Source organism: Oryx dammah, unplaced genomic scaffold (genome assembly GCF_014754425.2).
Source record: "Oryx dammah isolate SB20612 unplaced genomic scaffold, SCBI_Odam_1.1 HiC_scaffold_26, whole genome shotgun sequence".
Lineage (NCBI taxonomy): Eukaryota > Metazoa > Chordata > Mammalia > Artiodactyla > Bovidae > Oryx > Oryx dammah.
The window spans coordinates 12712068-12856246 of NW_024070210.1; the positions used below are offsets into that span (position 1 = coordinate 12712068).

At 42.4% G+C, this 144179-nt stretch overlaps 1 protein-coding gene across 1 annotated transcript; it reads right to left on the bottom strand.

The window, feature by feature from the left end:
* Nucleotides 1–68559: 68559 nt before the first annotated feature.
* LOC120853605 (neurexin-3-like) lies at nt 68560–111943 on the bottom strand. The gene is made up of 7 exons (XM_040227571.1): nt 111865–111943; nt 111665–111718; nt 102000–102119; nt 90868–91249; nt 89764–89954; nt 88815–88988; nt 68560–68756 (listed from the first exon to the last, which is right to left on the bottom strand). The coding sequence occupies exons 1-7, from the start codon at nt 111941–111943 to the stop codon at nt 68560–68562; spliced, it is 1197 nt and encodes a 398-aa protein (XP_040083505.1).
* Nucleotides 111944–144179: the final 32236 nt, after the last annotated feature.

Sequence of the window (144179 nt, forward strand, 5' to 3'; positions counted from 1 at the left end):
TGACCAACCTAGAAAGCATGTTAAAAGCAGAGACATTACTTTGCCGACAAAGGTCCATATAATCAAAACTATGGCTTTTCCAGTGGTCATGTATGGATGTGAGAGTTGGACAATAAAAAAGACTGAGTGCTGAAGAACTGATGCCTTCGAACTATGGTGCTAGAAAAGACTTGAGAGTCCCTTGGACTGCAAGGAGATCAAATGAGTCAATCCTAAAGGAAATCAACCCTGAATATTCACTGGAAGGACTGATGTTGAAGCTGAAACTTCAAAACTTTGGCCACCTGATGTGAAGAGCTGACTCGCTGGGATAGATCCTGATGCTGGGAAATATTGGAGGCTGGAGGAGAAGGGGACGACAGAGATTGAGATGGTTGGATGGCATCACATGGTGACGGACAAGGAAGCCTAGCGTGCTGCAGTTGATGGGGTGGCAAAGAGGTGGACGCGACTGAGGGACCAAACAAATTTCCCCGAGATAGAAGTAGGTGGTGGTTGATTTTTGTTGTTGTCTGGTTGTTTTGTTTTGTTTGGGTTTGTGTATTCTGGTGGTCGGCAGAGGGGGTCATTACTGTTTGATGTTGGTTGCCACTGTCTACGTACAACCAGAGGAAATAAAATCTGTGTCACAATGTCAGGAATACATACTATGTGCCAGAAACTCTTCTAAGTGTTTAGTAACTTATTTAATATTCCAAATCCAGGAAAATGAGATCTAGATAAAGTAAACGTATCAGTGCCACACAGTAAAGAAGTAGCTGAGTCAGGTTTCAAACTCAAGACAAGTGGACTGCAGAGCCCTCAGACGCGGTCTACCATGGACCACATAACTGTGCATTAATATAAACCACATGCTTCATGTAGGGTGGCATTAAAGTTTATTGAGCGACTACTGTGCCAGATATTATGTTAGGCTTTTCTATTTCAGCTCATATAATCGTCAAAAATACCCACTTAAGCCCCTATTATCAGGTTTTCACAGAGGAGGAAATTTAGGCTCATATTTAAGCAGCTAGAGTCAGGCTGTGCAATCACCAGCGACTCTGAGAATTTAGCCCAGGTTATCAGACTCAGACCCCATGCTTGTTCCACTAAGACTCTGTGTCTCCATAGATTCAAGTCACATATCACTGGAAAAAGAGCATGTAGGAAAGGGTTTGATAGAGAAGGTAAATTTGAGTCAGGCCTATAGTGTGTTTCTGGAGAAGGCAATGGCAGCCCACTCCAGAACTCTCGCCTGGAAAATCCCAGGGATGGAGGAGCCTGGTGGGCTGCAGTCCACGGGGTCGCTAAGAGTCAGACACGACTGAGCGACTTCACTTTCACTTTTCACTTTCATGCATTGGAGAAGGAAATGGCAACCCACTCCAGTGTTCTTGCCTGGAGAATCCCAGGGATGGGGGAGCCTGGTGGGCTGCCGTCTACGGGGTCACACAGAGTCGGATATGACTGAAGCGACATAGCAGCAACAGCAGCATAGTGTGTTTCACTTAAGCAAACAGAGCAGTGGAGTGTTTTCTATCTGGGAGCAAGTCTTAAGAGTAAATGCTTGAGCCATAAGCACACTCTTTGCTCATGTCAGCGTACAGGCCTCACTTAGAGAAAAAAATGACCCCCATAAGTGTTTGGTGCTCAGCTGCTCAGTTGTGTATTTTTTTTTTTAAGATCTCTCATTTTTCCATTCAAATCTTATCTTGAACAACAAATATCACTTGTTTTCCTTAAAGTGACGGGCTCATTTTCTTAAGAAATTCTCAAGAAAACATTTTTATATCAAATTTCCAAGTCTGAACAACCAGAGTTTACATTTCTTGGAAAAGAAGCATAACTAGTTCAACTTGCAGTCAAACACTCACACGAGCTTTATTCCTCAAGCACGTCTGAGTCTTTGTGACCCCTCTGGACTGTAGCCTGCCAGGCTCCTCTCTCCATGGGACTCCCCAGGCAACAATACTGGAGTGCTTCGTGGGTTGCTATTTCCTTCTCCAGGGAATCTTCCCAACTCAGGAATCAAACCCACATCTCCTGCATTGCAGGTGGAGTCTTTACCCATTGAGCGATCAGGGAAGCCCTATCCAAACCTCACACACATGGACAAATTATCAGACCATCTGTGTCTCTTGCTTCTTCCACTCACTGTTCTTTTGCAGGGACCATGATAAACCCCAAATGTGTCTCTCGAACTCAAAGCACAGACTACAGTTAATCCTGTCAGATCTGGAAAAGAAAGTTTCTGTAAACCGTAGAGAGGTGCAACATAAGTTGTGTTTTGCTCTGTTACCTAAACCTACACCGATGGGTGGAAGCAGATTTTGACAGGCCATCAGCGTTCTGTTACACTTGGAGTTGAACCACAAAACAACGAGCTGTTCTCTGCAGCACTGGCTTGAGATCCCTCAGGTCCAACAGTGGTCTGCAAAGAACCTGGAAGGCCATTTACCAGGAGACTTTTTAAAAATCATATGAGGGGAAGAAGACCAAACCCACTAATAACTATATGCCTAGAGTTCTTCAAGTTTCTGATGATATTTCATAAAGTAAGGTTTTTTTTGCCCCAAACCAACTGGGGAGATGACTACTGCTTCCCGTAAAAGCTAGCAAGTGCCATTCCGAAAGAAATAATTCTGGTTTGGGGAAAAAAGAAAGCCGTGAAACACTAGGATCTCACCACTCAAAACATGTTAAGAGATGAACAGTGCCAGCCTCACCTGTGGTGGTTGGTGGGTGGGGGGTGGGGGGCTGTAAAATGCAGATTCCCAGGCCCCACCCAGACTAGCTGGATCAGAAACTGAACAAGATCACCCTGGTGAGTCCCACACACGAACCCTGAGAGGTAACTAGAGGAGGAAGAAGGGATCTGTGAAACGTGAGTGCTTATCCCCCAAATGTCTCCTGTAGGAGTGTTATTCCAGGTGGTACCTTTGTCAAGCTCTGAGCATCAGTAGTGGAGTGGCCTCTGACATTTCACACGAATCCCCTAAAGTGCCTCTGTGGATCTGTGAGCCAGTGAGGTCTCTCAGTGTGAGCTTACTTGGTAAGTGTCAGGCTGCATCATGGAGAGGGCATCCTCAGGGACCCTCTGCCCCACATGGCTCGGGGAAGCCCTGCCTTGGGGCTCTGAGTCACCTGTACTCACAGCAGCTCCTTCTCCGAGGGCGTGATTCATGAGACGAGTGGGATGCAGGCTTATTCTTTACGGTCCCATCAAACTGTCGTACCTCCAGCAAACAGGAAGGTGCAGTGCCTGGGATTAGGGTTGGCCTTCTCTGTTTACGGCCTGTTCCCGGTCATAAATTTGGAGCCGGAGGGCAGAGTGATTGCAGGCTGTTGTGGGGCTGGAAGGGGGGCAGGAGGAGGTGACGGAGGAGGGATGTGGGCAATGCCATAGAAAGCTAACGCAGAGCTGGTGCTCCCTCAAGGTCACTTTGCTTCTGCAGCAAATAGGAAAAAAAAAAAAAGAATTTTCCCATTTCCTACATCTCTGCACCATTATAGACACAGATTTGATAAAGTTCTGGCCAAAAGAAAGCTGCTGGGTTTTCCTTTTCTGGTTTCTTTTTTAAAATGCCATGGTGTTTATGAGGAGGCCTAACCAATGAAGCATAAAATCAAAAGTCACTATAGGAGTTTTCTCATTGGTTCAAGGGCTGCAAATCAAAGAGATGATTTGTCCTCCATCTGATGATGGTTTCAGAAGGAAAGAACAGGGAGGGAAAGACAGTGAGAGCAGGGAACAGTGAGAGCAAAACCAGAAAAAAGAAACTAGAAGAGCTAATCAGAATGTCCAGAGTTTGTCTAAAGATAGTGTGTAGTTAATCAGACTGTGTGTGTGCATGTGTTTACATTTGTGAGTCTATTCTCTGAGATTAAAAAACGTGGAAAGTATTTTGTAAGGAAAAAAACGAAAAAACAAACATTGGCTTAATAACAACAAGCTGACTAATTCTTCCAAAATTTCATTAGTGACGGTAGTAATTCCAGGAAGCATAAAGCACTCAACTTGCGCCGGGCGCCCTGTCCCATGGTTTCACCACGTTGTCTCATTTAATCGCCACCATGACAGGATGAAAAAGGTACAATTGTCATCCCCCTCACCTCACAGACGCAGGAAGGGAGACTTAGAACTGTGAAGCCCCTCGGCCAAGGTCACATAGCTAGCTGGTAGCAAATCATTAACTCAAACTCAGGGGATTCTGGCTCAAAATATGTGCATATAACTACTGCCTTCATCAACTTCCTATTTCACATTTGGGGACAATCAGCCGCTAAAGATTAAAACGCAATATGTTTTCTCAAAAAGAATCAGAGATTTATGTTGGAAGTCTGTCTTAAAAGAAGGCCTCACATTACTGAGCATAATTAGAAGAAAAAAAAAGAAAAAACAGTGGCCTTATTTCAACTTATTTCAAAGGACACAAAATCTAAGGCAGTGGTTTTCAGTCAGGAGCGATTATGCCCCCCAGGGGACAACTAGTAATGTCTGAGATATTTTGTGTTGTCACAGCTCGGGGAGGGTACTACTGGCATCTAGCGGGTAGAGTGCGGCTGCTGCTGAGTCGCTTCAGTCGTGTCCGACCCTGTGCGACCCCATAGATGGCAGCCCACCAGGCTCCCCTGTCCCTGGGACTCTCCAGGCAAGAACACTGGAGTGTTCTCCAATGCATGAAAGTGAAAAGTGAATGTGAAGTCGCTCAGTCATGTCTGACCCTCAGCTACCTCATGGACTGCAGCCTTCCAGGCTCCTCCGTCCATGGGATTTTCCAGGCAAGAGTACTGGAGTGGGGTGCCATTGCCTTCTCCGGGTAGAGTGCAGAGAGGATGCTAAACATCCTACAAGGCCCAAGACAGCTCCACAACAAAGAATCATCCAGTCCAAAAGGTTAAGAATGCCAAGATGGAGGCGTCCTATAGTGATGCTGTAAGCAGAAAAGATCTTTCAGGCAGTAGCTTGAAATTCCTCTCAGTGGAAATGAATGGGTTCTCAACCTCACACTGCCATGCTGTCGGAGACAGAAAAGATCTTTTGACCGCACTTTACGGAACTGGAATCTGCAGGTGAGGTGGCCAGCACATCGTCACAAAGAGCCACGCCACACTCCGTCGCCTGTGGAAGACAGCAGCCGTCCGTCCTCGGCGGCAGCCTCGGGGGGGGGGGGACCTGCCCGCCCGCGACCAACACAGCAGGGGCTGTCCCAGCCCACAGCTCCCAAGACGGCCGGACAGAGTGAACTTCATCAAGTCTACTGCCATATCTCCAAGCTCGGGTACCTCTCAGAAATAAAGGATTCGGGAAAACTGGATACGTGTGCAATTTCATATCCTGCATGTTTCTCTAGCAGGAATCCTTGCCAGGTGGCATATCACAGAGGGTCACAGTGCAAACTGGCTTCGTTCAATCAAGCAAATAGTCACCTACTAAAATCTCTGATCCTAATCCATCTTAACCCACACCCTTCCGGACTCCTTGGCTCACGCTCCAGTCTTGCTTTGTTCTCAACTCTACAGGCTACTCCCGGTATCTAAGGTGGATATTTGTCAAGGATTCTAGGCCAGCAGTGGTGAGGGGTGCAAATCGATGAACCGTAAAGATGTCGGTGAAAACAGAACCCGGGGGCAAGAGATTTTAGGTGCTTATTAACCAACTCATTTGGTAGGGCTTGTGACAGAATCTAATTTTTTTTTTTCTGATAATTCCCACCATTTCATTTTCTTTAATTCCTATTTCATTGTCTGGCTGCCTGATTTAACACAGGATTATTCAGAAAAATAAATTCTTGATTAACTTTTTTTAAGAGGTAGAAAAAAAGTGAAATAGCATTTGTTTATGCCACACGTTCTGCAGCTTTATTGGGCTGCTCACTGAGTGGAAATAAAAGATTTCTGACTATGGCCAGCCATTCTACCGCAGTGATAATTAAACAAACTCTCACCAAAGGAAAAAAAAAAAAAAAATCCCTTAGCTGCATTTTGAATCCTTTCCCCTGCAATAGTTGTTTCCTTTCCAAGACAACAGGACAGACCATACCAATCTAAGAGAATCTGTAATAACCCAGATGGCAGAACTTTATTGTTCAAGTGAGCAGTTTTAGCTACTCCCAGCACAAAGGCACACTTACCATAGCTTTTCTAATTCCCAAGCAACATTAAGGACAAAAAGAAAGAAAAGGATACTTTCTCCAAAGATAATCTATATTCCAAAATTATCCCTTAGTAAAACGTATTTTATATACACATAAAATAAGTATTATATTTTAACGCATTATATATATATACTTTTTAAAAATTAGAAAATATGATATGAAATTTGGGGTCAGAATGAAATTTAAATCTAGTTCTACCACTCAGGACCTATCTGACCCTGAGTAAAGTATTTAGTCTTAGTCTCACTTTTCTCATCTCTAATATAGGGATATAGGGATAATAGGAAGACCAGGGATTAAGTATCCATCCAATAAGAGTGACTGTGAGGAGGACAAGACTCTGGAATTTCAACGACTGTAAGGGCCCGAGCTCAGCTACCAAGTTTACTGCTGCATGGAGAACGAGCCACCAGTCTGCTAAGCCTCCCAGTTTTGCAGGTATTCTTTCAGAAAATGGGAATCCCGAGGAATGAAATTCAGGGAATCATCTGCTTGTGAGGAAGCCTGACAGGGCCCCAGCACAGCTGCTTACTTTTCAAAGAGGCAGCCAGACAGTGAAGAGGAGTGCAAGGTTTTGTTAGAAAAAAATGAGAAATGCTCTCTTCCCTTTGGCAAAGATTTCCCTCCTCTGGTTTCCTCTCGTGAAATTGATCTATTTCGTCACTTAGCTTTTCTTCTGTGTTTTCTTCTTTCTTCTGTTTTCACCTCCAGGCTTCCTTTTAACATTTTGCTAGTGGTCCCCTATTCGTCTAAGCTTACCGGCTTTCCATGTCTCTTTTTAAGGATGCACTTGCTAAGTGACACCACAATTCAACACGATAAACCTCAGAACATCAGGAGATCTGGCCAACCCCGGAATCACTGTTTAGTTTGTATACATCTTTGTATTGAAATTAAGACTTCAGCTAGCGCCTCTGCGTTTGTGAACATGATTGAGAAGCTGCTCCTGTTTTCATAGTACCTTCATTCTCATACTTCACATGGCACCTTCCTGGGCAAGCCTAATGCTCTAGAGAGAAGTGATCTTCACTTCCTTTATCGAAACCCTCAAGAAGAAGCAGCTAAGTTCGCATTAAGGTATTTTTTATAAAAAAAAAAAAAAAAAAACATTTTAAGGACAAAAATACAGAAACACTATAAATTGATTTTTAGAGTTCCCCAGAACCCAAGGTCGGAGAAGGTTTACCTAAGGCTCACCACTAACACAGAGGCACCTCGATCTTCCACAGAGATGGCTCAAGGCTGGCAAGCACGCCGGGGCCTCCGCTCAGAATGGCGAGTGGGGTCTGGCACTATCACTCTACACCCCATTGACAAATGAGCAGGACATTCTCAAGTGCTGACTTTGTTTTTCCAGTTCTAAAAGTAGAACCTATTTGACAATATGTTTCATTCTTTCCTACACCCAGTTTATTACCCACTCACACCCACAAGAACTGATACTGCGCATCCTCAGCCACTTGCTGAAATGAATAAACCTCACTTCATGCCCAAAAAGATGGAAACTGTCCCAAGATCAAGATTGAATCAGGAAAGGGAACACAGTGCAGCCAGAGATCTCCTTTACCTGCGGCTCTGCTGACCAGCAGGAATCAAGGAAGCCTCTCCTTGGAATTCATCCTGATATAAGGAGGGCTCCCTGCTGGAGCTTCCCTGGGGACTCAGACAGTAAAGAATCTGCCTGAAATGCAGGAGCCCTGGGTCCAATCCCTGACGCAGGAAAATCCTCTGGAGGAAGGAATGGCTACTCACTCCAGTATTCTTGCCTGGAGAATTCTATGAACCGAGGAGCCTGGTATGGACCCTGTCCACGGGGTCACAAAGAGTCAGACATGACTGAGGGACTAACACTCTCACTTTCAGGGCTCCCTGCTACAAAAGGAAAAAAAAAAAGGCACAAAGAAATAACTGGGATTTTGTAACACTTTTGGAAGATGAACACAATCACTCTTGCCCCCAAATAAAATGAAACCATAATCAATCAATGATAATTACCTGGAGGTAAGAACAGTTAAAAAAAGCATGGAAGGAAACTCAGAAATGTAAAGTCCATTTCAAATGGTAAACCAAAAATCTGCCAAGAAATGTTGGTCCTACAAAGAGAATCTGCATCTATTATTTTTAACTGAGTAGCCACACTCAAAACAAAAAGTAACACTATTTTTCTTCATAATTGAAAAAGTAATCCATTTATTTTGTCTTCGGTTTAGTGGTCTCACTCAACTGCACTTTCACACAAAGCAGAAGTCTTCTCGCCACTGTGTTATTAAATGTAAGTCTTACTAAATTGTACCAGCAGGGCATAACTGTTTATCAGTTCTCTGTCTTTTCATTACATATTTTTATGGCTGCAGGTCTCTATTTCTTGACTCCACAGTGTGGAGAAAGAAATAATATTCTCACCAGTTTTTCCCAGATAAATACTCTATAAATCGCAAGCAATGTTTCTGGTATTCAACAGAGATTCAATATATTAAGACTGAAAAACAGGTCTAGATTTTTACATGGTGGTATTTACTGACATTAATAATTATATGGATGTATAAATAGCCATACACACCCCCTTCATAAAACGCCTTAATTAACTTGTCCAGGATCTGGAGTCCCGACAGTCTACGAAGTCAGCAGGATCATTAAACCCAATCATATTTTCAGTCTAACCTGATATTTCACTGGAGCCATTCAAATCAATTTACCCAACAGAGACATTTGTCCCTGGCCTGTCACCAAAGACCGTACCCAGCATCCTACACTTCTTTCTCTTTTGGCAGGGCCATCATAAGCAAGCGACACGGAGGGTGATGCATGGGAACTCAAAGAAGTCATAAATCCCGCAGGCCTTCACCTCCCTTCAGGAGGACTGAATTTACGCCCACTGGCCTTGGCTGTGGCTCTCAGCTGAGCTCTGAGAAAGTCAACTGAAAACGACACACTCTGTTAGGAGTGAATCTCCCCTCAATGTGGCACCAGGGAGAAGCAAACCGCAGAAGACAAGGGAGATCGGGCAGCTGCCCGGACACTCTGCTCTGTATCAAGGCAGAGGGCACTTACCTCTTTCCCCTCTGGAATTAAAACACTCTCATAGAACAATGCTCCCCACCTTGTTTCACCCCAATTCTAAAATGACAGGAAATCCTGCATTGTAGTTTGTATTCTAATCGGTATGAGCAGCATAGAATTAAGAAGGTAGGGAGTGGATCAGTTCTAATGAGGTGGATGAAACCGAGCCGATTATACAGAGTGAAGTAAGCCAGAAAGAAAAACACCAATACAGTATACTAACACATATATATGGAATTTAGAAAGATGGCAATGATGACCCTGTATGCAAGACAGTAAAAGAGACACAGATGTGTAGAGCGGACTTTTGGACTCAGAGGGAGAGGGTGGGATGATTTGGGAGAATGGCAGAAACATGTATACTATCATGTAAGAAACAAATCGCCAGTCTATGTCCGATGCAGGATACAGCATGCTTGGGGCTGGTGCACAGGGATGACCCAGAGAGATGTTATGGGGAGGGAGGTGGGAGGGGGGTTCATGTTTGGGAGCGCATGTACACCCGTGGTGGATTCATGTCAATGTACGGCAAAACCAATACAGTATTGTAAAATAAAGTAAAAATAAAAATTAAAAAAAAAAAAGAAGGTAGGGAGTGGTAACGAGAGAAGGTGTGGCTAACAGAGACCACTGCAACAAAGATTTGCCTAAGGAACTTGGGAACCCGGCAGCTTTAGTGCTCTGTACATACCTGAATTATTGCTGAAATATTGTAGGTCCTTCTGTAGCTGTGAGAGCTTCCTGCTATGTATGCATTTGTGCCTGCATGCACACATATGCACACGTGCTTTTTATCATGGCTTTAGTTAAAAACAAAGCATTCAGATTGGGAGATCTGTCAAGCCCCCAAAGCGCCACTCTTTAGGTCCAACTAACCCAAGAGTCAGAGAAGGCAATGGCAACCCACTCCAGTACTCTCGCCTGGAAAATCGCATGGACAGAGGAGCCTGGTAGGCTGCAGTCCATGGGGTCGCTAAGAGTCGGACACGACTGAGTGACTTCACTTTCACTTTTCACTTTCATGCATTGGAGAAGGAAATGGCAACTCACTCCAGTGTTCTTGCCTGGAGAATCCCAGGGACAGGGGAGCCTGGTGAGCTGCCGTCTCTGGGGTCACACAGAGTCTCGGACACGACTGAAGCGACGTAGCAGCAACAGCAGTAACCCGAGAGTTCATGGACTCTCTTGGGAAAAGGATTTTATCACAAGCTATGTCTGTTTCTGGATGAGGAAGCCACTCCCTTCCTCTTTCCTCATCTAAAAAGAAAAATGTTATTTGCATCCCAAGTAAATAACAACCAATGTGATGTCACCTAATAAGAAATTTAAAATTTAAAGTAAATCGAAGGTACTGAAAGTCAGAAAAATGGATTCAAACAGTTGCCAGTAATCGTTTGAGGCACTTTTATATGTCTTTATCCCTCTAAAACAAATAGAAATTTTGTCATTCATAATGCATATTAAAATTAACACCAGTAATTCTACTTGGCCCTGCTTCCCTTCCACTCATTTTGATAGTCAACACCACCATAAAATCAGCAAGCCACTATGTCTTCTCTATACAGCTCAACATCAACCCTTCTTAGCATGTATCTTGAGCAGTGCAGTTAACTTCAATGTCACGAAGAAAACTAAGTCACTTTGGGACCATCATTATCATAAACCACAATCTGCTGCGAGTTTATATGTTCTCAGCTGCACCTTGCTGTAACTTCCTTTAAAATAACAAAATCATGTATTGAACTAGCACTGGTCATCTATTTCACATATGGTAATGTACATGTTTAAATGCTATTCTCTCAAATCATCCCACCCTCGCCTTCGCCCAGAGTCGAGAAGTTTGTGTCTCCACTGCTGCCCTGCATACAGAATAGGACTATAAAGAGAACTGAGCACCAAAGAATCGATGCCTTTGAACTGTAGTGCTGGAGAAGACTCTTGAGAGTCCCTTGGACTGCAAGGAGATCCAACCAGTCCATCCTAAAGGAGATCAGTCCTGGGTGTTCCTTGGAAGAACTGATGCTGAAGCTGAAACTCCAATACTTTGGCCACCTGATGCGAAGAGCTGACTCATTGGAAAAGACCCTGATGCTGGGAAAGATGGAAGGCAGGAGGAGAAGGGGATGACAGAGGATGAGATGGCATCACCAACTCGATGGACATGAGTTTGAATGAACCCCGGGAGTCGGTGATGGACAGGGAGGCCTGGCATGCTGCAGTCCATGAGGTCGCAAAGAGTCAGACACAACTGAGCAACTGAACTGAACTGATGTAAAATTGTCAGCACCACGTTCCTAAACTCCATATATATATAAATATATATACACACACATACATACACATTAATATACAGTATTTACCACATGAAAAATAGATGACCAATGCAAGTTCAATGCATAAAGCAGGGTACCCAAAGTCGGTGCTCTGGGACAATCCAGAGGGACAGAGTGGGGAGGGAGGCGGGAGGGGGTTCAGAATTTGGGGGAACACATGCATACCTGTGGCCGATTGATGTTGATGTATGGCAGAAGACATCACCATATTATAAAGTAATTATCCTTCAGTTAAAATAATTTTCAAAAAAAAATAATCACAAAAAGAAAAAAGACTCAACTTTCTTGAGTTTTTAGAAACCAGGACTCAACACAACAACAAAACAATGACAAAGTAGTTTGAGCCCTGGTTTCTATCCAATCCTGTAACTTTTCCATTTGTGCTGTTGTTTTGCTTCTGTCATTGTATTTATCGATTATTATCCCAGGTACAAAACTAGGGATAAGTGGAGAATACCTCTTCTCATGTCCTTTCTCCATCCACACTCCTGCTAATATTGTAAAATATCTGGCATGTCCTCCTTTTGCTTGGGGAAATTTTTTTCTTGGGTTCAGAAAAGATATCAGAACATGATCATATTAAATTTAAGACAATCAATTACTCCCAGTGTTTAAACAAGGAACAGCACTTGGTGATTTAGAGTTTTGTTATAAATTGGAGGTGGGAGATGTATCTTGAATACTATATAAGCAACTTGCTGCTGCTGCTGCAGCTAAGTCGATTCAGTCATGTCCGACTCTATGCGACCCCATAGACGGCAGCCCACCAGGCTCCCCCGTCCCTGGGATTCTCCAGGCAAGAACACTGGAGTGGGTTGCCATTTCCTTCTCCAATGCATGAAAGTGAAAAGTGAAAGTGAAGTTGCTCAGTGAAGTCGCTCAGTCGTGTCTGACCCTCAGCGACTCCATGGACTGCAGCCTTCCAGGCTCCTCCGTCCATGGGACTTTCCAGGCAAGAGTACTGGAGTGGGGTGCCATTGCCTTCTCCGATATAAGCAACTGACTGATTTCTGAAATCAGTAACTCTACAATTATATCCATCTTGTCCAAAAGCAGCTTACAATGCTGAGTAAAATGCAACTGTCCTTCAATAGGAAAAGAATATCATATAAAAAAACTTTGCAATGTTTTTATATTTCAAGAAGGGATGATAATATTGAAATAAACAATATCACACATGATAAATTTTCCCTCCGAAAAATAGAATTTCAGGCTAATAAGGACAGCGATCAAATACTAAAATTCCACTATCAGAGTAAAAGTAAGCATGCACACACACTTAATATTTCTTTACAAAATAGCAGAGAAATTATTAGTTCTATCCCCCCTCAAAAAAAACCTAAAAGTACAAATGTTACTTGAAATTAAAAGTAGCAAAACTTAACTTAGACATTTAATTGGAGAGATAAAACAGTATAGCAAGTCTTCAAGATTAATTTGGGGTTTATGCCCCCTGGACTGGTGACTGTATTTCCTGTATTCCTATCCCTCAGTATAGAAAATGGGAATCACATAACTTAGACTGAGCTGGATTTGGAATTGAGAACTCTTGACCATATATGCCACTTGACAGAGAAAGGGGATACAATATAGCTACTGACTGAAACGCTGTGAATTTCTGGGGTTAAGATGCTCTATAAGTGTAAAGTATATTTTACTAAAAAAAATCTATGATTTCCATGAATATGTACATGTAGGTGATGGACAGAAATAGGACCTGTTCTTTTCACATGAATGACTGTCAAAGGAGAATATCAGATCCATTTTCATGAAAAGGCCAAATATGGCATGTTTTATGTAATGAAAAGAATACATCAAAATCCTCATGAAAGTGAAAAATGAGACAAGACTAGAGAGTAAGACCTATTAAAAGGACAGGACTCATTTCAGATAACTTATCTTAGTCGCTTCGTAACTACTGTACATGAATAAAACTTTGATTTTACCCATTTTCTGTCAAATGTATCTTGTCTGTTAACATTTTGCAATGTATTTTTGATAGACTGAACTTAAATTTGTTAACATTTTTTAAAAGGTTTACATTTATAGAAGGAAAAGGAGCTTTTCTTAAAAGTATACAACACCTAACAAATGATGTTAGGCTTTGTGAATTTCCTCCATTTATTTTCATGTGCTATGTAAACCTGAGGTGGATTCTTAGACATGACATGATTATAATCTCGCTTCCACAGCATCAGAAAAAAGTTAATTTCACAAATGAATGTCCTATTTGCTTTCCATTGCATGCGCTTATAACATAGACTCACTTGAGAGTTCAGCATTATGATTCTTAATATTTAACTATTGTCAGAATCCAAGTGAATGCTTTATAAAATTCCTATTTTATGCAATCTCAGAAGTTTCCCTTACTTTTAACAATCAAGTTCAATGTTTAATAAATCTGAAATTAAGTGATTTAGACGGACTTCTAAACCCTACAGAACAGCAAACCAAACTAGGCTACTTACAAAAATATTATTAGAATTCATGTAACAAGATTACCATTTTACCAAATTTGCATATATGCATCATAATACCTTATTTTTCATAGCACTTTATATTTCACACTTGATTTTCTCTTTCTCGTGTACTCCTCTACCCCTCTTATAGGGGAAGAGCAGATGGCACTATTCCGTTTCATAGATGATTATGGTGAAGCTCAGATATGCTCAATAATCTTTCTTCTCACAAAATAAAACATCTAAGTCCTTATAAGTTTGAACATGCATATCATATCAGTCAGTCAGTCAGTTCAGCCGCTCAGTCATGTCCAACTCCAACCCCATGGACTGCAGCACACCGGGCTTCCCCATCCGTCACCAACTCCCTGAGTTAACGCAAACTCATGTCCATTGAGTCGGTGATGCCATCCAACCATCTCATCCTCTGTCATCCCCTTCTCCTCCTGCCCTCAATCTTTCCCAGCATCAGGGTCTTTTCAAATGAGTCAGCTCTTTGCATCAGGTGGCCAAAGTATTGGAGTTTCAGCTTCAACATCAGTCTTTCCAGTGCATATTCAGGGTTGATCGCCCTTAAGATTGACTGGTATGATCTCCTTGCTGTCCAAGGGACTTTCAGGAGTGTTCTTCAGCAGCGTAGTCCAAAGACATCAATTCTTTGGTGTTCTGCCTTCTTTATGGTCCAGCTCTCACAACTGCATGTAACCACTGGGAAGACCACAGCCTTGACTATACGGACCTTTGTTGGCAGAGTAATGTCTCTGCTTTTCAACACACTGTTTGGGTCTGTCTGATTTCACAGCTGCAGTCACTGTCTGCAGTGATTTTGGAGCCCAAGAGGAGGAAATCTGTCACTACTTTCACATTTCCTCTTCTATTTGCCGTGCAGCAATGGGGCTGGATGCCATGGTCTTTTTTTTTTTTTTTTTTCTTTTTTTTACTATTTAGTCTTAAGCCGGCTCTTTCATCCTCCCCCTTCACCCTCACCAAGAGGCTCTGTAGTTCCTCTTTGCTTTCTGCCATTAGAGTGGTATCATCCACATATCTGAGGTTACTGATGTTTCTCCTGCCTATCTTGATTCCAGTTTGTAACTCATCCAGCCGGGCATTTCTCATGCTGTGCTCAGCATATAGGTTAAACAAACAGGGTGACAGCAGACAGCCCTGCAATTAGATCTGTGCTAATCCATAGTGCAACACTTCAGGAGAGACCTAGCCCCAGTTCCCTGTACATGACCATGTACTCATCGTTTGAAACTCACCTATGAGCCTCTGGAGGATACCAGTGCTCCACAGAGACAGCTGCCTACTCCTAATCACATATGCCTTGAACATTCAGATATTTGGTAATTAACCTTCATCCTTCTACTAGGTTCTCACTCTAGGTTTGCTCATTCAGTGGAGGCAGGGCGTTCCTGAGCCCCTCCGATGAGCTAAGCACTGTGTCGGGGCTAGAGCTGCAAGATGAACAACGCGGGGTTTCTGCCCTCAAGGTGTGTGTGTTGTGGGTAGAAGAACAGAGATACAGGAAAATACAAGGTGCAATATATCACGACATGGGTAGACTGGTGGCTCAGATGGCCAAGCGTCTGCCTGCTATGCGAGAGACCCAGGTTCGATCCCTGGGTTGGGAAGATCCTCTGGAGAAGGAAATGGCACCCCACTGCAGTACTCTTGCCTGGAAAATCCCATGGATGGAGGAGCCTGGTTGGCTACAGTCCACCAGGCAAAGAGTCGGACATAACTGAGCAACTAAAAAACAAACAAACAAACAAAAAGCTCCGCACAATAGAAGGGTGTACATCCTGCAGGGCAGGAAAGTAGTCAAAATGATTCGCAGCAGAGGCCAAAGTCTGAGACCTGAAGGTCAAGCAGGAGTCAGCTGGGTGAAGGGGACAGATGGAAAGCGTGCTAGGGTCCAGGAGCTCAAAACCACCAGGTAGAGAAGGAAACAGGGGCACTGTCAGGGGCTGAGTCTATACGCGAGGCAACAATAATAACAGTTAGCATGTGTTGAAGGCTACTGTTTTTGCTACAAATCTCCTTCCTGGCACTAACTAGTTTTCATGAACAGTGATCCTGCAAAGTGGGTAACATTATTATTCCCATTTCACAGATGAAGTAACTGAGCCCTAGAGAGGCAAAGGAACTTGCTCAGGGGCACACGGATAGATAAGAAGGGAAGGACAAAAACCCCCAATGTCATGGATAGAGCACAGATTTTATCCCGAAAGCAGTCAGGAACTACTGACTAGTTTTCGGAGTGATCAGTGCTCACCAAATATCATGAAGAGTTGGCTGTAGTATGGAGAAGGGACTTAAATGAAGGGAGGGTGAAGGCATGGAAACCAGTCACGGTGCCACCCAGTCCCGGTGACTGTGTAGACAGACGTAAGAAATATCAAGTGGAATTGACAAAGAGACTAGCAGACGTCACCTTCCTCTGCTGGGCATCCTTAAGTTATAGCATGGTCTCACGCACTCCCGTATTTTTGGCCACTTTGGTTTACGGTGGAAACATTACTAGCCAAGGCAGTGATGTTTGATGATAATTAGCTGAGAGCTCTGTCAGAGTGATCCCTCCTCCTCAAGCCCAGCACAATGACCATGGAAATAACTACTCAATAATTTCTGGAAGCAAAGCTTTTGATTGAACTAAACTTATGTACTAGAAATTTTAGGAAACTTCAAGATCTTGGATATTTGTGTGATTTCTCAGAGAAAACAAATGGCTCAAGTAAAATATCAAACCCTTCCAAATATCAATTGCCTATAGCAGACTTTTCGGAGAAGGCAATGGCACCCCACTCCAGTACGCTTGCCTGGGAAATCCCATGGATGGAGGAGCCTGGTGGGCTGCAGTCCATGGGGTCGCAAGGAGTCGGACACAACTGAGCAACTTCACTTTCACTTTTCACTTTCATGCATTGGAGAAGGAAATGGCAACCCACTCCAGTGTTCTTGCCAGGAAAATCCCAGGGATGGGGGAGCCTGATGGGCTGCCATCTATGGGGTCGCACAGAGTCGGACACAACTGATGTAACTTAGCAGCAGCAGCAGCATAGTGGACTTTTTAATGACGTAGAATTGTGTCACTGAATTTACTGAGGTCCAGACAGGGTACTGAAGAAATGTATCCTAAACTAGAAAGAAAAGAAAATGTCTCCTTGCCGTGTTAGGTTTTGGTTGCCTCTGTCAAATCCAAATTTCTATCTTGGCTTTCTTGGAGGGTTGAGGGTGGAGGGTTGTTTAATGTTTCAGAAACCTTAACAACCCTCTTCACACAGTCCTGCCATTCTCAGCAGCCATTTCTTTTCCTTGTACTGCAATTAAGCAAACAAACAAAATGATAAAAGTACTTAGAGATATAACTTGATTCATTTACATATGGTCCAATTAAGCTGCATGTTTTTAACATGTTTCTACTATAAAATAAATTTTTCCTGAGTTTACAATTTCTTCTTGTTTTGGTGAACCAAATGATTACACATTTTAATTGATTAACTCTTGATACTGGCTTTGATTTTGGATACACAGTATAAACAATCATTAAAGGAGGATTAATTTGGCTACACCAGATGGATTCCAATCTGTTTTGCAAGTTTATTACGATTCTCATTTTCTCACAAAAATGAGAAAATTGAATAGTTTTCACTGTCTTTGTGAACCCCATGGGACTCTCATACTTGGTTTGGACATTCCTTAGGAACCATGCAAAAAGGCAGTACTTTGCAAATAGCCAAATCCTATTCTTAAAATTTCTTATTCCCAACTTTGCCTAAAGCGACTTCCACATCTCTACAAATCATTGATTTCATTTCATCTAGCATTATAAAAAGAGTTAATCTCAAGAATGAATTACCTATTAGTTTTCTAAAATAATTGCTTATGAACTCCTACCATTTTAAATGATTTTTATGAAAGGTTAAATATTTAAACTTTGCTGGATTTATATTCTAAATGTATAATTTGCAAAAATTCAATTCTATAAAATAAAACAAAGAGTTGCCTCTGAGCACTTAACTGAAAAATCCATTCCCTATCATTCCCTGAGGTTTATTGTTCAATAGAAGCATAAGGTTTCTAGAAAGAACATGCCTAAAGAACTTCCTACTCAGAGAAAGAGACCTTGATAGGAGCTTGGTACAGATGGATCATTTCCAAAGAAAGGCAGAAATGAAAAAGAGGATGATAAAAAAAAAAGAAGACAACCACAAGTGGAAATACTATGTAAACATACCAAGATCCTCCAGAAGTGTGAGGGGGTCATGATAAATAGTTGGAGAGATGCAAAGAGAGAAAAGGAGAAGGAGACAAGCAGTCACTGAAAAAACGCAAGGAAGACTCCAGAAACATAGTCATTAAAGGAATGATACAGACTGGGGAGATAAATACCTAACGGCTAAGCCCTGAAATGAAATAGAGATCTGGGTAGAAAGACAGATATCGACACAGGCAGGAAAAGGCTCCACACCAAAAAGGGATAGAGAAGCCATACAGAGAGACACAAAAAGCAATCCAAAAGGAAAGGAAAAGAAAAAAGTGAGAAACTCCACAGTGGAAAGTTAAAAATAACAGAGGTAAATAGACAAAAAGCCCCTTACTTCTGCAGTTGAGGTACTGGACATCAGTAAGTGTCCTTTGAAAGTAAAAAAAAAAAAAAAATGCAAAGATTCTTATCAAGAATTGGATTGGGGCGAGACTGTGGAATGGATTATCCCCTGCAGACGGGAAGAAGATACCCAGGCATGGCTCTTGGGTCAGCAGGATTCCAGGCTACTATGAGTTTAAGGTCTTTCCCTGGGACTGAATCAACATGTAAAACAGGAGCTTCTGTCTTAAAGAAGTCATTTTCGACTGGGGATGACTCTGCCCCTCTCCAGGGGACACTTGGAAATGTCAAGAGATATCTTTTCTTGTGACCACTAGTGTGTGTTTGGGGAGCAGCGAGGTTAACTAGAGGCATCTAGTAGGTAGAGGCCAAGAAATGGCCAAATACCCTACAGTGTACAACACAGTCCTCCACCAAACAAAGAATGATTCACAAAACTATATCCCTGTTTGGATTTTCTTTTGTCATCAGTGAAGTGGAAGGCCAGATTAGAACAATCGTTTCCAACCATTCTGAGTTTGGACAGAGGAGCCTGGAGGGCTACAGTCTGTGGGTCGCAAAGAGGAGGACACGGCAGCGACTAACAGTTTCACTTTCTGAGTTCAAGGGCTCCTTTTAAGTTTTAAAACAGAAAGGACACCACCACTTGAAAGCAATCATACTTTCAGCATTTTTTCTTGCTTTAGTCCGGTCATTAAATCATGTCCAACTCTTTGTGACCTCATGGACTGCAGCACGCCAGGCCTCACTGTCCTTCACTATCTCCCAGAGTTTACTCAAACTCATATCCACTGAGTTGATGATGCCATCCAACCATCTCATCCTCTGTCAATCCCTTCTCCTCCTGCCTTCCATCTTTCCCAGCATCAGAGTCTTTTCCAATGAGCCAGCTCTTTGCATCAGGCAGCCAAAATACTGGAGTTTCAGCTTCAGCATCTCTCCTCTCAGTAAATATTCCGAGTTAATTTCCTTCAGGATTGACTGGTTTGATCTCCTTGCAGTCCACGGGACTCTCAAGAGTCTTCAGTTGAGACAATACAGACTACTAACATTTAGTGAGATTCAATTATGTATTTTATTCATTATCTTTTGCAGTAATTTTAGTTTTCCAATAATATATATTCACACAAAGCAGACTACTTATTATGAATATGAAGCACAGGCAATATGTGGATTATATGTGGATTTATAGGTCACTTACAATAACCCTGAGATCCCTGTCCCTTTAACTCAAATGGAACTACACTTAGGATGATTTCATCAATGTCTCCTAAAATGGACTACGTGGTGAGGGCAGGGGGAGCAAGCAGGCAATGGAAACCTTCAGGGCCATTCATGTCACTGAGGTGGGGAACAAGCTCAGGAAGAAACAGAATTGAAGAATTGCTCGCTTTAAAGACAGCAAGTATTATTCAGCTCCAGCAAAGGATACCCTTCATGGGAATACATATCCTTACCCCAAATCTTACCATTTCTCCAAAGAATTCAGACATCTGGGTTTTTCAGCACTGGCTCAAAGATTTAAAACCCGCTGTTGTTACTGTTGTTCAGCCACTCGTCATGTCCGACTCTGTGACCCCATGGACTATAGTACCCCAGGCTTCTCTGTTCTCCACTATCTCTCAGAGCTTGCTCAAATCCATTTACAAAAGGTTTAAAATGCTGTGAGCCAAAACAGCATTTCTGTAGACTGAATTTGGTCCATAAAAGTGTCATTTTGTGATGTCTTGGTAATTGCAATTTATAATTTAGCACGACTGCCTCAACTCTAATGAGACAAGCCATGAAATAACAATGATCAAGCATGGAACTTAAAAGACAACATTTTTTAAATATCAGAGCACATAAACTCTATTTTTCTCACCACTCACATCTGATCTATAGTCAAGTTCTATAGTCAAGCAGATCTTCTTTCAAAATATATCCCAAATCCAAGAAAACCATCTTAGTCCAAGTCAACAGCGTTTCGACCCTGGCTATTCTATTACCCTTCAAATTTGTCTCCCAAATTTACCTGCTTCACCAACTGTTTGCTACACAGCAGCGAGAGCCACACTTTAAGATAAATACTACACTAATGTGCTGCCTTTTGTGAGACATTCTGATAACTTACTCTCCTGAAAGGTCTGCACTGCCCAGCTCCCGCACACTCTATCTTCATCTCCTATCTTCCCATTTGCTTCCTTCTCTCCAGACACACTAATCTCCTTGACATCCCTCTAACACATCACTCTTACCTCAGGGCCTTTGCACAGGCACCTTGCTTCAGACTGAATGTCCCTCCTTAGATATCTATACAAGTTGATCATTTCGTTTATTTTGCCCTTTGCTCAAAGCCACCTCCTAAAAGATGCCTGCTTAAGCATCTTATCTAAAATAGCATATATGCTTCCTCCTATCCTATCACTCTCTAACCCTGTACCATGAGTCAGTAACCTTCACATCAACTATCATGAGTTTATATTACTTGATACACTATCATAAATACTGTTTGTTCTTTCCTACTTACATGAAGTTCCCCAAGGGCAGATATTTTTGCCTACTTATGTACCCCATGTACCTAGAATTGGCACAACATAGATGCTCCATCAATATTTGTTAGCAAGTGAATGAATGCATGAACACAAAACCTCTGACAAAGCAAATGGTCAAGGCAAGTTACAATGGGGACGCGTTTGCTAATACTGTCTGACAGCCTGCTTATATTATCATCATTATTATTAAAAGTAACAAAATGGATGCTAGATGTGTACAATAGCTACAGATTAACTGTAGGCTTCTTGTGACTCCTGGGACAAGTTAGATGATCACAAGTTCACGCAACTCAAATATATCAGATATAGATTAACGGATGTGCTAGAGCCCTCATCCCTTCTTCTCTTTTCCCCTGCGCCCTTCCTTCTTCCACTTTTTTGCTTGCTTCCCTGCTCGCCTGCTGTTTTGTCTTCCTGCCTCCTTTCAACCACATGTATTCTTCTTTCTTCCTATGCCATCTTCCCATAGGGACCTCCCAGCTTGGCTGAGCATTGCTCCATGCTCACCCCTCATGCTGTCTCTCTGGGGAGATGGCTGCACCTGGACTGGACCCAGAGTTATGTTTGAGTGGGTGAGGCAGTGAGAAAAGACGGAGAGAACTGGACTCCTTTGCAGTCCCTTGCATCTATGGCACAAAAGCTGTGATCAATGGGCTAACTGAAAAGGCTTCTCCATGGACTTTTCATCCCCCTGAAACTCCCACCAACGACTCCCCGCTGCCAGTCAACACCTCAGTCAACCATGACTCTCTTCCACTGCAGAAACCTGGAAATCATTTACGTCCGTACGTGTGCTCTCGCTCATCTGTCATTTCCCAAACACCAGTCATTTATACTGCAGTAAACAGTACATTAGCCACCAGACAGTTCCTAATCTGTCATCCCTTTTGTTAGATCCACTCTATCTGTTCAACAGAGGAGCTGCTTAAAGAGACTTCCTCTTGCTAATGAAAAGTCAGACTTCTAAACTTGCTCACAGTTTGTTCTTGGGTGGGGTGGGTGAAGGATGCTAAAAGCCACAAGATGACCTCCTTGCTCTTTGTGATTTCCTTTTTCAGACTCCAATTTAAGTAAGATGTTTAAGGAATATCGAACAAAAGCTCTCAAATGAAATAGACCATTTGGCCATGTAATGGGAGAACTAATCATTTGATTTCAGCATCTTATTCTACAGGCCTAACCCTGCCAAAACATGAAAGGAGTAATGAACAGGAAGAGAGATGAGGTCTTCGTGTTTTCCAATGGCCAAAGTAGTGAATTAGACATCAGGATTCTGGTCCTGTTTCTGCAATTAATCTTAAATAAATCTGAACATTCCTGGGGCTCAGTATTTTTCATGATGATGATAGTAATACTAATAATAGCTAACATTTAATACAATATCAGTTCAGTTCAGTTCAGTCGCTCAGTCGTGTCTGACTCTTCGCGACTCCATGAATCGCAGCACACAAGGCCTCCCTGTCCATCACCAACTCCCGGAGTTCACTCAGATTCACGTCCATCAAGTCGGTGATGCCATCCAGCCATCTCATCCTCTGTCATCCCCTTCTCTTCCTGCCCTCAATCCCTCCCAGCATCAGAGTCTTTTCCAATGAGTCAACTCTTTGCATGAGTTGCCCAAAGTACTGGAGTTTCAGCTTTAGCATCATTCCTTCCAAAGAACACCCAGGGCTGATCTCTTTTAGAATGGACTGGTTGGATCTCCTTGCAGTCCAAGGGACTCTCAAGAGTCTTCTCCAACACCACAGTTCAAAAGCATCAATTCTTTGGTACTCAGCTTTCTTCACAGTCCAACTCTCACATCCATACATGACCACTGGAAAACCATCTGGTCCCATCACTTCATGGGAAATAGATGGGGAAACAGTGGAAACAGTGTCAGATTTACTTTTGGGGGGGCTCCAAAATCACTGCAGATGGTGACTGCAGCCATGAAATTAAAAGACGCTTACTCCTTGGAAGGAAAAGTTATGACCAACCTAGATAGCATATTGAAAAGCAGAAACATTACTTTGCCAACAAACGTCCGTCTAGTCAAGGCTATGGTTATCCAGTGGTCATGTATGGATGTGACAGTCGGACTGTGAAGAAAGCTGAGCACCTACATTATGGTAAAAATTTTACACACATGATCTCAAATGTTCTTCGTAACAATTCTATGATATAGATCATAATTATTGTCCCCATGATATAAATTAAAAAAATAACTCTTACCGAAGTGACTTGCCCAAGGTCACACAGCTTTTAAGTGGTAGGGCAAAAACTTAAGTTCAGTTCTACCCAACTCCAAAGACAAGATCTAAATCAATTTCTTAATATCTGGAAGGGGAGAGGTAGAGGACTGGTGGATCTGTATCTTCTTTTGGATATGATAAAAGTTTTGCTTTCCATTCCTTAGAATAAATACAGCACATGCAAAGAATTGGCACATACAACTTCAGGGAGACCACAGACTCTGGGCATAACAACAATGTCCTTTCCAGGGTTTAAGTTCTACAACCCTGTGATTCTCACGCTTGACTCCCTGGCTACATAGTCAAGCTCATGACTTGACCTTTAACTAAAGAGGACATGATATCCTAGAAACCCAGATGCATACGGTGCTGTATACGCCATGGTCATATTTCAGGGAAGTGACAGCTAACTGCTATCACACAGCAATAACTTTCAATTCATATTAACCTGCACTAGCATTATAACCAGCAACTGGAAGTAACAGACTCTTTATTCTTGATCCAATTCTGCAGCCCCGAGCCATCCAGTCCTCCAGCTGTTCCCTTTTCTGTTTTGCTTTGTTTCATAAAGACAGTCATTTAACTTCCCGTCATCTTCAGCTCCTAATTGCCACAACCAGATGGAATAACTCACTGCTGGGTGAATCTGAGACTATTTCATCCTGTGACATTGGTCAAGAGAGTCCACAGCCCCACAGGAGAATTCTGATTGAATCGGTTGGTTACCATGCCCCCCAACGTCTGGCAGGTTCTGCTTTTCCTTTGATAAAAAAAAAAAAAAATCTATGGATTTTCAACGTATTTGAGATAGATATGATAGATAATTTAACATGCATACATACAGGTTGTTATACTGTAAAGTTTTACTAGGTTTTTTTTTGTTTGTTTTTCCCTAAGAACTTCAATAAATTACATGGTGAATTTCCTTCTGCTTTTTGAGTGGAGGGGAAGCAAAGGGGGTTAAGAACATGCTCTGTCATATAATATATATATATAGATACACATAGTACACACACGAGCACATTTTTTTTCTGGGATCATGCATGATTTTTGCACATGTGCTGCCTTCACAAATCTTGCTAATTGGATATCACTCTGCCCTTCCCTCCCACCAAGTGTCACTTCTCAGAAGCACGGATCCTGTGTGTGATTTCAGGTGATGGGACGGTACAGCTGACGGGCCCACAAACTGTTGATCCTCATTAAACACCTGAGACGTGTGAGTTATTGTCACATACCTCAGTATCCACAGGTCAACACTCTTACAAAAATCCAGAGGTTCCCTTTCTTATCCGAATTATAAGATACGCGAATCTCAAACACTTCCACAGGTCTGTTAGTGGGCCAATACTTTTCCCTACTGAGGAAAGTTTATGGGGAATAGCTGGCAGGAGACTCTCTTCCTTGATTCCATTCTTGATTTTATTTACTGTCTCTGGGACTCTTCACTACACCAGCCAGGGCCTCAGATTGGAAGAGACAAAAGACACAGGTGATTTACTCGGCATCTGCCATGGGGGCTTTACCTCTTTTAGTCATTGCAATATCTCAAAGAAGCAAGTGTTACTGTCAATCCAGTTGTTCAGATGAGGAACCCATTATAGAAAGATAAATAACTTAAGGCCATATGACCACCAGGCCATATATTTGATAACAAGCTAATCTATCTGTTCCCATTGTTTTAGCTCCAATGTTCTCCCATTAAAAGAGAAGCATTTGGTTAATTATGCATTTAGCTTTGTTGGGTCTGATACTACAGGCTAGTTCACTTAAGACCAATCCTTGACCACATTTTTCCAGTCTTGCCTCCCCTAGGAACTTTGAAGCCCAAACTCAATTTTACAGCTTCCCTTGCAGCTAGAGATGGCATGTCACATAATCTTAACCTTGCTAACCAATGAGGTATACCTGGCTTTCTGCTGTTCCATTCCTCCTGCCTGAAGGTACAGGACCTATACTATGATTAAAGGCAATAAACCAGTATACAGAAGATGTTGAACCAGAAAGAGGATGGGTCCCAGATGGCATAAGTGAGTGGCTCTACCACCTCGGACTTCACACTTCTGGACGTTTTATTACTTAAGACCATCAAGCTCTAACTGGTTAAGACAATGTCAGTTGCGTTTCTGTGAGTTGAAGCCGAATAATACAAATCGATAAAGAAAATACTTTATCTGCAATAAGGGGCATCTGATGTAAGATGAGCAGTTTCTACTGAAGGTGTATTTAAAATAGGACCATTTTATAGACCTTTGAAGTTTAGAGAAACCGTTCAAGAAGGAAGAGATCAATATGGCTAGAAAAGGGAGGATGCATTTCATGAATGAGACAGAAATTGATCTGGATCTTTTAGAGAATATAAAAAAGGAGGCTGCCCTTTGAGTGGGGCAAGCAATGTGAGCAAGGTTATCAGGGGAAGAATGTATCTGGCATATTCCAGGGATCTCATGAACTTAGTCACATGGCTGAAATAAGGTTGGATACAATGAGGTGGAATAATAAGCAAGTTCAAATGATAATATAAACCAAGGAAGTACTTACAGTTATAGATGGCAGACAAATGATTAAAAGACGTATACAAGAAAAATAAAAGCACCAACAAGAAAATGGGCAAAGAAGGAAGTGAGAGCACTGTGTACTCTAGCCATCAATCAGATGTTGCTTTCCTTTTAACTTCCCCCCAGTCTATTTTTAGTATGCTTCAGTGTTCTGCAAGATTTTCTTTGATAATTCAAGATGTCTCTGATTTTTAAATATACACACAAGCGATATTCTTTTCTAAGCCAATAAAAATGTTTTCATGGAACAAAGTGAGAAAAATAAGGTGGAGTCATTACGCAGTACTGTGCAGCCAGCATTCAGAACCTGCCTATTATTAACCTGAGAACAGCAGAGCGCCCTGAACAATGGTAAGACTGTAGCAACGTGGCAAAGTGTTACTTAAGGTAGCAGATCAGACAACAGTGCACAAAATTGGTTGGTGTGGCAAATGATTGGAGGCTGAAAGACAGGCAGCAAAATACAATAGTCTAGATATAAAAGGATAAAGGCTCTGTGAGGAGAAAGGAGCAGGGCTGCAAGAAAATGGATAGAGTATAAAGAATCTTCTAAGGAGGATTCCACACCACTTGAGGAGGAAGGAACAGGAAGACTAGAGAATGATGGTGAAGTCTCACGGGGAGGAGAATGGTGGATGTTTTGAGAGCTAATTGACAGAGAGAGTGAGCATATGACTGACTTTGTAGGCAATCAGACCCAGGGCCCTCCCAAGCTGCCCACTTATACCACGGGGCTCTCTGTGCCTCCGAGTCTGTCTCTTTGATCTGTACAGAGAACTAGGTTCTATGGATAACTGTGTTAGACATGACATATTTAACAGCTGTTTAATAGATACTTCATCATCATTATTATTAGCAGGTGGAGAAAGTAGATGAGTTATTTTGTGTGTTAGAGAAGAACTTCACTCATGAGTGTGATTTTCAGGATTTTTTAAAAAATGGCAGGATAACAATATCAGGACTTCAAATCTTATAGGACAGCTTTGGGGACAGTTCTAGAATGATGCAGATTACAGCGTTATACCTACATCTGAAAAGGCATCCTTACAATGACTCTTTCTACAGATCATTTGTGAGCACCAGCACCCCCATGGCAAAATGGTACTCTTAACTGCCAAGTGCTTCAAGAGTCTCAGTTGCCCAGAAAACATACTCTTTTCTATTTTCACCTCACTGCAATACCTAATTGGGATGGTTCTCACTGCATGTGTGTGTGTGTGTGTGTGTGTGTGTGTGTGCGCGCGCGCGCGCGTGCACATGCGTGTGTGCATTGTGGCATGGTAAGTGGTTGTATGATACCATCACAAAGAGCAACCCCTTGTTCACTGTGACCTCTGAGGTTACACGTCATTCATTCTGAAACCTGAATTTGAGGCACTTGTGTTTCAGAAGACAGGAGAGAAGGGGAGGGGAAGAGGGGCATTGAGAAAGGAAGGGAGGGGATTGGAGAGGTCGAAAGGAGAGTAGTGGAAGGGAAAAAAAAAATCAAGGCAGAGGGGGTAGGGGGAGAGAAGGGAAGATGTTTCCCAGTGACTTGCCTAGATGGCAGCAGCCCTCTGCTGTGAGAATTCCTCTTCAGTCATTTCCTTGCATTGCAAATAGAGAGGAAGCTCACTTTTTTTTTTTCCCCCTTTTTGCACACCAGTAATGTACTAGACACTGCGATATATATTTACCTCCTCCAGGTCATTTGACATTACTTGTGCACACTGAATGATTCCTGGTAGGTGCTCAAGTTAAAATAAAATGAACATAGACCACCTGAAGTGCGAGCTGTGTTCCCTGCCTGGAAGGCCTTTCTTATAACCACAGGTGTCTCTCACTTCATCTCGACTCAAATGGCCCTTCCAGGAGAAGACCTCCCCGACCACCACCTGCCGGGTTCTTTCTCTCCTTACTCAGTTTATCTTTAGAGTGCCTTTTTGGTTTTCACATCTGGTATATCTTTATTGTTTATTGACTGTCTCTCCCACTCAGTGAGAGCTTCAGGAGCTCAGGGCTTGATCTGGTGTATGCTCCCCATCTCCCCAATATTCTGAATATTACTAGGCACAGAATAAGTCTCTAAACTCCTAAAGAAATATACCTAACTCCCAAAGATACTAAGAATCCGTCCTCAACTTTTGGAAACGACATTTCCCAAACAGTTCCCATCCCTAGGATCCGACGGTGTCATCCAGGAAGCCAAGAAATGGCCGGAGGTCATTCCTGGGGAGTCCACCCTGATTGCGTCAGAGCTTCCTGTGGCCCTGCATCCACTAGAGTGCTGAGCAAAGTGGCGGCCGGGACCACAGGCCAGCTTCCATTCTGCCCTATGGGCCCCTAAGCAACAGGGGTCCCACCCTTTTCCCTTTCCTTTCCTAGACTTCATGCAGTTGGCATTTGCTCCAAAGGCCCCCATCCTCAGCTTGATAACAAATAACCGATTACCTAATCTGAGGTAATGTAGACTCTGATCAAGGCTAATGAAGACACGGGGGCCGAAACCCGGTTTGCCGCACACAGCACCATTAGGGAAGATTAATCACCTTCTAACCAGCACTTCTGTGTTCTGGCTCCAAGCCGCCAGAGAGAGGCATCCATCACCTCATCCAAGCAACACCAAATGTGGCTACAGCCCATCCATCAGAGAGGCAGTAACCAGCGGCACAGGGGCGGGGGGAGGAGGGTGCCAAGCAAACCACAAGGGTGTTCAGATGAGTATGGAGACAAACATCCAGGCAGCGCTGCAGCGCAGTGCAGAGTACGGAGAAAGTATGGAACGACAGCTCCTGCAGTCAGGGCCCAAGGACACGGCAGAGGCTACCTGGCTTCTGACCTTTTAGCAACCATACTCTGGGGTTGTTCTACTTAGATATAAACTCCTAGAAGGCAGAAGCTGTGTTTCTTCCAGTTGCGTGTTTCAGAAATGACAGCACCCAACACACGTAAGTGACCCGTAAGTGAAGAATCGGGGCGCACTTATTCAATTCCTGTGTGTACACAGTACGTTGTACTCACTCGTGTTCTTTGGTTTTGATCCCCTTCTTCCAAAAGCTTGCAGGAAACCTGAACAGGAACTGCAGTGAGGTGTCTGGGTCCCTCCTTCTAAATCCCCATGAAAAGGTATTACAAGATTCTTTACCCAAAATATGCAGGACTTGACCTATTCTGGGTTCACAGTCATTTCTGGAGTTCAGATTCCTTAAATCCCAAAAAGCACCTTAAAAGAAAAATCAAACCCCCCAAACTCTACATAACATATACCTTTGCACAGCTGCAGTTCAATGTCCTGAACACCTATTGTCTGCCAAACACGCCAAGAATCAAGAACAGCCGTGGGTCACTCCCCACCACTGAGATCACTGCATGCATCCTCACCTCCTTGCCCCGCATCTTCAGTCAACTAGCCCTATATCCCCCACAGCACAAATTGCGTGTCACTGAAGATGACGTCATTGCCATCTTATACATTCTTTACAAATATTCAAACAAATGGGCGATGGTGTTTAAAACAAAGACTTTCAAAAGAGTTCTACTGTGTGATGGTTCCCAGGTTTAGGCACAGGAACGAGGCCAGTTTTCTAGTTATTCACATAGCCTTGCATTTCCGAATTAAGAAACCATTGTCTGCGCCACCTCTTAGGGCGCTTATCACATCCAATCTGGCATTAGAGCCAATTACGTACTCCCATCCTCTCCACTAGATTGTAAACTCTTGAAGCACGGGCTGAATCAGGCTCATCCATAGACCCCCTGAAGTGCCCGGTGCTTTCCAAGTGAATAGAGGCTCTTAATAAACATCAGTAGAATTGAATTTTTTTTCAAGAGACCATGCATCAAAAGAAGTAAAATGAAATTAATTTAATTGAAGCTTATTAAAATGCACTTTCTCCTCTCCTTCCACGGCACAGGATATTCAAGCCAGCATAAGAGCATCTTCAGGATCCAAACTAAAGACTGGTACTGTTCTTCAAGTCCTTTTGCTGTAACTAGGTGACAGGGTGGTGGTTAGGGCCAAGAAGACTTGCATTTGTAATCAAAAAACAAAGGTGGGTGATGCTGGGCAAATGCTTTAATATCACAGAATCTCAGTTTCCCCCCAGGTTAGCTCACAGTGTGGTTGCAGGGACTGTAAATGGGATCATATATACACCAAGTGTCCAATGCAGTTCTGGATCACAATGAGCATAGGCTTTTCTATAAGAGTTACCAGACACACTTTATAGCTAGAAGTAAGCTCCACTGTGGTATGAGGTGAGGTGAGGTGTTAAGTCACTCACTCAGCCGTGTCCGACTCTGTGACCCTGTGGACTGTAGCCCGCCAGGCTCCTCTGTCCATGGAATTCTCCAGGCAAGAATACTGGAGTGAGTTGCCATTTCCTTCTCCAGGGGATCTTCCCGACGCAGGGATCGAACCCCGGTCTTCTGTATTGCAGGCAGATTCTTTACCACTGAGCCACCAGGGAAGCCCAAATCTAAACTTTATACTACTAAATAGCACAATGTAAGATTACATACCTAAAAATTCAATATTTTTTAAAAAGACTCTAAGACTCCTGAATTTAAAGAGTATTCACTATTATATTCAACTGGTTATGAACTGACCAATTGGAATGTAGAGAGATAGGGGTGTGTGTGTGTGTGTGTGTGTAGGAAGGATTTTTTAAGCAGTTTGGTTCAATGATGTGTTTATACAGAAAACCCTGCCATTTGGAAAATGTGGTTAGAGGTTGTTTCCATGATCATGTCCTTGCATACTAAGAGGATTATAAATGGCTTACTTTAACCCAAGATCAAAAATAAAAACCAAATAAATAAAACAAAATTTTAAAAACTGGTTTTCAATGCTCCCTGATGAATAGCCTACTTCTGCACTCGACTAACTCAGACCTGCCCCTTTCTGCTCAGGTTCACCACCTACCACCCTCAGTGTGTTTCCTTAGGAAGCTTGCAGCTACCACTGCTTTACCCACATTCAACCCTCCTCCGTTTGCTCTGCATGGACACTGCTCCTCTGACCAAATCACCCATCCCTGTGTTGCCCTTCATCAGCCCTCGCCTCCTCCACAACTATGCTCCATCAGCCATCATCTCACTCCTAAATTTCCAGCTATCTCCTTCCTCACTGCCAGGCTCATAATAGATTGTTTTGGGTTAAACGACAGCCTCCCCTTTGACCTATTTCACCCTCTGGCCACTGCGCAGTCTGGTCTTCCCTCGCTGCTCGACCTCAGGACACCCCCTTCATTCCTCACCCTTCCCTTCTCACCACTCACCGTCCCTGTTCTTACCCTCCGACTAAAGTGAGCTCCCGCCGCCACACCCAGGAGGCATTCTCAGCAGTTGCCTTCCTAGACCTCTCAGGACAGGATTCTGATGCTTAGGATTTGACACTAAGGATTACTTCTTTGTAAAACTCTGCTGACCTCTGTTTCACTGAGATGCTCTTTCAAATCTTCCTTCCCTGAATTCATCAAGGGCACTGCTTTCTCTCAAGCACAAGCCAGGGACTCTCCTTCAGTTTCATCCACACTATAATCAAATGTCCCTTCCTCACAGGGGAGCTTCCCAGAAGCTCTGGTGGTAAAGAATCTGCCTGCCAATGCAGGAGACAGAAGAGACGTGGGTTCAGTCCCTGGACCAGGACGATCCCCTGGAGGAGGGCATGGCACCCCACTCCAGTATTCTTGCCTGGAGAATCCCAGGGATGGAAGAGCCTGGAGGGCTACAATCCATAGGGTCACAAAAGAGTCGGAAGTCTTCCCCAACTACATTATAGCTTGCCCTGCACATTCTCTCCTTATCTTGCTTTGTCTTCTGAGCACTAATCATTATCTTCATCTTACAATACACACTTATTCACAAATTTTCTAAAAGCAAGTTAGATATTAGGTGACTGAAAAAGATGTGCAATCCTTAAACTTACCCTACAGAGTGAAATAACATATGTGCAGATAATAAGAGCACTTGGCTTTCACTGAGCCCTTGATAAGTTCCAGGTGTCCGAACAGGCATCTTGTACACAGGTCCTCATCTCACACTCTAGACCAGATGTCCTACTGCAGAAGTTTACTATCAGTGAGAAGAAACTCAGGGTCAAGGATGGTATCTGACCACCAGTGAGTGGCTAAGGTAGGACTTGAGCCAGAGCACTCTCTTCAAAATGCTTATCTCAATGTTATTGACACTGAATGAATGAGAGAAGCAGTTTGTTCTAATAGATCAGGGAAGCAAAATATTTCTTCCAGCTCTGGTAGATAAAGAAAGCCTTTACTGAGTGAGGAGTTAAAAAATTAAGCTCGTCTTGAAAGATGAACAGGATTTTAGTAAGTGGAGGAAAGATGCGGAGACAGAAGTTTGATCAGCAGCTATAATTCCTGAGAGCCAGGGCAGGAATGCTCAGTAACCTGGAAGCACCTGGACATTTTAATCACCCTTGAGCTAGAGAAAGATAATTTTTATTCTGAACCAGATGATTTATCCTTCTAGAGGCAAATAGTGAGACACTAATAAACTCCATGAACAACACAATGAACAGGCTTAGTGGACTACATTTAAAAGTCTAAGGCAGGGAAGAGAAAAATCTAAGTCAGTATCAGAGAAATCAGGATGAATATATGTAGTACATATTAATCTGTTGATTCAATTATTCACTCTGCATTTATTTATCAGGAGCCTACCCTCTATAAAGAATAGTGAGTGATAGGACTAAGAATAAAAAGCTGTCCAAAGGGAGCCCCAAATCCTATAGGCATTAAACAAGTAAAGGGGCAATAGTATAAAATGATCATAATGATAGAATTATTATCAGAGAATTGAAGCTGTCTAGGATCTCAGAAATTGAAGAGATTGCTTCTTTTGATGTACAAAGGAGGAGTAAGGAAGGGGGTGGGGTCAGAGAAAAAACATTTCTCCCAAAAGGGCTTCTTCGTGTTTTTTTTTTCCTTATTGCTTTATTTTTCTTTTAACTTTCTATTATATTAACAAACCCTTTTGTTATAAGAAGTGCCCAGAGGATTCCCTTTGATGGTTAAGGACTCTTGTTTTCTTGATTCTTTATCACAGAAGTCGATATCCTGTGTGTATCCTGCTGTGTATCCTGGCAAGCTGGCCTTCCCAGGTGGTACTAGCGGTAAAGAACCTGCCTGCCACTGCTGCGGGTGTAGAAGAGGCTGGTTTGATCCCTGGGTTAGGAAGATCCCCTGGAGGAGGGGATGGAAACCCACTCCAGTATTCTTGCCTGGAGAACCCCAAGGACAGAGGAGCCAGGAGGGCTACAGTCCATGGGTTTGCAAAAAGTCAGACGCGACTAAAGCAGCTTAGCATGGTGGTCAGCTAGCTTCACCGGATACTGAGAGCAGACATCCACAGACCAGCTTCCAGGGGCTTCTGTGGAGAGAAGTTCCAGGCCCTTCCATCCTTTTCCTGCAGCCTATCATTTAATGCCCAAAGCCACAGCCCCCTGTTAATAGAGAACCTTCCACACAAACTGCGTTTCCATCAACACGCATGTGGCATAGAACGTGTAGGTTACACCAACTGCCGTAACAATTTTCTTCAGTAACCTTCGGAGTATTATGGCTGACCCTAGTCATATGGCACCTGAACATTTCTGGTCTGAGTGACTCTTCCCATCTCCCCTCCAAGGCACCCGGATAACTTGCCTAACCCCAACACCTTTCAGCACGACTGGTGGAATCCGAGCCCCACAGCGGAATCTAACATACCCACAAGTAGGTAGCTCAGGAAGGACTGTTGCTGAAGCTCCAATACTTTGGCCACCTGATACGAAGAGCCAATTCGTAGGAAAAGACACCAATGCTGGGGAAGACTGAAGGCAAGAGGAGAAGGGGGCGGCAGAGGAGGAGATGGTTAGATAGCATGACCGACTCAACAAAGTTGAGCTAACTCTGGGAGATAGCAGAGGATAGAGCAGTCTGGCATGCTGCAGTCCATGAAGTCGCAGAGTCAGACATGACTTAGCAAATGAACAACAACTTCGGAAGGGGGAAGTTGGAGAATGAGAGGGTACAAAGGACGAGTTTCATCGTGGATGAGTTTCTCTGAGTGGATGAGGCTGCTGTACCCTGAGCTGTGGCTGCACAGCAGGATGACAGGGCCAGATGCGTATCAAGGCTGGAGAACTAGAGAAGTTCTGGTACAAAGCGTGGATGTGGCGGCGGTCCACACTAGGGAGACAGTGATCATCGGATCTACCCCCGGATGTACTCCATTTATGGAGTCAGCTGCTTCTGACTCTGTTCCCAACAGAGCTTGACCCTAACCTTGAGAGTCAGGCACAGAAAGTGACAGAGACGGTGGTCAGCCATCCATTCCTTTCACAAATATGTGAGGGGCTCCAAGCTGAAGGCCGGATGTATCATAAGAAGCGAGACAGATGCAACGTCTATCATGGAGGTCACTGTCACGCCAAGAGTCTTTTCTCCATTCTTCATGCGCAGCTCTGGAGTGAATCCGATGCCTCTTCTGTCATCTGCTCTGTATGTCAGCTCTCTGTACAGCCCAGCTTATTGCACACTCAGCATCCTCCTTGTCCTTACAGACTTGGGAGTCTGGGCTGGAGCAGGCAGGGCTTGGCGGTCGGGGGGCGGCAGGGGGGAGGCGCGGGGGGAGGCAGGGGGGAGGCGCGGGGGGGAGAACCGCTCTTTATTACAGAAAGGTGAAATCATTTGCTCAGGGTCATTCAATCAGACAATGCTAAACAAACAAAACAGATCCTCAGATTCCCCAGATTAGGTTAGCCCCTTCCACTGTTCACATCTACAGAAACTTGACTCTGCTTTCTGGAGCCTCCAATGCTCTTGGAACTGTTTATGGAAGGCCTGTGATCACCAGCCAATTTCAGGCACCACTAGAGCTGACCTCATACCTGTTGTGTTCACCGTGGTGGCCCCTGCATATGTATGCTCTTGGTGTGAAGTAGGTGGACAAGAGTATTTGTTGAATTTATTTTAAATTTTCAGGCACTCCTACTAGCTGTCTATTAAAAGGAGTTTCCCAAACTTAAAAAACATTTCCCTCACACGAGATGCTTGAGCCTGGACATCCCATATCGCAACCAAAAGGCCCTGGCACCCAAGGCAGATTTTAGAGAGACGGGGTTCTAAACCAAAACAAAAATATATATGAGCCAGACGTGTGGATACAGTGGGTGTGTGATCTTGACAGGAACCAGGGTGGACTAGGAGGTCTTGGGTGTGTAGTACTAACACAAAGATTACCTCCCCAGTACACAAAGCTATTTCCACTCGATTGCCATTGCATCACAACAAGCTCCCTCGACTTGTGGCTGCTGTGTTAGCCAGACTTCTACATCCAGAGAGAGCAAATAAAGGGCATAAGGGGACACGGGTGAGGTGAGATGGAAAAAGTCTTTTGCTTTGAAAATCACTAGCAGCCAGAGATGACCACCTTTTCTCCTGTGGTCCCAGACACTGAGAAAAGAGGTGATGGTGCCCTATAAAAGGAAAGGGTAGAGAGCAATGAGATGCGGAGGACAGAGCAGCCATTCCCACTAGACATCCAGAAATCCTGAGGTTTGGAGAGGATTTACATCCTGCCCAGAGAAGCCAAGAGAACCAGAATGAGACGGTTGCCTGCTGCCGGATGCAATCTCCTTGTCCTGGACCACTGTGCTTAAACGTGTTTCTGCAGTGGGCAGGACAAGGCAAGGCCTCACTCCTTTGGACAGAACACAGAGCCTCTTCTCTGGGTCATGAGTCCAAGTGCCAATCATCTTGGGATGAGCTAGACTTTGAGACTGAAATTAACGACAGAGAAGGTAAGCCACAGAATAAAAACGAGGGACATTCTTCTCTGGCCTCTCTTTGCTTTGGACTCAGAATTCTAGTCATGCTTAAGGATCTTAAAGCAAAGGTAGCCTTGGGAAACCCTGGAGGGACCCCACGAGGATAAGCGTGGCCTGTGGTCCCTCTCTGCGCACCCGCAGCTAGTAGTCAGTGTGGCTCCCCACCCACGATTCCAAATCCATCAGGAGCATCATAACTTCTGCAGCCCGACTCAGCTGTGGTATACATAACCGAGGAAAGAGGCCATTGCCCACACCTGGCTTGTAGCTGGTAGGATGGTAGCAATGGAGAAAGGGATTCTCATGGGCAAAGGGAGGTCCACAGCCCTTGGCCACAGGGAGGGTTTCACTTCTCAGCTCACAACAGTGAATGATGGTGCCAACATCACTAATTCTGACTTACTGGACTTTCATACACAGTCATGGAGAAAAACCTGTGATTCAGTGAAGTATGAACAGTTTATACGTTGGAAACTTCATGAGAGCAAAGTTTTTTTTTTTTTTTTTTGGTCTGGTTTCCCATTTTATCTCTAGTGCCAAGTACAGTACCTGCTATACAATAGGAATTTTAATACTAGTGGATGAACAAACTAATCACTGAATCTTATATTTTGCTTTGTATACCAATAAAATATTTATGAATGAATGCATTAAAATGGACACCCATTTAGAGACACAGAAGTCATGTGAGGTGGTTACTTAGACACTTTTTATTTACCTATTTGGAAATACTGGTAAATTGTCTAACTACTAAACTAGTATGGGGCAAACAGAGTTAATGAAGACCCTGACCTAGTATTTCATAGTCAACAAGGTGGTTGGCAAAATCTAACATGAATAGAAATGCGTTCAGCATTTCAGGAACAAAAGCTTCTTTAGAAGAAGTTAATAATCCCTTTGAGAGCACTGCCCACCCACAGGAAGTGTAGTAGGCGGTTACTGGGATTGTGTTTTTGTTTTAGTGGGTACTGAATACCAACATGTTATAAGTAACTTGGGTACATATAGAATTAGGCAAAAATTGGTCTGCTGTAAATTCTGCCACTCCAACAAAGCAAAGAAAACCAGCTCGTAAATACATCAAGAATGAAAGAATAAATTCACCATCATTATGATCCAAGGAGTTTTTGGTAAGCTAGTACATTACTCATGCAATATGGAGATTTTTTTTTTAACCTCCTCTAAAATAATATTTTAATTTGGGAAGAATTCACAAGCGTTGGTGGGCTTTAAAACAATTTAGGAACCCTTACTGACCTGCTGGAAATTTGATTATACATATTCTTATTGTGCATGCTCAGTCGCGTCTGATTCTGTGACCCCACAGTCTATAGCCAACCAGGCTCCTCTGTCCATGAGAATTGCCAAGCAAGAATACTGGAATGGGTTGCCATTTCCTTCTCCAGGGATCTTCTTCACCCAGGGATCAAACCTGTGTCTCCTGCATTGCAGGCAGATTTGCCGCTGAACCATCAAAGAAGCCACATATTCTTAGTAGATGAAGTCAATACAGGCAAAGCTGAAAATTTCCTGAACTAAGTCTTTGCTGCTGCAGCCACTCCATCCCCCTACCCTACCATACACACACATACAGACTGTATTTCCCCACCACCTTTAAATACAGGAAGACAGGCAGAGAATGTTGGACCACAACTGGTATCAAACCATCCCTATGAATTTCTGCTTGAAAATGCTGAGGAAATACGCTTACCAGAGGTTAAATGAGTATGATGGTAGTTAAACAAGACTGTTCTGTCTACAGTTAGAAGAAAAAGAAAATGTTGAAAATAGCAAGCAGTCTTTAAATAATTAAACCAGGAGCTCATCCACTCTTGTATAATCAATTCTTCAGTAGCCTGGAAAGCTGGAGAGAGTCACGATCTAAATCCCCATGAAGTAAAGACCATGATGGTTGGTTCATCTGCACAGACTCTGAATTTGGGTGGTCACCTGGAGCGCCTCACCTGCTCTCTGGGATCCCCTTCTCTAAATCATGGATGAATGACCCACCCTTCTTACAGGGTTATGTGGGGAACACAGCCTCTTCAAAGCCCTCCTATAGCTTTCAGGAAAACAGCTCACACTCAGCTCAGCACTCAAAATCTCCCCAATTCTGGCTCTGCCTGTGTCCTTAGTGACATCACTATGCTCAAGGCTACAAACTCTTGTCATTCCCCTCACTCACTGAGACTCTCAAGCTTCTTTACATTCTCCTGCCTCTGCCCGCCTCTCTCCTTTCTTCTCCTGCTAATCTAGCCATCCTTGCAGACTCGGCTTGCCTGGGTCCTGTCAGCCATACCATCTCCATTATACAGCCCTTCAGCATTCTGCCCGGTCACCAGACTTCCTATCCTGTGCGGAAGGCCACCAGTCACTGCACACACAACAGTTCAGCCAGCAAATCTGGAAAACTCAGCAGTGACCACAGGACTGGAAAAGGTCAGTTTTCATTCCAGTCCAAAGAACCACAATGCAAAAGAATGCTCAAACTACCACACAATTGCACTCATCTCACACACTAGTAAAGTAATGCTCAAAATTCTCCAAGCCAGACTTCAGCAGTACATGAACCGTGAACTTCCAGATGTTTAAGCAGGTTTTAGAAAAGGCAGAGGAAACAGAGATCAAATTGCTGGATCATGGAAAAAGCAAGAGAGTTCCAGAAAAACATTTATTTCTGCTTTATTGACTATGCCAAAGCCTTTGACTGTGTGGATCACAATAAACTGTGGAAAATTCTGAAAGAGATGGGAATATCAGATCACCTGACCTGCCTCTTGAGAAACCTATATGCAGGTCAGGAAGCAACAGTTAGAACTGAACATGGAACAACAGACTGGTTCCAAATAGGAAAAGGAGTACATTAAGGCTATATATTGTCACCCTGCTTGTTTCACTTCTATGCAGAGTACGTCATGAGAAACGCTGGGCTGGAAGAAGCACAAGCTGGAATCAAGATTGCCGGGAGAAATATCAATAACCTCAGATATGCAGATGACACCACCATATGGCAGAAAGTGAAGAGGAACTCAAAAGCCTCTTGATGAAAGTGAAAGTGGAGAGTGAAAAAGTTGGCTTAAAGCTCAACATTCAGAAAACGAAGATCATGGCATCTGGTCCCATCCCTTTATGGGAAACAGATGGGGAAACAGTGGAAACAGTGTCAGACTTTATTTTTTTTGGCTCCAAAATCACTGCAGGTGGTGACTGCAGCCATGAAATTAAAAGATGCTTACTCCTTGGAAGAAAAGTTATGACCAACCTAGATAGCATATTCAAAAGCAGGGACATTACTTTGCCGACTAAGGTCCGTCTAGTCAAGGCTATCGTTTTTCCTGTGGTCATGTATGGATGTGAGAGTTGGACTGTGAAGAAGGCTGAGTGCCAAAGAATTGATGCTTTTGAACTGTGGTGTTGGAGAAGACTGTTGAGAGTCCCTTGGACTGCAAGGAGATCCAACCAGTCCATTCTGAAGGAGATCAACCCAGGGATTTCTTTGGAAGGAATGAAGCTAAGGCTGAAACTCCAGTACTCTGGCCACCTCATGCGAAGAGGTGACTCATTGGAAAAGCCTCTGATGCTGGGAGGGATTGGGGGCAGGAGGAGAAGGAGAAGATTGAGGATGAGATGGCTGGATGGCATCACCGACTCGATGGACGTGAGTCTGAGTGAACTCCGGGAGTTGGTGATGGACAGGGAGGCCTGGCGTGCTTGCGATTCATGGGGCCGCAAAGAGTCGGACACGACTGAGCAACTGAACTGAACAATTTCAGTGTCCTCAGTACCTAGCACCTGGCTTGGTATACAGTAGACATTCGGAAGTGAGTAGATAAACAAATGATATCCATAGCCAAACCCTTTAAGGAGCCTTTCTGATTCACAAACTATTATCTTACACTCTGGTCTTTTCCTGGAAAATTACTCCCTGACAGAAGGAAAGACAAGTTAACAAATAAAGTCCTTGCATGGGATGGAAATGGGTGAATTCAGGGTATTTAGGTCAAACGATGGATTCATTTTGCTGGATTTGGATTAATGCTATTTTCCCATTCCACTGCTTCCTTCTCACCCCACTCCTCTTTGATGTCAATCTATTTAAATCATTGTCCACTCGCTTTTTCGTCTCCACTAATATTAAAATGTAAAGAAGAAAATCACATATAGGGTGTATGGGGGTCCCAGAACAACGTCAGGAGTCAGTTTACTTTCCATAGGTACACACAGATAACAAACTTGGTTGAGCACAGTTTCAGCCACTTATATGACTTGCTTTGTAGGAAGAAAGACTCATTGCAAATATAGCCTGTTGAGATAATATGCTGATGAGATAACTGAGCTAGTTCCAACTATTGATGCTCCTTCCCAAAATGCATGAATGCAATTTCTAAAAAAAAAAAAAAAAAACTTGAAAAAGGAGTATCTAAAATTTTCCAATGGGTTTAATTATCTTGGTTATAAACAGATATAATGATGGAGAAAACCCAAATGGAACAAACCTAACTGGCACAGTCCCCTTAATCAGCCTTGTGTTGGGCTTTTTTTCTGGACCAACAAACATCTAGGAGGAAAAAAAAAAAAAAAAAAGGAAAGGGAAAATAAAGCAAAGAAAACCAAGCTCATTACATTTGACCCACAGGACTAAAGCACCACCTAGTGGGAAAATGAAAAACAACTGTGTTTACACTGGCTCTCCTTTTTAAACTCGACAAATGTTTTCTTGGATCGCCAGTCTCTCAGTGTCTAGTGAATTTACAAATTCTTTCCTTTTGATTTCATGCTAAAAATTAATCGCAGACTTGTAAAGAAAGAACAAACAACAACTTCTTTTATTATCCCTTAAACCTGTTAACACAAACACTTGGGGCCTGACGTAAATAGAGATGAGTGGGTTGCACACCATCTGTGTGTGATGTGTTTGCCAAGTATCCTCTTATAGCAACTAGCTAGCATCACCACAGTCAGAGTACCTGGCCACCTATATCTTCTCTGGACTTTGTCTGGTGTCCCTCTCTGGGAAGGTGGAAGGACCAAAGTTCTGTTTTGTACCTCAGCGTGTGGAAAAACAATACGGTATAGAAATTAAGAGCATGAGCTCCTAAGAGACTAAACCTGGATTTGATTCACAACTTCCTACTTTCTAGCTCTGTGGCTTATGGACCAGACATCTCAATTCTTGTATCTCAGTTTTTATCATTGTTATAAATGGAGCAATAAATAATGCCTACTTGCTGGGGAAATAATATCTACCTGAGAGACTGTTATAAAAATCAACCATGAGAACATAACCTAGCACTCCACAAAGATTTTTTAAAAGTTTTGTCATTCTACTTATTAGCTTATTCTAATTTCAACCGAAATGTTTCAATGATACAAAACAAAATCCATGGAGTGGAACTGCACTAAGATGAAACAGTAATTTCCTTTTGGACTATGCAATTCTTTATGATAACATTCATAAAGAAAGCTGAGCGTGAAAGAATTGATGCTTTTGAACTATGGTCTTAGAAAAGACTCTTGAGAGTCCCTTGGACTTGCAAGGAGACCAAACCAGTCAATCCTAAAGAAAATCAGTCCTGAATATTCATTGGAAGGATTGATGCAGAAGAACTTTGGCCACCTGATGCAAAGAACTGACTCATTGGAAAAGACCCTGATGTTGGGAAAGATCGAAGGCAGGAGGAGAAGGGGATGACAGAGGAGATGATTGGAATGGCATCACCGACTCAATGGACATGAGTTTGAGTAAGCTCTGGGAGTTGGTGATGGACAGGGAGGCCTGGTGTGCTGCAGTCCATGGGGTCACAAAGAGTCAGACACAACTGAGCAACTGAACTGAACTAAATATATGTCAACAAACAACTTTTAGGATTTTTTTATCAATCTAGGCATGAATTATACACCAATGAGTACTAGATAAGCTCCTGCAGAAGTCATGTATGATCCACAGATATGACTCAAATGCTGGTTGGTTGCTTGATTGCTTTTATGGCACAAAAATCACTCAGAACCAATCAAGAGTGGACGAAAGTATTCCCAAGTCATTATGCACAAATTCACAGCCAACATGCTCCCTAAATTTTATTTTCCCTAATTGAATTTAGAAATTTCCTTGAATCAATCAAACATTCTACTGCAACAGAGGCTAAAAATAAAACATATAAATGGATCAAGCTAAATGAAGGATAGAAAGAACTGGTATCATAAATCCTGAAGCCCCATTCGTGTTTTTCAATTTGTTGAATACTGAGAATAGTTGGTTTTTTGTTTTCCCCCCAATAATATGCTTGCATCAGGGCCTTTAAGGAATCCGTATATTTGATCTGGAGGGAAAAGGAATCATTTCTCACATTCCTCAAAAGAAAAGGTGACAACCCAAGAATGTATTGTTAGCTCATCTTATTTGTTGGCTTTTTCATTCTCTTGCAAAAGAAGCCTTCCCTGAACTGCAAGGCAATAGAGAGTGAACCAACCAGAGGCATTTATAACAAAGAGACAGATGGTTGAACTGGTCACCTGTCTGCAGAAATTATTCATGGAGAGGAAAAAGAGCAGCAGAGAACAAATAATTCTTATGTGGGTGTATGTTTTCTAATAACCTCAAACTACCCTTTCTGTTTCAAAGATGAATCTTAATCAGAGTAGTGAAAAAAAAAAGGTGGGGGAGAAAGGCCAGAATTGCTACTATCATCCTCACTGGAGATGGATGGTAGGAAATCCTCCCATTTGATCGTGATGGATGGTCACTCCTCCCTACTCGGGGAAAATGAGTCACTTCCCCCACAAAGCACCTCCCTCTCGCCTCCTTGAGGAGAAGGAGGGCTCGCTCCTGTCCAAGTCTGACAGCTGGATTTAATGGTGTGTGGAAGGCAGGTGCCCCTGGGGTGCAGCATCACATTGACTCAGAAGCAGTAAGTGAATTCAGCTTGGTCCCTGTACTTGTAGTAAAAACCACCTCTCTATACATATATATATATATATATGTATGTGTGCGTGTGTGTGTATATGTATCTCCTTTTTCAATATTCCTTTGGCTATATTTCAATCCAGATCTGCATGTAAGATTACCATTTCTTTTTCATGGGATTTTTTTTTTCTGTCCAGGTAGCTCTCAAAACCAGAATGATGTCATTTTCAGATACTGATGATTCCCCCCTTAGTCTCACGAGGAACAAGTGTGAAGCAATACTTGATGAGCACTTGAAACATTCATACTTAACATGGGTCTTAAGTATGTAAAGAGAAAAGAGCTTTCCCAGAGATAAGCAGGGAGGAACAATGAGGGAACAGAAGAGACCCAAACAGCTTAAGACTGTAATGATTAGGTCCTCAAATCTCTTTCTAGCAGACATCATTCTCATGCCACCCAATGTGAAGACCAATAGGAAGATGTTCAGATTCAGTGCAGATATCAGAATATAAACCCCAGGAGTTTCCTTTTGAACATCATTTGGGGGCAGGGGATGCAGAAAAGCCTAAATTAGTAAACTCACAGTAATTGTGATTTTTTTTTTAATACAATGAGTCTGTAATTCTTAAATCGGGAGGTAGGTGCATGAGCAGTTGTTATTTTGTATCCTTTACACACATTAACATAAATATCATTTGCATGTGCTCAACAGTTAAGAAAAACATGAAAAGTATTTTAAAAAGAAATGAAAAAGTAAACTACAGTCTTTAGCAATTACGGTAAAAAGCTAATATTTTTAAATAAGGATGGTGGATACAAGGGAGTTGAATATTTTCTGTTTTTTCCATATGCTTGAAATTTTTTATAATTTTAAAATTAAATTGGGCTTTTAAAAAAAAATCACACACTGATGCTTTTCACCTAAATTAGTTTTAGGTGAGAAGATGTAACAGTGTTGATTCTTTTAGGAATGAGTTTCTAATTCTCAAAGGGACACAATTTCCATCTTGAGCTCCCGAAATACTGAATAACCCTTTCTTCTGTGGATATCTAAGCGATTTACAAAACAGTGGTAGGGCTTATTTCTCAAAAAGTAAAATAAAATCACAGAGAATATGAGCAACCTTGGGCTGTCCTGCTTTAGTTACTTGTCAGAACCTAAACTTTCTAAGCCAAAGAACCAGAAAATCACAGGATTAAGACAGAGGCAAATAATAGCTGACCTTGCACCACCTCCTCAGGGGTGGTATATGACCATGGTTTAGCAGTTTCTCCCACCTAATCCTATCATAAACACAATTGTTTTGTATTGTCCTTAAAAAAGGGGAAAAAAAAAAAAAGCTTCTTTATGAGAGACAATCCCAGGCATGTAATGTTGTTGAATTTTACCCAACATCTACCTTGGAGGTTTCTTTTCAACACTATCTGGTTCAAAATTGGGAAAGGAGTACCTCAAGGCTGTATATTATCACTCTGCTTATTTAATGTAAGTGCAGAGTACATCATTCGAAATGCCGGGCTGGGTGGATCACAAGCTGGAATCCAGATTGCCAGGAGAAATATCAACAACCTCAGATATGCAGATGACACCACTCTAATGGCAGAAATCAAAGGGGAATTAAAGAGCCTCTTGATGAAAGTGAAAGAGGACAGTGAAAATGCTCGTTTAAAACTCAACATTATGATTATCTCAATAGATGCAGAGAAAGCCTTTGACAAAATTCAACATCCATTTATGATAAAAACCCTCCAGAAAGCAGGAATAGAAGGAACATACCTCACCATATACAGAATACACAGAAGAACTATACAAAAAAGATCTTCACGACCCAGATAATCACGATGGTGTGATCACTCATCTAGAGCCAGACATCCTAGAATGTGAAGTCAAGTGGGCCTTAGAAACCATCACTACGAACAAAGCTAGTGGAGGTGAAGGAATTCCAGTTGAGCTATTTCAAACCCTGAAAGATGATGCTGTCAAAGTGCTGCACTCAATATGCCCGCAAATTTGGAAAACTCAGCAGTGGCCACAGGACTGGAAAAGGTCAGTTTTCATTCCAATCCCAAAGAAAGGCAATGCCAAAGAATGCTCAAACTACCACACAATTGCACTCATCTCACATGCTAGTAAAGGAATGCTCAAAATTCTCCAAGCCAGGCTTCAGCAATATATGAACCGTGAACTTCCAGATGTTCAAGCTGGTTTTAGAAAAGGCAGAGGAACCAGAGATCAAATTACCAACATCTGCTAGATCATGGAAAAAGCAAGAGAGTTCCAGAAAAACATTTATTTCTGCTTTATTGACTATGCCAAAGCCTTTGACTGTGTGGATCACAATAAACTGTGGAAAATTCTGAAAGAGATGGGAATACCAGACCACTTGACCTGCCTCTTGAGAAATCTGTATGCAGGTCAGGAAGCAACAGTTACAACTGGACATGGAACAACAGACTGGTTCCAAATAGGAAAAGGAGTATGTCAAGGCTGTATACTGTCACCCTGTTTATTTCACTTCTATGCAGAGTACATCATGAGAAACGCTGGACTGGAAGAAACACAAGCTGGAATCAAGGTTGCCGGGAGAAATATCAATAACCTCAGATATGCAGATGACACCACTCTTATGGCAGAAATTGAGGAGGAACTAAAAAGCCTCATGATGAAAGTAAAAGAGGAGAGTGAAAAAGTTGGCTTAAAGCTCAACACTCAGAAAATGAAGATCATGGCATCTGGCCCCATCACTTCATGGGAAATAGATGGGGAAACAGTGGAAACAGTGTCAGACTTTATTTTTGGGGGCTCCAAAATCACTGCAGGTGGTGACTGCAGCCATGAAATTAAAAGACGCTTACTCCTTGGAAGAAAAGTTATGACCAACCTAGATAGCATATTCAAAAGCAGAGACATTACTTTGCCGACTAAGGTCCATCTAGTCAAGGCATTGGTTTTTCCAGTGGTCATGTATGGATGTGAGAGTTGGACTGTGAAGAAGGCTGAGTGCCAAAGAATTGATGCTTTTGAACTGTGGTGTTGGAGAAGACTCTTGAGAGTCCCTTGGACTGCAAGGAGATCCAGCCAGTCCATTCTGAAGGAGATCAGCCCTGGGATTTCTTTGGAAGGAATGATGCTAAAGCTGAAACTCCAGTACTTTGGTCACCTCATGCAAAGAGTTGACTCATTGGAAAAGACTTTGAAGCTGGGAAGGATTAGGGGCAGGAGGAGAAGGGGACGACCGAGGATGAGATGGCTGGATGGCATCATGGACTCGATGGACATGAGTCTGAGTGAACTCCAGGAGTTGGTGATGGACAGGGAGGCCTGGCGTGCTGTGATTCATGGGGTAGCAAAGAGTCGGACATGACTGAGTGACTGAACTGAACTGAATCTCAACATAAGAAAAGCTATATATGACAAACTCACAGCAAACCTTATCCTCAATGATGAATAATTGAAAGCATTTCCCCTAAAGTCAGGAACAAGACAAGGGTGCCCACTCTCACCACTACTATTCAACATAGTTTTGGAAGTTTTGGCCACAGCAATCAGAGCAGAAGAAGAAATAAAAGGAATCCAGATTGGAAAAGAAGTAAAACTCTCACTGTTTGATGATCCTCTCCAAAACCCTAAAGATGCCACCAAAAAATTCCTAAAGCTAATTAATGAATATAGTAAAGCTGTAGGATATAAAATCAACACACAGAAATCCCTTGCATTCCTATGCACTAACAATGAGAAAACAAAAAGAGAAATTAAGGAAACAATTCCATTCACCATTGCAACAAAAAGAATAAAATACTTAGGAATATATCTACCTAAAGAAACAAAAGATCTATATATAGAAAACTATAAAACACTGGTGGAAAGAAATCAAAGAGGACACAAATACATGGAGAGAAATACTGTGTTCATGGATCAGAAGAATCAATATAGTGAAAATGACTATATACCCAAAGCAATCTAGAGATTCAATGTAATCCCTATCAAGCTACCAATGGTATTTTTCACAGAACTAGATCAAATAATTTCACAATTTGTATGGAAATCCAAAAAACCTTGAATAGCCAAAGCAATCTTGAGAAAGAAGAATGGAACTGGAGGAATCAACCTGCCTGACTTCAGGCTCTACTGCAAAGCCACAATCATCAAGATGGTATGGTACTGGCACAAAGACAGAAATATAGATCAATGGAACAAAATAGAAAGCCCAGAGATAAATCCACACACCTATAGTCACCTTATCTTTGAGAAAGGAGGGAAGAATATATAAGGGAGAAAAGAGAATCTCTTTAACAAGTGGTGCTGGGAAAACTGGTCAATGACTAGTAAAAAAATGAAACTAGAACACTTTCTAACATACACAAAAATAAACTCAAGATGGATTAAACATCTAAATATAAGAGCAGAAACTATAAAACTCCTAGAGGAAGACATAGGCAAAACACTCTCCAACATAAATCACACCAGGATCCTCTATGACCCATCTCCCAGAATATTGGAAATAAAAGCAGAAATAAACAAATGGGACCTAATTAAAATTAAAAGCTTTTGCACAACAAAGAAAACTATAAGCAAGGTGAAAAGACAGCCTTCAGAATGGGAGAAAATAATAGCAACTGACAAAGAATTAACCTCAAAAATATACAAGCAACTCCTGCAGCTCAATTCCGGAAAAATAAACGACTCAATCAAAAAATGGGCCAAGGAACTAAAGACATTTCTCCAAAGAAGATACAGATGGCTAACAAACACATGAAAAGATGCTCAACATCACTCATTAGAGAAATGCAAATCAAAACCACAATGAGGTACCATTTCAGACCAGTCTGAATGGCTACTATCCAAAGTTTAAAAGCAATAAATGCTAGAGGGGGTGTGGAGAAAAGGGAACCCTCTTAGACTGTTTGTGGGAATGCAAACTAGTACAGCCACTACAGAGAACAGTATGGAGATTCCTTAAAAAACTGGAAACAGAACTGCCATATGACCCAGCAATCCCACTGCTGGGCATACACACCAAGGAAACCAGAACTGAAAGAGACACATTTACCCCAGTGTTCATCACAGCACTGTTTCCAATAGTCAGGACATGGAAGCAACCTAGATGTCCATCAGCAGACGAATGGATAAGAAGGATCTGGTACATATACACAATGGACTATTCCTCAGCCATTAAAAAGAATACATTTGAATCAGTTCTAATGAGATGGATGAAACTGGAGCCTATTATACAAAGTGAAGTAACCCAGAAAGAAAAACACCAATACAGTATACTAATGCATATATATGGAATTTAGAAAGGTGGTAACGATAAACTAGATAGCATATTCAAAAGCAGAGACATTACTTTGCCAACAAAGGTCTGTCTAGTCAAGGCTATGGTTTTTCCAGTAGTCATGTATGGGTGTGAGAGTTGGACTGTGAACAAAGCTGAGTGCTGAAAAATTGATGCATTTGAACTGTGGTGTTGGAGAGGACTATTGAGAGTCCCTTGGACTGCAAGGAGATCCAACCAGTCCATCCTAAAGGAGATCAGTCCTGAGTGTTCTTTGGAAGGAATGATCCTAAAGCTGAAACTCCAGTACTTTGGCCAACTCATGCAAAGAGTTGACTCATTGGAAAAGACTCTGATGCTGGGAGGGACTCGGGGCAGGAGGAAAAGGGGACAACAGAGGATGAGATGGCTGGATGGCATCACCGACTTGATGGATGTGAGTTTGAGTGAACTCTGGGAGTTGGTGATGGACAGGGAGGCCTGGAGTGCTCCAATTCATGGGGTCGCAGTCAGACACGACTGAGTGACTAAACTGAACTGAACTGAATGATAACCCTGTATGCGAGACAGCAAAAGAGACAGAGATGTATAGAACAGTCTTTTGGACTCTGTGGGAGAGGGCGAGGGTGGGATGGTTTGGGAGAATGGCATTGAATCATGCATATTATCATGTGTGAAATGAATTGCCAGTCCAGGTTTGATGCATGTTACAGGGTGCTCGGGACTGGTGCACTGGGATGACCCAGAGGGATGGGATGGGGAGGGAGGTGGGAGGGGGGTTCAGGATGGGGAAGTCATGTACACTTCTGGCAGATTCATGTCAATGTATGGCAAAACCAATAGAATATTGTAAAGCAAAAAAAAAAAAAAAAAAGGAAACTAAGATCATGGCATCTGGTCCCATCACTTCATGACAAATAGATAGGGAAACAATGGAAACACTGACAGGCTTTCTTTTCTTGGGCTCCAAAATCACTCCAGAAGGTAATTGCACCCATGAAATTGAAATCTTGCTCTTTGGAAGGAAAGTTATGACTAATCTCGACAGAGTATTAAAAAGCAGAGACATCACTCTGCTGACAAAGGTCCACAGAGTCAGAGTTATCATTCTTCCAGTAGTCATGTATGCATGTGAGAGCCGAACCATAAAGAAGACTGAGAATTGAAGAACTGATCCTTTTGAACTGTGGTGCTGGAGAAAACTCGAGTCCCTTGGACTGCAAGGAGATCCAACCAGTCAATCCTAAAGGAAATCAACCCTGAATATTCACTGGAAGGACTGATGCTGAAGCTGAAGCGCCAAAACTTTGGTCACCTGATGTGAAGAGATGACTCATTGGAAAAGACCCTGATGCTGGCAAAGACTGAAGGTGGGAGGAGAAGAGGGCAGCATAGGATGAGATGGTTTGATAACATCATCGACTCAGAGGACGTGAGTTGAGCATATCTCCATTAACTCCTGGAGATAGTGAAGAACAGGGAAGCCTGGCATGCCACAGTCCTTTGGGTCTAAAGAGTAAGACAGGACTTAGCAACTGGACAACAACAGTTGATAGAAAAGACAATCAACTGGGAACAATAAATGAAGCAAAGATGTAGTGAAGACATGGAGCTCCATGTTTCAATGTGCACGGCCTGAACAAAACTGTTAAAATGCACATAGGCATTACAGATGCCTTGATCACTCTCACACCAAATGGTGTCCCCCCACAAAAAAAAAAAAAAAACAGGAAAACCTAAATATTTGATGTACCTCATTCCTTTGCTACAAGAAAAATTTTTTTAACCAGAATTCTGTTAAGATTTTTTTTTCAAGTATCAAAAGATGTTCCTGTAGCATGGAAGGTCAATCTTCTAAATGTTCAGACTGTGTCTTTTAAACAGGAAAATCTGCACACATTTCAATCTGAGGCAGGAAATGAGTTTTGAAAGATACAAGCATTTTAGTTTAGCAACAGGGAGCTTGGGGAGGATGCTGAGGGAGGAAGAGTCAGAGGCCTTTGGTATTTCTATTAGCAAGAAGCCTGGAGCCTGGGCAGGCATAGAACTCAGCTGACCGCAATTCCGCCTGCATCAGGGGAAAAATGAACTTGGAATGAACTTGTTCCCAGCCATTCACAGCCCAGTGTACTAAGATTATAATTTAATCAGAGAGGCCATAACAGTTCATTCCATTAGAAATCATACAACAAATATGATCTAACAGTTTTTAAACCAATGTATCTCTGAAATACAATACTATTCACTGTTTGAGTGACAGAGAAAGAGGTTTTAATACAAGAAGTGGATTCTTCTTTAAAAAAAGAAAAATCTTTAGCTGCAAATATAAAAACAAAGTTAAAGTCAAAAGGAATAATAATTAAAGCTTGTAAGATTGCAAATCAGTCCTTGTAATATTACAAATCAGTCCTGAATTTACATTTGAAGGATGGATGCTGAAGGTGAAACTCTAATACTTTGGCCATCTGATGCGAAGAGCAGACTCGTTTGAAAAGACCTTGATGCTGGGAAAGATTGAAGGCAGAGGAGAAGGGGACAACAGAGGCTGAGATGGTTGGATGGCATCACCAATTCAATGGACATGAGTTTGAGCAAGCTCCAGGAGTTGGTGATGGACAGGGAAGCCTGGTGTGCTGCAGTCCATGGGGTCGCAAAGAGTCAAACACGACTGAGCAACTGAACTTGAGCTGAAGATTACAAATGGAGTCCATTTCTTAAATCCTTGCCATTTCACTAGTTCTTTGAATATTATAATTAGTTGTTTCTGTCTCTATGTGGCTTGTATTCCATTTTTCAGTATTGGTTAACCCTAAAATTCTCACTGCCAGCAGCACTAGCTCATGCCATTTTGCCATGTACCCCAGCTATTATAAGAACATCCTAGTAGTGAAATGAAGTTGCTCAGTCATGTCGGACTCTTCGCGACCCCATGGACTGTAGCCTACCAAGCTCCTCTGTCCATGGGATTTTCCAGGCAATAGTACTGGAGTGGATTGCCATTTCCTTCTCCAGGGGAACTTCCCGACCCAAGGATGGAACCTGGGTCTCCCACATTGTAGACAGACGCTTTACCGTCTGAACCACCAGGGAAGTCCATAAGAACATCCTAAGAAGCTCCAATACTTTGGCCACCTGATGCAAAGAGCCACCTCTGGAAAAGACCCTGATGCTGGCAAAGATTGAAGGCAGGAGGAGAAGAGGGCAGAGGAGGATGAGATGGTTGGATGGCATCACTGACTCAATGGACAAGAATCTTAGTAAACTCTGGGAGATAGTGAAGGTCAGGAAAGCCTGACACGCTGCAGTCCATGGGGTCACAACGAGTCAGATAGGATTTAGCAACTGAACAACAACAAATGGCTTTCTTGTTTTCACTAGTTCTTCCAAAAATTTTTCATCAAATCTCCACTGTGTATCACACTCTACTTGAAGGTCTGATTATTTCAGCGATAAATAAATGGATGTGGTATCTTATCTATAGGGGCCTTACTACCTTCTCTCAACTCACCCCCCAACACTGCAAGGGGGCTCTTTCTGAGACATTCTTTGCCCATATCACATATGAACTCAAAGTAGGGTAGATGAGTCAAATAGATAAAGAAAGCTTGGACACATTTGGAGAAGAGTGTTCCCACCGGTGCTCAGGTTTATGAAATTGAGTCCTAGAAAATCTGAAACAGAAAATAATGTTTGAACAAAAATCCAGGCAAGTCTTCACTGGCACGCGATAGAGATGAGAGGTGTTTAAACATAAACAACAAAGCTTATGAAGAAATAAGAAGTAAGACTTACAAACAGCTCCTACCAGGTTAGTGCTAACTAGCACTGTAGAGAACAGGATATCATTGGAGAGAAGACAGAGTGGTCAGAATTGAGGGTCAAAGCTTGGGTGGCCACAAAGAGGAACACGCTGAAGTCATCACTGAGAGTAAGAGGCTGTGGATTCGCAGTGCAGTCACTGCCAAGTGGCTGACTTTCCCTAATTCATGAGGCAGCAGCCAAGAAACCAAGTAGAGGGATTTACTTGAAATTTGGGTGGTGCGGCCACTTCACAAGGCAAGGGCTCTACAGTATTGGCGGGGATGTCCCTTAAATCAGCGACCAGGAACTGCAGGTGGTGTACAAAGACAAGAGAAACTTTTGACCCTACGGAGGGCAGAAGGTCGAGTCAGGAGAGAAGCGAAAACTTAGGAAGGGGTAACAGCAAGAGAAATTCTCTTTGCTAGGTAGCCAGACGTTTGAGGAAGTCAGGTTATTAGGAAAATCACAACATGAAAATTGAAGTCACCCAGGTTAACGTAAAGGATGCGAGGAGAAGAAGGCTATGAGCAAGGAGCTCGGTTCAGATCATTCTTCACATCTCGAAGATCAAGAGAAGTTTATGATGAAGATGGGAGAAAATGGCATTAAAGACACGTGGACCTCAAAGGAACAGACGTCATGGAATGATGATGGTGAACTGTGCCCCGATTCCAGGAATAAAAAGACTGAAGAAACTAGTCTCCATCTAGGGAGACTTCACGGGATGTTACAGCAATGTAGTATATCCAGATTTTAGATAAGGCACAGATGTTGAGATGGTAAGAGACTTTGTTCACATTATGAAAATACATGTGAAACAGCAGTGTGCCCAGGTGGTGGCAATTACTTAATCATCTGTGGTCTACTACTTACTCAGCATCCCATATTTGTCATTAGAAATAAACACTACTTATATAAACACATTTCTCTAATGCAAAGGCTGAGAAATAAAAAATCACTTTTTCCTCTAATGACTGAATATAAACAGAAAAATCATTTCCCTGTGAGTACATTTTGAAAAGAATTTAAATCTCCATCAAATTAACCAAATTATTTTTCTTTTTTAAATTTAAATTTATATATTTTTAATTGGAAGATGATCGCTTTACATTACTGTGTAGGTTTCTGCCATATATCAGCATGAATCAGCCATGGGTATATACGTGTCCCTTCCCTCTTAAATCTCCCTCCCATCTCCCACCCCATCTCCCCGCTCTAGGTTGTCACAGAGCACCGGATTTTCTTTGAATATGGGCGTTTTATTAATCTGAATCATGTTCTCAAGAACAACTAGAATCTGAAGTGCAAATTCTCCACATAATTATCCTCATTACTGCCAGTTCTTAAGATGACTGAAATTTATCTTCTGGATTCCCTCTCCACCAATCTTCCTCCCAGACACTAAGCAGTCACACTTATCCACTTCCTTTCCTCACAAATACTACCAGCTTCGTAGGTTCCAAAGAGCTAATGGCACTGCAACATGATCAAAACCACCATGATTAAGATTTTGGTCTAATCTCCTAATGTTCACAGCTGAGTCCATTATGAAGGACCCCTGGGTAACTGGATAAATATAATAATGTTCCTGAGACATGGCTTCTCATTCAGTTAAATTCCAGTGGAGATCAATATGCAGCCATCTTCCCACGGCAGGCAGTAATCAGCACATTACACCATGCAGATGGTAAACTAGGACTCTCTGGTTCTCTGGGTTTTTTTCTGTCCAGAGTGAAGATGGAATAAGAGATCAGCTATAGTTCTTCTACAACCTGGGCCTCATGTTCAAAACTTGGCCTGGCCTGATCTTAGAGCCTCAGGCTCAAAGAGGTTTGAATTCAGGAGAGATAACAACAGAGTCGTCTACTACAAATGCTAAAATTAGGTTATACTTTATGACTGTAGGTGAGGGGATTTAAAAATGAGTTAATTTCTGCAAAGTTAAGATTATGTATTGAGATTCTGATAATGATAGAGGCTGCAAAGATCGTGGTTTGGTTCCTTCAGTCCTTTAAGTGACAAGACACAAAGATTTGCCCTGGCTAGTAATTCTTTGTATTTCAGGAAAGAAGCAAAAGTAGGACATGAGATTCCTGAAGGTCACAGAATCCTCCAGCATGCTCTTGGAAGCCTGTGCAAATAATGCCTTTAAAAGCTGGGACACTTACAGGAAGGGGAGTAGGTCCTCTGAAATTTCCTTAGGTTTTTGGTTGAATTTTACAGACCCCAAATCAGGAATATGTTCAAATTTTAAATTAGAACATCACTGCCCGCTGGTTCATGGAAAAAGCAAGAGAGTTCCAGAAAAACATCTCTTTCTGCCTTATTGACTATGCCAAAGCCTTTGACTGTGTGGATCACAATAAACTGGGGAAAATTCTGAAAGAGATGGGAATACCAGACTACCTGACCTGCCTCTTGAGAAATCTGTATGCAGGCCAGGAAGCAACAGTTAGAACTGGATATGGAACAACAAACTGGTCCCAAATAGGAAAAGGAGTACTGTCAAGGCTGTATATTGTCACCCTGCTTATTTAACTTCTATGCAGAGTACATCATGAGAAACGCTGGAATGGAAGAAACACAAGCTGGAATCAAGATTGCCGGGAGAAATATCAATAACCTCAGATATGCAGATGACACCACCCTTGTGACAAAAAGTGAAGAGGAATTAAAAAGCCTCTTGATGAAAGTGAAAGAGGAGAGCGAAAAAGTTGGCTTAAAGCTCAACATTCAGAAAATGAAGATCATGGCATCCGGTCCTATCACTCCATGGGAAATAGATGGAGAAACAGTGGAAACAGTGTCAGAGTTTATTTTGGGGGGCCAAAATCACTGCAGATGGTGACTGCAGCCATGAAATTAAAAGACGCTTACTCCTTGGAAGAAAAGTTATGACCAACATAGATAGCATATTCAAAAGCAGAGACATTACTTTGCCGACTAAGGTCCATCTAGTCAAGGCTATGGTTTTTCCAGTAGTCATGTATGGATGTGAGAGTTGGACTGAGAAGAAGGCTGAGTGTCGAAGAATTGATGCTTTTGAACTGTGGTGTTGGAGAAGACTCTTGAGAGTCCCTTGGACTGCAAGGAGATCCAACTGAAGGAGATCAGCCCTGGGATTTCTTTGGAAGGAATGATGCTAAAACTGAAACTCCAGTACTCTGGCCACCTCATGCGAAGAGCTGACTCATTGGAAAAGACTTTGATGCTTGGAGGGATTGAGGGCAGGAGAAGAAGGGGACGACCGAGGATGAGATGGCTGGATGGCATCACTGACTCGATGGATGTGAGTCTGAGTGCCGTCCGGGAGTTGGTGATGGACAGGGAGGCCTGGCGTGCTGCGATTCATGGGGTCGCAAAGAGTCGGACATGACTGAGCGACTGAACTGAACTGAACTGAACCCTTCCACATATATCTGCTCAACACACAGTCACCATCTACTCAAGAGAAAACTACAATCACCACCATAGGCAAATTGGTTCTCTGGAGAAGAGAATGAACACACAACAGCATTGGTCCTTAATCTACTCAACATTTTACTTGTTTTATTCCCTGGTGATATTTTGCTTCAGTGGAAGGTTCATGTTTTTAATTTAACCTGCGATCCTGAACTTTTCAAAGACTATTTTTTAAGAAATCCAATATTCTGCCCTACATCTATTATTTCCAACTCTGTAAGCAAAAGTGGGACTTTTGCAAGGTACATATGGTGAGGCTGTGTCACATTCATTTCCAAAGGCCACCCCGTCAGGAAGGAAAAGAACAGGATTTGAACCCACCACGCTCTCTCAAGTCACCACGTTAATCTCCTTTATATGCTGAGTACCGCTGTCTCTCAGTTCTGAACATAAATGCAGTGGAACTTGGGGAGAAGTGACCAATATGGACTAACGTGGCCAGAGAAAATGCAAGGAAGAGGTGAGACTTGGGCTTGGTACCAAAAACTGTACAGGATTTAAAAATCCAGGTCAAGAGGAGGGAAGTTTCTCAGAAGGGAAGGAGAGGAGTGGGAAGGGTATAACAACCATAGAATATGCTATGACAGGGAGGGCACCGACCTTACTGGAGGGCACAGTAAGCCAAGAACATGTAAGAAACAGGATCAAGAGACATGTATTGAAAAGCAGATAAATGAAGACCTTGAAAACCAAGTATGGCATTTTTAACTACAAGAAGGGGCCATCAAAATTTCATGAGCAGAAGAGTGATAAGACAAAGATGGTGTTCTGGGAAGATAAATCTGGAACTGGTACACAGGGTAGATTTCAGAAATAAAAGCAGGGAGGCTAGCAAGGCAGAGCTCAAAAGCTGCCACGGGAAGCAGCTAGAGAATTGGCCTTAACACACTCTGTGTTCCCCAGGTGACAGTCAGTACTATGGCTTCCGAAGAATTCCAGTATAACATTCCTCCCTGGCTTGCTCTGTGTCTGAAGAATCTGCCACCAAATCATTCCACATGACGAGCAAGGCGGCTTTAGGAAATACAGCCACAGTCCAACATTACCTAGGAAACCAAATATGACTAAATGCAAAATGTTACCCTACGCTGGGAAATAGCTGTGAGACCTGGTTAGAGCCGTGTTTACTGTTCATTAAACTTTATATAATAGGAAAAGATGCTAAATGACTCCAAATGCAAATTAAACTAAGTTCGGTGTTGGAAAGACATGTGATGTGTTGGGGTGACAGGAATAACACCTTTAATAACACTGAGGGTGTGTGTGGCTAAACCCACCTGTTCTAATTCGTTCTTTTCCATGTGTTCTGTCCTCGTGATTTTTCATAAGTCAGGGACAACAGGCATGTGTGACGATAGGTGTGTCGAATTGCAGACCTCTTGCCAAAGGCACCCTAATGCCAGGTCACTGATGTGAGTCTTAACTGGATGACACATTTGAGCACCAGCATGAGGGAACCACCTGTGGGTTTCAGGTAGGGAGAGGAGCTGGAAAGATGACTCTCAAGGAAAAATAAATCCCAGATGAGGTTGCCCTCCCCAAATAATTTTTCAGAGATAAAATTATACCCCACATATTCAGTATTCAGTTCAGATCAAAGGGACTTTCTGCTGAATATCCTGAAGAGCGGACAGATTCCTGATCTGCGACTCCCTAAGACTCAGAAACAAAGTTATTTGGATGGAAAAAAATATTTCAGAACCATGGGAACAAAAAAAACCTAAAAGAAATGTGTGTTTATTCATAATGTGTATATATGCACAGGTACCTATTTGTATTTATATAAACACAGATTTGGTTTTACACATATAAAGATATCTGGGTAAAATTGCAGCTTTACATGTAGTTGAGGACTGATTAGAAAAAGCATCCAGTGAACTGACTAGGAAATAATGCCCATAGCCACATACTGTTGGTTTCCATCAACGCTCCTAAGAATGGTTGCAAAGAGTTTACTAAGATTGGATGAATTCTCCCACAGAGATATAGAACTCTTGAAACCCATGGTGTACAAAAATCAAGAAACCTTTGTGTTTTGCATTTTTCAGTACACAGTACATTTACATTTTTCAATCATATATTATGTACTAGTTTAGGTCACCTAAAACTCGGCAGAAATTGACAAATGATATTAAAGCAGAAGAGTTCTGTCTCACTAGACCTCCAGAGGACTAGAGTGTTACAAGAAATCTCATCATGTGAAATAAACCACGACATCTCTCTAGAAGCAAATGCTACAGAAAAAAAACTGGGACCCAGAAGGCTCCTTCCCCATACATACAATAAGGGCTCTTTCCTTCAAACTACAATCCACTGCAAAACTATTCTACTCTAGGTAGATTCAACTAAGTGTAACTGTTTAGAAACTGCAAGGCTTTCTGCTGAAAAGGGACAAGGGCAAGAGAGAAAAGAAATAAACACATCCTGACATTTTCATTTTTCATCCAAAGAAGAAAACTGCATATTGGGATGCTAATTATAATTCCTGCATGCCTAAAAGCATTCCTTCTGGCAAGAAAACACCTAGCCCTGGTAGAAATGCTATTCATCTCATGAAAAGAACGCTAGGACCTTTGCACAACTCAGACTCTGAAAATAGGCAGGGCTCAGCTGTTCACTCGGCAAATATTGCCTGAACATCTAGTATGTGCCGGATACCACGGATAGCCTGAAACAAGGTCATATAATTGGTAACACTATGCATGTTTTTTCTTGTACTTTTATGCATTTTCCAGATTTTCATTAGTGAGCTTGTATAATCTTATTTATCAAAAAAAAAAAACCTGTTAAAACTAAAAAGCATCAACCATGCAATGTCCCCTCTTGTTTATATTTTTGGAGATACGCATCAAAGATAAGTGTACAAAATCATCTACAAAAGCATCTAATAACCAAAACATGGAGCGCCAATAGTCAAAACAGTCCCCAGCACAGAAATACCTCCACTTCCCTGAAGACTCCAAAATATTTGTTTGAAAACACTTCTTAATTTCATTTGGCCAAGAGACATGGATCAGGCGGCAAAGATCCAGAGGACAAAGGTAGGTGAGAAAACAAATGACAATCCTAGGTAAAAAAAAATAAGAACAGCTGGCTGCAAGAGCCAAATCAATTCCTGTACCCACTGAGCTTAATCAAGTGCTATCAGGGAGACTGCAGGGAAAAAGCGATGGGGACCCTGTAAATGAAACTCAGATGAAGAACTGCTCAATGGGGACACATTTGCAGAGTGCGACTAGCTTGGCACAGCTTCTTTTGCCAGGGAAGACTGTTTGACCGCAGAGGGCCTGTAACTGGAGTTGCAGGATATTCCCATACACCAAATAAATAAGTATCCTAGAATATTCTAGGCTACCAGGGCTGTTCTAGAGCTAATGTACAGCCTTACATCATCCCTAGACATTGTGGTTTAAGTCACAGCACACTGTATGTTAGCTCAACATCCTTCCCTCTCCCCTTTCCCCAGTGTCAAAGTGCAGAGGCGAAGTCAAGTAAAGAGAAAACAAGCAGACATCCACTTCCAACCTCAACAGGGCAACAGTAATTGGATCTGAAACGACTGATCTGAAACAACCAAGACAAGGACAAGGGATGTGAAGCCATGGAAGACGCTGGACATCAGGCAAAGGGCAGTGATTCCTAAAACGGGGAAGACAAACAAGGTGAGCTGCCAGCCTGCTCTCTTTATGGCCTTAGGAGGACATTTTGCACCACGGTGCAGGGCGAGAACCCTAAGTGCATTCCTGAAGGCTCCTTCAGGTGAGGAGATGGAGCTGAGAGTCAGGAGAGAGCCAGGCAGCCAGAAGGCACAGGGACATGTGTGCCCCTTAAACACATTCCATGGAGCTAGAGAGAGCAGGCATAGACAATTCCATACTGGGTGATCCCATTTATACATATCCAAGAACAGACAAAACTCAAGGATGCTGATAAAAATCCAAGCTGTAGTGACCTCACAGAGGAGGAGAATGAATGACTGACAGAGGCATGAGGGATCCCTCTGGGAAAATGAAACTGTCCTTTATCTTAACTGGAATGCTGGTTATGTGGTTATAAATGTTTATAATAATGCACTTAAGAGCTGTGCATTTTGCTGAATGTGAATTGTATACCCCAAAATGTCCCCTCTAAAAAAAATGTTACAGGAAAAAAATAAGGGAAGGAAACCAAATTATATTTACTAGTTCTATTTTACAAGAAAAAATAAAGTCATTTGCATTTCTTTTGCCTCTGCATGTAAATGCTAATAAATGGAAATGCAGGATATTATAAGTCTATATTGAAAAATACATTAAAATTGTATCTGAATATAACTAACAAGATAATATAAAATTATCCTCTCTGGACCAATAGGCTCTCAGTGGATTACTGCCATCACCATCAATAAGTAACTAGCCCAGCACATAAGAAATAAATGGATAATAATTAAACATAAGCAATAAAAATGGCCTACAAATACAGCATGCTGAAGATGGCTGAAATTAAATTAGTGAGGCCAAAGATTGTTACAACTCATAACAATTCCTGACCAGCAACAGATCCCTGAATTCTGGAGACCATTTCTCCTTGAACCATAGGTCCAAGTGTCAACTGGAATTTAGAGAATCAAATGTTACCCAGCTTTGTTTCTACGGATGGTTGTGCAAAACAAAAGCTGTAGGCAGTCCTGGCTCTTGTTTAATCTATTTGACACCGTGTGTGTATTAATACCAGCAGTACAGCAGATTTTAGGTACAAAATAGTCACTTCCTGATATCAGGGGTGTTTATAAGCAAGAGTGATTCCCATGATTCCCACAAGCTAGCCACAAGCTGCATCTACAAAACTGTTCCCAAGAGTGCCAGTACCATCCTCCTTACTCTAAGATGACTTAGGGTTTCACCGCATCCCCTGGCCTTCTTTCCGCAACACTGAATATCTGTGGGCCCAGGAATAAAACACAGATGCAAAGAAGAAATATTAATAAATGTGAGCCTCATTTTGGTGGTGCTCACTTGTGAGTGCTTCTTTTGTATCTGACTTCCCTCTGGATCTTGCTGACTGTGGTGCCAGGCTGCTTCCCCCAGCCTTCCTGCCTTCTCTGGGCTCAGTCTCTGCCTGCCTAAACTTGCCAAACCTGTCTCAGCTTGCTCATCTGTGAAACAGGGATCAGAAGAATATCTACTTTCTCGTGCTGTGTAGATGACAAAAATGACGTAAATTCAGCACAGTGACTCGCACACAGTGTAAGTGGTTAAAAGTAAAAGTAATGATATAAGAACAATATTCAAGGTAAACAGTATTTGTAATTTAACAGAGCATAAAAAGAAAAATTATCCAAAACTTGGAAAAAAAGACTAAGAGAGACACATGTGTCTTTTTAATGTCTTATAGGACTTTCAGTAAAGAATCCGCCTGCAATGCAGAAGACCGCCTACAATGAAGGAAAACCAGGTTCAATCCCTGGGTCAGGAAGATCTCCTGGAGAAGGAAATGGCAATCCACCTAGTATTCTTGCCTGGAGAATCCCATGGACAGAGGAATCTGGCAGGCTATAGCCCATGAGGTCCTAAGAGTCGGACATGACTTAGCAACTAAACCATCACCACAGGGATTTTGTTTAACATATCCACACAACAAATATTTAGTTTTATGGGAAAATGCATCCTTGTTTGAAATAGATGTTTACTATTAATTGAAGCCCAGAGTCTATGAGATGATAATTAACCTGTAGATTTCTATTCAGCAGAGATCAACTGTTCAGCAGAACCTGGTGGTGGTGTGGTTTAGCCACAAAGTTATGTCTGACTCTTGTGGCTCCATGAACTGTAGCCGGCCAGGCTCCTCTGTCCGTGGGATTTCCTAGGCAAAGATATTGGAGTGGGTTGCTGTTTCCTTCTCCAGGGATCTTCCTGACCCAAAGATCAGTCCAGAATCTCCAGGCACATTCTTTATCATCGGAGCCAACAGGGAAATCCTGTTCAGAAGAATAAATAACATCAAAAGTTAGGAGCCTTTTACCCTGTGAGACATTCACCAGTTTTATACTGAACCTAAATTTGTATTTTAATATTCTTTTTAATGCCTGTAAATATCCAGTTCTTCAAATAATCTTTTGTGATCTTGTTGCTTACACTTTAACCATATTGTTGTTTCCCTCATTGAGGAGTTAAATAAATCTGGGCACACATACATTCTATATTCACATGAGTTATGTTTTAACTTTACGAAAACTACGTTTGTATGCGTCATGTTTTTAACTTTCTGAAAATGAGACTGAAGAGTAGCTAATAGTTCTGTAGGGGCTATTACATGCCCTGTCCTGAACTTCACAATTACGGATTCAACATATCATTACAACACTCTAATAAGGTAGAACACAAAAATATCTACATTCTAGAGACACAAAGGAATTAATTAAGTAGTACAAAGGTAACGCAGCCATTAAACAACACAGTCCAGATTTCAATAGATGCCATCCACTCCACATCAACTGTCTCACCCCTCTGCTATAGGACATAAACTAAAACTGTAATAAAGTAAAAAGAAAATGGAAATCAGAAGATGGTCAACCGAGAACGAAAATATAAATATCAGAGGCTATGGGGGATATTCTAAGTCTAAATCTTTAATACCTAAAGATCTTCTAACTACATGGCCTCATCTAAGTATTAGAAACAACTAAACTGTTTCAAATTTCAGAATAGATAAAATGAACAACCAGGAACACAGAGCTTACCTTTTCCAAGTCTGTGTGCTGTGCTCTATCGCTCAGTCGTGTCCAACTCTGCAACCCCATGGACTGCAGCCCACCAGGCTCCTCTGCTCATGAGGATTCTCCAGGCAGGAATACTGGAGTGGGTTGCCATGCCCTCCTCCAGGGGGCTCGAACCCAGGTCTCCCACATTGCCGGTGGATTCTTTACCATCTGAGCCACCAGGGAAGCCCTTTCCAAGTCTATATTCGTATATAATTCAGTTGTCTGAGAAGACTTGTGCAGCTGAAATTTTAAGTCCTCTAGTCTAACAACTAGTGCTGATGCTCTCCGTGCTTATTTCTAGTAAGGACTAAGTAGCAGCAAATCTAATGCTAATGTGACTTTTCATGTCAAACAAACCTGGGTTCAAGTACTGACTCAGCCAGTTCCTGGGTGACCCCAGTGTTCCCACTGTAGAAATCAGGACAAGAGAAGAATAGTATTTCTTTGGGAATTTGGGGTGACTACGGCTTCCCTGGTGGCTCGGACAGTAAAGAATCTGCCTGCAGTGTGGGAGATGCCCTGGAGAAGGTCATGGCCACCCAGTCCAGGATTCTTGCCTGGGAAATGCCATGGACAGAGGAGCCTGGCAGGCTACAGTCCATGGGGTCATGAAGAGCCAGACATGACTGAGCAACTAACACACTTGGGATGACTAAAGGGATAACCTCTTTAAAGGTCATAGCAGAACATCAGGAATGAAACAAAGAATTGACAAATAGCAAATACTATTAGATATATTAAAAACTATCACTGCTCCTGTTTACTAAGTACTGATCACACTCCTTGTGCTGTAACAAAAGAAGCTAAGTGACTAATTCAATTTCATCGTGTTAGAGTTAGAATTGACATTTAAAGCAATTTGATTCTAAAGCTGATTAACCTAATGGCTATGCTATGAAGTTTTTTATAATGCAATAAGTTATATACATTACAAATCAACCTTTTAAAAATATGGTTTATTATAATTAAATTTCCAAGATAAAGGTCTACCAATGGTTCAATGAAATACAATGTGGACCCTATTAGGGTTATTTATACCCAGGATTCAGAAAGAGATTCAACATACCAGGGGCTTCCTTTCCAATGACCTGGGCACCACTGTGCACATTCTACTAAAGGAAATTAGGAAATCTAATGGTTGTTATACTTTGAAAATGCATGTTGTGCAATGAGAGCACAAATTTTAACCTGAGTGTAAGTTTAGCCACACAAAGTTTTAGAATAAAGACTGGAAAGAAATCTGGCAATCACAACAGCATTTTCTATAGAGGTAATAGAGGGAGCTGAATCCACACAATATCAGAATACTGTCTTTTGACCTGGTGCCAGAATAGACAGGAATTGAAGGAGAGATTCTCTGGGAGAAAATGACTGTCTCAGAATGGGAGTCCTGAGATCTGTGGCAGGAGTGACAGCCAACCAAAGACCCCAAGGAGAATCAGTAACTCTCTTACTCACTCAGCACACGCCAACTCTTTACTCAGCACACGCTGACTGCTATGGGCTCTATGCCATTTCGTAGGGAGACACAGGGAAGGAGCCAGCCTGTCTCAGAGAGCTCAACCCACCCAGACACCCACCCTTCAGAACTACACTCTGAAGGCTTAACCACCAAAGGGAAGGAAGGATTCCTTCCAGGTCCCTTGGAGTCCACTAAAGAAGGGCCAGCCAGGCTCCATCCCTGACCCAGGAGGCTTCCAGAACTTCCTCCAGCTCAAGGAGGGTGTCCTTCCCACAGAGCTCCAGCCTTCTCCCAACCAAAGGTCAGGGCTTTGAAAGTCCCCCGTGCTCTGATGGGGACAGGTGTGGGCACACGGGTTTACTCACAGGTAGAATACCTGCACAAGAGGAGGCCCATGTATTTGCAAAAGGTTAGGGGGAGAAAAAAACATGGCAGGACATAGCCAGAACATTAACAGTGACTGTACTTTATTTCTCTCTGCTTGGTGGAATACTGCCTTACCTATCTAACCCTAGTTCATACCGTATTTGCTTAGGAAGCACTTGGATATTTTTCAAGACTCATTTGTCAATGAAAACTTTTCTAAAGGCAGTAGCTCTCCGAGATGGAGTCTCAGCCCCAGGGAGGGTCAATCCCCTTTCCACTTTATGACTTCTATTTACCGTTCATATTTCTATTAAAGCACTTTCATACGTATCTTACCCACTAGACTGTTATGCCTTTAAGAACAGGATGGATGTTATTCATGATCCTATCTGCAAATTAGAAATGTCTGGTGAGTGAATAAATGAATAAATGATAAAGTGTGTTCTAAGCAGAAGATAGAGGTCTTGATAGTGAACTTCTCAAATATGGCCTATTTGCTGGACAGGCAAAGCCTGAAAACAGAGGCAAGGAGCAAACACATCACCAAAATTATGGACATATTGTAGTAAAATATCCGTGGAAATTATTGCTATACGTAGACATAGGCTTGTAACACAATGCCAGGGTACCTATATGAACTCAAGAGACAGAATTAACATACACACACGTCTGTCCCCTTGTTTGTGCACTAAATTATGTGTATATTATTTATTTTTCAGAAGCCTGAATGGGAAATGTGTTTTTAACAGATTTAATCAATATACCCACCTACATTAAAAAATAAATAAACCCACACAATAAATAAAAAGGCCAATCGATAGCCCACAGTGCTGCTCAACAGCCACTCCAGCAGAAAACTGTCCGAAAAGGTGCTTCACACACCACTGTCTGCACGATCCACAGCTGCTTGCTATTGATTTGTTGCAAGCAAAGAACATCTATTATCACATGCCAGTGTGAACCTGCCATTTCTCCAAGTAGCTCTCAGTGTACCTCAAACAACATCATACACGTAGCTGGCTGGAGGTGGGCTGAGAACCCACGTTCATTCCTTTCTCTTCACCCCCACAAAGCCATTATAAACACTCAATTGATAAATCCAAGAACTTGACGTGGGGACTCACGTGACACAGATGGCCCCGTGTTCACTTCTCCAGGGCACAGACGCAACAGCAAGATTCCAAAATCGCAGACAACTCTTAAGAGTTGTCATGAACAGGCCTAAAAGTAACGATGGTGGTGAGGATAGATGTGAGGTGTTCAATACTGGTGTTTTTAAAAAGCCCTCCCCAAAGATCACTTTTTTGCACATGTGTGGGAATGCACGAGTGGGCTGGGTTTTGTGTGACACTGTGTGGCGTTGTGAAGGAGACAGGAACCCAACCACTAGTTGCCAGTGGAAGCGGCATTGCCACTCCACACGGGAAAGAGGTTCTGGATTCTCTTGATGGTGCAAGGGCTGCAAGATACTAGAACTGCCCTGATTCTCAGCCCTGATTTAAAAATACCAGTAAGAACCCAATATCCAAAAGGAATCTCCTTACCAGGACCTGTAAAAGGTTCCTATCTTTTGTTGTTTTTAAAATGTAGCCCCTACAACATGTCATCAAGTTGGATGCAACTGGTGCTTACCTCCTTGGCTTTGAATTTTTCAGAACTGAAGACTTTCTTTGGAGCATGTTCCTTGTGTGTACTTCCAAAGATCTTACTGGGTCCTACGGGAACTCAAAATTGCTTCTGGGATGAGTGTACCTGCTGTAGTTTCAAAACAGCCTGAAACATCACCTAACAAAACTATGATTTTACCATTATGTGAAATGGGAGATGCCTTAAAACTAGGTAAGACAATTAATAAACCAATTACGCTTGTGTCTCCAATCAGATGATTTCTGTTTTCTACTCTGTGGAGCTGGTGATGGACAGGAAAGCCTGGTATGCTACAGTCCATGGGATCACAAAGAGTCAGACACGACTGAGTGACTGAACTAAACTGAACTGACCAGCCTCAGAGAACACATGCCGTTCTTTGACAACCACTTATATCAGTTTTACAACTATCTTTATAAGGATGAACCAGAAATTTACCCCATGGCCTCCATCAATCCACATTGCTCTCACAAAGAATGACAGAATAAAGTTAAAACCATCCAGGCTTGGTCTATTCATACTAAATGAGACACAGTTTTTAAATGTAAATTCTACTCATGGAGGCCATTTCTGTGACAGTACCTTGAAACTGTCAAGCAAATGTCAAATTTAGCAAACAGGCAAGAAATAACAAAAGTTACAAGTGATAGACCCAATGCTAGAAGAAGTGAGCGAGACTCCAATATGCAAACATGAAAGTCGTGCCCAGAGGTAATCAATTTTTCTTCATATGATGAACTGAGCATCTTACTTTGGAAAATATCTTAGCCTAGTCGTTTCCCTATTGAACAAGTTTCGATTCTTGGATTTGCAATAACTAATTGAGATGTTTTCATTTCTATCTGCTATCCTGAGAAACCACTCATGGAAACTTATTCAAACATCTCCCCTGTGAAATGAAACTATCTCCTGCCATACCAACAAACAAGAAATGTCACAGCGGCCAGTGATTTCCGGCCTCCAGATGTGAATGAGGGCTCCCAAAGCCACGATCCAGCAGATGGTACCACCTCCCAATGGTGGTTGCTGAGGAACCAGGGGAATGCAAGAAGCAAGATGAACAAGGAAAGAGGATTGACCCCAGATAGCTGAGCTGCACATGGAAGGAATGGATTCAGTGAGCCCAGAGGTTTGCATGTCCCCATACAGAGAACACTAAGTTCCTTAACTTGATACCTGACCTTCACTGACAATGCCCCACTTTCCCTCCTGGTTCCTTGGACCAGTTTTCTCCGAGCTACTGAGATGCTGTGTCTAGTCCACTCTCCAAGAGGAGAACAGGCAAGAAGACTCTTTCAAGGATTTGGGCTCAGAAGTCCTTTACTATCAAACATTCCACTGCATTGTTTACGGGATAAAATTCAAAATACATTACCCTCAGCTTGGATGTCTTAAAACGTTATTGGAAGATGAGGATCTACTGCCACAAAAGAAACACTGACCTTTCCCAGGACGTGTTCTGGTACTTCACGACACGTGGACAAATTGCTCAGGTCAGATAATGCAATAGTGCTCATCCCAGACCGAGGTACAATCTGCTCTCGACAAACTCAGAAACAATCATAGAAAACTGGAAAGGATCCTGCTTGATTTTTAGCAGCAAACCATGCCTGGCGCGAGTGGCAGAAAGGAACGTGTCAGCGAGAGAAAAATGCATACATACCTTCTGAAGACCGTGTCTATTCACCGCCGTTAGAGAACTTACCTTTCTGCCTTTCCCGTGCGCAGTCTCTTCCTGATCACATTGTACTGGAAGTGGTATGTATGTATGCATGATATGGAATAAACTTGTGAGGATAAAGAAGCATTGTGCTACCACTTAGGAAAAAAGTCTCCCATGCAGACAAATTGGAGGAAAAAGAGCATACAACACAATTGCTCAGGGACCCTTGGATGGGTCCATCGCTGCCTGTCTCAGAGTGGAACAGTATTTCCAAATCATGAACATGGAAATAGGACTTTCAATAACACCAAATAATTGGAGAGAGCCATCTAATGCCAAAACTTTCTGCAAAGAGTGTGTTCTTTGAATTATAAATATAGAGACAAACACTTACATCTAGATCAACGAGTTTCAAAGAATTTTCTCTCTACATATCCATATTCCCTGCTTATTTTTCCTTACTGTATCTTAAGTGACTGACAGAATACACACACACAAAAAGGCTACTAAAAAAAATCTGGAAACCAGGACGAGAGATTACTACAGACCTGCTCCCAAGTGCACAAACTGTAATATAATTTTAGTATTTGTTCATATCACATTATGCATCTTTTTTAGAAAACCAATTAATGGCACCTATGTGTTCAGATTATAAAAATAAACTCCTACCATTGAAGGCTGCCTTTAGAAAAGCAGAATGTCAGCAGGGCCTAGTAAGTCAGAGTTTTGCAACAAATTTCTTTGCAACAGGGATGCAGAAATTTCCAGTGTTTGCTCATCAGTGGCCACATTGGAAGGAAGTAGAGATACCTGTTATAGATTCCCACAGAACTTAAGTATGAATATTTCCACCACCAGTGCTAGAATTGCCTTTATGAAATCAGTCTTCGAGAATGAAAACAGCTGATGCAACTGAAGCTTCACTAGTGAACAAAAATAACAAGTGGCTGTCTTCCAATATGAAGCAAATACACAGATACATACATATAAACATACTGGCAAAATAAAAATGTATATATAAACAGAATGACTATGTACATATAAACTAAATAGAAATCAATACATTTATCCAGAAGGAATCTCTGCCTACATTTGAAAGACCCTTTGGAATGTGTTAAACATTTCTAGTTGGAAAAAAATAATAAACTCTTAATGTCTTCATCATTTGGAAGGCCTAAGAAATTCCCTAAACTCAGACGTTCTGAAAAAATAGCTGTATTCCTTAAATATCCTCTATGTTATGTTAGTGAGAGAGTCTCAAAACTGTTACCCAGATGATTTAATTAATGGAAAAGTGAACTCCTTAGAACAAAAATATTGTCTTAATTGTTTCGTCAAAGGTAATCTAAAGAAAAATAGGGAGGACGTATGGATAAACATCTGGTATGGTTGAACAAGAAATGCCTCTTTGCTCTTCCACAAGAAAATTAGCTTTTTATTTTCCAAGTTTCTGAATGAGCAAACTGCTTATGAATTGTTCAGAAGAGTCATTCTTTTACCTAATGTTCCTTAAGATTTCTCCAAACTTCTCTGAACTCTGAAAATATCCCAGTATGAAAACGCTGTACTCACGATCATTGCACTGGTTTCCAGAATAGGAGGTCATGGAACAGTCGCAGGTGAAGCCTTCCCACTGCTGCATACAGACCCCCTGGTTGGCGCATGAATCCTCCTGACAGGTGGTACTTGGTCCTAGTAATTCAGAAGAAGAGCAGGAAAGAAGAAAAAAAGGAGAGAGAGAGAGGTGTTCAAACTAACCAGATTCAAAGCCATCACCTGAATTTAGTCTTCCCAAGCCCCAAAACAGTCAAAGACACCACCGCCAAAAATATCAGTTCTATATCATGCAAGAAAAAAGTCACTGGATATTTACAAAAGACGACACACACACACTTAGCCACAAAGTATCAACAGTGACACACGAAGGGAGAGGGCTGAACACACTGTTCTCTTTCTGGCAGACTCTGCAAAAGAGCTTCATCTCTACCATTCAACTAGAAAGATACCTCATTCGGAACATGGTCTTTCTAAATGGAGAATGCTAAAGCAGAGAGATGCACTCCCATGATTCTTGTGAATTAAGGCATGAAAGTTCTTTACAGTCTACCCCATGACACTAGGAAGATGTTTGATAAGAATGAAGAGGAGAAGGAGGAGGATATAGCAGCCAACACACATCAATGTTTTGGGGATGATAAGCACTTCGTCTATATTATCTCACAAAGCTTGTCAGTGACCCTCAAATGTAAGAAATGGTGGTTACCTCCATACCACAGACTTTTAAAAACTAAGCTCACGGAAGTAAAAGAGTTTACCCAAGGTCACATATTTGATCATGAAAAGATCCTGATGTTCAATTTAGGTAACTAACTAACTCTGAGACTAACTACTTCATAGGTTCTTAAAGCACAGTTTCAGATCAGCTTCACCTAGGAAGTTGTTGGGCTGTGCTTAGTTACTCAGTCATGTCCGACTCTTTGCAACCCCATGGACTGTTTGGAGGAATGCAAATTATTGGGCCCTAGCCCTGACCTACTGAATTAGAAACTTAGCGTGGAGGGAGTGGCAGAAAACTGTGTTTGCACAAGCTTCTAGGATTTGGGGGTGCAAACCTCTTTAAGAGAAGGGAATGGCAACCCACTCCAGTATTACAGCCTGGAGAATTCTATGGACAGAGAAGGGGGTGGGCTACAGTCCATGGGGTTGCAAAGAGTTGGACACGACTGAGCAACTAACAATTGCACTTGCTTGCTAGGATTTTCCAATGGAGACTAGAGTTTGCGAACCAGCACACTGCATCACACTGCTGCTACATGTTAATAGAAGAAAGTATACAGACTGTGTGTATCATCATAGGGTGTATCTGAGGTATAGAAATAAAATATTAGAAATTATGTTCATTTTCTTTAAGTATACTGATCATGAGGACAGTCTCAAAACTTTTTGCAGATACGAGTGAGCAACAGGAAAAGTTTGGTAATCTCTGCCTTACAGATTGACATTTCTCTCAGGTCATCCCAGGCCCTCTCTTTAATCATTCTCTCTCTTTCACTTCCATCTTCTGCCCTTACCTTTGGGTTAAAGATGAACCTACTCCTTTGGAATTATCTAAGCTAAGAGGAAGGTGGTTCAGATAGTAAAGAATCGGCCTGCCATGCAGGAGACCAGGGTTTGATTCCTGGGTCAGGAAGATCCCCTGGCGAAGGACATGGCAACCCACTCCAGTATTCTGCCTGGAGAATTCCATGGACAGAGGGGCCTGGCGGGCTACAGTGCGTGGGGTCCCAAAGGGTCAGACACGACTAAGCAACAAACACTTTCACTCTCTGTCAACAGGAAATACCTTACTATTCAGGATATCCATGAGTTTTCCAGAAAGTCACGACAAGGGAGGTGAGCCCACTGACTCATCACATGTATTAGTCAGGATCTGATGCAAAAATTCACTTGACCCAGTAAAAATATATCCAGTATATGCAGTAAAAATATATCCAGAATATGCAGTAAATGCATATTCACAATTTCCAGGCACAGAATATTGAAATGTAAACATATCGGGTCCAAGGATGCATGTTCAAAAGAGATGCATGACTACAGAGGGTTTGTCTTCTGGGTGGCAAGACATTTTGTATTTATCCATGAAGAATGGACGCAGTACAAACCATCACTCCTAACACAAAGCTATTAAGATATGACATAAGAAAGTTCAGGACAATTACTAGCACCAGGGGAGCAGCATGGCTGCTGGGTTTCCGCAGCTCCTAAATGCCATGTGGTTCCCCCATGCAGAGATGAAAGGAGGCTCATGGTCGTGTTCTCAGTGGGTCTTCAACTTGAGCATTGTGTAGGACAAGGTTCATTAACAATAGCAAATCAGGACGGCTTCTTTCAAAGGACAAATGCTTCTGAGAAGTCCACGGGGCTCCCTGACCAAACAGCTCTCACCAGACAATGGGCTAGTAATTCAACTGTGCTCAAGAATCAGAAACACCTGGAAGGCTTTCCATTGAAAGACAGCAGACCAGCAAAAACTTTAGGAAAACAATAATCCTTTGCAGGTTCATTGAATCTGAAGACAAAAGTTTTCTCATGCCTTTCTCTTTCCTTTTAGCCAAATTTCAGCCATTTTCCAAGGACCAGCTAAAATGACTCCAGGATACTGAAAATTCCCCAGTAACTTTAGACAACAATTCTCCCATTTCTTAGTACCCACGGCACGTATTGTGTACATCACTAATGTTTACATATGACAATATTTAACATTTTATTGCACATGGCGCTGTACTCACTTACACAATCCTCTAACTCTTTCACATTTTTTACTAGTTGTCCCCAAAAGATGGAATGCTACCTACAGTTAGAAAGCACTTTCTATGCTTTTGGTTATGTCCTTGCTGCACCAAGTGTGGTGCCCGAAGCAGAGAATATGTTTCAGTAAATGTGGAACTGATCTGATCCCCGAATTCACCACTGTCATACTTCCAAAACTGGAGTGTAGGGGAATGCAGTTCTGCAAAGGGAGAAAATAGTCCCATTTGTCAAAGGTTGGTCAGGAATTCCATACAGGGGGAATTACAGGCCATTTCCAAATTGCACAAGAACGTGCTCTGCATTCATTAGGTGAAAGTGAAAGTCGCTCAGTCATGTCAGACTCTTTGCAACCCCTTGGAATTTGTAACCCCTACAGTCCGTGGAATTCTCCAGGCCAGAATATTGGAGTGGGTACCCTTTCCCTTCTCCAGGGGATTTTCCCAACCCAGGAACCGAACCGGGGTCTCCTACTTTGCAGGTGGATTCTTTACCAGTTGATGCATTAAGGAGTGAGTGCTATTCAGAATCAGATAATCCTCAAAGACTGACTGCATGGTAATCCTCTCAAGAACCAGGGAGGTTTCAGGGTTTTAGCAAGGACCAGAAGGATCCTCAATGATCTGTTCATCCAAGTCTGAGTACTACTTTCTTTCCAGGGTGAGATCCCAGGGCCCCTGCCTCCTCCTCCAGCCTCATTTCCTACTGTTCACCCACACACACCAAGCTCTCCTAGTGATTTCTCACCACACAATGATGCTCAGAGCCTGGGCACCTAGTCAGTGGCCCCTGCATCCCCTGGGGGCTTGTGAGAAATGCATATTTTCAGACCCCACCCAGACCTACTGCCTAAAGGCAGGGCTCAGGAATCAGAGGCAAGACTAGTCCTCTGGGTCATTCTGAGGCTGCTCAGTTTTAGGACCACACAGTACCCCTCACGCCCCCACCCCCAAACCCAACATTTCAAGATCACCCCTGCCTTCAGGCCCTCCGCTGTTGCTCATCCCAGAGACTGAAATGTCCTTCCTACAGAACTTCAGATAACTGACTCATTTCATTCTTTAAGTTGCAGCTCAAAATGGGCTTTCTTCAGACTCTCCCATTTCAGGAAGTCCCCATCAGTATTTCATTTACTTTCCAGCCTGTTTCCCTCTTTATTTAACTCACAACAACAACATGGAGAGCAATAAATTATTTATTAAGTTCTTTCCTGTCTATCTCATCCTGGTGGAATATGAGTCCCTTGAAGGCAGACACCTTGCTTGTCTTGTTCACTTTTTATTTCTCTAATTTCTGATAAAGTATTTGGCATAAAATAAAGGCTCAAAAATATTATTGAATGAAAGAAAAAACAAGAGAATGAAAAAATAAAGGGTTAAAATTCTTTCATGACTTAAAAGAAACTGTGGTTTTCCTAATAATTTATCCACAGAACTTACCAATAACAACTCATATAAGCAATTTTCTATTTGGAACCAAATGTTTTGGGGGTAGTGGTGGTGGCATTTAATTGACCACATTTCCTCCTCTAATTTAACTATTAGACTCATTCAGTCTCACCAGATGTTGGGACAGACTCGGGTTGCCAGTGCCCAGGAAAAGTATGCGGTAACTGTCCTGAATGAGTGTGAGCTGAGACTAGACTGTAAAATACTTTCTAAAGAGCAATATAAGCTCCTTTCCTTATTTCAAACTCATTATGTACATCCTTTCCTGAACAGACTATATCTTATATGTGTGTCTGTTTTCCATATCCTCACAGTGTCTTCTAAATTGAGAGAGAGAGAGAGAAGAAAGAAAGACAGAAGGAAAGAAAGAAAGAAACGTTGGAGAAATGGATAAAAATGCTCTGGAAAAAAGGAAAAGAAAACACTTTAACAATGCTTCCAATTGCACACCCACTGAAATAATTCAATCTTATGCAAATCAAAGGATATAGCAATAACAAAATAGGGCAATTACCCAGCACTTACCAGGTGCCAGACAATCTACGTAGCATGGTTCACATATTTAGTCTTTGTAAACACATGATAAAGCAATTATAAGTATTAAAGAACCAGAAAAAAAAAAAAAAAAACAGGAATGATCTTCTCATGGAAGATACCCAGAACTTCAAAAATAAAAGAATTTTTTGACCACTGATCAAATTGGAAGGCAAGGATTTCAGAAAATGAATTAAGTCACAGATCAGTTAAGTGTATTTTGTTTTGTTTTTTGCTAGGTCCCACAGGGAATGAGCAGCAGGATGAGGTCCCAAACCTAGGTGTGCTAACACCACAACTCACCTCTATGGACATGAATAAACTTGTGGGTGGGTGTGTGTGTTGCTATTAGATTAACGAGTAACTTAAGGTACTTCTAACCTACAACCAGAGAAAGATAACTTTTTAAATGTAAGAATGTGGCTGTTTTAACAACGAAAATTTTCAAATCCTATTTCAATTCAAAATCCAGTTAAAAATAAACAGGACAATCTAGCTTTGTCTAAGTATACGGATAAACATCTGTATCAAATGCATAGATTAATAAATATAATAGATCTTCCTAAAGACAATAATCCTATCTAAAGCATTCTTCCAAATAAACCTAAAATTTCAGATACAGTAGGATAATATACACTTTTGGAATTACATATTTAGAAAGTTTTTCAATTATTAACAGTAACTTCAAATTGCGCTAAGGCCGCAGGGAACCCCTGCATAGGGATGGTGCATTTAATATGTAATCAATGCTCACTAAAATAGTCACATATTCTTTTGAGATAAGATAGTGACTTTTCTTTGTGTAGTAGGGAAACTGACAAGGCAACAGAGATATGGATGAAAAGACTAAACAAGTTGTCAATGATGCTGGTAGGTACTTCGGTTTTCATTCCCATCTCTGTTTTCAGTTTACGGAGAAGCACCCCATTATGTCTTTGTTCTTTATTTTTTTCAGGTGATAACTCTGATGGCTGCCGCAAATTTTTCAACATGCTGCTTGAATCTGGGATTTTCTTTTTAAGAACTGTCCCAGACAGTCATTTCATGCCTGTTATTGCTAAAATTTACCTCTGCTGTAAATGCAAACTGCCTCTTCACGGTCCAGAAAATCAAAAGTTGACAGACTGCCTTTTATTACTTGCAGGTCCTTGAGACAGAAGTACTGTTGGAAGCACAGGACACTTGTATCGGAGTGAATTTCTGTTATTGCCAAGGAGGACTTAACCAAATCTATGCCTCAAACATTCCAATTTAAAATGGGTAAATGACCAGTACTAGCTGGTCCTGGCCATAATGGAAAGGTGGGCTTGGTGATGATACAACTGGTCTGATTCCCAATATCCATTTATTCTCAAGGGCTAAGGCTGGTAGCCCACTAGTGGGCACCTGGAGCAGTTGGTTTAACAAGATTCATCATCTTTAATCACACAGCTTAAGGTGCCTGCATAGTGCGATTACAACCTCAATGTGAAGCATCACAAGAGTAAAACACTGTGCCAATCAAAGGATTTGCTGGCCCATATAAAGCACAGCTGCCGTGGGAAGAAACCACAGCGAGCTGCCATGGGCTGCCTACAATGATATCATCCACCTTGCGTTTTATTTCCTACTTCTGTAAGTTCATAAACCTTTCCATTTTACAGTTTTTAATTTACATTGCTTCACAGAGGAAGGCTGACCAAGCAGTAATTGAGTGGGAAGAAAAACAAAAAGAAAGAACAAAGAAAAGGAAGATGAAGACACGAAGATTTAACAACGCCGGGAATCAAAGGCCACTGGAGATACAGAATTCATGAGGGCATCTTGTTCCAACCAATTGCATACTTGTGCATATGTGTGTATGCGTATGTATGAAAGACTCTTACCAGCTTCCTGAACAATCTACAGCCTCTACTGCTAAACAAAAGAACCAAGTGTCAAGGCTTCATGAGAAGTATTCTTGACATTCAGTTCAGTTCAGTCCAAAAGTCACGTCCAACTCTTTGCAACACCGTGGACTGCAGCAAGCCATGGCTTTCCTGTCCATCACCAAGTTCCGAAGCTTGCTCAAACTCATATCCACCAAGTCGGTGAAGCCATTCAACCATCTCATCCTCTGTCTTCCCCTTCTCCTCCTGCCTTCAATCTTTCCAAGCAATAGGGTCTTTTCAAATGAGTCAGTTCTTCGCATCAGATGGCCAAAATATTGGAGCTTCAGCTTCAGCATCAGTCCTTCCAATGAATATTCAGGACTGATCCCCTTTAGGATGGACTGGTTTGATCTTCTTAGAGTCCAAGGGACTAAGAGTCTTCTCCAACACCACAGTTCAAAAGCATCAATTCATTGGCACTCAGCTGTCTCTATGGTCCAACTCTCACATCCATACATGATTCCTGGAAAAATCATAGCTTTAATTAGACAGACCTTAGTCGGCAAAGTAATGTCTCTGCTTTTTAATATGCTGTCTAGATTAGTCACAGCTTTTCTTCCAAGGAGCAAATGTCTTTTCATTTCATGGCTGCAGTCACTGTCTGCAGTGATTTTCGAGTCCAAGAAAATAAAGTCTGTCACTGTTTCCACTGTTTCCCAATCTATTTGCCACAAAGTGATGGGACCAGATGACATAATCTTTGTTTTTCGAATGTTGAGTTTTAAGCTAACTTTTTCACTCTCCTCTTCCACTTTAATCAAGAGGCTCTGTAGTTCCTCTTCACTTTCTGCCATATGAGTGGTGTCATCTGCATATCTGAGGTTATTGATATTTCACCCGGCAATCTTCATTCCAGATCGTGCTTCATCCAGCCTGGCATTTCGCATGGTATACTCTGCATATAAGTTAAATAAGCAAGATGACAATATGCAGCTTTGACATACTCCTTTGCCCTCTGGAACCGGTCAGTTGTTCCACAGCTGGTTCTAATTGTTGCTTCTTGATCTGTATACAGATTTCTCAGGAGGCAGGTAAGGTGGTCTGGTATTCCAATCTCCTTAAGAATTTTCCACAATTTGTTGTGATCCACACACAGACTTTACTGTAGTCAATGAAGCAGAAGTAGATGTTTTTCTGGCATTCTCTTCCTTTTTCTATGAGGACATTGGCCGTTTGATCTCTGGTTCCTCTGTCTTTTCTAAATCCAGCTTGAACATCTAGAATTTTTTGACTCACGTACTGTTTCAACAGCCTAGTTTGGAGAATTTTGAACATTACTTTGCTAGCATGTGAAATAAGTGCAATTGTGTGGTAGTTTGAACATTCTTTGGCATTGCCTTTCTTTGGGATTGGGATGAAAACTAAACTTTTCTGGTCCTGTGACCACTCCTGAGTTTTCCAAATTTGCTGGCATATTGAGTGCAGCACTTTCACAGCATCATCTTTCAGGATTTCAAATAGCTCAACTGGAATTCCATTACCTCCACTAGCTTTGTTCATAGTGATGCTTCATAAGGCCCACTTGACTTTGCATTCCAGGATGTCTGGCTCTAGGTGAGTGATCACACCATCATGGTTATCTGGGCCATTAAGATTTTTTGGTATAGTTCTGTGAATCATTGTCACCTCTCAATATCTTCTGCTTCTGTTAGGTCCATATCATTTCTGTCCTTTATTGAGCTCATCTTTGCATGAAATGTTCCCTTGGTATCTCTAATTTTCTTGGGGAGATCTCTAGTCTTTCCCATTCTATTGTTTCCTCTATTTCTTTGCATGGATCACTTAGGCTTTCTTATCTCTCCTTGCTATTCTTTGGAACTCTGCATTCAGATAGGTATATCTTTCCTTTTCTCCTTTGCCTTTCACTTCTCTTCTTTTCTCAGCTTTTCGTAAGGCCCTATCAGACAACCAATTTGCCTTTTTGCATTTCTTTTTTCTTGGGGATGGTTTTGATCACCACCTTCTGGGCAATAATGAACTTCCATTCATAGTTCATCAGGCACTCTGTCTATCAGCTCTAGTCCCTTGAATCTATTTGTCACTTCCACTGTATAATCTAGGGATTTGATTTAGATCATACCTGACCTAATGGTTTTCCCTAGTGTTTTTCCCTACTTTCTTCAATTTAAGTCAGAATTTGGCAATAAGGAGTTCATGATCTGAGCCAGGTCAACTCCTGGTCTTGTTCTTGCTATCTGTATAGAGCTTATCCATCTTCGGCTGCAAAGAATATAATCAATCTCATTTCGGTATTGACCATCTGGTGCTGTCTATGTGTAGAGTCATCTCTTGTGTTGTTGGAAGAGGGTAATTTTTATGACCAGTGTGTTCTCTTGGCAAAACTCTGGTAGTCTTTGTCCTGCTTTATTTTGTACTCCAAAGCCAAATTTGCCTGTTACTCCAGGTATCTCTTGACTTCCTACTTTTGCATTCCAGTCCCCTGTGATAAAAAGGACATCCTTTTTTGTATTAGCTCTAGGTCTTATAGGTCATCATAGAGCCATTCAACTTCCTTTTCTTTGGCATTAGTGGTTGAGGCACAGATTGGATTACTGTGATATTGAATGTTTTGCCTTGGAAATAAACAGAGATCATTCTGTCATTTTGAGATTGTACTCAAGTACTGCATTTCAGACTCTTTTGTTGACTATGAGGGCTACTCCATTTCTTCTAAGGGATTCTTGCCCACAGTAGTAGATATGGTCATCTGAATTAAATTCACCCATTCTGGTCCATTTTAGTTCACTGATTCCTAAAATGTCAATGTTCACTCTTACCATCTCCTGTTTGACCACTTCCAATTTACTCTGATTCTTGGACCTAACATTCCAGATTCCTATGCAATATTGGTTTTTACAGCACCAGACTTTACTTGCATCACCAGTCACATCCACCACTGGGCATTGTTTTTGCTTTGGCACAGCCTCTTCATTCTTCTGAAGCTATTTCTCTACTCTCCTCCAGTAGCATATTGGGTACCTCACAATCTGGAGAGTTCATCTTTCAGTGTCCTATCTTTTTGCCGTCTGATACTGTTCATGGGGTTCTCAAGGCAAGAGTACTGAAATGGTTTGCCATTCCCTTTTCCAGTGGACCACATTTTGTCAGAAGCCTCCATCATGACGTCAGGGATAAGGTTATCCTTACTGAGCTGCATGTCTGTCTAGGTCCCTGCAGCAAGGATGCTTCTGTAGCTCTCAAAGTACTTCTGTGTTTACAGTGTTGGGTCCTCTTGGCTTTCCCAAAGAGAGTCATTTACAGACAACATACCATTCATCCCTTTTAATTGGCAGCAACCCAGCTCATTTCTATTTAATTTTAAAGTAAGAAAGCTATGATCCTTAAATGTGTCAAGCATCCCTCTTCATAAAGAAACAGCTGAGAGTGAACACTCTGGTTCCCATTTCACAGAAGATTAAGCAAAACCAGAGAAGAGGGTCCTAAATGTTATTATAAAATTTCATTGCAGAAAGACCTAACAGTAACTGTATTCACAAGATCTTACATTTTTGTCTTGAAGGCTGGACCTATGCCTTAGCTTATGATCAGAAAGGTCCCATAAAGCATGCTCAGGTGCTCTGGCTCCTTCTCTTCGATCAAGGGTTCAAAACAGTCCATTGGTTAGGACAATGAGTGAAAAACACTAAGGATAAAATCCAGCATTTGGGGGGGACACTGGGACAGTTTCAGTGGCACCCTTATTCTCCTCAATAACTTCAGCCCTCTCATCACACACTGAGTATAAATAAGCCAAGATGGATACAGAAATTGGTTGAAACCAAGATGCCCTCATGAGTTCTTTATTTCCAACAGCCTTTGGTTCCCTGCACTGTTAAATATTCAATGACTAGAACTATAAGAAAAAGAAAACCCAATCTGTAACATTTCTGTAAGCTGATTTTTAATAGCATAAAATACTTTCTCTATAGCCAATCTCAAGCTATTCATAATACGTCTTACATGATATGGATCAGCTGGGGAAATTCCTGAAAATTCCTGTGCTGATGTCAGTTCCAGCACAGTACTTCCCTCGATGGCCAATAAACAACACAGAATAGTTATACTTGGTGAGAAAAGCGATTTACCCACAGGACGTTTCCAGACAACGGAGAGGTCACAGGAATGGGGTGTGTGTAAAGGTGAGAGAATGGTATTGTCATAAAACCAAGAATGCTTGCTCAACCCACCCTATTTTCAGAGGGTGTCTGGGTAATAAAGGTCAAATGATCAGATCAGATCACCCCTTTTTTAATAACCATGAACAGGTCCTCAAAAGTCAATGTTGCCTCAAAAAAATACAAACTGGGGCCTCATTTTTCTGCCTTTCCTTCTTTTCTCAGCATTGATGGAGCAACTTGTTGGGGTAATAGAGGGTAGTTTTTAAAAGAGAGAGAGAGAGAAGGGATTTCAAACGTCGGCTCAATGACAGAGAAGACTAGTTTAAATTGCTTTAATGAACACTGTACCAGTATCATCCGGAACTTAGTGACCTAGTATTGCCATGAATACCATCTACTATAAATTCAGCTGCACGACCCTCTTGGATACTCTCTGTCATCTCTGTCCTGTTTCTGCTTTGGAAATATGGAAATCTGGATTCACACCCCATATCATAGTATGGGAAAGGCCATAAGCTTCAAAATCCAGCTTTATGACTTACTAGCAATGTGAAATTAAGCCAGCTACCTAAATTCTCTGAGCTCCAGTTTCCCCATTTGTATAAAGGAGATAGAAATTGTTTCTATGGTTTAAGGTGTTAAATATTTAATGACTAGGACTATAAGAAAAAAAAAATAAGAAAACCCAATCTGTAACATTTCTGTAAGGTGTAAGGATTCTGTACATGGTGTAAGGATTGAATTAGACAACATATGCAAAGCCTATAAAGTCATCCTTGACCTGGGGATAAAAACATCTACTATGCAAGGTCATTATCATTGTAGAGACACAGTATAGAAAGTCCTTAGCACATGCCTGCACAAAGGGGACCCTCAACAAAGGGTATTATCAATTCGATTGAAAAAGAAAATCAAGTTCTCTCTACCCATTTTAGTTGGGTAGATCAATCAGGAGTGCAGAAATGAGACACACTGATGTAGCAAGTCATAGTTACAGTTCTTTTGTGAAAAACCTCTGTCATGCAATGTTGAGAGACAAGAGACCGGAACCATTGTGGGAAGTTCCGTTTAATTCCTATCTCTCTTATTACTGTCCATAATGCAAACCATTTTTGAGGACCTGATTTCTATTAGGTCAAACATTGAATCACATAAAATACAATAGAGAAAGTAATACAGCTCGTAGCTTTGAAGAAAATGAAGTGAAGAACTATATTCCTCGCAGTAAGGAAAGCTGGAGGATTACCCACCAGAAGTATTTGGCTGATGTCAGCTCTTACAGAATGACCCAAAGGAATGTTGAGGTTTTCAAGGTCTCCAAACCAAAACCATTTATTGACTGACTCAAGACAAGCAGCACTTGGAACCAAATCTGATCAATCCTTGGCCCCTCCTACCCACCTGTCCATCATCTGAGCAGAGGGATAATTTACATTCCATAAAAGAAGCTATTCATCTCCAGAAACAGGAGTTGCTAAGAGGACAATGTGATGGAAAGTGGAGAGAGGATATTCTGATTAATCATCTAACCCAATAAAGAGCTATTCCTTTATTTCTGGTGATTATGACTCATCAGCCTCACTCCCAACAGACCAAACTTAATACTGCTTTTATAGTTGAGCAGCTTCTTTCTATGGATAAGCTTTTAGGAATCTTTTCCACTCTAGGAACACCCCTCTAACAAATAAAAAGGAATCAGAAAATTACTCCTGCAAAGTCCATAGACATTGTTATTCTATTCAAAGGACCTTGAAGTTCAAGGGACTGTAATTCTCTGTGAGGCAGCACCTCCCAGGGGTCTCAAGGGAACTCTTAAACTGGAGGGGTGCAAAGTCTGACCTGAACCAGGGCCATCAATCAAGTTCTTCCTGGACACTTTTGGTCACGATGTGCAAATGCATCTGCTGTGAAACACAGCGACACTGTGGGGATGGAAAGGAAATACACAGGAGAGAAAGTTCATTTTCTTCCTCATTCATCAAAGGTTTCATCCCAGAAAGACACATACTTGTCTTCTTAGCCCACATGAGTACCAAGTATCATTTGACAGCTCTTCCCTCTGTCTTGGAAGATGCTACTTTCCTCTGAACCACTCTCTGCTTCTACTTCCTGTCCTCCTTATCCATCTTGCACCTGGGTGTCAGAGTGAACTTGAAAAGATGAAAATCTGACCCGAGTCTCTGTCCTCCTTAAAGCACCCGCAGAGTAAAGACCAATGACTTACACAAAAGGCCTGACGTCAACTGTCTCCATCCTACTGGGCCCACTTCATCCACAGCCACATCCCCACATGCCCATTATTTCAACCAAATGGAGCTTCTGAGAGGTGCTCAAACTGGCCAAGCTCTTTGAGCTTCCACCTCTCATCCACCGAAAACATATCCTTCAGACTCAGTTCCAAGTCTGCCTAGAAAATCTCTCCTGAACACCCACCATGACCCCAGGCAGCATAGCAGCCCTTCTCCCAGACCACGCAGCCAGCTCCATGCTCACTCTAGTGTAGGGGTTTTCACTCTGCAGTGTAGCCATTGGCTGATCTCCTACAGGTCTATTTGTTGTCACTGGAGAAGAATGAATGACATGAATGAATAAACAAACAAATAAACACGTATTGTAAAAAACACCCCAATAACACAAGGACAAGAGGATTCAAGCTGCTGACTTGTCCAGACTCATGCCACTTCCTAGATCCACCATTGTATTTCCATCTGAATATGATTTGCCTTTACTTTTTAGACTCATTTTTAGCCTCCTTTCCTTGTCAAATGGTTTTACTGTCCTTCACAATTAGGGTAGTTAGTATCATCTGTGTCCACAGGCTATAGCTGAAAAGGCGAGTATGAATAATGGCCCATACCTCAGTGTCAGGAAAACAGAAAGGACAGGCAATTGCATCCTAAAAGGTCTTTTGCCATAATATTCAGAAAGAGTAAGATGACTCAAAATAATTACAAATAACAGTCTCCTGCACAAAGAGACTGGTGAGTCATCACAAGAATGGAAGAGAATCTGGTCAATGGAGTAGTAACATAAAAACCATACTGATGACTAAACTGCTTCTACAGATGAGCAAATTAGGACACTCTATTATATCCCCATATACATATCTACACTTCGGTCAACAATTTACTGTACCACATAGACATGAACTATGATTCCTATAAACCATTTCTCCTTTGAATGGGAACTTTCAGATCATTTTGCTACATATGAAGTCCCCATGTAAATTTATGGGAATTTATCCCAGAAAATCCATATAGTTCTTACCATGAAAAACCATAAAGTCTAGGGGTAGCTGCAGTTGTCTAGTTTTATCTAAAAGTATCTGGTTACAAGAAGCTCTGACAACCTTGAATTGTCTCTTTTCTAGATCAAATCCTGCCCTCTGTTATCTCCCGTTCATTTACAGAGTAACATGGAGTAGACCTAGTTAGAAAACTGAATAGAATGTATAAAAACAACAGCCTTTCGCATTACTGAAAGGGCCATTCATATATGAAATGGAAAGCTGTTGTACAGCTACCTAGGACTTCAAAGTACGAACCCAGTGCATGCTCTTTTCGTCAATTTTATGACATATTAGCATATTGCTGAATCTGCTAAGCTGAGATGAGGAAGAAAGAGTGAGAGTAAATTGGCTAAGAGAGACTTCTGCTAGTTGACATCCACCCAAGAGAGAGAGACTTGTGCTGGTTACTGACATGACATTTAACAACTCATTGCAAAGAAAATGATCTTTTAGGTGAAAAGTAATTTCTTTTTTTTTCCCTGCACTGGGTCTTTGCTGCTGTGCGTAGGCTTTCTCTAGTTATGGCAAGCTACTGTGGCGCATGGGCTTCGTATCGACTTAGCTTTAATTTTTGTGGAGCACAGGTTATAGGGCACAGCCTTCAGCAGTTCTGCCCTTTGGGCTCAGTAATTGGCGCTCAGAGGCTCTAGAGCACTGGCTCAGTAGCTGTGGTACATAGTCTTGGTTGCTCCACAGCATGTGGGATCTTCCTGGGCCAGGGCTCGAACCCATGTCTCCTGCACTGGCAGATGAATTCTTAACCACTAGACCACCAGGGAAGCTCCAAAGGTATTATTTTAAAGCTACCTCCGGCTACCTAATTCTAACAATTGGTGCTGATTGTGCATTGACAGAAGCCATCCCCAGGCTCAATTCCCCCACCCCTCTTAACTCTCAGCTGAAAGACGCCTAAAATGCTGGGTCTCGTCTGGCTGTTTTGCATCAAAGTTCTGACACGACAGGACAGATGAACCATTACAGACTTTGAAAGGTGCCTCTTTGAATGGTAGGAGAAGCAGTTTCTGCAGTAGATATTCACTGATATCTAACATGCAGGCATTTACGATACATCGATAGACCTCTTCCTCCCCAAGACTAATTTTTTCCTGTGGAATCACAAAACAGGAAATTAAAGTGCTCCATCAAAATCCCCAATAGGGGACATAAATCTCTAGAATATTTTAATGACATTAATATCTCCCAAATGCCTAAAAGATGTCTTTAAAATGAGTTAAGAGAAAAAGGCATTCTCTTTCATAAGTTCCAAACACTCAAATGTCCTGCTCTGAGAAATGACCTTCCTGACCCAGAAAAAAATAAATTAAGAACACAAGCAGGCTTCTTTTCTTCCAAGTCCAGTCTTCTGTCTGGAATGAGTAAATTAAAAGGAGCCTACCCGTTCCATGACAACTGCTTGGAGAGACACTTCCAGAAATGGATTAATACGTCTGTGGGTCATCACCACATAGGGTGCTGTCAAACCTCTTTCATCGCCCCCAAATGGAAGCATATTTCCATCCCCAAGACTCCTCGCCCATGCAGTTCTTTTTCATGCAGCGATCCAGGCTCTCTGCCACTGTCTGTAAAGAACACAGGGTTCAGCCCCCTCCCCACGACCACCGCTGTCCAAGAGGTGGGACAGCTTGAAGGCCTCTAGAGAAAAGATCCCAAGGGTGACACAGAACTTCTTTCAGTCCAAAGCGGTAATGGGAACAAGAACCTTCTCTACCTTGCAGGTCAGCTTTGGTCAACGCAACTTTGTTAGCGAAAGAACAGAAGAGGCGAAAACAATAACCAGAGGTTAGTAAGAGGTGGAGTAAACGAGGGGTCACATTACAGAAATGAACACACAATCGGCATAACCAACATCACTCGGACAGACACTTGAGATGCACCACAGGTTTCTCCAGAGACAGCACAGACAGGGAAGGCACAGACCAGGGGTGGAGCAGGCCTTGGTCATCAGAGCCAGGGCAGCAGAGCAGGGGCGGGGGAAACGCCGGACGGGACAGAGAGTAAGCAGCGGCACAGGAGCCTTCCCACAACCACACGGCAACCCCAAGGCAGATGGCCCAGGGAAACGACTGCCCATCGGTCAGGATTAACATCAAGAAAGAGGTGTAGGACGTGGCCAGGCTGAAAGACACGTGTGCACAACCAAACGGAGCCCACACAAATAATTCTGCACATGGAGGAGTTGAGCGTGGAAGAGTTGCTGGGGAGCGCCCCTTGTAACCTCCTGAAAATGCCACCAAGGAAACTGGCACCAGAACTGGGCACTGCTAGGAAGGTGATCTGGGGACACCCACCATGTCAACTGGCTTAATTTATAAAAAATGGAGCCAAACCCAAATGGCAGTGGGCAAAACGGCACCCAATCCAATGCCCTTTTTATTTATTTATGCCAGTCTCCAAATGAAGCACATGCGTTTCTCTCAGATGTTTACCATCTGCAAGTGTGCAATCGAATTTCTAGCCAACACATGCCTTGGTTTCTGCAGCAAAGCTGGCCTCAAGATAGAGATATTTACCAGCCAAGTATTGAATCAGACAGTATTAAAAAATCCCTAGCTCAAACTGAGAGGCTGCAGGTCACAATGAGACGTTGGCTAAGCTGTCCAGAAATCATGCTCAACTTTTAAATTATGCACTGTGCATATATTAAAAACATAAAATAAAAATCTAACTCAGGATTTGTTTTTCTCTATTATAAACAATTGAGAGCCAAAGAGTAGTGGATTGACGAATCTTTAATTTTGGACTCTTGCGTTAGATATGATAGGGAAAGTAATACAATTACTACTCAGGGATCTTGAAGGGTCATGACGAATGACTTTGATAAGAACACACAATATATTGTAGCCTGTATATCCCAGCTATGTAAGAATAAAACACATCCACCATCTTGGCGAGATTCAGGTTTTAGTTCTTTAGTGATGAATCCTCATCCCCTACCTGTTTCCTATTCTAGGCATAGAAATGATACATCAGGAAATGTGTTCTGTTTCCTATGACTCTGCCTAGTTGTCAAAGGGCCTTCTTGAAGGTCCTGTACTATGTACAGAGATTCAGGGTGAGGATGGTTCTTTTTTTGGAGCCTTTCCAAGGTTTTGTGCCCCTCATTTCACTCCCCATCATCTTCCACAGTGTTTTAAAAAGCTCCTGGGATCTCTTACAAGGTCTTATTCACAGTAGTGCAAACTTCCGATGACAGTAATTTATGCCTTGACCCACTTTTTGGCCATTTTTCCTGGCCCCTTACACTAATTATCTCAGTCATCTGTACAACAAACAAGGGCTTTCTTCCCTGAGCACTCATCCTCCACTTCCCGCCACCCAGCGGGGCACTGATAATGCACCATGGGTAACCATCATAATTATCTCCATGGCAATAGAGTGCAGTGTCATTAGGCCCATAGGACTTGCCATCGATGCGGGTGATAGAGCCATCAAGCCACATTGTTCAGCTTCGAACAATCACCCATACTCAGAGGAAGGTCAGAACCCGTCATCATGCTTGTGATTAGTCAAGATGCAAACTGTACCTAGAGCTGGAGGTAGGGACAGGAGCATTTTCTCCAACCAGATGGGCAATTTCTTTTCCCTAATGTTCCCACGACTTCCCCTAAAGCTCTCTGACGTGGGGTCTATTCCACCTTTGCACTATATATTTTTATCCACTTTTATAAAGGTTGGTTTAGACTTTCTTTGAATCCAATGCTACAACTTTACCTCCTCATACCCCAACTTTTATACTCTATAGAACCATGCCTCCAATACAGTAGTGATAGATGCGAATGGCTACTGAGTACCTTAAAGGTATGTGGTCTGCACTGCGTGTGCTGCAAATACAAAACATACATCTGATTTTGAAGGTTCAATATGAAACTTAAAATGTCTTACTAAAAATGTTAAATTGATTATATGTTGAAAAGATAATATTTTGGATATTCTGGGATAAGTTAAACTGTAAAATTAAACTTTACCTGTTACTTTTAATCTCTTCTAAAAGTAGCTACCAGGAAATTTAAAATTACATATGTGACTCACATTATATTTCTATCAGGCAATGTTGCTATGGAGTTAAATGGATGATTTCTGTTAACATCTAAATCTGCAGAATTGATGGCATGATAAACATATTTAACATTTGAAGGGTGTCTTGTGCTTCTGAACATGTGCTTTTATATTATGATTTGACATGATATGATTAATCATTCCAGAAAAACTGGAATGCCTGTCATTCCAAAGTCTCCTAAACTAAGATACTCAATTCCCAAATAGGGCATCTATTTCAGGATTTCCCTTAATACCCAAAGGAACTAAGAGCAGGCCAATATGACAAAAACTCCTGAGTGAATTTGTGCATTTTCAGGAGAAGAAAGCAAAGTGGCTACTTTAAATGGTTGGTGATACCCAACTTCATGTCTGCCCATGCACACACACTGTATTTGGCCAACAGAATTTAAGAAATATTTCTGGCTAAAAGAAAACTGGAAGGGTTATAGGGACAATAAGTCTTGTTACTAGGGCAAAATGGTAATAAGAAACTGACTCTTAGGTGAAGGGAAAAGATTTCCATACTACAAATCAGTCTGGGAAGTTGATCAGAAGCTTTTTATTAAAGGGTGCTTTTAGATGGCAAGTGAAGGATTGAAGGTGATGAAAAACAGGAGTGATAAATGAAGCTGAACAGTTAGGAGATGAATGAACAGGTTTGATGTGGTAATTAATGAGGGATACAAGAAAACACAATATATGGCACAAAAGACCATGTCGCTCAACCAGACAAAAGAAAACACGGGCCCTGGTGACTGGTCAGATCATCCTCTTGGACTCTCAAGTTAGATTTGAGTCACCTTTTCAACCAATGCAAGGAGGCTGGGGAAGACTGAGAATGTCTGCTATCCCCTGCTGGTTAAAATGAGATGGATTTTATTGCAAAGAACTGATTGGACTCAAAAGACCTATAAAATTCAGTTAATATCTCAAGAGACAGTGTATTATCTACAGAAATAGGCTGAGCATGGTTTGTTGTGCTGCATGGGTGGGCATGCAATGCTATTAAATGTCTCAGATGAGATAAAATTTGTAAATAATAATCCTACCTCTTATTGAGTACCTACTATGTATGTACCTTGGCATTCTACATTTAACTCTGACTGATATGTATTACCTTCCAAGACACGTTTTATTGTCCCATTCTACAGATGAGGAGACATATTTGGAAAGGTTAATTAACGTGCCACAAGTCACACAGCTGACAGGAAATACTGCTGCTGCTGCTGCTGCTGCTGCTGCTAAGTCGCTTCAGTCATGTCCAACTCTGTGCGACCCCGTAGACGGCAGCCCACCAGGCTCCCCCGTCCCTGGGATTCTCCAGGCAAGAACACTGGAGTGGGTTGCCATTTCCTTCTCCAATGCATGAAAGTGAAAAGTGAAAGGGAAGTCGCTCAATCGTGTCTGACTATTCGTGGCCCCATGGACTGCAGCCCACCAGGCTCCTCCATCCGTGGGATTTTCCAGGCAAGAGTACTAGAGTGGGGTACCATTGCCTTCTCCGCAGGAACTACTACCTGGACCTAAATCCAGATCTTTACAACATCAAAGCCCATGCTGCTCCACTCCACCACACTGAGAAACTGCCTAAGGATGCCTGACCTCTAGTAAGTACTCAATAACTGTTCCTTCCCTCCCCCCATCAAGTCATTCTGATACCATTTTCCTACCTCCCGCTCAGTCTGCATTAAATATTGCAGCCACTGTTAGCAACATACATTTTATTCACGGTGACACCCATACAGAAGTCCCCGGTTTGTGACTCCTCATGTACTAAGATATCAAGTAAAAGTCCCTGATACCTTTTCAGCCATGCAGGAAGCAAAGACACGAGTCAGGAGAAGCCTGATGTCAGTGCCAGGAAAGGTCCTCTATGGCAAGGTGACCCTGAGCGGACATGTGCCAACATGCATTCCCGGAGCCTGTGGCACATGTCTTGACATACTCAGCCAGAGACAAGAGGACACCGATGGTGACGCAGGGTCAGATGGGGAAGGGGATGGAAGGTAAACTGATGAAGGAGCACTGGCAGAGGCAGCAAAGAGGCTTGCAACAGGGCTGCAGCTTAAAAAGACAGGTGGTACCTTCACAGCCACGTTCGATCTGCCCACTGCGGTGGAGGGCATCGTTGATGAGGTCTGGCAGGCGCCCGTTCAAGTCCACTGATGCTAGGCAGCCCTGGAAGCCATCGCGGGAGGCCACGAGCTTAGGGAGGTTGCTGTACATGCCTTGGGCCAGACCTGCCATGTAGAGGTCACCTGGAAAGGAAAACGGGTACGAAAAGCAAATGGGTAAAGGGAGCCGTGTCAACGGAAGCCAAGCCCACTCGCCGTTGCCCAGGTAACGGTAACACAGCTGGCGGAAACAGCATCCTCAAAATTATTGACAGGGTTTCCACACTGTATAAAAAAGAAACTTAACATTTCTTAAGTGTCATTCATTTTATACACATCATCTTACAAATAGTAATCACCATATCCATTCCACGAGGTAGCTATTGTTTCCATTTTATGATGAAGTAAAGATTAACAACATTTTCAACAAAACAACCATTTACTGAGTCCTTTTTATGTGCTTGTTATGGATAATATGCTGAGAATTTTATAGACATTATTTCATCAAAACTCCTAACAGCTCATAAATGTAGTAACAATTACTATCCTCATTTTGAAAAATTAAAGTGTATAGAAGCAGAAAAAAGGCTAAAAAATTTTACCAAAGTCACACAGGCAGTAAATGATTTAGCTGAGATTCCAAAACCTGTATGCCTTCCTCTGCATTATGACATCTCCACGTTTTGTAATTCATCACTCAGTTTCCACACGCCCAAGGTTTACAGGGAAAACAGAGCATTCCTAAGGCATGGTCAAAGGAAAAACCGAATAAACTGCATTCTGGTATAATTCAGTGTAGCTGAAACAGAATATACATGATCTATCAAAACTGCACGGCACTCCTAAAGTGCAGGTTACTGCTGGGAACAGCCTTTCCACGGAAAGCTCTAAGAAGGATAAACGTCTTTACAAGCTTTACCTTTCAAATCCAGATTTTTGGCACCATTGATAACTTGAGTGACCACCTTGGTGTCCACTTTCAGGCTGTGGGTGTTACTGTTGTCCCGGGTGATGGCAACGTTGTGCCACTGGTTGTCATTCAGGGGGCGGTCACTATTGCCTTTGATCACATTGGGGCCATTTCCGAGGTCAAACACGTAGTGTATGTACCTGGGAGACATCACAAGCACCCAGTGACTTGAGATTGCCTGGAGCAGTTTAATGCAGTTTAATGGCAACGTGTACGTAACTGACACTGGGGGCTTCAAACGCCCCGAGAGACTGGCATCATGCAAGAAAAACTAAAGCTTGATTTAAGAATACAGAATGTGTGCTAAGGCACTTCAGTCGTGCCCAACTCTTTGCAACCCTAAGGACTGTAGCCTGCCAGGCTCCTCTGTCCATGGGCTTCTCCAGGCAAGAATACTGGAGTGGGCTTCCATGCCCTTCTCCAGGGGATCTTAAAGAATAGTCAGATCCTATTCTGTCAGACTGCATTTCAGTTCTACGCTCATTGAATCTATTTAACACTACCAAGTAAAAATCCCGAGTCGCAAAGCACAGCAGCTGGTACACTGCGAAACACTAGGGGGCGACATTTAAATTCATAGTCATTCATGGATCTGTGTTTTGGGTTTTGGTCTCTTTTTTTTTTGCTTTTAACTATATCCCAACACTCAATAGTAAAATATCTTGGACCAAGAACAGCTTTTTAAAATTTGCATATATGGGATAACGGTAGTACTGAAAATATCTATATTTCACTTCTTCCCATGAATTTGGTGGCACAGATTTTACTGCCCCACAGACTATATCCCTGTTTTGCAAAACTAATTCCTTTTCTCCCGTTGGTTTAAAGGACTACATTTCATAATAAAAAGCTTGGGAGTACTGAGTTAGCAGAGGATCTTTCAATAAACTCATGAATTTCTCTCCCTTCCTGCCTTAATCATTACACAGACATTTTTAATCAATAGGGGTGAGAGCATGTATCAGGAATAGAAAGTAGAATGGACACTCTTTTTCATCTCCATAGTTTATGCAGAGCTGGTGCTAAGATACCTAGGCGCTATCGTCCACTTACCCCTTGACTAGCTCAACGGCAATGAAGTCGTTGCCATCACCGCTGTTGAAGAGGATGAAGCCGTCAGCAGAGGTGGTCTTGAACTGAAAGAAGAGGTGCATGGAGGTGTAGGCCTGGAGGGTGGCCAGGCTCAGGTAGCTGCTCTTGGTCTTGAAGGTGACAGGGTCGGCGATGATGTTCCTCAGTCCAAAGCGAGCCTTCAGTTCGCAGTAGTCGATGTCTCCATTTTTGCACAAGTCAATGTAGAGCAGCCCGTTGAACATAAGGCTCTGCAAGTGGCCAATGAAACTGGAGGGGACCACGGAGATGTAGCGTTTCTCGGTCATGATACCGGTTTCGATGTTGTGGAATTCCAAGCGGGTGTGGTCTCCCACCATCGTACCTGTGGAAAAATCACGAGATGAGATGCAAACGGGAAAACTGACCCTGTTTTGTCATAGCATCCTTACGATAGCGTGTAGGTCTAATTTGTTTCTATACAAACATTCAGTTCCAGAAAACAAAATATTCGGTATAGCAGATATCTGACTTGGCTGCAGCGGGTGAGCTGATTACTGGGCCAGTCCGAGTTTTATGCCCTGCACTCCATGTCCTTCTGCAGCCGCACAGAAGGTACCATCTATAAAGGAAGAGAGGAGATCATGGAAAACTCAAGTTAAAGGACGAATTTACTCATTTGCTCCATTCCGGAAAACAATGGAGTACAAAAACATACTGTAAGAAGAGGTGTTATTTGCCCTAACCCTTGTAAAGATAAAATAAGCAAGCCTTAGTCATTCATTTAGAGAAGGCAATGACACCCCACTCCAGTACTCTTGCGTGGAAAATCCCATGGACAGAGGAGCCTGGTAGGCTGCAGTCCATGGGGTCGCGAAGAGTCGGATACAGCTAAGCGACTTCACTTTCACTTTTCACTTGCATGTATTGGAGAAGGAAATGGCAACCCACTCCAGTGTTCTTGCCTGGAGAATCCCAGGGATGGGGGAGCCTGGTGGGCTGCCGTCTATGGGGTCGCACAGAGTCAGACATGACTAAAGTGACTTAGCAGTAGCAGCAGTCATTCATTACCAAATATTTCTTGGTATCATAAATCGTCACCCAGTGCTTGGGAAAAAGTTTCTATTGTAGAACATATTAATTTTATCTGACTAGCAACTGTTGCTTTTTCTGATAATTACATTTAATTTTCCTTTGGGAAGCCACCTTCCCCACTCCACCCTTAAAACACTGGGGCTGGATGACGGTGACCCCATTGCAGCTCCTGAAATAATCAAATTACCCAGTCTGAACCACTCAAGGTATTCTATCCCCCTAGACATAGAGTGTCGGAGAAGGCAATGGCGACCCACTCCAGTACTCTTGCCTGGAAAGTCCCATGGGCGGAGGAGCCTGGTAGGCTGCAGTCCATGACGTCACTAAGAGTTGGACACGACTGAAGCGACTTAGCAGCAGCAGCAGACATAGAGTGTGGTCAATGAACTAACAAATTGGTCTTCTAAAGCATGCATCTCAATCACACAGTTCACTGAGCCCACCCTTAGAGTTTATTATTCAAAACTCTGCAGTTTGAAACTTCAATATCTGAGAATCTGCTTTCCTAACACGTTTCAAGGTGCTGCTTCTGTGATCAGTCTAGGGACTACACTTAGAACACTGAATTAACAGCAACCCAACTCATCCCCATGTTTTTGCTGGAACACTTAGGAAAGAGAGATTCTTGGCAAACAATGCTTGCTGAAGGGAAAAGAAGAAAACCCAGGGCTGCTGGAGGCCACGATAACTGGGGGGAGAGGGCCTCCCTGGTGAGAGAGCCGACCCAGACGATACCACGAAATGGCGAGAGATGGTTTCGACCCGGTGATGTCTTTTTAAGACCTGGATCTAGTCAACCAAACCTGGGCTTTTAAAAGCTATATGGCCATAGATTGCCCTTTATGCTTAAAATATTTGAGTTGGGTGTCTTACACGTGCAACTAAAGAATCTCCAGCTGATACAAATAATCTATTAGCCCTCTCATTACCTGGTTTACCCAAAAATAGTGAGTGGCAGGGGCAAGGGTAATAAGGAGGGCTTGAAATAAATACAAAGAGACAGCACATTTTAGTAAGAAAATCAAGGAAAACAGCATTAATGTGGTCAAACTAGAAGGTGGCTCTCTCAACACTTTTTTAGGTAAATCATATTAAAATTTAACAAACCAAGTTGTAATACCCCAGAGGCAGAAGAAAGGGAAAGAGAATTCCCTCTTCCTTCTTTCTCCTTTTATGACCTTCCACTTTGAAGAAATTTCACTAGCAAGACCTACTAGTATCTCTATTTCCTCTTTTATATCTTTCCAGAGGAAAAAGAGTGACAAAATCTGAAATATAAGGACAGTCTGCAGAGAGAAACCATATGTCCATAGCTCAGCCCCTGGCATGTGCTTTATGGGAACACGCTGCCTTGGAAAACATCGGTTCATGTCACTCACTCATCCACTGCGTGGCTGTTAGAGGAGACTTGCTTCAGTGGAGATTCCTACTCCAGTCCTGAATCAGTGTTCCAGAGGGCAATTCTAATTCTGAAATCCAGCACATGTAAACCACATATTTCAACATCAGTGCTATCACTAATAAAAATGATAGTTCATTTCCAGCAGACTAGCATTAGTCTTCGGAGAAGGCAATGGCCCTCCACTCCGGTACTCTTGCCTGGAGAATCCCAGGGACGGGGGAGCCTGGTGGGCTGCTGTCTATGGGATCGCACAGAGTTGGACACAACTGAAGTGACTTAGCAGCAGCAGCAGCAGCATTTGTTTTTCTCAATTGCTGTAGAACTCAGATGGCAAAAATAAAAGCAGGGGAGGGGATCATATTTTCTTGGGTCCTTAAACTTCAATATCTGAGATCTTCAACCAGATCACACCCGTGGATGCTCAATATTAATTTCATCTCTTTAGGAGCATTCTCAGACCTAGTTGAAAGAATTGTTCATAAGCGCAAAAATCAAATTTACATTTTATGAGCTCCTGTGTGGTGTTTTGACAACTAGTGACAAATTGTTCTCTTCATATAAGCAAAAATGAAATGATGATGATGGTTAACTTAAATATAAAATTGTAACAGGACAACAATCAAAATGCAACATAAACCTGCTAACAACTGAATAACTAGAAGAAGGAATTGCTGGATAAAATACTTCGGTATTGAAAACTGGACTGGTCATGAAAATGCAACTAGCATAGTCTAAATTCACATAATATAAAACTATGAAGTGATAAAATAAATACCCAATGTCAATGTGGCCACAGCTGTTCATACAAGGGATAGAGGCAGGGAGCTGGGGCTGGACGATGATGGGGAGGGGAAACCATAGCCAATCTCGATGAGGGCCCAGGAAGTGAACAATGATGATGTTAGTCCTCATGCTCATTCTTAGAGTAAAAATTTAGAACAAAAAACATCAGTGATGAGAACTAAGAAGAGATAAAGGGATGATCCCTAGTGAAGACCGGAGTTCCGAGAGGACTCTGAAGAGACAATGACAAGGTAAACTGGGAGTTTGTAGAGAAGTATGGATAAATCGCAGCTCATGGGGTTGCAAAAGGTTGGACACGGCTGAGCGACTGAACTGAACTGAACTGAACTGATGGGTGAATCAACCTCTAGGACTGAGGGGTTAGGAAATTCTGCTCTCCACGAATTTCATAAAGCAGGAAAATCATACAGTGTTGACTGAGCTGACAGTGTTGAGAGATCAAAGGAAGGTTTGCATAAGTAAGAAAGTGTTTGTCGCTCAGTCGTGTCTGACTCAGATGCCATGGACTATAGCCCAGCAGGCTCCTCTGTCCATGGAATTCTCCAGGCAGGAATACTACAGTGAGTAGCCATTCCTTTAAACAGGGGGATCTTCCTGACCCAGGGATTGAACCCAAGTCGCCACATTGCAGGCATATTCTTCTCCATCTGAGCCACCAGGGAAACCCTGTAAGTAAGAAAAAGGCTAACTTTGAGAGCTTAGCCCAGGGATGCAAACAGATTTAAAGTTTAGGATAACTCAGAGAGCTTCAGCTAGAAGTTGGTGGGGTTAGGAGAGACAAAGGAGGGAAGAAGGTGACGTGGGGCCAAATTAGAAAATGTACTGCTGTATTTAAAATGAATAACCAACAACAACCTAGTATAGAGCACAGGGAACTGTGTCAATTCTAGACAACAACCTAACTGGGAAAAGAATTTGAAAAATAACAGATACATGTGTATGCATAATTGAATCACTTTGTTATACACATGAAACACAACATTTTTAATAAATTATAGTCCAATATAAAAAAAAAAGTTCTTAAAAAGTGAACTGGCTTTACCATGTGCTAAAAAATGTCACTTGGCCACAGATGGATATTAAAAAAAAAAAAAAAAAGAGTGTATGCTGCTGCACCTGGAAAAAGCGTTGAGGATATAAATTAAGTTTGAAACTTGGCCAAACTAAGCAAATAAATGCTTTATAAAAAATCTGTTGTATCAGTTCAGTTCAGTCGCTCAGTTGTGTCTGTCTTCGACCCCATGGACTGCAGCATGCCAGGCTTCCCTGTCCATCACTAACTCCCAGAGCTTACTCAAACTCATGTCCATCGACTCGGTGATGCCATCCAACCATCTCACCCTCTGTCATCCCCTTCTCCTCCTGCCTTCAATCTTTCTCAGCATCAGGGTCTTTTCCAACGAGTCAGTTCTTTGCATCAGGTGGCCAAGGTATTGGAGTTTCAGCCTCAGTCCTTCTATCACCTAATCAACATTAATAGCCGGGAAACTTTTCACTCATCTCTTTTGAATGCTGTCTGTAAACTGAAACTCCCTCCACTTAAGGTGAGAATACATGCATACTTCACAGCAGCTGCTTTCAAATTTCAGAGGAAAGAGGAGTTAACTTGGGAGAAAAATAATAGGGAAAAAGCAAGACTACGGAAGAGTCCCTATATGACAGGAACTCTGTAACCACCATCAAATGCCACAATCACACACAAAAAAAGGTGTAGATAGGCATTGCTCTATTGCTTCAGAGGTGAGGACACTGTGCTTAGTGTTCCAGAGGGCAGTTTATCACAGGTCATATAGGTGGTAAATGGTAGACCCCCCCGAACTGAACACAGGGGTGTATCATGCATCTCAAAGCCCATATCTTCTCTTGTACGGATACACTGTTTCTGGTGAAAACACTTGACTCATTCCTTACATCATTGTCCAAGAAAAGTTGTAGATGGAATTTAACTGATGAAATTTCCACACAGAAGTTGCTGTGATGAGTTCACACTCCTTTCCAGCAGCCGAAAATTGTAACATCACCCATCTAACACACAAGACTCTTGAGAGTCCCTTGGACTGCAAGGAGATACAACCAGTCCATCCTAAAGGAAATCAGTCCTGAATACTCATTGGAAGGACTGATGCTGAAGCTGAAACTCCAATACTTTGGCCACCTGATGCAAAGAACTGACTCACTGGAAAAGAGTGGGAAAAATTGAAGGCAGGAGAAGGGAACGACAGTGGATGAGATGGTTGGATGGCATCACCAACTCAATGGACATGAGTCTGGGTAAGCTCCAGGAGTTGGCAATGGGCAAGGAGGCCTGGCGTGCTGTGGTCCATGGAGTTGCAAGAAGTCAGACACAACTGAGTGGCTGAACTGAACTGAGGTGAATGTATTCCTTACCGTTCCCAGGATAGGCATGCGTCCCTGGCTCCTGTTCACGCACTCACTGCTATAGTTCACCGCTGGCCAGAGAGCAGTTAACAGACCAGCCCTCAGAGTACAGGAGTTTGTTGAGAGCATAAACCTACTGAAAATTTTAGCCAAGTTCAACCTGTAAATTTCCACAAGTGGATGAACATGTAAGCTCTGAGGCTTGACTGCCTGGGTTACATAACTTTCCTGTGGCTCAGTTTCCTTGTGAAATCAGCATGAAGTTATCAGGATGAAATGTACCAGTATGTATAAAAGACAGAACACAGTCCCGTAGCTATAAACTAATTACACAGCTTTCCTTTTTCCCTTTTCTCTGACGTCTGCTAAGAATTTCCTGGAGACTTCACCTTATTGCTTTCTCTCTTTCACCAGAACACAAGCTCTTTGTAAGTAGGGACCACTCCTTGCCTCTTCCGTGTGCCCCATACTGGCGGAGGGGCTGGAGCACAGCAAGCACCCCTCACATCTGGGGAAGGAGGCTGCATGTGAGACATCTGCTTTGGAGTCAGCCTTAAGAGTTGGCCAACACTGACAGCAAAGAAATAATGGGAGAGGCTTGACCACCCACGCCCACAGATGGGGGGAGAGAAGTTAAGAAAACAAAGGCTTATAAAGCTTAGTAAAGAGTGCACATTTTGCCCACAATCCTCCAGCTCTAACACTCTCACATCCTTTTCTCCATGTTATAGCAACATTTTTCAAGAGTATATGCTGTGAAATGCTTTCAGTTCAGTTCAGTTGCTCAGTCATGTCTGACTCATTGTGACCCCATGGACTGCAGCATGCCAATCTTCCCTGTCCATCACCAACTCCCGGTGATGCCATTGAGTCGGTGATGCCAACCAACCATCTCATCCTCTGCCGTCCCCTTCTTCTCCTGCCTTCAATATTTCCCAGCATCAGGGTCTTTTCAAATGGGTCAGTTCTTTGCGTCAGGTGGCCAAAGTACTGGAGTTTCAGCTTCAGCATCAGTCCTTCCAATGAACACCCAGGACTGATCTCCTTAAGATGGACTGGTTGGATCTCCTTGCAGGCCAAGGGACTCTCAAGAGTCTTCTCCAACACCACAGTTCAAAAGCATCAATTCTTTGGTGCTCAACTTTCTTTATAGTCCCAACTCTCACATCCATACATGACCACTGGAAAAACCATTGCCTTGACTAGACAGACCTTTGTTGGCAAATTAATGTCTCTGCTTTTTAATATGCTGTCTAGGTTGGTCATAACTTTCCTTCCAAGGAGTAAGCGTCTTTTAATTCCATGGCTGCAATCACCATCTGCAGTGATTTTGGAGCCCCCTCCCCAAAAAAAGTCTGTCACTGTTTCCACTGTTTCCCCATCTGTTTGCCATGAAGTGATGGGACCGGATGCCATGATCTTTGTTTTCTGAATGTTGATTTTTAAGCCAACTTTTTCACTCTCCTCTTTTGCTTTCATCAAGAGGCTTTTTAGTTCTTCTTTGCTTTCTTGCACTCATCTCACAAGCTAGTAAAGTAAAATGCTTTAGAAATTTAAAAAAAGTTCTGGTACCAAATAAGTTGGGCAGACACTGCATAGGCAATTTTTGATGATGAGCAAGGGATATTAGCATATTAAAGCTCCTAACAGGTCTTTCAATAAAGAATTCTACTGCATTTTGTTTACCCTATTGTATCCAAATTGATCTCAATATTTTTTTTTTTACTAACATGAGAAATTTTTCTTGGAAAATGATGCTCTACATACAGCTTGGTGTGGTTTGTGCTATATATAGGGTGAAGGAAGGAAAGGAAAAGGCTAACATGGACCAGAGGAGTAAAATTTTAAAGGAAAAGAAAAGGTGAAATTCTATACCAGAAAGAAGCTCCAGGTGGAGTGGGAAGTTCCTGAAGCATTGGGTACCCATGCTGAGGAGCATAATTTACGTGATGTATTCTGTTATCATTTTTTAAAGATTTATTTTTAAAAGTATTTATTTTTATTTGGCCACACTAGACCTTAGTTTGGGCCTGTGGGATCTAGTTCCCTGACCAGGGATCGAACCCAGGCCCTCGGTATCAGGAGCACAGAGTCTTAGCCACTGGACCACCAGGGAAATTCCTAATTTACTCTTAATAATAGAAATCCAGCTCAGCCAATCAATTGATCAATCCTGATTAACTGTCAACTGAACTTAGTATTTTTCCAGGAACACATTATATTACAATAAATTAAAACCACCAGGCTAAGGACTATTTCTTTCCTAGCTTGTGATTTCTTATGAGTCTGACCTATTCTTTGCATCCATTTCTACAAAACTAGCTGAAAATCTGACATCCTGGGGGACCTTAAACAGCATGAAAGGCATTACTAAATAAGTCAGTAAGACACTACTTAATAACCTGAAGACCGTGTGGTATTTTAGTTTCATTGCCTGATTTTATGACTTCTGTGAGCTAAAATTAAAATTCCCAAACCCCTTATCACTGTAAGAAGCAACCCAAGGCTGCAGCTCATAAGCAAAATAGCTCTTTTCTTCTCCCAAATTTCTTTATCTGCATGGCTCCATTTTTTCCCCATCAGCAGCAAAGTAGGGGGTATGGTGGGGCTCATTAATTTCTAATATCAAATTATTGGATGACTTGGGCATCCATGGTTTAATCCTGCAGTTTAATTATTAGTGGTTAAGAGAAAGCACACTTTATAATTACCTTTATTCTAAAATTTCTATAAAAGAATACTGAGGGAGACAATATACATTACTGTATTCTCAGTCCTGCAGTTCTTAGATTTCAGGGCATATAGTTTCCCCGTGGAAATAAATGGAAAGCACTGTCTGCAGAGAGAGGGGTGAGGTCGCCATCTAGTGGCTGTTTATTCAAAACACGCCGCAAAGAGCACTATTGGCTTTCCTGGGCTGAACCCAGAGAAGTCAGAGAGGGACGTGGGGTGTATCACAGCTCCCTTTGAGGGCTCCTTTCTGCACTCCCTCACGGGGAGTTGTTGAATAATTAATTCAGGTTGGCTATGGGTTCTAAAGCTTACAATCATTTTTACATCTCTTTGATATATTCATTACATAAAGCTCAGTTACCCTTCAGGCATATAGAACAGTAACTTCACCCCCCAATACTAAGTTATGTCTCTGTACAATTGGAGGGTAATGGCTTATTGCTCCAGTTCTGTTTGTCTTCTCTGAGGGAAGGAAGGAGGTGAGTACTACTGTCTACCTTCTGAAATGTATTCCTCACCTCACCTCAATCCATTCCACTATATTGTACCTATGGTGTAAGACAAATCATTTTATTAGGATAAACTTTGAAGTCTAACAAGCAGTTTGATTGGGTCAAATCACACAGACATGAATTTAGAGTATAATCTTACACCTGCCTCTAAATTCATGCTCCCCTTACGTAAAATGACAACAAGAACATTCTACTTGCACGGCAATGGTGTACTTTAGAAGATTAAAGGAGCTGATATGTGTAAAACAGCTAAGCCAGTATCTAATGCCAGCTGGCACTAGATATATGTGGGTCTTCTGCCTGTATCCAGGCTCTCATTCCTGACTTACACACAGACACACACACACACAGACACACACACAGACACACACACACACGGCTTACTACAAGGCCCAACTCCATAAGCACAGACTCTCAGGCTCATAATTATAAAACTAAATTACAGAACCAAACATTGCAGAGACTTAATGCTGTAAACAGCCTTAGCAATAATAGAATTTCAAGTTTAGAAGTTTTAAGTTTTAATAGAATTTCAAAATGAGGAAATAAGGAAAGGGAGGTTTAGCATTATTTCTATCCCAAAGGTATAAGGCATTTTAGTGACAGTGACTATTAAACCAAAGGATCCTGACTCAAATTTGACTGTCAAATTCACAGAAGACATTGTAAATATGGCTTAGGCCCCTGATTTCAACTCGCAGGCCCAGAAATGTTAAGTGACTTTCACAAAATCCTGCAGAGAATCAGCATTAGGGCCCAGGTCTCCTGACACCAGCAGCATTCCACATAACACCCCATCCTGCCTGACATTTTCCTTTCCCACATAGACAAGAAGATATGCACTGCTCTAGAATATTGGAGAGTATAAATTTTAAAATGCCTCATGTAAGATGCAAGGAGGTCCAACCAGTCCATTCTAAAGGAGATCAGTCGTGGGTGTTCATTGGAAGGACTGATGCTGAAGCTGAAACTCCAATCCTTTGGCCACCTCATGCGAAGAGTTGACCCATTGGAAAAGACTCTGATGCTGGGAGGGATTGGGGGCAGGAGGAGAAGGGGACAACAGAGGATGAGATGGCTGGATGGCATCACTGACTCAACAGACATGAGTTTGGGTGAACTCTGGGAGTTGGTGATGGACAGGGAGGTCTGGCGTGCTCCAATTCATGGGGTCACAAAGAATTGGACTGAGCAACTGAACTGAACTGAAGATGCATTAAAGATGCCTTCTCTCTTCTGCCCTAGATCTTACTAAATGATCCATCAAATTCTGCCCAAAGATCTACCTTCATAAGCCACTCCAGATTTCTCCAGCTCAAATTGATACTTTTCTCTCCAGATTGAAAATTATAATCTTGCTTACCCAAATAGGAATCTCATTATATATTCCCTGACTTATTTTCAAATTCCCAAGTCTTATCTAATACACAAAATTGATTCATTGTCGAAGGAAACAGGTAATCTTGTGTGCTTCCTTTATAACTTCTACAATCCTTAGCATATTCATGACATACACCAGGCTATCAAGAAATGCTTACTGCTTGAGTGAGGCTCTGAATGCTTGTTTATGTATGTAAAGATTCATTCACTTACTCCTTGCCCTCCTAAAATGTAAATTCCACCAGACCCAGGACTTGCCTAATTGCCCACCACCACATTCCCAGCACCATCTAAAGCAGGACTTGGGACACAGTAGGCAGTCAATTAATAATGACTAAATAAATTATTAAATAAATGAATAATTATTGAGCACCTTCTAAGTGTCATGTACTGCTTTTGAGACTTACTTACACCTATAAAGTTTTGAATTTCTGATTTACCCATCTCCCTCTACTAGAGAGTGACTCACTCAGAAGGGAAGGAACTAGCACTTGGGGTGACTGACAAGTGAGTTTTGAGTAACTGAGTAATAGAAGGATCTCGAGAACTCTATATCCTTTCTCCAGACACACACTCTATGCCTAAGGAGAGAGTCCCATCAATGTAACCACAGTAGTGGAGACATTCGGCGATACAGATCAGTGAAAAGGGATTCTGAAAATAGAGAGGCAGATCTTCTTGGTCTTACCTGAGCTTGTTAATAGAGAACAAGACATGTGACTTCCATTTAGCAAAATACAAGGTTTTCAAAACAAAAAACCCTTTGCTCACTGAATGACCAAAAGGAGTCTGAGAGAAGAGAGAGACCAAGGTCTCCAGAGCTTACTCACCCTCAGCTACATCATCGTCCACGGTCAACTTAAGGCTTTTTCCTCTCCGCACCACCCGGACGGTGTGCCATTCATTGTCGTTGAGCTTCTGCCCTGCATACAGGGTCTCTGGTCCTTTGCCTAAGGGCAGTGGTAAGTGCCAAAGTTAGGATCAACCTTAAATGTAGTGTTCGTGGCATCAGAGTTGTCAAAGCCACACTGGTGCATATGACCCAGCAACGCTCAAGCAGTCAACCCCCTCCAGAGCCCATCTGAGTCTCGGGGACACTCTGCAGAAGTCCCCAATGCAAAATTTCAACTGAATCATAATGGATAATAACAAGTAAGTATCCTCTTTTATCCGTAGGTACAAGACATTTTAAATGGCCATCCAACATTTACAGGAAATAGTAGTCGGCTGTCATTCTGTTTCCCAAAGTCTTAGACTTCAGGTGAATTTCTTGAAGAAACAAGAAATTCATTATATATTCTTTTAGAACCATTTGATCACCCAGGCATAATACACCAGTCTGGCTTTCAGAGAATATCCACCAATTGGATGAGAAAAGAGCTCTGCAATCTATGTTTTTAATTTGACATTTCCATTAACCCGTGGTCTTACCAGAATTCAGTGACTATATGAATCACAGTGGTAATCATTACAATAATAATAATGTCAAGGTCTAAACTCCATTATAAATAATGCTCCTGAAGGGAATACAATGGGCCTCAGACTTACTCACTGTTCATCATCTTCCAAAAAGATACAAAGACCTAAAAAATGAAATAATGCAAAATTGCAAAACTGAACCTGTTTAGGTCAAAAGAATGTTCAGTAAAATGTGCCACTAAATAAAGGAACAAACCAAACTGTCCCAGAAGATTCATAATCAAGATGCTCAAGATGACATTTAGGTGAATCCTTGGAAGGATCGGGTGTTATGATAAATGATGGTATTTAGGGGCAGGAGTTGGCAAGACAAATGTTGAGGCATCAAAACAGATGAAGGGGAGAAGAACATCATGTTCCACTCATTCACTACAGAACTGAGATGTAAGTTGAAAAGACAAAGAAGATTGCATAGAACTAGAACTCTTTAGAAAAAGTTTGCTCTCTCTACATACATAGCTGATCCCTTGCAGAAAGATGCTGCTTCAATCTTCCTACATTAGTCTCAGTATATGGAAAGTCTTATTTCTGGAAATACCTTGCAAAAAAATAAACATCTAACTGGGCAATACAAGGATTGGCATCTATGGTTAGTAGGCATTTGTAATATTTCAGAAGACCACACACTCAGCTCCAGCATATAGGAGCACAGGGCCAGGCACACAGTAGGAGCTTTAATGAGTGCTTGTTGAATAACTGATGTCTACCTAGATCTTTATTTTTTCGGAAACAATCAAAATAAGGTCAGTATACTCTTATCTAAGTAATTTTGAAAATCATTATATAACTTTTACTAGCCAGTCTTCCCACTCCTCTACCGCCAAGACTGAAAATATTCTGTTTTTTAGGGGAGAAAAGAAAACAGAGTATCACTTGAGTAGAGCTCTTTTAGGATGGGTAATTTTAAATTAGACCCTTTAATGTTGAGTAATTAGCATTTCTATTAAGTTCTGGTTATTAAGAGTTATGATAGTAGTTGCAGTTTGGAGAAATTTCCTTCTTGAAAAGCAAACAAGCTCTCAAAGTGGAAAGGTTTCTTTTAATCACAAGGTCTTCAGCCAGTAATTTGTGTTTAATATTTTTCAGAATGTACCTCTACTCCAAGGGCAATCCGTATTTATAAAAGTTCTGAGAATTCAGTGAAGAAACTTAGAAGTGACCACATATACCCAGAATTCAATGATGATGCCATGAGACCAGTGAATCTTGAGGAAAAAAATAATTCTACAACAAACAATTTAATACTCAGTCTTAGCCTCCGTTAAGTATGCCTGTCTTTGATATTATCTAAAATGTATACACTGTATACAGGCTTTTTCCTACACTTCAGCTGGTTAGGTAGCACTGTTCATGGTCTCATTAAGTTCAGGCCTGGGAGTGATACGTCTCTGCTTTACAACAGCAAACTCTGTGGGCCTTGAGGAGAGGGACCCACATATCACGTGGGGACTTTTGAAGCAAGAACAGATGTTCTCAGAAGAAACAAATCTGCCTTTGTTTTTTTTTTTTTTTAATGTTTTTATCCTCTTTATTCTACATGCAAATGCTTCAACAGGAAAGAATAAAGTAATGAAAGATGTGGAAAATATTGGCTATAGAGGCAGAACTGCTACAAATGCAGGCTATTTAAAGAGCTCTTATAGGTGACATCTGTTCTTGAGACAATTTCTGCACATCACTGAATTTTTAGGACTGGGGACAAGATAAAAGGACAAAGACTAACACAACCATAGTCAGTTTTAGGGCATGGCTACATTAGCGCCATGTCAGCCACAGAAATTAAAACATTTGCCTCAGCCCAACGTGTCTTAAATGCCACTGATATTTTAAAAGTTAAGTACTTCTGGAGTCCTTGAAATACTGACTATGGCCAAATTCAAACTCTGACTCTAAAACTTTAGGATGTGATGGACTATGACTAAAAATGTTGGAAAAAAAAAAAAAAACAGTGCCCTTCCATGCCCTACAGTTAATTATACTTGATATCTCCAACCCCCCTAATCCTCACTGCTCTAAGAGTGGGGGAAAAAATTCACAGTCATTTCCTTAAAATGGCAGAGAAACAAGTATTGTTTGATATTTATTTTTCGAGCAATAAATAAGAGAAATCTCAGTGAGCTTCTGGAAAACGCTTGGCCTCCCAAAGTGGAAAGTCAATGGCATTTATCTTTAATCAAGCCAAAAGGTCAATTTGTCCTACTAGAAGGAAAGTGAGGTTTAAACTCAGCTGGAAATAGAGGGGAAGAGCACGCCTAACCGGTAGCCTAAGCAAAAAAATGGATTGATAAGTGAAGCCAGAAGCAGACACCAGCTGAAAGTCGAAACAGACCAAGGGACAGGTTTCAGGAATAAAAGGAGTTAGTCTGGGACAACTTCTCTGGCAGATTCAAGCGCAAAGTGTCAGAAAAACAACAAATGGAAAGAGCTCTTTACTGTTAAGTAAATGATGGTCCAGATAAGGAAGAAATCATCGTTTAAGCTGAGATGTAAAACGGAACTGGTGAGAACGTAAACATATATATAAATCAAAGCTATTGATTTTCCAGCACTGTCCTTTTCTTTTCAGGAATTTGGAGAAGTATGATCTGCAATTGGGTACATATTACATGCATCTCCTTTTTTTAATAGTTTACGTAATAAATATTGATCACAAAGCAATCTTCTGATGCCCTTTAGACTGCTGAGATCATCAATGTCTTATCTAAATACAGGAAACTAACAAGTTGTCTGATATCCCTTAGTTGAACTTTCCAGGTAATGACACCCATGACTGGGGTAAAGACGCAGAACTGAAGATGGAGATGGGGCTGTAGCAGTCCGCAGGAGTGGAGCATTGAAGCCGTTTGTTATTGCAGAACAGACAGCTTTCCATGAATCCTCTGAGTAACACCACACCAATGCCCGTTCAGTACAAACTCACTGCAAACTCGGGTAGCATCCTCTCTTGTCGTTAAGGCTGGTCTCCCAGACGATTCTCTGATGAGCAGGGGACAGAGAATGACAATTGTGGATGAAGGACACAAACTAGGCTGTTTTCTCGACCTATCCTACAGTAACCTCAAGGAGGCCGGAGCGAAGAATAAAATAAGAGTGAAAATTAGGAGAAAAGTACCCTTTGGGAGAGAAATCATTGCTGATGGCTTGAAAGCAGATGACCCTCAGATATTAGCAGAATGTTCCTTCTGTTGGAAGACAGGAATGGAAGCGTGTGGGGAAAATCGACATGTGAGCATTACTGAAGGCACACTTCCTCACAAAGTGGACTGTGGATTTTAATTACTTTGAATCTATTTAGTTGTGTGTGTGTGTGTGTGTGTGTGTTTAACAGACCATTCACATTACATTAATTTGTTATTCCCCCCAGGAGCAATATAACCAGAAAAACTACAAAATATCCAAATATTTCGTATTTCAATAATTTGTCAATGTACTTCTAAGACCTGTCCGAACCAACTAAACCAGATGGTTTTGCTCATATGCAGGGAGTAGAAATTCCTTCCATGTTCCACAAAGTGCTATTTCTGAAAGAGGGTGGGTAGCATTTAGGAACTTTTTGTGCAGGGACTAAGACCTGCCCCACAATCACCGAACATCTTGCTATTTGTGCAGGAAGGGAAAGGAATGACAACCTGATTTCTCTTGGAACTTGCTTTGCATGAATCAGGACTCTTACAACGAATAAAAAAAGATGAAATTCACTCCTTTAGAAAGGTATAGTGAAATGCATGTGGTTATACATCTAAATGATATGACAGATACACAAAATGGACTCTATTAGGTTTAATGAACACCAAAAAATATTTAAAGACCAAAAACTTACCTTCTTTCCACTGGCACCTTCGGTTGGACTCGCTGAGCTATGACACACACTTTCCTAAGCCTGTAGCACTATATATTTTATGAATCGTCCTCTCCAGAGAGGAGAGGTTCAGCAAGTAAAAGCATGGGGGGAGGAAGAAAAGGGAGGAACTGAAGAATAAGGAGGGTGACAGGCAAGTAGGGAAAACAAGTATTTTATTCATACCGCACCCCCGCCAAATTTCAGGTTCTGCTTGTTTTCTTTGGGCTAACAACCCAACAGAGTGTGAGAGGTGTTTTGTTTTAAAAAATGGTTTTTTTTTTAATCAAAAGAATTCATTTTGGTGGGGGCGGGGGGAAAGCTTAAACCATATTTACTTATAGAGCCAGTTTGGTGAAACATTTCAAAAAGATCATTTCATCCTCACCCGAATCCTCAGGACTCAGGAAGAACTGCCGTACTTGCTGCAACAGATGTGAAAAGCAAAAGAGGCCTTCTGGAAGCTGGTATTAGGAGGTCTTCCCGTGAGTACGCAAGAAAGAGAAGCCACCAACTCACCCAGCGTGAGCCCAGGGTCACTCCTGGAGGCCGGACTCTAGTCAAAACCCACGGAAGACACGACTGGTATTTATGGGGCTTGAATAGTTCCATGGACAGAGTAGCCTGGCAGGCTACAGTCCTGGGGGTCACAAAGAAGCAGACACAACTGAGCGCACGTGCACACGCGTGTGTGCATCCACGCACGCGTGCACACACACCCCCATCAGACCCACCCCGTGCAGCATGCCCATCTCTGGCTGCCATTCCTTTCCTGTGCTCACCCTCTGCTCTGCTTTTCCAGCTGCTGAGAGCCTCCTGCTAGTGGCCCCCGACCACACATCAGAGGGTCTATCCACATGCTTAACAAATGGCCATGGGTTTCCCAGGTGGCACTCGTGGTAAAGAACCAGCCTGACAATGCAGTGGATGTAAGAGACAGGGGATCGATCCCTGGGTGGGGAAGATCCCCTGGAGGAGGGCATGGACACCCACTCCAGTGCTCCTGCCTGGAGAATCCCCGGGACGGAGCAGCCTGGCGGGCTACCATCCACAGGATCACACAGAGTCGGACACGACTGAACCGACTTAGCACATAAGCAGTGGAGCGTCAGCCTGGCACAGGCACCATCCCAGGTGTGAAGGGTAGGGAAATGAACAAGACAGGCCGGGCCCTCACCCTTTACAGAGCTCACAGGCTACTCTGGGTGGGAGATGGTGAAGGGTAAAACTAAAATGAAAGAACACGGGACAGCTTCAGACAGGGCTGAGTTCTTCGAAGGAAGCAGAACAGGGTAATGCAATGAGAAGTGATCGGGGTGGGCAGCGGGAATAGAGGATTGGCTGCAGAGCAGAATGCTCCAGAAAGTCTTCTCGGAGGTGACGACTCTATTCAGGCCCTGTCCCGGGTTGGATGAAGAGCTATTTAGTGAGATGGCACACTGGAGAAGGAGCCAAGCGTGCAAAAGCATGAGACGATGGGGACAGCCAGAGCAGAAGCCCAAAATGAGGCTGGTATGTTGGGAGAACAGAAAAAAGTCCATGATGTCTGGAGCTTGCACCCAAGGGCGAGTGTGTCGCAGGAGAGAAGGCTGCAGTATAGACAGAATCCAGATCACAACCTCTAGAACCTAAAAGTTCTAGAAAGTGTTAGTCACTCAGTCGTGCCCAACTCTTTTCAACCCTATGGACTGCAGCCAGCCAGGCTCTTCTATTCATGGGATTCTCCAGGCAAGAACACTGGAGTGGGTAACCGTTTCCTTCTCCAGGGGATCTTTCTGATCCAGGGATGAAAACTCCAGTCTCCTGCATCGCAGGCAGATTCTTTACTGTCTGAGTCACCAGGGAAGTCCTCTAGAATCTGAATGCTGCTCTAAGTGTTGCTTTAAATCCTCTCCTTCCCTTGGGAAGTTTTCAACAAGGGAACGATACTGAATTTAAGTTTTAAAACTCACTGCAGACGCTATGGATGCACTGGCCCAGCAGAGATCAACAGCAAGACAAGGAGGGGTACTAAAGAGCTTTGCCTTTAAGGCAAAAAAATTAAAATGCCTTGGACCAGGGAGGCACCAGTAGAAACAGAAATGGTGAGTTTTGGATATATTTTTAGAAGTAAGGTCAACAGTACTTGGAGATTAGTTTGGGAGGTGAACTGGAAGTAGCAGGGGAAAAGAGAAGAATCAGGGATGATTCCCAGATTTGGGCTGAGAACCTGGGGGATGGAAGAGAAAGACTCCAGGAAGAGTTAAGACACAACTGATCCTATTAGCCAAGGGAGCTTGCCTCTGCTATTTGTGTCTTTTCTCCCTAACATCAGTCACACTTGGTACCATCTCCTGGCAGCCTCCTGGGGATGAGAAGTGTGGCTCAGAGTTCATTGCTTATGTGATTGTCTTAGCACAGTGCTAATTTGCACCTTAAGCCACCACTGCTACTAATGACGCGAAGTCGCTGAGTTTCTGTTGGATTTCTTTCCAGTCTCTGGCTCTGTCTTTCTCTCCTCTCTTCCACCCTTCCTTCCTTCCTTTCCCTCCCTCCTTCCTTTCTTCCCCTTTCCCTGTCCCCCTGCCTCTCTCCCTCCCTTCCTTCCTTTTTAATTTTTTTCTCCCGGCATGGTTTCGGTTACACACTCCAGCCCACCCTTAGGAATGGAACAAGGGGCGGCTCTAACACGACAAAGCAAACACTGGCAACTCATTCAACAGGATCTTTACACATGGTGATCACAGCGTAAACCGAACACGGTTCATCCCATCAAGGAGAACAGAGCAAGACTGTTTCGAAATGGAATGAATCCAGAGCAGATAAAGGAACAAAGGACTTCACAAAAGATGAGAAAAAAATTCTCGCTCACAATTTCCTGGCAAATCTCTCCTATAAGTCATAAATTTACAGCCCTGCTTAGGAGTGAGTGGAGGACAATCTTAGGATTTCTCGTGATAATCTCTCTCCATGAAGCCACTTTTCAAGAGATGAGGGCAATCTGCGCAGGGATAGGCAGAACGACGTTTTTGCAGATACTGATTCTACTCTTGTTTCTTTTTAAAAAGAGCTTTCTAAAATACACTAGTACTTTTCCTACCACCGTCAGGATATAATTAATACAAATTAGTCTTCCTTTGATTATTTAAAATGTTATTCCAAGACTTCCCTGGTGGTCCAGGGATTAAGACTCTGCCTTCCAGCATAAGGGAGGCGGGTTTGATCCCTGGTCTGGGAGCACCCCTTGCATCCCATATGCCTCAGAGCCCAAAATCCAGACATAAAACAGGAGCAATATTGTAACAAATTCAATAAAGGCTTTAAACAAATGTTATGCTTTAGGACCTCGCTACATGATCTTGCTGTTTAGCACCGAAGACACAGATTTGGAAGCTGACAGAAACTCAGCTAAAGAGACTTTAAGCAGTATATACACTAGAACATGCTCTCCTAACATCCTCCTAATACATTTCTAACTCGTGTTTCCTTGTAAACTGACCCTTTTGTGTTGGAAAAAAACAGAATTTTAAACTGTCCAATTATGAACTGAAAGGTCTCGTTCATTACTAATAATTAATATTATGCTTGAAACAGGGATTAAGAAAGCCATAAGACACCTTCCACTAGTCTTCTTTGATATACACTCATGACTGGTCTACCTCCATCCATCACTTCTCAGCCTTCTCTGGCCATGCCAGCTCGAAGTGTTCACCCGTTCACTAATTCATCAGTACTTTTATACTGTCAATCATCACTCTCTTCTTTGCATTACAGTTTTTTTTTTAATTCTTAGTGCCTCCACTTCTATGCCCTTTAAGAAAGAACATGCTACCTTGGTAATCCCTAGCAATGAGGCAGAGTGTCTTATACCAAGAAGGTATGCAACGTAATAGGGAAAAAAACAAAAAAAAACCTCAAGCAGCAAGTGAATAAACAGAATTGAATAGATTAAATAACAAATTAGTAGATAGGCTGAGGGGAGGTGAAGAGTTACAAGCAGTATTTCGGCAATAGAATGAATTGGACCAATCCAGGAAGATACTCAGTATAGTAATAAATACATATAATTGAATTAAGAAGTGAATACATAGGAGCAGAAGAATAAGTAAATGACAGAGTAAATTTGTTGAAGATGGAGGAAGAAGGAGAGCAGAGATACCTGAACGTTGCCTTTTGGCAGCTGAGTGAATTAGACACATTTGAAGCTAAAAGACACCAAGCAACAGACATAAATCAAAACACTACCAATGTATTCATATAGGCACAGTAAAAATATACATACAAAATGAACATTTTTTTTCCCAGCTAAAAGAAAATGTATCCCTCTGGGAAATTCAAATGGGAATGAAGGAGGTACCAAGTACATTGCACACATAATCTTATTTAGGTTCATATTACGAGGCTGATACAGTTTACCCAATTTTACAAACAAAGAGGCAGCGCAAAGCACCGCAAGGTCAAGGTCACACAGCTATGGGACTCAACCCCCAGTCAGAACACCTGCAAAATCTCCGCTTCTCATGGCTCCATCAGGGTCACGCCCCTAGACCGTCCCAGTCCAGGTGAATGAGGAGTGAGTCCAAGTGAGTCCGGGTAAAGAACACGGAGAAAATGGGGAACGCTGCTTAATTCGAAACAGAAAATCTAATCTGAGGGGGTCAATGAAAAGTAGCACCTGATTTCACTTCACTTTTTCAATTTTCAAGACTAGGATCTAGTCCTAGCACTCGCTGCTGCTGCTGCTAAGTCGCTTCAGTCGTGCCCGACTCTGTGCGACCCCAGAGACGGCAGCTCACCAGGCTCCTCTGTCCCTGGGATTCTCCAGGCAAGAACACTGGAGTGGGTTGCCATTTCCTTCTCTAATGCATGCATGCATGCTAAGTCACTTCAGTCATGTCCGACTCTGTGTGACCACATGGACAGCAGCCCACCAGGCTCCTCTGTCCACGGGATTCTCCAGGCAAGAATACTGGAGTGGGTTGCCATTTCCTTCTCCAAGTCCCAGCACTTAGGACCTATTAATAAAGCCCAAAGAAGGTAAGAGCTAATCTTGGAAATGCACGTGAAGGGTAAACATGCCCCCACATGCTGGTGTCCCAGCAGGTGACACTTTCAAGCCCCCACATCACGTCCACTCAGCCAAGCTCAGATTTCAGCCACGGGGGCAGCAAGCAGTTACTGTAACACACCGCCTCCCACCCAGTCTGACGGTTCCCACCTCAAGCAGGGCCAGCTCCCGGGCCTTCTCCTTGTCTGCACACAAGAGGTACAAATGGGGTGGAGGCTAGCCCACAGGGGCAGGGATGGAGCTGAAGGACAAATGTCTTGACCTCCCGTCCAGGGGACAGACAGCTCTCGGAGGTGCGCGCCACGGCACCTCCCAGCTGCCCCGCTTGTACCTGGCTCACGGCGGAATCCTTGACCGTGGACGCTCACGTCGGTCTGTCTTCTGCCCGCTCCTTCTCTCTGCTCCTTCATTCCCACCTATGGGATCTCTCCCAAGCAAAGCGCCTGACCCAAGTCTTTGTCTCAGCCTCTGTGCTCCCAAGAGGACGCAGACTGTGATGAAACAGGTGGCACGTGCTCCCTTCCTCCCTCGTCACTTACACGGCACAACCACCCTGTGAGATGGGTTGTACCACTTGCCTGATGAGATCCAGAGAGATTAGGTGACTTTCCTGAGGTCACAAGGCTCTTATATCGTGGCAGAAAATCAAGAATCCAGGCTTCTAACTCCACGGAGAGAGCTCTTATTGACCTCTGGCTGCCTGAAGTCTATAAAGTTCACAGAGGACTGGGGACCGTGGTCTGCAATTGGCACTGAGGGCATGCTTGGGGCCTGTGGCCATGAATCAGCAAACAGTGACTAGACGTTTGAGATGGTGAGAAAGAGGCACAGGTCTCTAAGAACAATCACTGCACTGTTTACCCCGGAGAACCCATGAGGACCGTGGAGGGCTTTTGAGAAAGTGACATCACCATCATTTTATTTTTTTAATGTAAGATCTATTCTTATTTATTTTCTATATATATATATATATGGCCATGCCACACAGCATGTGGGATCTTAGTTCTCTGGCCTGGGATCAAACTTGTGCCCCCTGCATTGGAAGCACAGAGTCTGCACCATAGGACCACCAGGGAAGCTCAACCACCATTTTTAATTAATTTAGGTCTATTCAAGACAAAAGTTAAGAGATGGGGTCTCCATACCCAAAGTCCCTTCAGGCTCTATGTTTTTACTAATTACCACATCCAAGGTGGGGGCCTTTATTTTAAATATAAAGATAAAGTCACTGGCTTTAAAAAAAAAAAGAATCCCCCAAACAAAGAGTTCTGTGAAATGGCATTTCCATATCAACACCCATGTCTGCAGCACCTCCTTCCCAAAACAGAATGTACTAAATCCATGGTAAGAACAGGAAAGGAATGGCATTTCTAGCCTGTTTTCTTGGGATGATAATTAAAAAGTCTGTTGGCTTATGAGGTTGATGACATTAGCTGATCACCCACCGTGGACACAGGCGGTTGCCACACAGAACGATGCTGTCACCTGGGTGGACTCTCTTATCCCATTAACGTCTGGTTTGTGCAGCTGAGGGATCCCGGAGACTGGATTAGCAGAACCATCACTCTATTCTGCTCTTAGTTCACTAAGATGAGGATCCTTTTCCATACTTAATGTGCATGTCAGTTTGAAAACCTGAGACAGTATAGCTCCCCATCTCACCAGAAATATCATCTCTCTATGGTCCTTAGCAAAATAAAACTTGCAAGGCAAGCACATAGAGGAAAAACATTAAAACCAGTGCATTAACACAAATAGATCAAGCATTTTCATTCAAATGCATTTGTCTCCCTTAAGTAATATAAATGCAACAGGCTCCTTGTGAGGCAGTGAGGCCTTGGGTAAGCCATGCAAAGAAGATTCTCTGGCAACGGTGACTCAATTCCTTGTGCTGTCTTCATACCTCTGTGCAATGCTTTGGGTGGGTACAGTATGGAAGTTAACCTCAGACTGCTCAGTGCTTTATCCATGTACTCTGAATTCCTGACTTGATTTGGAAAAGGAAACTGTACCTAATGAAGAGGCCAGAACCGCCACCCCACCTCCAGACTGTATAAAGGAAGATCAGTTTAATCGAGAGGTTCGCTTCATGCTGTAACAGCACTGTGGAAGTTTCTGGAGGTACACAGATAAAAAAGACATGCTTACTGTAAGCCAACAGTTCACAGGCTGCTGGAAGAGTTGAACAAAAAACCAAATGTGTGGCAGCACTGGGTATAGATGTTTTCCCTGGGTACCCTGGTGATGGGGATCTTAGTCCATCAAGAAATCAGACTCATCAACTACCCTTTTCTCTTCATATTTATTTTTTACACAGGACCATATAATTCATACGCTTCCCTGGTAGCTCAGACAGTAAAGAATCTGCCTGCAATGAGGGAGACCTGGGTTTGATCCCTGGGTTGGGAAGATCCCCTATAGGAGGGCATGGCAACCTACTCCTGTATTCTTGCCTGGAGAGTCCCATGGACAGAGGAGCCTGGAGGGCTACAGTCAGTGGGGTCACAAAGAGTTGGACATGATTGAATGACTAAGCACAGCACATACAGTTCATATAAGGCAGAGACCAAGGCCTTCATTTCTATATTGTTCTCAACTCTCAGCAGTCCTGTCCTTGGCATGCACAGTGGATTTTCAAAGTTGAAGGGTGAATTAATACATTTCTTCTTCTGATACTCATATTAGACTCTATTAAAAATAACTAACACATATATTTACTTAGCAGACACTAGTCACTGGACACCATTCTAAGTGTTTCACTAATTAGTAGATTAATCCCATACAGTTATTGTGGTTGATTGTATTGTTGACAGTATACACTGCCCCTTCCTACCAATCTTTTCCTAAATGAATTTGTCCTCTCTGCAGGATTACATTTTCTGTCCTGTTAAGTCAGACATTTTGTGTAGCTTGCTTCATAACCGAAGAAAGGTGAACAGAAGTGTCTCAAGCTTAGAAGGTTTAAGAGCCATCACGTGACATCCAGCTCTCTTTCCCCTTGCCACAATCTACGATGTGACATATTAGGACCACTTCTTCAGCCCAGGTCCAGAAATAAAGAGGACACACAGCTGAGCTGCAGCAGAACCACGATGGGCAGAACCAAGAAGATACAGGGAGGCATTTCTGACTGCGGGGTAACTGAGCAGAGCTGACCTGTCAATGTCCACACTTGAACTTGAGGAAACCGAGGCAGAAAAATGTTCCGTCAATTCTCTAGGGCCACATAAGTAATCATTGCTGGGATCTGAAACTGGCAACCTGGTTCCAATTTGCCCTTAAAGACTATGCTGTACAGCCGCTATTAGCCAAGGGATGGACTAAGGATGGCTATGGACAAATGCTCGAAGAGCATCACTGACTCAGTGGACATGAGCAAACTCTGGGAGATAGTGAAGGACAGGGAAGCCTGGCAGGCTGCAGTCCAGGGGTCGCAAAGAGTCGGACACAACTGAGCACAAACAAGGATGAATCCCCAGAGTGAAATATTCTACACATGCCCTCAAGGGAAAAAATACATGGAAACACTTTTCATTTCTGGGTGGAGAGAAGATGAAGAAAAGCAGAGAAAAAAAAAAAACAGAAGGCAAAATAAAACAGGAGAAGAGAGACACACACAGAGAAAATGACAGAGGAAAGCAACAGATTAAGAGGAATCTCAATGTTTGTCAAATTGCTCAGAGGCAAATCTCTCTTTCGGACAAAAAAGAATAAAACTCTTAAGATGTTTAATCTCTAAAATGCTGCCAGAACAAAGAACAAATAAAAATGTTTAGAAATATGCAGTTTGGAAATTATCTGGGTTTTCTTTCCACTTTACTAAAATATACTCCTCAGTTCATTTAGGCTAACAGGAAGCACATCTCATCCAGGCGGATGCCATTTACATGCACAGAACGGTATTATCATTTTTCAGATTTTTCAGAGCTGTTAGGAAGTAATCTAGGCCAGTGGATCTCACATCTTAGGCTTGATAAGAAGCATCTGTGGATAACATTAAGAATTCAGATTCTGCAACTCCAGATGTTGTCTTTTGCCAACCTTGACTTCCTTGTTTTCCTATTTCATTTTTCCCTGGTTATCTCCTAGACACACTTTATTTTTCCAACCCTCTCTTTCCTCCAGGAAAGAGAAATGACCTCTTAAGGACATGACCACCCAGTTCTGCAGGGCATTAAGCTGGTAGTCATCTTGGAGTTTTCTTTATCCACACCCTCTGCACCCAAACCACAGCCCAGCAGGCAGTTCGACATCCCGTGTACTGCCTGAGTTCGTTCTCTCTGTGTGAGCACAACTCTAGCAATACCTGTCTATCAACCTCACAGTGGTCAGAACTACTATTCTTCAACAGAAATGTCTTCATGACAGTTCCCACTTAAAACTCTCCAAAGGGCACTAAATGTCTAGGTACAATGAAAGCATCCAGAGTCCTTGGGGATCTGGCCCCAGCATAAATTTTCATAACCTCACGTCTCCTACCAAATATAGCACTTCAACCGCACCGGCTTGTACCCAGTTATTTCATCATAGCTTAACCCTGTGTGCTCTCAGAATCTGATTCAAATATTGCCACTTTGGAACTCTCCACACCAATTCCTTAAACTCCCTAGAACTCTATTTCTGTCTACTGTATAGTAGAGAACAGGAACAGGAACTACTTCTCTAGGTTTTCTGAGCGTGAATCAAGATACTGTGTGTAAAATTTCACAGTGATAAGTGGGTACTACATGCTAAGGGAATATTACCAGTTATACTGATGGTTTAAGCATCTTTCTCGCTACCATGTATATGATTAGGAAACCCACATTCAAGGCCTGAAATAGAAGCCTGCAGCAAAGTGATACTTGAACAGTCTTGTATGATGGGAGACATCCTTAATGCAACCCCATCATATCACAAAATCAACGTGAAGCATGACATCTGCAAGCAAAGTGATAGTTTTCACAGACGTTTCTTCTCTCTCTTCCTCTCCTCTCCCCTCTTCCTCTTCCCCGACTTCCCTTCTTCCCTCTCCACTACTGGTTGAAGAAGAAACAAGGAGGTAGAACCAAAAATATCTGCTGTTTACAGGCTACCTACTAGTATGGACCAAGCGCTTTCCTGGTGGCTCAGAGGTGAAGAATCTGCCTGTCAATGCAGGAGACATGGGCTTGATCGCTGGGTCAAGAAGGGTCCCTGGAGAAGGAAATGGCAACCCACTCCAGGAGGGGGGCCTGGGAAATCCCATGGATGGAGGAGCCTGGTGGGCTACAGATTATGGGGTCACAAAGAGCGGGACAGGACTGAGACACTGAGAATAAAAACAGGATGGAGTAAGCACCTGGTTTTCTATATCCCACTTAACTCTCATGAGCAAAGCTGTCTAATACTGTATTAAGTTTTGAATTCTTCTTATTTTACAGGGGAACAATTGAGGCTCAGAGAGCTTAAGCAACATGGATAAGATCATTTAGACTGAAAGTGGCAGAAATCAGATTCAATCCTCTATCCCTGTGACTGCAACAGCAATGCTTTCTTCATATACCTCAACCTTCCCACGAGCCAAATACCTTAATTAGACAACATATTAGTATTTGAGATCAACTTCAGGGGCTGTTAAAATCATATTGCTTATGGCTCATCACACTATCTACTCAGATGACCTTCCAAACCAGCATGGGTCCCTTGGAGCCAGAACACAACCTCACAGCTCCCTCTACTATTCTCTGACCCAAAAGCAAGCTCAGATTTTCTAAGACTCTAAACAGCGCTTTCTTTCCACACTCCTTTTGCTAATAGTGGGTCTTTTAGAATGTAGGGCACTAAAATGGGGTCCTTGTCCATTCCAGAGGGTAATTCGTCCCAGAGATGGCATAGGATGAACAGGGTGAAGGGCTGAAGGACAGCAGTAGGGATGATGGAACAAGAAATAACTGTTATACTTCGTGTTAGGCTTAATACATAATTCTCTTATACTTACACCATAATAGGCAAGTTAACTGTTACACTTTGTTTTGGGCTTAATTGTGAGAAGGAAGGACTGTGAAGTAAGCACTCTGACCCCACTTTATAGATGATGGAATCAACACACAGGGATGCTAGGTTATCCTGGCCAAGGGCAAACTGTTAGTAAGTAGATCCAAGTTTCTCTGAGCGTCAAGCCTTCAGTCTTACATTTAACGGCCTTCTGGATGGATGTTCAATGCATGAGTGGGCAGGTAGGACCAGGTGAACGGACCAGAGCTGCTCCTGCCGGGGGGAGCAGGAGTGCAGGTGGGAGGAAGGCAGTCTGGTAGGGGAACCAGAAATGCTTCTCTGAACTGATTCGCAGGCTGGGTAAGAATGGGGCTGGGTGTGTGAGGCAGCAGCCAAGTCCCCAGGAGCAGTATGGATGAGAAAAGATAAAGCTCCTGTGGACTCTGGATCATGCTTTTGGGGGAGGGATATGTGCATATTGGGGTATTTGATTCTTCAGTGAATTTACATGGACCAGGACTTGCTTTGTGGGAATTCAAGGGTACCCCAGCTGGAGTTGAGGTGGGTCATCCCAGGACTTGATAACCTATTTCCCATTGATTTTGAGGCCATGGTGGCTGCACACTTCATGTGGCCAGAGACAGTGCCAATCTTTTTTTTTCTTTTTTTAAAGTTCTCATCTAAGGCTGAGACACAGATGTGCATCAGAGCGTTACTGAAAATGCACTGATACGAACACACATAAATGCAGCTTCTGGTCACCGAAATTCAATCAGTGCATCAGTCGACAGGCTCTAACATGGAGACAGGGGGCAAAGTATAGGGGCTTATTACATCTAATTATCCTGTTTGAAGTTACTCACGCTCCATCTGCCTCAAATCTTTGTTGTGATTCATACAATGCTGTCATTTGATCCAGTTCCCTTAGGACCGACGGAGAGAGAAGTTCTAATATAGTCTCACACGCAGTAGATATCCAATAGATTAGTGCTACTTGCTATTATTACTCATTTATAAAGCATATTTAAGTGATTTTTAAAAAATCAAGTAGTAGGAATAAATAGTACTTTGCATAAAACATTCAAAGGAAAAAAATGAAGGGAAAGAAAGTCCCATAAGGACTGAATTTTAAAGTGACAAGTGTAAAAATCCTGCTTACTCCAAGAACAAATATCCCCCCAATGGTAGCACAGTCGCATTCATTTATTTGTTATTAAATATTCATTAACTCAATAACTCAGAAAACACTGCTCATTTATAACATGTGGGGCTTTGGCTAGTGACTGAGGATAATAGGAGAAATTTATTAAAATCCCTGAATAAAAGCTGTTCAGAGTCTAATGTAGGAAAGAATAGCATAAAAAATGCATACAGTGTTTTAAGTGCTCTGAAACTAGCGTGTGCTTCTTATACTTGACCTTAGGAGCACAGTGAGAGGGAGGTATTTGTGCATGTGTGTATGAGTTTGCCTTTTGGCCTGCATTTGGGATTAAAATGAAAGTGGTGTTCAAGTAAGACTTCCTAGAAAAAGCCATGCTTACACTTCTGAAAGGATTAACAGGAAGCAGTGCTCCAGGTAGATCACAGAGCATTCTGGCCATAATGCAGACGAGTGAGAGGTGTGCAAGTTCAGGGAATACATGTTGCTCTATGTGGCAGGAAAGTGGAGAGCGCTGGTGAGGAGAGTTAGGAGATGAGCCTAAAAGAGTACCAGACTGTATCATATAACATACAGAATAAAATGATATTTTGTATCTTCTTTTCTAGATCAAAAAAAGAGTTCTTGAAATATCTTAAAAAGGCTGTAGTGTGTGAATGCTGTAATATTTAGGATTACTTATACTTTGGCCACCTCATGCGAAGAGTTGACTCATTGGAAAAGACTCTGATGCTGGGAGGGACTGGGGGCAGGAGGAGAAGAGGACGACCGAGGATGAGATGGCTGGATGGCATCCCTGACTCAATGGACGTGAGTCTGAGTGAACTCCGGGAGTTGGTGATGGACAGGGAGGCCTGGTGTGCTGTGATTCATGAGGTCGCAAAGAGTTGGACATGACTGAGTGACTGAAATGAACTGATGGGTTGGAAAGATCCCCTGGAGAAGGGAAAGGCTACCCACTCCAATATTCTGGCCTGGAGAATTCCATGGACTGTATAGTCCAGGGGGTCGCAAAGAGTTGGACACAACTAAGCGACTTTCACTTGCACATTTTCCTATGGGTTACAATAAAGGCAAATGGGCTGAATAAAACTCATACAATGTGTTAAGTGTAGAGAGCAAATGGAAACCTCTGACCCCTGTCAAACATACAGAACCTAAAGAGAGCACGTGCATGTGATAGGCGTTCAGTCATGTCCAAGTCTTTGTGACCCTGCGGACTGTAGCCCACCAGGCTCCTCTGTCTATGGGATTCTCCAGGCAAGAATACTAGAGTGGGTTGCCTTTCCCTTCTCCAGGGGATCTTCCCAACTCAGGAGTTGAACCCTGGTCTCCTGCACTGCAGGCAGATTCCTTACTGTCTGAACCACCAGGGAAGCCCAACGAGAGTATATGTGTTTTAAAGAAAGATAAAAAGACTGGACCAAACAGAGTGGTACTTATAGAAAGGAATGCAAGCACCAGTAAGCCAAATACATTTATAAAGCTGAGACCAAGTCTGATTGACAGTTTTCATCCCTAAATTTATCAGCTCATCAGTGACACTCATTATGGCCCCATATTTTCTCTGCTTGAGACACACAGATAAAACCTGTATGCGGTTAGTAGGCTAACCGGTGAGCTACAGCTGTGGCCAGATCTATTTGCTCTTTTATCTCCATCCCAGCTCTCCAGTAGGACAAGTGTGTGATGTCCTCAGCTGCCTTCCAGCTGCTGCAATCCCCCTATTAACCTCAAGTCTGGTCCTTGTAACCACTCATCACCAGGAAAGGATGATACGGCAGACAGCGAACTATATGAACACCGTGACCAAGGATCCAGCATAGCAGTCTTACCATCTCACTTATTATCCTAAGTGTAATCATCAACCTGATTTCTTTCCCTTTCTTCTGTGCAGTTTAAGTGACTTAATGAACCACATCATCATACATCTTAATTTGGTCTATGAGCATTCTGCTCCGTGACCTTTAGGGCAGTCCGCTTGAGTATACTGGGAGTGATTCCTACATGCTGCAGGGAATTGATATGATTAGACAATAGTTTTAGAAAAATTGCTATGGCCCTTCAAGTGTAAAGTTTAAAACGGGAGCAAGGCTGGAGGCAAAGACCGATTTCTGAATCCCTTTTCCAGCCAATGAAATGCAACTCAGATTTCACAAAGGAAAGGTTAGACAGGAAATAAAAGCTCTAGTCTCACACAGGAAAAAATGTCCCGAAGACCACAATTCCTTATTGTTAAACCAAAATAAACTCAATTCCTAAAAATACCACAAAGTCCATGCAAAAACCACTTAGGAGGGAAGAAAAAAAAGCAAAACTAAACTAATGTCAAATAAAAGCTGAGATTCCTCCACATCCAACCAAGAGGGTCCACCCTTCCTGTACACCGATGGTGTCAGGACAGCTTGCAGAGTTAATGGCCCATGGCAATTATGACACAGTTCCATAACCTCTCCTGAGGGCTGCCAAGATACCCCGAAGAAACTGCAAACGGCACACTAAAAACACCAGGGTGAGGAAATGGTCGAACGATAATTCAAATACCTCATGAGTAGGGAGTGGGGCGGCAGGAGGGCATGAAAGAACACTGGGTTTCAAACTAGCCACGCTTGGCTTCAAATTCCTGCTTGGAAAATACTAGCTGTGGGATCTTGGGCACACACCTAAATGTCTCTGAGCAAACTTTCAATGTCTCAGAGTTGCAAACTGGTAAGAACCATTGCTTTCGTCTAGGAGCCACACTAAGAGATACGTGAGATAAATAACAGATGTGTCCAGCTTGTCTAAATGTGACTGTCATCCTCTTATTTCTCTGGTCTCTGGTTTATCCCAACACTAAAAATGTTTTCCTTTAAGCATCCTAATGCCATTGGTATGTTACTAAGGAAACTTCCCTAGAGATAAGCAAAGCCAGCATTGGGGTCATTTAGATTTAAGCCGTTGGGCTTTAGAGAAACTCCAGCAAACTCTCCTCTCCAGGGAACACTGTTCAGCCATGAACCTCGGGGTGCTTTAAGAAGCTTACAAATTCCTCTCAGAGTGAATTCAACTTTAAGACCACTGTGTGAAGCCAGTGTCGTTCACAAGGGCCTAAGAGATGGGAAATTTCCCAGTGATATCTTCTGTTCTAAAGTCTCTCACAGTCTCATAAAACATCCTTCTATTTCAAATTTTCTCCTGGCATTTCTTTTCTAAAATTACAGGTTTTCAACCTAACTAAACACATCCTATTATTGTTAAATGTTGAAAAGGAGAAGATGAATTTGCAAGGCTAATGATATGATGTGCACTTCAGATGGGTAATTTAGGCAAACAAGGAAACTGAGCAGGCCGTGCTCTGCTTCTATAAAGGAATATTGTATCAGATGAGCCCCTGCAGTTTCAAAGAGGGATGAAACACACAGGAAAGAAGCAAGTTTAACAGCCAAGGCACCACCTACAACAAAGGAAGGGGAGACACGTACCACTAACGTACTACCTGAGTAAGCACAGGTACCCCCAAAATACCTGGGCAACGAATCCGTAAAATGGAGATGAGAGAACTCTAGAAATTCAGAAGGTGACTTGAAGATGATCAAGTCCAGTCCTGTTTTATCTTTGATGAAGGTTAAAAAGGTAGAAAAAGTTAAGTGACGTGACCAAACTCAGAACTAGTAACGGAGTGGGAGTCTGGGACTCGGAAATCACTCCAGTGGCCTCTCTACTAAGACATGAGTAATGGTCTTCCCTTTTAATTAGCCTGGCGTGCTGCAGGCCATGGGGTCACGAAGAGTCAGACACGACTGAGCAACTGAACTGAACTGAACTGCATGGGCTTCCCTGGTGGATCAGTAGTAAAGAATCTGCCTGCAACGCAGGAGACGTGGGATCGATCACTGGGTTGGGAAGATCCCTTGGAGAAAGAAATGTCAACCCACTCCAGTATTCTTGCCTGGAGATTCCCGTGGACACTGGAGCCTGGCGGGCTATTGTCCATGGAGTCGCAAAAATGTGGGATGCAACTGAGCGACTAGACAACTCTTCAGAGTAACCGAGGCTGAGACAATGGGAATGCCTGGTGGAAATGTTACCGATAATGTTTTCTTTTAAAGTGAGGTACAATTAACAAATGATAAACCACCCATATTTAAGGTGATCAATTTGACAACTTTTGACATCTGAATAGACAAGTGAGATCATTACACAATCAAGATAAGGACAATATCCTTCACCCCCTAAAGTTTCCTTGCATCAACTTATAATCCCTTTCCTCATGCCCCTCTCTAGGTAACCAAAGATCTACTTTGTCACTACAGGTTCATTTGCACTTTCTAGATTCACATAAGTGAAACTGTACAATACATACACTTTCTGTCTGACATCTTTTATCGTGTTTCTAACAAATATTCTATGGAAAGAGATGGTGGGGAATACTCGGCCTGCAGGTTGGAGGTTGTAGGTTGTCAGCAGCTGCTGTAGTTGTAGACCCCATGTTGCTTATTTCTATGCTACACCCCATCCAGCAGAGGGTACCCGAGGTCAAATATGACGGACTGTGGGAGGACAGACAAAGTGGGCAGGGCATTTGTATTTGTGTGCATTGGGGAGCAGACGGAATGTGAGTTATGAAGTGAGAGAGGAGGTAGGAAAGACAATAGGTTGTGGCTAATGCTAAGGAAATGGATGTTCTGTTAATAATTGAAGAATAATTGAAGAATTGAAAAACAGTGTTTAAAAAAGAGTGTGTGTGGGGGGGCAGTTAGATGAGAAAAAGATCAGAACAGATAGAACTACAGAGAGACAGCTGAAGTTAGGAAAGAGGTAAACAATCCTGAATTTAAAATACTCTATAGCAGAGAGAGAGAGCAGATTTGTGGACACAGTAGGGGGAGGAGAGGGACCATAGACCTCACCATATGGAAAACGGACAGCTGGTGGGAACTTACTGTATGAGGCAGGGAGCTCAACCCCAGTGCACCGGGACAACCTAGAGGCTTAAGAGAGAGGGACATATGTATACCTATGGCTGGTTCACTTTCACGTGTGGCAGAAACCAACACAATATTGTAGAGCTATTATCCTACAACTGAAAATAATGTTTTAAAAATACTCTATAGCAGACAGAAAATAAATGAAGGATGTGAACAGGGGAAGGAGCCAGATGATCAGCTGGGTGACAGGACTGAGAGCAGTGGGGGGAGAAACAGGATTATTAACACCTCCACATCTCCAGCCTGCTTTACTTGGGTCTTGCCACTTATTTTGGGGGGGCAGGAGGAGAAGGGGATGACAGAGGATGAGATGGCTGGATGGCATCACTGACTCGATGGACGTGAGTCTGAGTGAACTCCAGGAGTTGGTGATGGACAGGGAGGCCTGGCGTGCTGCGATTCATGGGGTCGTGAAGAGTCGGACACGACTGAGCGACTGAACTGAACTGAAAGAGAGATCTGCATTAGGAAGAAACTCTGGTAAGTTCTATTTTGAATGTCCTGCATTTGTGGGATATACAGGTGGGAAAAACTACAAGGTAATCAGAAATGTGGGCCTAGAATGCAAGAGCCAGATGGAAGAGATTAGGGCTTACATACTCAAATACACATACCCACAGCCCTGTGAGTCTAAAGAATGGGTTTTCATTAATCACCGTCACCTACAGCTGGCTAAAACCGCCCAGTGACATCATGAGTTGTGCCTAATAATGTCATAGGAGCTCTGGCTGGTGCTTCCATATTCTAATCAGAGGCCCCATGCCAGAAACTGGTAAGCACTGTTGTCTCCAAACTACAGTGACTGACTCGCCTTTGCCGGGGGCCTGGAAGCCATCTGCACAGGAAGTAACAGGAGTGAGTCAGTCTTTAAAGATAGTGTCTTTCCCTTCTGAAACCAGCACCCTAGCTCTGCATCAACAGGGAGACCTACTGGGAGCTGAGGGGCTCAGGGTGAAGGCATCTCCAGAGGAGCTGGAGCTGCTATGGCTTGTGAATCTACCTGGGAGCATCCTCTCCAGAAATAGCACTCTACTGGACCAAAGGGGGACCTAATGTGTCTTAGAGCATCAGGTGTGCAAGGGCACTCGCTGGGTTCTCATCACCTGTGTCCCCTTCTCATCAGGCGCTGGCATCTGCCTGAGCTGGAGGTAGACTGACAATAAATTGAGCAAGGTCCCGATTCCAAGCAGCAGTTCAGTGGTTTGCTCTGTTTTGTTTCTCGTTCTCTGGTGCCCCCTTGTGTTCTCTTCTCAGATAACACTTGATTTACAAGACCTACAATACTTGAAGTAAGCTCAAGTACGTCACTTTCACTTTTTACTTTCATGCATTGGAGAGGGAAATGGCAACCCACTCCAGTGTTCTCGCCTGGAGAATCCCAGGGACGGGGGAGCCTGGTGGGCTTCCATCTATGGGGTGGCACAGAGTCGGACACGACTGAAGCAACTTAGCAGCAGCAGCAACAGTGAAGGCAGCAGAAGGGGGAGACAGAGGATGAGATGGTTGGATGGCATCATCAATTAACAAACATGAGTTTGTGCAAACCCCGGGAGACAGTGAAGGACAGGGGAGCCTGGCATGCTGCAGTCTGTGGGGTCACAAAGAGTCAGACACGACTTAGCACCTGAACAAGTAACAGTGATTCTTTCTTTGAAAGCATAAAAAGACCACATGATTTTATACTACAGGCTTCAGTTTGTTTCAACAAATATGTTTCCATGTAAAAACTGTTTTAAAGAAGTAGAAGACAATCTCTAATATTTAACAAACTGACTGCCATGATGTAGAAGCGCAAAAAATATTTGTCAAATGAGTGAAGGTCCATTAGTTGTTGGTGTTTTTTAGCTAAGTCATGTCCAACTCTTTCGCCAACCCGTGGACCACAGCCCACCAGGCTCTTCTGTCCATGGGATTTCCCAGACAAGAGTACTGGAGTGGGTTGTCATTTCCTTCTTCGGGTGATCTTTCAAACCCAGGGATCGAACCTATGTATCAGCATTGGTAGGTGGATTCTTTACCACTGAGCCACCCGGGAGGTCCATTAGCTAAAGAGTTAAGTAAGGAATTCTGTTAAGCCTTTTTGTTATATTACAGCAAATTTATAGAGAATTGCTGAATTGATTCCTTTAGCTTGGATTATATTTGTGCCTACTTTATAAACTACAACAACTATAAAACGGGTCCACCATTTATTCTTTCAGGCATTCCTTCAATCAGTTATGTACTGACTTTAGACTATGAACTGCTCTCTGTTCTAAGCACCAGAAGTCAAAAAGGAAGACCTTGTTCCTGCCCTCAGGAAACACACAGTCTAGTGGTAAAGACAGGAAAGTATGAATTCACCTCACCGAATTCAACCCCACCACTTCAGCACAAGTAAAACCCACTGTGATAGAGAAATGTTTCTGCTATCTAAGATCACAAGGGAGGCACAAGTCACTGGATCACAAATATTTTATGCTACATGTTGCAAACTCTGGAGCTGCCTGTGGGCTAACTTTCCAGCCCGTGTCTAGATTTTGAATCCCTGGTATCTCATATTTGTACAAATCAGCAACTCCAAGAATTCTGATTAGCACATAGAAGATAGGCTACCATGTGTAAAACAGATTGCTAGTGGGAAACGGCGGAGAAGGCAATGGCACCCCACTCCAGTACTCTTGCCTGGAAAATCTCATGGAAGGAAGAGCCTGGTAGGCTGCAGTCCATGGGGTCCCTGAGGGTCGGACACGACTGAGCGACTTCACTTTCACTTTTCACTTTCATGCATTGGAGAAGGAAATGGCAACCCACTCCAGTGTTCTTGCCTGAAGAATCCCAGGGATGGGGGAGCCTGGTGGGCTGCCGTCTATGGGGTCGCACAGAGTCAGACATGACTGAAGCGACTTAGCAGCAGCAGCAGTGGGAAACGGGCTGTAAAGCACAGGAAGTGCTTCATCAGTGCTAATGATGACATAGAGGAGTGGGGTGGGGGTGGGGTAGGAGGGAGGTCCAAGACGGAGGGAATATACATATACATATAGTTGATTCACTTCACTGTACAGCAGAAAGTAACACAACATTGCAAAGCAGTTATACTCCAATAGAAAAGAAGATACCCAGGATTTTTAATTGATTCACTGAATTCTTCTTATATTAGTTTCCACCTCATTTAACAATAAGAAAATATGAAGCACATGTCAAAAAATGTTCCTTCACTGCCTAATGCCTGGGAAGGTAGAGCTCAACGTTGAGAATTACGAGTATATACTCCTTGCTGGCCTCTCCTGGTCAGAACTCAGTTGCTAAGTTCAAGCGCTACTTTCCACTCCTGTTCACTCCTTTTTCCTATTCTCAAAGGCCCTCCTCCTCTGGCTGCCCTACATCTACATTATCAGAGCATTCCTTCTGCAGGAATTATATCATCGAGTGATCTTGCAATATTTTATTCTTTGTAATCAGACTCCAATTCCTTATCTACTACTTCAATAAAGCCATGGTTCCATCTCACCCTTCAAAACTCTTCTAGAGCAAACAGAAAAATCAGACCACTTTTCAACAGGGCCTGGGGCTAAAATCTACGGCATTAAACTGACATGGTCTTTAGACTGGAGACCTGCGTTACTTTCCTTCTCTAGGACTTGTCTCTGAAAAAAAATATAAGTTCAAAAACCTCACCAAATTCAACTAGAACCATGCTCTGACTGCAAACTCCTCTACCAGCCAGCACCACAGAGCCTGACTTCTTTAATTTCTATCCAATCCCCAAGCTCACAAATCTCCATTCGAGCCAAATGGTTTTCTTGGCTTCCTGGCTTGCAATTTTTTTCTACATCTGAGAATTTGCTTTTGAACTTTACAGTTCTTGAGACTGTCATCCATCACCTAATTGCAGCATTACCTTCTTCTCCTCCTTGGACACTGAAGCCCAACACCAGCTCCTATGGGACATTTTCACCTAAACAACACTTTTCTAGAGTGAAGAAAACTGTTTTCTTCAGGTTCAGCAGTGAACCTGTGTTCAAGTTTCACTTCTGCCCCTTTAGGTAACACACTTAACACTAAATATCTCAATCTCAGTGTCCCACCTGTGAAATGCGACTATCCATACCTACAACATGAAAACTTTAAGTAAGCATTTAATAAATGATGGTTTCTTGTCTGCACTGCCTTTCTGATTAACCCCATTCACTCTCTTATCTAGTATCACAACATCCTATAATTACTGCATGTAAATTGATTATATCCCATTTTAAAAATGTTATCTTTTTTTTAATTGGAGTATAATTGCTTTACAATGTTGTGTCAGTTTCTACCAAACCATGAAGTGAACCAGCTATATGTGTATATATATATCCCCTCCTTCTTGGTCCTCCCTCCCACCTCCACCCCCATCCCACCCCGCTAGGAAATCACAGAGCACCAAGCTGAGCTCCCTGTGCTAAAGAACAGTTTCCTACTCAGTTCAGTTCAGTCGCTCAGTCACGTCTGACCCTTAGCGACCCCATGGACTGCAGCCCACCAGGCCTCCCTGTGCATCACCAACTCCCAGAGTTCATTCAAAATCATGTCCATTGAGTTGGTGATGCCATCCATACACCTCCTCCTCTGTCGTCCCCTTATCCTCCTACCTTCGATCCTTTCCAGCATCATAGTCTTTTCCAATGAGTCAGTTCTTCGCATGAGGTGGCCAACGTACTGGAGTTTCAGCTTCAGCATCAGTCCTTCCAATGAATATTCAGGATTAACCTCCTTTAGGATGGACTGGTTGGATCTCCTTGCAATCCAAGGGACTCTCAAGACTCTCAAGAGTCTTCTCCAACACCATAGTTCAAAAGTATCAATTCTTTCTTCAGTGCTCAGCTTTCTTTAGAGTCCAACTCTCACATCCATACATGACCACTGGAAAAACCATAGCTTTGACTAGATGGACCTTTGTTGGCAAAGTAATGTCTCTGCTTTTTAATATGCTGTCTAGGTTAGTCATAGCTTTTCTTCCAAGGAGCAAGGGTCTTTTAATTTCATGGCTACAATCACCATCTGCAGTGATTCTGGAGCCCAAAAAATAAAGTCTCTCACTGTTTCCATTGTCTCCTCACCTATTTGCCATGAAGTGATGGGACTGGATGCCACGATCTTAGTTTTCTGAATGCTAAGCTTTAAGCCAACTTTTTCATTCTCCTCTTTTACTTTCATCAAGAGACTTTTTAGTTCCTCTTCACTTTCTGACATAAAGGTGGTGTCATCTGCATATCTGAGGTTACTGATATTTCTCCCAGCAATCTTGATTCCAGCTTGTGCTTCTTCCAGCCCAGCATTTCACAGTTTCCCACTAGTCATCTTTTTTACATATGGTAATAAGGCAATGGCACCCCATTCCAATACTCTTGCCTGGAAAATCCCATGGATGGAGGAGCGTGGTAGGCTGTAGTCCATGGGGTCGCTAAGAGTTGGACACGACTGAGCGACTTCACTTTCGCTTTTCACTTTCATGCATTGGAGAAGGAAATGGCAACCCACTCCAGTGTTCTTGCCTGGAGAATCCCAGGGACGGGGGAGCCTGGTGGGCTGCCGTCTATGGGGCCGCACAGAGTCAGACATGACTGAGTGACTTAGCAGCAGTATATATACATGTCAATCTAATCTCCCAGCTCACCCCAGCTTCCCCTTCCTCTGCTTGGTCCACATGTCATTCTCTATGTCTGCATCTCTGTTTCTGCCTTGGACATAGGTCCATCTGCCCCATCTTTCTAGATTTCACATACATGTGTTAACATATAATATTTGTTTTTCTCCTTCTGTCTTAGTTCACTCTGCATGATAGGCTCTAGATCCATCCATATCTATCTTTTATTAGATCTTCTAAGAGCAGAGACCGTTACTTACTTCTGGCAGGAAACTATTTCATATTTTAGACCCCAGATGCTATTGATTCTTTATATCACTACCCCTGTCAATCAGCCTGCTCCCCAAATCCTGCTTTAAAACCCCTAGGTCTTGACCTTTTTAAAATAAAAACCTCATTAGTTCTATATCCAAATAACCTGATAAATCACAAGGTTTAGTTAATTCTGCCTCACAGTGGAGGTCACCTAAGCGGGGGAAAAAAAGACAATTTCAAGTTATAAATCAATGAGATAATAATTTTCTTAGTCACCATCTGTATATTATATCCGCAGGACTTATTTATAAATAACTGGAAGCTTATACCTTGTGACCACTTTCAAATGATTTTATATTTTATATATTAATCATGTTTTTCATATGATTAATATATAAATTTTATTAGTTACTATCTGCATATTATATATATATATGAAACTGGGGTAATCACACTTATGTAATTTGGAAAGAGAAAAAGGGATGAGGCATCTGGATGACCTGCTATTTACAACAGTAATAAAAGAGAAATCTGTTTTCCTACGCAAGATCAAGAGCGTAAGATGAAGGAATTGTGATCAGTTTCTACCCGTCACCACTAGGGCCGAGCACAATGGCAGGAGCGCTGGAGAAGGACACCTTTGGTTCAGATGCAGCAGCATGGCCTGAGTTAACCTGCACTTGTTCTTTGAGCTTCAGCTCCTCACCTGCCAGGCTGTTTCCCATGCACAGTAAAGTATATTAAAGGTCTCCTTCCTTCCTTCTTCCCTGTCTTAGCCTAAATAAACTCTTTTCCCTTCTCACTACAGCCATGGCACTCTGTGTTGTAATGTATCTGCTTATGTGTCTATCTCCCTGACCGGACTTGAAACCAGGAAGCAGGTCACATTTGTCTTAATCACAGGGTAGCAAACAGAATGCTTGGGGCATGGAGGCACTCAGGGGAAGGTGGTTAACACACTCCTTGTTAACAGACCATGTGACACTTAGACAGAGACGCTGCTGACTGAGCTTTTCAACATTTTAGCAAAGCTCTGGAAAGCACCCATCTCTCTGGTGTGCCCTGGACATGGGTCTCATTGTCAACCCCTTTCACTTGTGCCTCATGAGGCTTTCACTCAGCGACACCAGACTGGTCCCTGAATCGCAGGAAGCCTGGCCTTTCACCCCACTGGCTTGGTCCTTTTCTAAAGCCTGCACATCTGCACCGGCATGAGTCTAACTCATCACACAGCAGGAACTAGAAGACTTTCGAGGTCCAGAAGTTTGCACAGATGTGAGAGAGCTTCCAGAATTTGTTAAGACTTGTAGTTGTCTACAGCTGTTCACTCCATCTATTTAGAGATGATGGGAAGTAAGCCAACATCAATAATAATAATAATAATAACTAAGGCTAATTTTATTGAAAACTTATAATGTCATACTAAGCACTTGAAAGGAATTATTTCAGTAAAGTTTCACAGAAGCTTAACTTAGTTATTATCTCTACACCCATTCTAGAGATGAGAGGATTGAAGCAACAAGATGTCTAATTTCCTTAAAACTGTAAGTAAGAGGGGCAGAACTGGCCACAAGGCAGGCCTGCTCTAAAATCTATACTTGTCTTCACCTGGGGTTCCACCTAAAAGCAGATCTGGGGGGTCTTACTAAAAGTAGACCCTAACACAAGGATTTGGGTGCAGATAGTTTATTTGGAAGGGGAATGGGGAAAGCAGGGGGAGGCAGTGGGGCAGAGAAACAGAGAAGGGAAAGAATCAGGTTGATAGCTGACTTGATTTCTTAATTTCTATTAAGTCGAATAGAAACGTTATGGATTACCGAATCTTTTGGGCTTCCCATGTGTTGCCTGCCAACACAGGAGATGTGGGTTCAGTCATGGGTCAGGAAGATTCCATGGAGTAGGAAATGGCAACCCACTCCAGTATTCTTGTCTGGAAAATTCCATGGAGAGAGAAGCCCGGCGGGCTACCATGGGGTCACAAAGATTCAGATGTGACTGAGCAGACACACAATCTCCCTTCAATCAATACTGTGCCCTTTCTCCAGAGAAACCTGGTTTCCTCGGGCAGATTCTTACAGACATGACTACTGTATTGGAAAGCTTTAGAAGAGAGCTTTCAAACTTCTGAATCATAAAGTTAGGTTGTCTTTAAAGTTCTTTCCTCCCAGCATTAGCTAACTGATTAGCTAACCACCTGTGCTACTTGATTTTTTTTTCTTTTTATTATCAGGGCCACTGCTTTAATTTACCCTTAATCACATGGTCCTCATAGTTCTCTTTATTTTTGCCTCCTTCCATATTCCTGTCCCTTGTCTCCATTATTGGTCTGCCTCAGATATGGAAGATTCATCACCCTCCCTTCAACCCAGTGTCTAACTTGTTATTTCCTCACTCAAAGGCTGTCAGTGGATCCTACAGGTAATAAATCTTTTCAGAAGAACATGCAGGGTATGAAAGCTACCTTCCTTGCCATTCTCACCTTACGTCTCTTCTTTAAACACAGGCTGTGTCAACCATGTGATTTGTATTTGCATAGGTTGGTGTTATTTGCAATTCCCCAACCACAGCTATGATTTCTACCTTTGCAGTTCTGCGGATAATGTTCCCACTCTCTAGAGTCTAGACTGCTTTCCTCCACCAAATGAAGGCTGGCTTCTCTTTGTTATCCATGGGTAAAGGGTGGAAACGGACCCTGGCCCTGTACACTATGCTGTAGCAATCAAGTGTCTCTCAGGGTCTGATTTCTGCACAATCAATGACAATCAATCAACCAATACCACCCCCATCTCCTCTCCCTCTTTTTCTCCAGTTTATAATACTGAGGCTCAGAGGTGAATATATTTATCAGCTGCAGCCCAGGCCACCCAGATGGTAAAACCTACTGTGTGATTTGAGCTGGAATTCTTTCCGGAATCTAAAAACCGTGAACTTCTCACCATCTACTTCACGACTCAGTTGGCGATTTCTTTAATTTCGTCCCCAGTCCACAAACAGAGATATTTGGCTGTTCACCATTTCCCACCCAAGTCCCAGAGCAATTGATTGATATATCTCTTTTAGCACATTTGACACTGAAGAAACTCTTGTGGACCTAGAGATTGACTGAATTCATATTTTTGTTTTCTAGACACAAGCCCAGACTCTTCCAGCTACTCAAGGGAGGATTCAGCACAGGGAATAAAGCACAGGTTCAGTTAGATGGTTTACATTCAACTCTTATTGTTTGGGTAGTTACTAGCTTTGCAAACTTGGTTCTTTGGAAATATTAAGCATCTATTTCCCAGGCATGAAGGAAAGATGAAATGAGATGACACAGTTCTGCACCTATATTAACATTAACTCCTGGCGTTAATTCAGTACTTTTTGCTAAGCAGTCCTGCCTATGAACTTCCTATGAGATCAGTACTATCATGATCCTGATCTTGCAGGTGAGGAAATTGAGGCATGGAGAGCTTAAATAACCTACACAAGACCATTTAATTTATAAGCAGCAGAGGCTGAGATCGAATCCCAGAGATTCTCAGCACTATACTAAGTCACAGTGGGTGCTGTGCAGGAAGATATCTGGAGAAGGGGTCAGGGTTCTTCCATCCATGGCATGACCTACCCCAGCACTCCACTCAGCTAGTGCTCATCACTGTCACTGTCTCTCAAATTGCAGGAAGGACATCCAGCCAATCCTGCTCTTAGGAATTGTCCTCCCAACAATGTCAGCCTGGGCCAGCCATACTTTCTCCAAGTTATGGATTGGCCTGGAGCACGGTGGGGTCTCAGTGACTCTGGTCCTCAATGCCAGGGACCGCATGGTACAGGGAGAAGCAGTTACAGAGGCAGCTGGAATGTAGATGTCACAAGGAAAGGGACCAAGTCTAGTAGATTAGTGTTCAGGGGAATATTTACAAAGTCGGAACTCAGAAAATACACTTTCAACAGATAGACATGATGACCCAATAGAGAGATATCTAATATGGAGTCAGAAAGAGCTGGGTTCAAATTTCTGCTTTTCTACCTACTAACTCTGTGATCTGGAGAAAGTCACTTAACCCTTCCAAGCCTATTTCCTCAACTATACAGGGATATTTAACAATTATAATAACTGTAATTTTTAACATGCACTTAACACCCCCTGTGTAAATAAAACATGCATAATATGATTTATGTTTACAAAATAAGATTATCCAGTTAGCCTCCCCACCAAACAGTGACTACTATCTTCTTTGAATAGATAAGAAATGGAGTATATATCACTTCCTCAAGGACACACAGCTAGTAAATAAAGGAGCTCGTGCTAGTAATAGTGGTGAACGTGAAAGTGTTAGTCACTCAGTTGAGTCCAACTCTTTGCACCCCTATGGACTGTAGCCCTCCAGGCTCCTCTGTCCAAAGATTCTCCAGGCGAACATACTGGAGTGGGTAGCCATTCCTTTCTCCAGGGGATCTTCCCAACCCAGGGATCGAACCCAGGTCTCCTGCACTGCAGGCAGTTTCTTTACCATCTGAGCCACAAGGGAAGCCTGGTAACAGTGGTACTGGACTTCCATCTTTGGAGGCCTTTACCAAGGACCAGCCTCATACTTAGCATATACAGAAGGTTCAAGATGGAAGCTTGACATCTAACTGGTACATCCTGCTTCAGTGAGGATATCTGAGTACTGACGTCAATGTAAGGTTGTCTCTCAGGATTTTACCAAGTCCCTTTCTCAACGATTACTAGCATGTTCTTTTCAGAGAAAGTGACCTGTGTTCACTTGGGTGGGGTCTGGCAAAGGTAGTGCTCTAAAACAGGAGTAAAAGAGCCAAATCATTATATTTAACTACTATGTTTTCACATTGCTTTATTTTCCCACTGTTGCACATGTATAAATCATTTTTCTGTTTGTATGTATCTGAGTGGGGGGGGGGGTAGAGTTTCAATCATTCTCCACCAGTTAAGTACCTACAAGGTTAAAGCTAAGTTTTGTTTCCTTCCTACAGTAGTGTGTGTTCAAGGAGTACACAATAAATGTTCCCAATGGGCCAATGCATCAATGCATGTCTGGGCACACACCCTCTCCCTAGAAGCTACTAGAGAAACTGACTTCATCATAGATTTCCTTCTTTTAAACTTTATTAGTACCTTAATAACTGATTTATTTCCAGAAAGACTTTCCCATCTTGTGGGGGTATTATCAGACTTTGCTGGAAACTTTCCCCATTTAAAAGACAACCTAAGAGATTCAGAAACAACCCAGACCCACCAATAAACACTTATGAGCCAACTGACTGTAAACGCACTTATCTCTCCACCAAAATCTGAAGGTAAATGCCCAGAGTCTTGTTTGCTGATGGCTGCTATTCGAATTAAAAAAGATGCGGCTTGGCCAATGGTTCATTTTTGTGAATGCCTCAGGCTCAGCTCTGCAGCTTTTTAAGCAAGGAGTTTCTGCTTCTCTGCAATAAGTCACAAGAAAAGTCAGAAACATGTTCCTCACACCTCAAGGGCAAGTCCGCAGGACTGCTGCATTCATCTGACGGAAAGGCTGGGTCTGCACCCAGAAGGAAATTTACCTCAAAAACTGGGCACCAGAAGCGCTACAGAACCGCGAAGGAGGCATGAGCGGAAATCACAAACGGAGATGGCTTCAGTTTACCAGAGACTGAGAGAGAATCCTAGAATGTTCCGAAAGTCACTATGAACATGAATGTAAAAAATCACATGCATATGCACAATTCAGCTTTGACTGCAGACAGGAAATAATACGCCACGCAATTTATTATAGTCGTTGTCAGTTCAGTTCAGCCGCTCAGTCGCGTCCGATCTCTCTGTGACCCCATGAACCGCAGCATGCCAGGCCTCCCTGTCCATCACCATCTCCCGGAGTTCACTCAGACTCACGTCCATCGAGTCCGTGATGCCATCCAGCCATCTCATCCTCTGCCATCCCCTTCTCCTCCTGCCCCCAGTCCCTCCCAGCATCAGAGTCTTTTCTAATGAGTTAACTCTTCACATGAGGTTGTCAAAGTACTGGAGTTTCAGCTTCAGCATCAGTCCTTCCAATGAACACCCAGGACTCATCTCCTTTAGAATGGACTGGCTGGATCTCCTTGCAGTCCAAGGGACTCTCAAGAGTCGTCTCCAACACCACAGTTCAGAAGCATCAATTCTTCGGCACTCAGCTTTCTTCACAGTCCAACTCTCACATCCATACATGACCACTGGAAAAACCATAGCCTTGACTAGACGCACCTTTGTTGGCAAAGTAATGTCTCTGCTTTTGAATATGCTATCTAAGTTGGTCATAACTTTCCTTCCAAGGAGTAAGCATCTTTTAATTTCATGGCTGCCATCACCATCTGCAGTGATTTTGGAGCCCAAAAAAATAAAGTCTGACACTGTTTCTACTGTTTCCCCATCTATTTCCCATGAAGTGATGGGACCAGATGCCATGATCTTTGTTTTCTGAATGTTGAGCTTTAAGCCAACTTTTTCACTCTCCTCTTTCACTTTCATTATATTCATTTAATTGTGAAAATACAGACTTATTAGTACAAAGCTAATTCAAAAATAATTTTTGTGAAAGATTTCTTTTGTCCTGCTAGCATCTATTTTTAAAATTAAAGATACTTTAAAATATCTAATAACCTTTATTGAGAAGTTTAGCATTGAGGAGACAAATTAATAGTCAGTTCCATAGGGGCATTCCTATTGGCTCAGTGGTAAAGAATCTGCCTGCAATGCAGGAGACAGGGGTTCGATCCCTCGGTTGGGAACAGCCCTTGGAGAAGGAGATAGCAACCCTCTCCAGTATTCTTGCGTGGGAAACCCCATGAACAGAGAAGCCTGGAGGGCTGCAGTCCCTGGGGTTGCAAAGAGTCAGACACAACTTACCAACTAAACAATAACAAGAAGTGCTGATCTGGTAACTCAAATAGAAAAACACTTTCTTACCAGGAATCACCTCTGTGGAAAATTTTGTCAACTCCTCAATTCAAAAGAAACCCCCATATTTCTGAGATTCAGTTTAGTTTAAGCTTTAAGACCTAGGAAATCTCTTTTGGCTTGCATATCAGCTGCCTCTAATTTGAACAAGTATTATTTCACCTATAGACACTGCATCAAATTCAATTCTCAGCCTGAAAAATTTTTAAGTCCAAATCTTTAGATTCCATAGAATGGAATATGTTACTGTTTTACCTTGTTTGGAAATCTAATAAAATTAATAGGCTGAAAATTTTATACCAGACTGCTAAGAGAATGTTTTGTTATTGTCAAGAAATAAACATGTGAACACACTTGGGTTCATGGGGAATATTCTTTCTGCTCTGACAAGGGGCCATGAAGGAAGCCGGTAAAGTAAGGGTTAAATCCTTGGGCTCTGCAGTCAGACAGGTCTGGCTCAAATCCTAGTGTCTGTAGTCTCCGTGTGAGCTTGGGGGTGTCTCTAATGCTCTCTTTAGTGTTTTGAAATAAGGCTGATAACATTTTAACTTACAGGAGTGTTTGGGGTTATATAAGATTTGCATATAGATTGCTTAGCTTAAAAACTGGCACATAGTAAGCCCATGGTAACTGTTAGCTCTTAGACCCGTTTGTATTAAAGACTTTAATAATCTATGTGAAAAAAATACCTTAGAATATCCTTGCTGAAGTATGGGACAATTAAATAGATTATAATGGGTGAAAGAGAAGGGACGGGATAAGGTATTAATGTCAGCCTGACTGGAAGATTACAGTAGTGTTTCCATTTGAGGCCCCGCCCACATGAGACTGCAATGAGCACTGAGCAACACAGAGCTTATAATACCCTTATCACAGTACCTGGTATATAATAAATGCTCAATAGACATTACCTACTATCGGCTGCATTCACAAATCAAATACCTAAGGTTAGGAAACCTGGCAGAGCAAGAACTCCACCAAAGATCTGGGATGTCCTTCCATCGCTTGGAATTGATTTCCTCATTCTCTTCTCATTTGTGGGGCAGCAGTATTGAATAACCAATGCAATCTTTAAGAAGCTGTTCATTATATTCAAAATAGCACATCGAAGTCTTTCTCTCCAGGTGAAATCTTAGCCTCCAGAGGATGCCACTAAAAGGTTAAAACCATGAAAATCATTCACAAGCTTTAAAAGAAGATCAGAATGGAATGTGCTAACACCCCTTGTCATTTTTATGCTGATACTTGTAGTGTATCAAATGTATTCAAATTTAAAAACAGCTCTTCAGAAAACAGACTGCCATATTGGACATCAAGAACAGGAAATCTAAAAATGGATTCCGTCTCTTTTTGTTTTCTTTCTGTTGCTCGTCTGAGAACAGAGATGTATAACCAAAAAAATATCTAACAGGATGCTAAGTGAGAACATCTCTGATATCTGAGGATTACATGCAACACTCAGTGCCACCGATATTCGTTCACATTCAGTTGCTCAGTTGTGCCTGCCAGGCTCCTCTGACTATGGAATTTTCCAGGTAAGAATACTGGAGTGGACCATCATTTCCTACTCCAGAAGATTGTCCCAAGCCAGGGATCAAACCCACATCTCTTGCATCTCTTGCATTGGTAGGTGGATTCTTTACCACTGCACCATCTGAAAAGCCCAAGGACCACCAATAAACTGCTACAAATTGGAGATGTACACCTCCCACAGCCAGGTCTTACTGGAAGGTGACAGAGTCTATCGAACTATTGTAAAATGCCAGACTAGAGAAGCACGGAAGGGAACTGGATTTTTATGGGGAATGTGGCTTTCATGAAGACAGGTCTTTTCCTTCATTTTCCCAATTAACACTTGGCTTGAGTAAGGAGCAGTGGTAGTCTCCAATTCCAGTCACTCATGGAGGAATCATCTTTACCCCATCCCCTGACAAAACACTTGGCTGGGCCCTGCAACTGTAACCATTGCTACCCCTGGAATAGCCATCAGTTCAGTTCAGTCACTCAGTCACGTCCGACTCTTTGTGAGCCCATGGCCTGCAGCACGCCAGGCCTCCCTGTCCATCACCAACTTCAGGAGCTTACTCAAACTCATGTCCATCGCATCAGTAATATCATCCAACCATCTCATCCTCTGTCACCCCCTTCTCCTCATGCCTTCAATCTTTCCCAGCATCAGGGTCTTTTCCAATGAGTCAGTTCTTCGCATCAAGTGGCCAAAGTATTGGAGTTTCAGCTTCAGCATCAGTCCTTCCAATGAATATTCAGGATTGATTTCCTTTAGGATGGACTGGTTGGATCTCCTTGCTGTCCAAGCAACTTTCAAGAGTCTTCTCCAACACCACAGTTCCAAAGCATCAATTCTTCAGGCTCAGCTTTCTTTATAGTCCAACTCTCACATCCTTACATGACTACTGGAAAAACCATAGCTTTGACTAGATGGACCTTTGTTGCCAAAATAGTCTCTGCTTTTTAATATGCTGTCGAGGGTTCCAAATAGGAAAAGGAGTACGTCAAGGCTGTATACTGTCTTATTTAACTTATATGCAGAGTACATCATGAGAAACGCTGGACTGGAAGAAACACAAGCTGGAATCAAAATTGCCAGGAGAAATATCAATAACCTCAGATATGCAGATGACACCACCCTTATGGCAGAAAGTGAAGAGGAACTAAAAAGCCTCTTGATGAAAGTGAAAGAGGAGAGTGAAAAAGTTGGCTTAAAGCTCAACATTCAGAAAACGAAGATCATGGCATCTGGTCCCATCACTTCATGGGAAATAGATGGGGAAACAGTAGAAACAGTGTCAGACTTTATTTTTGGGGGGCTCCAAAATCACTGCAGATGGTGATGGCAGTCATGAAATTAAAAGATGCTTACTCCTTGGGAGAAAAGTTATGACCAACCTAGACAGCATATTGAAAAGCAGAGACATTACTTTGTTGACTAAGGTCCGTCTAGTCAAGGCTATGGTTTTTCCAGTGATCATGTATGGATGTGAGAGTTGGACTGTGAAGAAAGCTGAGTGCCAAAGAATTGATGCGTTTGAACTGTGGTGTTGGAGAAAACTCTTGAGAGTCCCTTGGACTGCAAGGAGATCCAACCAGTCCATTCTGAAGGAGATCAGCCCTGGGATTTCTTTGGAAGGAATGATGCTAAAGCTGAAGCTCCAGTACTCTGGCCACCTCATGCGAAGAGTTGACTCATTGGCAAAGACTCTGATGCTGGGAGGGATTGGGGGCAGGAGGAGAAGGGGACGACTGAGGATGAGATGGCTGGATGGCATCACGGACTCGATGGCCGTGAGTCTGAGTGAACTCCGGGAGATGGTGATGGATAGGGAGGCCTGGCGTGCTGCGATTCATGGGGTCGCAAAGAGTCGGACACGACTGAGCGACTGAACTGAACTGAACTAGGATATGGAACAGCTAAAACAGGAGGCTTCTTAAAGAGCTCAGCATTTGTCCCCTGGAATACAGAGTGAAATGTAAAATTTATGACTGAAGTTTACTTCCAGTCTAGAAATTTTAAAAGATTCGAGGTCTCCATAGTAAACTGTGCCAGTGGAGCTTGGAGAGGCCAGGCCTGAAGTCTAAAGGATGAGGCATACCCATCCCAATTCCTCAGGGACTTTGAGAGTCCCAGAGAGACCCTCAGTAATTCCTGTATTTCTACTCTAAGGAATGTGAAGATGAGAGGAGAAAAGTGCACTTGAGAGTCACTAGATCAAGCAACCCAGCACCCCCAACGAGAAGAAGGTACTGGCGGGCTTGTAGCAGGGTTCAGGGTCAACAAGACTGACCCTCCTCAGGGGTTCTGCAGAGGAAGAGCAGTCAAGACCAACCTGACTCTGGAAAAACAGACATATCACCGAGGCAGAGAGCACCGCAGTCACAGTGTATGGAGCAGGTTCAAGCCGAGTAAGACTGAGGTGTCTTTCATAAGCAGTATAAAACCTAAGAATATTGTGTACAGAGACCTCTTTGAGTTTAAGGCACTGCATACATGAGAAGTTTGACTTTGAAATCAAGTCATCTCTAAGTCACAAGTCTAATTTATGAGAGGTGAAGGGAGCTTTACATCAGGAAAGACATGAACACAGACTGTACTGGACTAAATTGTAATAGATGAAGTAAGTGAGAAATTGTGGAAACTACTCAAGATGGAGCTAAAGTAATATAAGTGAATACTGGACATGGTATGGTTGAAAGAGACTCCTGTGAAAAAGACAGAAGAAAATCATAACATGTATATTGCTCAAAGAGCTGACTCTATAATAAATTAATCACCCAAAGGAAAAAAAAAATCCTTGTACGTGTCTATGAGGATTTTCACCTCAGAGTAAAGTGACTAAACTCTTATTCCAGTATTAGTTAAAAGCCAACACATTCAGCTTAAAAATGCTTTTTAAAGTCACACAATCACACCTGAGAGAGCCAGCTTGGCCCATCTTGTGTGGAAGTCAGCACTGACTTCACTCTTCCGTAACCCTGAGCAACTCCACGCACCTCACCCTGTTTTGCTGCCTACAAGATGAGAGCGCCAATCAGTGAAAGCCTATAGGAAAGGGGGCTGTGGACAGTGTTGGCAAAACTCCCATTTATGTGAAAGATGGCAGAGAACATGATTATTAACTGAAGAAGCTAGCTGAATTGTAACAGAATATATTCAAAGCTGCTTACACCAGCTGCATCTAAATTGGCTGAAGGCCCATGAACAGCGTGAACTTGATCTGAAACATAGCCATCCAATGCACTATGCTTGCTTCTTTTTTTTTTTTTTTTTTGTGATCTTGGCCTCAAAAATGGAGGCAGTATTTGAAAAATTATAACTCAACATAGATTGTATGTTGTATGTGACATAGGTTGTATACCTAATTATATTCTGGAAAATTCAAAATGTTTAAACCAGAGATTGGAGCACCTTGTTTTACTCACAAGTTTGACTAAATTAGAGTCAATCTCATTATGACCACTGATATTTTTATAAGAGGGATGTGAAGTGAATGAAAGTCGCTCAGTCGTGTCCGACTCTTTGTGACCTCATGGACTGTACAGTCCAAGGAATTCTCCAGACCAGAATACTGGAGTAGGTAGCCTTCCCCTTCTCCAAGGGATCTTCTCAACTCAGGGATCAAACCCAGGTCTCCCACATTGCAGGTGGATTCTTTACCAGCTGAGCCCCAACAGAAGTCCAAGAATACTGGAGTGGGTAGCCTAGCCCTTCTCCAGGGGATCTTCCTGACCCAGGAATCGAACTGGGGTCTCCTGCATTGCAGGTGGGTTCTTTACCAACTGAGCTATGAGGGAAGGGTTCACTCAAAAGGTGTAAAGAAGCCTGAAAAGGCAGTGAACTATCCTATATGCACATACCCTTCTTGAGTGAAAAGGAAACCTCTGTGTTTTTACAGGTGTGGTCATAGGGGAAAATTAACTGTAAGTAGATCAATTTCAGTAAAACAATCAGGGTTACAACTTCAGCAGAACTAAATAAGTAACTTCCTATTTAGAGATGTGATGAACCAGGACAAAAGTAACAAGACGTGAACATTCTGAAAAGCATGTCTTATTCAGGATTTTTTTTTTTTTTTGAGTGGGTCTCACAGGAAGTTTTTCAGATATCTGTAAGAATTCATACTGCAAATCTCCTAAACTCAAAATTCAAAGAAATGGGACTTCCCTGGCGGTCCAGTGGTTAAGACTTCACCTTTCAATGCAGGAGGTATGGGTTCAATCCCTGGTGGGTAGCAAAGATCCCACAAGCCTTGTGGCAAAACAAACAAACAAAAAAAAACCAGCAGTAATACTGTAACAAATTCAATAAAGACTCTAAAAATGGTCCACATCAAAAACAATCATAAAAAATCCAAAGAAAGAAATGTAAGCAATCTAACATAGCTCTACATATAACTAGCTTAATCTATTAGTTCATATTTTTAAAGAACGTATCCATTCATGTCCTCGTTAATCCACGTGTGCATTTGCCCAGACATGTGTTATTCTGCATGAACTATATAACCTAGATTACACCCTGGGATAGCAGTTAAAAGCATCGTCTCTATTTGCCTACACTTTCCTGGCCTCTCCATCTGGCGTGTGTCTATGCTTTGATAAGAGAAATGTGCCAACCTTAGACCACATCTAACAGATGGGATTAAAAGTGATTCAGGTCATAAGAAATTCAGTGTGAGCTTCTCCAGTTTTCATCACCATCTCACAGCCAGCATTTCCTCCCTGCTCCCAGCTTACTCCTTACTCACATATGGAGGTAATTGCTTCTGAGAATAGAGGTCATGTTTTATTTATCTGTTGTCAACTTTCACTAACGCTTCTCTAGGCTGATCTCCTCTTCCATGAGTTTGCCTGACTTTAAGTCCAGGAGGACAGAAACTACCTACTCCATTCATCACGGTATCCCCAGTGCACCCAGCTTGGCATGTAGGTGTTTGTGCTACAAACAAACAAAAAAATAGATATATGGTCTTTCACTCAGGTGCCCAGCATAGAATACTCAAAACCTTCAGAATTTATTGTTTGTTTTGTATGCTAATGAAATGACCCATGGGGGTGGGGCTAGAGAGCTTCAGGATGGAGGCTGGTTGCCAGAAAATCGTTAGATTACAATTGTTAGAATTCTCAGTTCTACCTCCAACCTTCAGACTGGGAAGATGGGCTAGAGATTGAGTTTCATCACCAATGGCCAATAATTCAATAGATCGTGTAATATAAGGGTACCCCAATAAATCCCCAAATGATAGGAGCATCTGGGTGGGAGACCACAGCAACGTGCAAGGAGGGTGCCATGCCCAGAGAGAGAACAGAAGCTCTGCACCTTCCCCCCACATCCTTGCCGTCTGCATCCCTTCTGTTTGGCTGTCCCTGAATTGAATCTTTTAACATAAACCAAAAACCACCAAGTGAAGTATCTGTTTGGAGTTCTAGCAAATTACTGAACCCAAGCAGGAGGATCATGGGATCCTCCACTGTGAAGGTGACTAGGCAGATGCATGAGTAGTCTAGATACCCCATTAGGCAGCTGCTGTCTAAAGGCAGGGGTGGGGTTGTCTTGAGGGACTGAGCCCTATGGGGTCTGTACCCATTTCGGGTATTGTCAGAATTGAATAAAATTATTGGACAACCAGGTGGTGTTGAAGAATTGGAAAATTGGCCGTCATCAGAAAAAAAAAAAAAAACCACAATGATGATCAATATTTACTTGTTGAACAAATGACTAAGTAAAATCGAATCTATGCCCTTTTAGAAATAAAACTGCAGTTTCAAGTTAAGAATAATGGAGCAAGAATCTATTTTTTCTTATATGCCTTGACACTCTGCTGTGTTTTTTTCTGTCCATAGTGCGCCCTCAGTGTTGAGTGGGAAAAGACATTCTAAAGATGGAAAAAGTAAATGCCTGTTTCTTGTAAAGAAGGTGATTCTAGAAATGACAAGGGCTGTCTGTCTTGTTATCCTACTGCCCTCTGAAGCAGGTATTAGTGTTTGCAACCAAATATGTCTAGTACCTTTGAGCATGTGATAAGATTGCACTCTGTACTTCCTTGATACCTGGTACAGTTATGTGACTTGCTTTGGTCTCAAGAGCTAGCATCATCTCCGAGCAGAAGTGTTAGGGACCAATGCATGACTCACCACTCTTTCCCTTTGTCATGGTGGTCAGTCATGTTCTAGATGGTGCTACCCTGTCAGCCTTGGTCCCGAAGTAAAGATGTGGGACAGTTCTCTGCACTGCAGAGGTGGAGATGCAATATGAATGAGAAATCCATTT

Excerpts from the sequence above, each read along its gene's own strand:
- LOC120853605 (XM_040227571.1), bottom strand. The coding sequence starts at position 111,943 with ATGAAGGAGCAGAGAGAAGGAGCGGGCAGAAGACAGACCGACGTGAGC. Across the intron at positions 102,120-111,664 it reads GGTGGGAACCGTCAGACTGG|GCAAAGGACCAGAGACCCTG; the intron begins GTGGGAGGCGGT and ends CACTGCCCTTAG. Across the intron at positions 88,989-89,763 it reads CAAAAATCTGGATTTGAAAG|GTGACCTCTACATGGCAGGT; the intron begins GTAAAGCTTGTA and ends TTTCCTTTCCAG.